The 144,179-nt window shown below is 38.8% G+C and overlaps 2 protein-coding genes and 2 long non-coding RNA genes across 5 annotated transcripts; 2 read left to right on the top strand and 2 right to left on the bottom strand.

The window, feature by feature from the left end:
* Window positions 1-38,774: 38,774 nt before the first annotated feature.
* Window positions 38,775-75,796, bottom strand: LOC105479652 (uncharacterized). Its single transcript, XR_986008.2, has 3 exons — window positions 75,498-75,796; window positions 39,161-39,453; window positions 38,775-39,077 (listed from the first exon to the last, which is right to left on the bottom strand). It is a non-coding gene; the product is annotated as an uncharacterized lncRNA (long non-coding RNA).
* DSPP (dentin sialophosphoprotein) lies at window positions 40,702-46,496 on the top strand. The gene is made up of 5 exons (XM_071092662.1): window positions 40,702-40,783; window positions 41,921-42,004; window positions 42,136-43,131; window positions 43,605-44,667; window positions 44,776-46,496. Exons 1-5 carry the CDS (start codon window positions 40,733-40,735, stop codon window positions 46,494-46,496), a joined length of 3,915 nt encoding a protein of 1,304 aa, XP_070948763.1. The 5' UTR covers window positions 40,702-40,732.
* Window positions 75,797-80,295: 4,499 nt separating the features above from the next.
* Window positions 80,296-93,987, top strand: LOC105479651 (dentin matrix acidic phosphoprotein 1). Of its 2 annotated transcripts, XM_011737742.3 has the most exons (5): window positions 80,296-80,444; window positions 86,694-86,768; window positions 87,254-87,301; window positions 89,448-89,480; window positions 91,904-93,987. In XM_011737742.3, exons 2-5 carry the CDS (start codon window positions 86,715-86,717, stop codon window positions 93,239-93,241), a joined length of 1,473 nt encoding a protein of 490 aa, XP_011736044.2. In that variant the 5' UTR covers window positions 80,296-80,444; window positions 86,694-86,714; the 3' UTR covers window positions 93,242-93,987. The 2 variants fall into 2 exon arrangements, with proteins under 2 accessions (XP_011736044.2, XP_070949421.1); XM_071093320.1 differs by lacking the exon at window positions 80,296-80,444 and having other exon boundaries at window positions 86,524-86,768.
* A 34,822-nt stretch (window positions 93,988-128,809) lies between these two features.
* LOC139362188 (uncharacterized) lies at window positions 128,810-144,066 on the bottom strand. The gene is made up of 3 exons (XR_011620572.1): window positions 143,780-144,066; window positions 141,768-141,862; window positions 128,810-129,114 (listed from the first exon to the last, which is right to left on the bottom strand). It is a non-coding gene; the product is annotated as an uncharacterized lncRNA (long non-coding RNA).
* Between the last annotated feature and the right edge of the window lie 113 nt (window positions 144,067-144,179).

Raw genomic sequence — 144,179 nt, 5'->3', positions numbered from 1 at the left:
TCCCCATGTCACCTTTCACTTTTGCTATTTTCCAAAAGTGCCTGTGGTTACTCCAGCATCAGTGGACATAGGGGAAGTCAGAGTGGAAAGGGACAGAGGACTGAATCAATTGTAGCTAAAATTGCCTACTTTTGAAGATCTCATAAAAACATGACTATCTGAATATATTGCTAGGGCCCTCCCCGAGTTCTGGAAGGGGCCGTACAAGTTGGGGCATGGGGTGCTCTGCATCTTAGTCATTTGTGCCTAGGGTTCCATTTTTAGAACGCTAAGCGTGTGGGAGTTATTTACATCCTACTGCTCAAGATCATTGCCAGGTCTTATTTTTCACACACAAAAAATTGCAATCTTCAGCATAGATGGGTTCATTATCTTTATGAAAATCTGACTCTGGCAAAATGTCAGGGAGCTCTGTTGCCCCCACACCATAAGTGGTTATTTGAGGTTTCTCCCTAGTACAGTGGTTCCGCAAAGTGTGTCTTCAAATTAGTCCACGATGATTTCAATAATGGAACAAAAAACAAAATGAAAAAGATAAGGACAGTGTGATACGTATGTATCACATGGGGTTGTCAACTGTTCTTGAGAGGGACTGTCATTTCTGAAGGAGAGAATACCCTTCCTATTAATTTGGTGTCAACATATCCTTCTTTATTTGAAATAGTGACACCAATGGAGAGTAAAGTGTCAAGCTGGCAACCTTATGCTGGTCTCTCCCCCTTCTGCTTTTACTATCATAGATTCCATTTAGCCTGTTATTCCCTTTGGGCTGCTATAGCAAAGTACCATAGACTAGGTGGCTTCTAAGAACAGACGTTTCTTTCTTTCTTTTTAAATATTTTTAATTTATTTTATTTTTATTTTCTATTTCCATAGGTTTTGGGGGAACAGGTGGTGTTTGGTTACATGAATAAGTTCTTTAGTGGTGGTTTCTGAGATTTTGGTGCACCCATCACCCAAGCAGTGTACCCAGTGTGTAGTCTTGTATCCCTCACCCCCTCCCACCTTTTCCTCAGAGTTCCCGAAGTCCATTGTATCATTCTTATGCCTTTGCATCCTCATAGCTTAGCTCCCGCTTATGAGTGAGGACATACAATGTTTGTTTTTCTATTCCTGAGTTACTTCCCTTAGAATAATGGTCTCCAATTTCATCCAGGTCACTGCGAATGCCATTATTTCAATTACAGACATTTATTTCTCACAGTTCTGGAGGCTAGAAGTCCAAAATCAGGGTGTCAGCACTGTCGGGTTCTGGAGAGGGCCCTTTCCCAGGTTGTGGACTTCTAGTTGAATTCTAACGTAGTGGAAGGAGAGGATAAGAGAGATCTCCAGGGTCCCTTTTGTAAGGACATTAATCCCATTCATGAAGCCTCCATTCTCATGACCTAATCACCTCCCAAAGGTCCCACTTGCAAATACCATCACATTGGTGGTTAGGATTTCAACATAGGGATTTTGGAGCAACAAACATTCAGCCCCTAACAAGGAAGGGAGAGAAAATGGAAGATTGTGTGGGACAATTTCTGGCCAGACCTAGAAGTGTATTCATCTCTCTTTTTTTTTTTTTTTTTTGGAGTCTCGCTCTGTTGCCCAGGCTGGAGTGCAGTGGCATGATCTCCGCTCACTGCAACCTTCACCTCCCAGGTTAAAGCAATTATCTGCCTCAGCCTCCTGAGTAGCTAGGATTACAGGCGATCGCCACCATACCCGGCTAATTTTTTGTATTTTTAGTAGAGACGAGGTTTCACCATGTTGGCTAAGCTGGTCTTGAACTCCTGACCGCATGATCCACCTGCCTCGGCCTCCCAAATTGCTGGGATTACAGGTGTGAGCCACCTTGCCCAGCCTGTGCATTCGTCTCTTTTGCCTACATTTCTTTGACCAGAACTCAGCCCCATTGTTCCACCCTAGTCGTGTGAACAGCTGAGACGCGTGTTCCCAGCAGGAGAATGCATTGGCAAACCACAGCATTACCTCTACCATGTGGACTTTTTCTGGATCCTGATAATGTTTTAAGCAGTAGGAGTAGAATATGATTATTATTTTAGGCCTCTAGTCTATTTCATTACTTTTTACCACATAAAGTGACAACCTCAGTACCGAAATTTAGTATTTGCTTTGTATTGCTGTGTAACAAATTATCGGAGATGTACACCACCACCCAATTATCATCTCATCGTTCTGTATGTCAGAAGACTGGCATGGCATTGCTGTATTCTCTGCTCAGAGTCTTGCAAGAGAGAATCAAGGCATGCTTTTCTGGAGGATCTGGGGAGGAATTCGAATCCAAGCTCATTCAGCTTATTGCAGGATTCTGTTCCTTGCTGTGAACCTGGGACTGAGGTTCTGAATTATTTGGCTGTGGCTCTTTCCATCTTCAAGCCAGCAATGGTGTATTAAACCCTTCTCACTTTTGAATCTCTCTGACTTTGTCTTCTGCTTTTAAGGGCTCAGGTGGTTACCTTGGGCCCACCCAAGTACTCCAGAATAATCTTCCTGTTTTAAGATTTAACTGAGTCATAACCTTAATTACATCTGCAAAGTCCCTTTCACTATGTAAAGTAACATATTCATGGGTTGTAACGCCAGGGGTCAAATGTCACTGGGACCAAAATTCTGCCTCCTACACCAGGAGTATCTCATGGAGACAGCCTTACTTCTCTTTTCACTCCTTTTCCAAATCTGTCAAGGACCCAAGAGAAGTCTAGCCTCTTCCAAATGCAGCCGGAAGAACCAAATGTTACCAGTTTTGCTCCTCTGTCTGATTACAGGTGTGTGTGGAAGAGTGGGCTGCTCTGTCTCACCATCGGCTGGGTGCGTGAAGAGGGGACGGGAACACTGGGGAGGGGTCTGGCACTGTAGGTTGTGGTGGTGAGACACTACTGTGGTTGAATCTTCCTTCCTTTAAAAATCAAATGTATTATACTATGGGGCTGACACATGTTCTTTAATGCCACTCTCGCCCATATTCTAACCCACTGGACCAAGAAATTAAATTAAAAAGATCTAAAAAGAAAAGCACTCTTTTGCTAACTCTAGATAAAAACTGTTACAGGAATTCCCTCTCTTTAAAATTCACTTTCCACATACATTCAGATCCCAAGAAGTGTCTAGTATCTTGCAAACCTCACAGTCCAAAGTATTAGATATCATTGGTTTTTCTCCTCTACCCAAATGCAGATATCTGAGAGGGTTCATTGGGGACAAGTATCTGACATATTTTGAGGAGAGCTGATTAACAAAATTACAGTGCTCACAGGCAAGAGTAATGTGTTATACGCTTCTTTGTAACTCTAAAAAGAAACTATCATCAGAGTGAGCAGACAACCTACAGAATGGGAGAAAATTTTTGCAACCTATCCATCTGACAAAGGGCTAATATTCATAATCTACAAAGAACTTAAACAAATTTACAAGAAAAAACAAACAACCCATCAAAAAGTGGGCAAAGGATATGAACAGACACTTTTCAAAAGAAGACATTTATGCAGCCAACAGACATATGAAAAAATGTTCATCATCACTGGTCATTAGAGAAATGCAAATCAAAACCACAGTGAGATACCATCTCACGCCAGTTATAGTGGTGATCATTAAGAAGTCAGGAAACAACAGATGCTGGAGAGGACGTGGAGAAATAGCCATGCTTTTACACTGCTAGTGGGAGTGTAAATTAGTTCAACCATTGAGGAAGACAGTGTGGTGATTCCTCAAGGATCTAGAACTAGAAATACCATTTGACCCAGCAATCCCATTACTGGGTATATACCCAAAGGATTATAAATCATTCTACTATAAAGACACATGCACATGTATGTTTATTGCAGCACTATTTGCAATAGCAAAGACTTGGAACCAACCCAAATGAGACTGGACAAAGAAAATGTGGCACATATACACCATGGAATACTATGGAGCCATAAAAAAGGATGAGTTCATGTCCCTTGCAAGGACATGGATGAAACTGGAAACCATCATTCTCAGCAAACTATCACAAGAACAGAAAACCAAACACTGTATGCTCTTACTCATAAGTGGGAGTTGAACAAGGAGAACACATGGACACAGGGAGGGGAACATCACATACCGGGGCCTGTCAGGGGATGGAGGGCTCAGGAAGGGATAGCATTAGGAGAAATACCTAATGTAGGTGATGGGTTGATGGGTGCAGCAAATCACCATGGCATGTGTCTAGCTATGTAACAAACCTGCACATTCTGCACATGTACCCCAGAACTTAAAATATAATAATAATAATAATAATAATAAGAGATTTCTAAGTTGCTATAAACTGTAGGGGTGATAGAACTCCACTTCTATTTTCTTAGAGTCTTTACTGGGCTTGAGAATTAAACTGACATAAGAGAGATTAACAGGAGAAAATCATACAAATGTATTTAATACAAACTTTTTGTGGCATTGGAGCCCTCTTAAGTAAATAAAAACTTGAAGAAGCAGATCCAAACATTTACATACTGAATTGGACAAAGAGTAGTAAATTGCAACAATGTGGTAAGGCAAAGGGGCTTGGGCTAGGATAGTCAGTTGGGTAGAGAAGTGGCTGGGAAGATAAGGATTTGTGTAACAGGGTTTGTTTTGTACAGAGTTCTTTGGCTTCAACTTCCCATCCTTGACCATAAGAATGTTGCTTTCTTTTCTAGTATAGGGAGGACTTTTTTACGTGGGAATTTCATCTCCTATTTTTAAGAAATAGCATGAAGGTTAGAGTGATCTTGCATCTGCTTTTTTTTTTTTTTTTTTAAGTGCCTTTAACTTCAGTATGTCAGAGCAGCGTATTTTGGGATGGCATACTTTTAACACCTTCAGAACATATTAGCAATTTGCTAAATTCTTGTTAAATGAAAGGATGAATGAATGAATAAAACCTGAAGTGTAGTTCAACCGTTGCAACATTATAAGCAAATGAAATTGAAAAAGACAGACCATGTAATGAGGTCAACGTGTGTAAGGAAAGCTATTCGTGTCAGAAGAAAGAGCAGTTCCACATCATGTATTGCGACTGTGGTTTCAATTGTTATGTCTAAACTCCAGAATGACTTGTTATAAAACTCTCTTTTTTGTGTTCTATGCCTCTAGTTTATGTTTTAAGATGGCATCACACTAACTGCTTCCCATAAAAATAGTATTCTCATAGAAAAACAGTGTTTTCATAGATAGATAATTATAATTGTTTGCATTGTGTTTCAAAACTAGACACACCATTTGACTCAAAGTTAGAAATTTATGTTAAGAGGTAAATACGGAAAACTAAATCTGACCTCCTGTTACTTCATGTGACAGGGAGTCTGCTTCTATGCACTGTTGCTCAATTCAGTAGAAAAACGTTTACTAACATAGTATTGAGTGGCAATGTAACTAACTATCTGAGTTTTTCATTTTCCACCAAATGGTTTTAAGAGTCTAGCAATACAATGAAGATACTTCTATTTTTAAATTATACACAGGTATTTTGAAACAACTTGAATTTATATAACAGTTGCCAGAACAGGTAAAAGAATGCTATACAAATAAATAATAAAAATAAATGAATATTAAAATAACAAATAAATAATAATAAAAATAAATAAATAGAAAACTGCTATATCTATTTCACCTAGATTCCTCAAATGTTAACATTTTATTACATTTGCTTCATCATCTACACTCCATTGTCATCAGTCTCTTTCTGAACCTTTGCAGAGTAAGTTACAGAAATGACGTTCATGACCCATGACCCCTGTATATTCCAGTGTGTATTTCATAAAGGTAATGACACTGTCACATAAAAGAGCCTACAGCTTGTCAAATAAACACGTCAGCATTGATACAACACAACTGCCTAATCCAAAGATCCTGTTCAAATCTCACTGAATAGCCCTACAATGTCTCTTTTTCCTTTTTGATTCAGGATTCTATTCAGGAAAAACTGTTGCATTTAGTTGTCTTCTCTGTTAAGACACCTCCAGTTTGGAATAGTTCCCACTCTTTATTTGCCTTTCATATGCCTGACAGTTTTAAAAAGTAGAAGCCTTAGATTCTGTAGGATGATCTTCAGCTTTGGTCTATCTGATATGTTCTCACGATCAGCCTCAAGCCATGCATTGTTGGCAGGGATACCATGGAAATGATGCTGAACTGTTCTCAGTGCATCATGTCAGGAGGCAGGCGATGCTAACCTATCCTACTGCTAGTGCTGGTAACTTGGATCACTTGCTCACGTTGCTCTCTGCCAGCATTCTCCATTGTAAAGTCACTATTTTCCTTTTATAATTGGTCAGTATTTGGGAGATGTATGGAGGGAGTTATTCTGATACTGTACCTCATCCAATCGCCACTCACCAGCTATGGCATCCATTAACAGTTTCTGTCTTGATCAGCCTCCTCTCTAGTGGTTGCAAAATGGTTCTTCTCTTTTTTCACATTTAATAGTTGACATTCTGTGAGAAAAAACATTGTCTTCTACTCCATTTATTTACTTATTCCTTTATTTATTTATATCAGTATAGACTCATGGATTTGTTTCATCATGGGTAATACTTAATTAATACCATTATTTATTTTGACTTCTAAATTGTTCTCATCTTGGCCAGTGAGAGCCCTTTCAGATTGGCTTTGTACCTTCTGGGTGTGTGCCCATCATTCTTTTTTTTTTTTTTTTTTTTTTGAGACAGAGTTCTCTCTCGCTCTGTCGCCCAGGCTGGAGTACAGTGGCACGATCTCGGCTCACTGCAAGCTCCGCCTCCCGAGTTCACGCCATTTTCCTGCCTCAGCCTCCCGAGTAGCTGGGACTACAGGCGCCCGCCACCACGCTCAGCTAATTTTTTTGTATTTTTAGTAGAGACGGGGTTTCACCGTGTTAGCCAGGATGGTCTCGATTTCCTGATCTCGTGATCTGCCTGTCTCGGCCTCCCAAAGTGCTGGGATTACAGGCGTGAGCCACCGCACCCGGCTGCCCATCATTCTTTAGTATTTATGTTCTTTCTGATACAAAAAGATATTCTAGACTCAACTTGTGTTTTTTATTTTTGGCTTCAGTCCTAGAATTAGCCAATCAATGCCTTTCCTGAGGAAAGAGGTGTTCTCCAATGATCTCTAATTTCTTTCAGAGGAGAGTGGTATTTAGCAAACAGGATCTGTGTGATTGGTTTACTTGAAGTTTTCATATCCATTTGCCTGAGATCTGGACTTTAGTACCTACCAAATCAGGCCCTAGGCTAGGCATTTAACCTTCCTGTGCCTCAGTTTCCTCATTTGTGAAACAGGGATAAAAATAGTGATCTCCTTATGTTATTGTTGTGAGAACCAAGTAACTTCATCCATGTAAAGTTCTTAGTGCTTAGCACATATTAAATTCTCAGTAAATTCTATTATTTTTGGTTGAGGTAGGGTTACTTTCCTCAGTTTATTCAAGGATAAAACAACCCAGAGTCCTGGAAATGTAACATGCTCCTCGGACTTTCTCAGTCTCATTTCCTCAACCAGACATTTTAGTAGGTTATAGTCATTTCTAAATTGAGGCTTCTGTCCAGGGTTAGAAGTACAGCTATTGTGTGTAATTGATTGATGATATATTGTTTAGTTATTAAATAAAATGGGGCAAAGATTTTTTTTTTTGAGATGGAGCCTCGCTCTGTTGCCCAGGCTGGAGTGCAGTGGCACAATTTCTGCTCACTGCAACCTACACCTCCTGGGTTCAAGTGATTCTCGTGCCTCAGCCTCCTGAGTAGTGGGGATTACAGGCACACGCAACAACCCAGCTAATTTAAAAAATGTTTTTTTAAGTAGAGATGGGGTTTCTACGTTGGCCAGGCTGGTCTCAAACTCCTGACCTCAAGTGATCCGCCCACCTCGGCCTCCCATAGTGCTGGGATGATTACAGGCTTGAGCCACCATGCCTGGCAGGGGGCAAAGATTTTAAAAAATTCTTAAGAAAATTAGAAATCCAGACAGTTTTCTTGTTCATATCGGCAGACATAGCAGAAAGCCTCCATCCTCAGAAGAGAGCCTGTGGATTTGGACGGATGTCTGCGCAGGAACTTGATGGAGACTCCAGAGTTCCATTTAATAATGTGGCAAACCCACAAGAGCGGATCTGAATGATAATGACATCAATAGTGAGCCTCGTGCGTGAAAGAAAGAATGGCTCAAAGGAGAAGAGTGCCTGAATAAAGGCCACCTTGAATTTTTTGTACTATGTATCTCAAGTAGTTGAGTGATCTATTGAGTAGGGTCCCTTAGGGTCATTCACTTTTACACTGATTGATGTCTATCAAAATTCTGTTTGAATCTTTCCTTGACAGTGACTAATCAAGAGACCTGGTCATACCTTAAAACTTCTTTTATTTCATTATAGGAGAGAGAATTTTGTTTCCTTATGTTTCATGAGGTGATTTTTCATTAAAATCTGTAATTCACACTTAAGATTTTTAAGTTATTTAAAAGGATGTTCTTTTCTGCTCTTTTTGTGTGTGCCTGTTTAAAACTCTCCTGCGTAGATTTTATAGTGCAGATCAGAATCATTTCAGACATGCAATTTTATATTGTGCTGACTAAGCCGAAGTTTGCACAGTCATCTGTATCCTTTTACTATTTTTATCCTCTGACATGATTTTAGATAATGACGAAAAAATAGACCTGCCGGAAACAACAGCAACATTTCTGAGGAGTGAATTAATCCCTTCCTGTTTGCAACTTGGGTATCGTTGGTGACATTATCACATATCTTCAAACTTGGAAGATGACTGTGGTATAGCTTCTTGCCTCCTCCAATACAGCAGCCATCAATTTAGACAAAATACAGACATAATTATGTCCCTGAAAAACCAGAAAGGATGGTAAATTTCTCTTACAACTGAGCGAAGACCCGGGCCTCCCAAATTTAGCCAGCTTTCTCTTGCAGGGACTGATTCTTGCCTCATCTGTTTCTCCCACAGAAGACACATCCTTTGACAAAAGTGAGAGAGTGTTTTGTGGAAAAAAAGATCCAAGAGTTAGCTTACTTTGGGCAAAATAATGCCTTTCTCGACTGCATGCATCACTGAGATATTGATTTATGTTTTTTTCTTTGACAGTTTACATTTTAGATAGAAATAATTTACTTTCCAGGGTATCTTTTTTGTTAGAAGACAGTGTCTTTTAAACATTCTCCATGTAAGCATGTCAAGTTGCCCGAAGTTCCCTTGTCCCTGCATCAGGTGCTGGTATGCATCTCCTCTCTCTGCCAGCCTGCTGCTCTCACCTTCCCACCCCATCACCAGATCAGAGGGCTGTGGTCCCAATTGAGGTGCTCAATTCACTGATCCTCTGGAGGTGGTAACAGAAGCAGTAGTGGCAGGAGATGGGGGTTAAAGGAAGGGACATGGAGCCAGCAGACTAAAAAATACTACTGTGGGCTTGCATTCAGCAGTGTCTACCTTGTGAATCATATCAGAGCTGGACTCCAGGACATTGATGTGTAATTATCTAATCTGTAGGGAAAAGGAAAGACTCAGTATCAGTAATAACAAACATGCCTATTGTTCTTTTCTGGTTATGAAATATTATTACACATATAATATTTGATTCTCATAATAACTTTGTAAAGAAGGCATAAAAGGCATTCTTATTAGTCACCCCCCTTTGCAAATGAGACAAATGAGGTTCAGAAAGTTTAAATGGCTTACTAAAATACACAAAGCTAAGAATCATCATCACCATAGCAGCTAACTTTGATCTAATCCTTACTATGTGCCAGGCACTGTATTATGTGCTTTATATGGACAGTTTTTTAAATTTAAGATAGCAAACTGCAAAACCAAAACCCAAAAATAGGTGAAGTTTTGTATCATTTCTACTATACCCACCAGCCTTCTTCAGCAGTAATTCTCAGACATCCAAAAGTAATTATTAGGAAATCCAATATAAAATTTAAATTCCCGGAAAGCAACAGATCCTATAACTACTACCTTATAGTTAGGCCTACTTTAAGAAGGTTTTCAAGAAAATAATTTATTTAAATTGACTATCCTGTCCAAATTTTTTCATTCAGTTTTCTATTAAATTGACACATCTTATGATTTCACAAAGAGTTGGTAGAAAAATATAGCAAACAGCTGCCCTCCTTTAAAGCTGCACCCCATCCTTTAACATAAAACAATAATTCAGTCATTCTACATGAAAAAGTTCAATTACTCGAAGGTGTCTAAAATAATTTTATAGTTGATTATATGAAGGCATATTCTCTCTGCTGAGATTTAGGTTATCTATCTAAATACATATTGGAACTGCTCATGTAGTTTCCTGATAGATAACTTGGTACTTTTTCTTTGGATTTTAGTATGTTCAAATATTTATAACAGATTATAAAAAAACAGAAAAAACTACCCTTCACTAAGCATGAGTTCTAAGTGAGTAATTTAAATGAGAGCATTTTGCTTTCAGAGTAAACACATTTGTAGCAAACAGGCTCCATGATCCCAATCATGAGTCAGTGGCAGACATTGCTAGTTGCTGAAAACATTTGTTCCTTCTAAAGCAGGACTCAAAGCAGCATCAAAGCTTGTACTCTGATTGGTCATTACTGATCAATCACAGTTGGCACCTATGAAGAAACCTAGATCTGAAAAAGGTTGGTGGATTGTAGCAAAGTCAGTATCCCTGTTGAGATATTGTACTGTATTATGGTTTTGTGAGATGTTACCACTGGGGGAAACTGGGTAAAGGGTACACAGAATCTCTTTCTATTATTTCTTACAACTGCATGTGAATCTACAATTATCTGAAAACAAAACGTTTAATTAAAAAAAGAAATCTATTTGTCACTTGAGATTTGCAATACATTTCAATGAAAATCTATTTGATGCATTTATAAAATGACCATTTTAATTAAATGACAGTTTCAGAGCCGGTAAACCACGGGGACATTTGGTTCAACCTTTTTATTTCAAAATGAGGAAACAAGACTGAGGGAAGTTAAAAGGCTTTTGTTGTGATGCCTGAATCTATTTACATGCTTGATACCTTACATGGAACAGAGAAATAAACTGACATTTATTAGGTGACTCTTTTGTGGCAGACGCTGTGCTAAAGGGACTTACATACATGAGCCCGTGTGACTTCCAAAGACTTCTTATAGGTGTTAGTTTCTCTCTCTCTCTCTCTTTTTTTTCTTGTTGAGACAGAGTCTTGCTCTGTCGCCCGGACTGGAGTGCGATGGTGCCATCTCCGCTCACTGTAAGCTCCGCCTCCCGGGTTCACGCCCTTCTCCTGCCTCAGCCTCCCGAGTAGCTGGGACTACAGGTGCCCGCCACCGCGCCCGGCTAGTTTTTTGTATATTTAGTAGAGACGGGGTTTCACCGTGTTAGCCAGGATGGTCTTGATCTCCTGACCTCGTGATCCGCCCGCCTCGGCCTCCCAAAGTGCTGGGATTACAGGCGTGAGCCACTGCGCCCCGCCGGTGTTAGTCTCATTTGTACATTTGAGGAAGTTGAAGCTTGCTGCTCCGTGACATTAACTAGTGATAGAACCTGTATTCAAACTCTCTGTGCTTTCAGAGCAGTTAGCTCTCTCTTACACTGCTTTTCAAACTTTTCCCACTACAATCCACTCTAAAAAATAAATGTTATATTGTGACCCAAATACACATGCAAACTTAAACCCTTAAAAATATCCTTATGATGTGTGATGCTCTAGTCTGTTCTATTCTTTATTCTGTTCTATTTAAAAATAAACCAAAATTGATTTTATAATTCATTAATGGGTTGTGACCTGTATTTTTAAAAGCACAGCATGCTATTTTCTCTTTACTATGCCACTTCCGCTAATATTTTGGAAGAACTCTTCTTTTCATGCCATCCAATAGTCTTTTCTTCAGCTTTGCTCAGATCTTTCATACCAAAAATGAAGGGGATGTTGTCTTGGTCAGCCTTTGGTTATTTAAATTCATAATAGCATATGCAAAACATTGTAGCAGATTCTTTCTGTGGGCTTAAGGCATTTTAGTCCCTTCCCCCCTTTTTTCTCTCTCTGCCTGACCACATCCCTGTGAGGGAGCAGACAGACCCTTTAAAATTGAACACTGTCATTTTCTGAACTGATGGATGGTTTGTTCTTTGAGGAGACTCCAAGGCCGTGTCTATAAGAGGCAAAAGTAGACAAGTTATTCACCGATTTACATTTGTCTCAAAACCTTGTGTGAGTGGGTGTGCTGGGTGGTAGTAGTGGTAGAGTTGGGCTGTGTGTTATTTACCCTGGCAATACTCCATGGGATAGGGTGAGCTTGGGTGGCCTGCAATTCCTAACTCATTTCCTGGTGGATACCATGATATACCCATTTTACATTTGAGGAAGTTGAAGCTTGCTGCACCATAACATTAACTAGTGATAGAGTCTGTATTTAAACCTGTATCATCCATGCACAATTTTCCTTGGGTGAGGGTATATCAGGGCCTTCAATTTCCTAGCTCTCTGTGGGATTATATTGAGAGCCTAGAAATACCAGGGGTCTGTCCGTGGTTATGTTAGCTTTTGACAGTTGTTGGCATTGATTTATCCTTCTGGGTGTTAGGAAAAGGGCTGAACACTTCACGTGCGTTAACTTGTTGAATCCTCACAGCAGCCCTGTGATGAAGATGTTATTATATAATTTTGCATTATCATAAAGACTAGGCTGACTTTTGTTTAGGAGGTGATTTGAAGGGCAGAGGAGGGTTGAATTAGAAAATGTGATGACAAAGGAAGTGGTAGAGGTGAGATTTATACACACACACCCCCACAACACACACACATCAAAAATAAAATATTGAATGGCTTGATGTCCAAGTAAAGCATGTCTTGCTTTTTTCTTTTTCTGTCCTTCATCATCTTGGCTTTGTCATCATCTGTGTCAGCCAACATTATGATAATTTAAATCCTAGAATGTTCTATGCTGGCTTTTCTTATTTAGAAACGATGATTAAAATTGGCTCTGAGATCTGAGCTTATTTTGTAATCACGGGCAAACTCAGCTTTCATGTGGAAGATATTTTAGTCCTTGCTGAGCAGTGTTTCTCGAATATTAGCACACACAAAAGTAATCTAGGAAGCAATTTAAAATAAATATTCCTGGCCACCAAGATATGTTGTGATTTAATAGGTCAGAAGTGAGTCTCTGAAGTCTACCTTTTTAACAAATTTTGACTTGACAGTTGGAACCAAGGTGATTCAGGTATAAATTATCTAGGCGCCACACAAAAATGCTTATTCAACATATTTCCAAAATGTATGGGGGACTAACCCATATTTGGGGCCTGCCTTCTGCCTCCTTCTTTTTTTTTTTTTTTTTTTTTTGAGGCGGAGTCTTCACTGGGTCGCCCAGGCTGGAGTGCAGTGGCGTGATCTCGGCTCACTGCAAGCTCCGCCTCCCGGTTCCGGCCATTCTCCTGCCTCAGCCTCCCGAGTAGCTGGGACTACAGGCGCCCGCCACCGTGCCCGGCTAAGTTTTTTGTATTTTAGTAGAGACGGGGTTTCACCGTGTTAGCCAGGATAGTCTCGATCTCCTGACCTCGTGATCCGCCCGCCTCGGCCTCCCAAAGTGCAGGGATTACAGGCGTGAGTCATCTGCCTCCTTCTTAATGTCCATATTTAAAATGTCTTAGAGGTTAGGCATGGTCACTCACGCCTGTAATCCCAGCACTGTGGGAGGCTGAGGGAGGCAGATCACTTGAGGTCAGCAGTTTGAGACCAGCCTGGCCAACATGGCAAAACCCTATCTCTACTAAAAATACAAAAATTAGCTGGGAGTGGTGGTGCACGTGTGTAATCCCAGCTACTCGGGAGGCTGAGACAAGAGAATCACTTAAGCCCAGGAAGCAGAGGTTGCAGCGAGCCGAGATCGCAAGACTGTACTCCAGCCTGGGTGACAAAGTGAGACTTCGTCTCAAAAAGTAAACAAAATATAATTGTTTTAGAAAGGACTTCGAATATTGGTATTAAAGACAGTAGCAATAATATAATAACTATGGATAAAGAGAGTTCAGCAGTGCTTCAGAACTAAGAGTGTCCTTACAAATACACTCTCCCAAGACTAAACCAGGAAGTTGAATCCCTGAATAGAGCAATAACAAGTTCTAAAATTGAGGCAGTAATTAATAGCCTACCAGCCAAAAAAAGCCTAGGACCAGATGGATTCACAGCAGAATTCTACCAGAGGTACAAAGAGGAGCTGGTATTATTCCTTCTGAAACTATTCCAAACACTAGAAAAACAGGGAATCCTCCCTAACACATTTTATGAGACCAGCATCATCCTGATACCAAAACCTGGCAGAGGCACAACAAAAAAAGAAAATTTCAGGCCAAATCCCTGATGAATATCGATGCAAAAATCCTCAATAAAATACTGGCAAACTGAATCCAGCAGCACATCAAAAAGTTTATCCACCACGATCAAGTTGGCTTCCTCCCTAGGATGCAAGGCTGGTTCAACATACACAAATCAATAAACGTAATCCATCACATAAACAGAACCAATGAAAAATACCACATGATTATCTCCGTAGATGCAGAAAAGGCCTTCAACGAAATTCAACAGCCCTTCATGCTAAAAACTCTCAATAAACTAGGTATTGATGGAACGTATCTCAAAATAATAAGAACTATTTATGACAAACACATAGCCAATATCACACTGAATGGGCAAAAGTTGAAAGCATTCCCTTTGAAAACTGGCACAAGACAAAGATGTCCTCTCTCACCACTCCTAGTCAACATTGTATTGGAAGTTCTGGCCAGGGTAATCAGGCAAGAGAAAGAAATAAAGGGTATTCAAATAGGAAGAGAGAAAGTCAAATTATCTCCGTTTGCAGATGATATGATTGCATATTTAGAAAACCCCATCGTCTCAGCCCCAAAACTCATTAAGCTGATAAGCAACTTCAGCAAAGTCTCAGGATACAAAATCAATGTGCAAAAATAACAAGCATTCCTAAACACCAATAATAGACAAGCAGAGAGTCAAATAGTGAGTGAACTTCCATTCACAATTGCTACAAAGAAAACAAAATACCTAGGAATCCAACTTACAAAGGATGTGAAGGACGTCTTCAAGCAGAACTACAAACCACTGCTCAAGGAAATAAGAGAGGGCACTAACAAATGGAAAAAATTCCATGCTTATGGATAGGAAGAATCAATATTGTGAAAATGGCCATATTGCCCAAAGTAATTTATAGATTCAATGCTATTCCCATCAAGCTACCATTTACTTTATTCACAGAACTAGAGAAAACTACTTTAATTTCCATATGGAACCAAAAAAGTGGCCATAAAGCCATGACAATCCTAAGCAAAAAAACAAAACAAAACAAAAAACAAAGTTGGAGGCATCATGCTATGCTACCTGACTTCAAACTATCCTACAAGGCTGCAAGAACCAAAACAGCATGGTACTGGTACCAAAAGAGATATATAGACCAATGGAGCAGAACAGAGTCCTCAGAAATAACACCACACATCTACAACCATCTGATCTTTGACAAACCTGACAAAAACAAGCAATGGGGAAATGATTCCCTATTTAATAAATTGTGCTGGGAAAACTGGCTAGCCATGTACAGAAAACAGAAACTGGACCCCTTCATTACATCTTATACAAAAGTTAATTCAAGATGGATTAAAGATTTAAATTTTAAACCTAAAACCATAAAAACCCTAGAAGAAAAGCTAGGCAGTATGATTCAGGACATAGGCATGGGCAAAGACTTCATGACTAAAACACCAAAAGTAATGGCAACAAAAGCCAAAATAGAGAAATGGGATCTAATTAAATGAAAGAGGTTCTGCACAGCAAAAGAAACTACCGTCAGAGTGAATATGCAACCTACAGAATGGGAGAAAAATTTTGCAATCTATCCGTCTGACAAAGAGCTAATATCCAGAATCTATAAGGAACTGATACAAGTTTACAAGAAAAAAACAACCCCATCAAAAAGTGGGTGAAGGATATGAACAGACACTACTCAAAAGAAGATATTTATGCGACTAACAAACATATGAGAAAAAGCTCATCATCACTGGTTTTTAGAGAAATGCAAATCAAAACCACAATGAGATACCATCTCATGCCAGTTAGAATGGCAATCATTAAAAAGTCAGGAAACAGCAGATACTGGTGAGGATGTGGGGAAATAGAAACGCTTTTCCACTCTTGGGGGGAGTGTAAATTAGTTCAACCATTGTGGAAGACAGTGTGGCAATTCCTCAAGGATCTAGAACTAGAAATACCACTTAACCCAGCAATCCCATTACCGGGTATATAACCAAAGGATTATAAATCATTCTACTTTAAGGACACATGCCCACATATGTTTATTGCAGCACTATTTGCAATAGCAAAGACTTGGAACCAACCCAAATGTCCATCAATGATAGACTGGATAAAGAAAATGTGGCACATACACACCATGGAATACTATGCAACCATGAAAAAGAATGAGTTAATGTCCTTTGCAGAGGCATGGATGAAGCTGGGAACCATCATTCTCAGCATACTAACATAGGAATAGAAAACCAATCAACACATGTTCTCACTCATAAGTGGGAGTTGAACAGTGAGAACACATGGACACAGGGAGGGGAACATCACACACCAGGGCCTCTTGTTGGGTGAGGGTTAAGGGGAGGGAGAGCATTAGAACAAATACCTAATGCATGTGGGGCCTAAAACCTAGATGACAGGTTGATAGGTGCAGCAAACCACCATGACACATGTATACCTATGTAACAGACCTGCACATTCTGCACATGTATCCCAGAAGTTAAAGTAAAACAAAAAATAAAAATAAAAAAAAATTGCTGAAAAGTGCTAAAAGACAGTCTTGTTTCACATGCAAGGAATAATTACCAACTTTTTCATCTGTGAAAGTTTTCTGGCCTTCTTGTGTCAAACTGGATCCCAAACCAAACTTTTTTCCTTCATCTCCCGAAGTTTATGAACTCCCTCAAATGTCAGAAAGAGAAACAGTGTTCATGAATTAAATGATTCTTACGTTCAACAGCTGGTACATATTCAAAAGGAAAATATAAAGTAACATGGCATCTAAAGGATCAAAAATAACAAAACCCTAAGAGCTTACTGCTCTTGTTCTTAAAATTTCTTAAGAAAGCAATCATAAAACTTGGCTTGTTGTTTTTTCTATAATCTTTCACCACTGATTTTATTTTCTAACCTGAGAAAAACTTTTTCTTTCTCTGTATGTTGGAGTATCTCGGTGTTTTCCCGTTGCACATCATGACCTACTAATGGGTCCTAAAACCAATTTAGGGAGTTGAAACTGCTACAACCAGCATTAAAAAGAAAGACATAATATAAATTATCAAAGTGTGTTACATAGTAATGGTATTACATTTCATGAAAATTGTTGCTGATACACACACACAGACACACACACAGAGTTGATTCTTGTTACTAAGAAATTACAGTCTGTAAAGTTGCCTTGAACACTGAATTAACTAATACCGAGGAAATACAGAGTAAGGGTCTTACAAGCCTCTAGTTATGACATTTGCATTAGTTTGAAACCATCCCTATAAACTTTATAAAATTAATCAGGGAAGAAGGGAGGGGGGAAATGAAAAGAAGCCAAGCTTGCAGCACATTCAGCATGAATCATGAGGTCATCTTGCTCTCTGATCTATTTTTCATTTGAGTTATTCTTCCAGTCCTGCATACCAATGAAACTACTGATGTCAGCTGGTCTGAAGGACCCCACAGAAACTGGCTCACTAAAGAACGTAATTTCCACATAACCTGATGATTTCATCCCCCTTACCCCAACCAGTCAATGACCCCAATTTCCCTTCCTCTTTTCTTCCACAATCTCTTTAAAAATCCTAGCCCAGAACTCCTCAGGGAGATGAATTTCAGCATCTCATTCCATCTCCACACTCAGCACCCTGTAATCATTGAACTCTTTCTCTGCTGCTGATGCTGCTGTCTCAGTGTAACTTGTCTGTTACTCAGTATAATTGGTCTGTTGCTGTCACAGTGGGCATGTGAACCTATTGGTCTTATACTAAATTGGTCAGTATTGTCTGTTCTTTTTAAAGACACCTTATTTAATATATGTGTGTGTGTGTATATATATATAGAGAGAGTTGATTCATTAACATTGAACTCACTCAAATAACACTATAACTCATGCCTGAATGAAGCTCATCTAACATGTCTATTTTTTTCTATAAGGCACATCACAGCCTTCTTGTGCTTTTAAACACTAGACAGTACTTTAGCACTATATTTTTCTTCCTGTGTCCTAAGATTTAAAAAAAGTTGGAAAAACACTGCTCTAATGTTTCAATTTTTATCTTATTTTCCTAAGTCCTTTTCTTTGTCTAAAAATCTTTATGAATTAGGGTATTGTTTTGCATGTAGGGACAATAAACTCTTCCTAGTCTTGGAAAAATTATGAAAAATAATTGTTCTAACTGCTTCAGGAACCTTGATTTTATATTTGTGTTCTGATTGTGTGCCATACTGATGCCAGTTGAAAATCAGTGAGAAAACTTCTCACATTCTTTTCTTTTCTTTTAATGTCTTTCCTCTCAAAACTACTGGATACTGAGAGGTTGACTTATCTAAAAACAGAATGACTGATAAATGAATTCACTAAAGTTTCAGTTTACAAAATCCACGTACAAAAATCAGTAGCATTTCTATACAGCAACAATGAATTAGCTAAAAAAGAAATCAAGATGGCGATCCCATTTACACTAGCTACAAAGAAATAAAATATTGAGGAATAAATTTTACCAAGGAGATGAAAGATCTCTACAAAGAAAACTATAAAACATTGATGAAAGGAATTGCAAAGGACACAAACAGATGGAAAGGCATCCCATATTCATGAATTGGAAGAATTAATATTGTGAAATTACTATGCTACCCAAGACAATCTACAGATCCAATGCAATCCCTATCAAAATACCAATAACATTCTTGATTAAAAAAATTTTTTTCTTTAAATTTTATCTTTACTACACTGAACCAGTAAGATTCTTCACAGAAAAAAAATAGAAAAAAAAAATCCTAAAATTTGTATCGAACCTGAAAAGACCAAAAATAGTCAAAGCAATCTTGAGCAAAACGAACAAAGCTGGAAGCATCACACTACCTGACTTCAAAATATACTACATAGCTATAGTATCCAAAACAACATAGTCTTATTATAAAAAGACACATAGGCCAACGGAACAGAATAGGGAACCTAGAAATAAATCTACATATTTACAGCTAACTGATTTTTGACAAAGGTGCCAAGGACATACATTGGGAAAAGGACACCCTCTTTAATAAATATGCTGGGAAAACTGAATATCTATATGCAGATGAATGAAACTAGACTACTTTCTCTCACTCCATAAAAAAATCAACCCAAAATGAATTAAATACTTAAATGTAAGAACTGAAACTATAAAATTCCTAGAAGAAAACATAGGAGAAATGCTTCAGGACATCATTGGTCTAGGCAAAAACTTTAAGACATCAAAATCACAACCAACAAAAACAGAAATAGACAAGACTGTATTAAACTCAAAAAACTTCTGAACAGCAAAGGAAACAATCAACAGAGTGAAGAGACAACCTGTTGAAAGGGAGAAAATACTTGCAAACTGTTCATTGGACAAGGGACTAATATCTAGAATATACAAAGAACTCAAAAGACTCAACAGCAAAAATCCAAACAATTCCATTAAAATGTGGGCAAAGGATCATCTGAATAGACATTTCTCAGAAGACGAACAGATGGCCAACAGATATATGAAAACATGCTCAACATCACTAATCATCAGAGAAATGCAAATCACAAGCTCAATAAGATATCATCTTATCCCAGTTAGAATTACTATTATTAAAAGGTAAAAAATAAGTAATGCTGGCAAGGATGTGGAGAAAAGAGAACTCTTATATACAGTGGAAATATAAGTTAGTACAGCCATTATAGAAAACAGTACAAAAGTTTCTCAAAACACTAAAAATAGAACTACCATGTGATCCAGAATCTCACTACTGCATATTTATCCAAAGAAAAAAAAATCAGTTTATCAAAGGGATACCTGTACCCTCACATTTAATGCAGCACTATTCACAATAGCCAAGATATGGAATCAACCTAAATACCCATCAATGGATGAATGAATATAAAAAATGTGTTCTATGTATGAAAGGGAATACTACTTAACCATAAAAAAGAATGGATTCCTGTCATTTGCAGCAAAATGGATGAAAGTGGAAGTCATTATGTTAAGTGAAATAAGCCAGACACAGAAAGACAAATGTCATATGTTCTCACTCACATGTGGAAACTGAAAAAGTTGATCACATGGAGATAGAGCAGAGAATGATAGTTACCAGACACTGGGAAGGGTGGGGTGGAGGGGATGAAGAGAGATTAGTTAATGAGTTAACATAAAGCTACATAGAAAGAAAATGTTCTGTGTATCACCCTACTGATAGCACAGTATGGTGACTATAGTTATCAGCAGTATATTACATATTTTGAAATAGCCAGAAGACTTGAAATGTTCCTGACACAAATAAATAACAAATGTTCAAGGCAATGGACATCCTAAATAACCTGATTTGATCATTACACATTGTATGCAAGCAGGCAACTATCACATGTACCCCATAAATGTGTAAAAATATTATGTATCAATAAAAGGGCAGAATAATTGATGGTTTTATATCAAACTCTTCAGGGAATGAAATTATTTCACAAGATAGCCATGAATAGTGCTGTAATAATTATTCATTTCAAGTTGGAATTTCTTTTCCTGCTCGTAAGTAATGTTGTTCCTTTTAGGAACAGTCTTGACACTTAAAGGTCTATTTTTTTCTGCAATTCTGTATTTAATGCATTCAACAATTTTCTTTAAGGATTGAAGTACTTCAATAACACTGTTAGCTCTTTCAATCTGAATAATCATATTGTTAAAGAGATATTGAAAAGTATGATTAAAAAATAAATAGTCCTCATTCAATGGATTAGTTAAGAAGTCAACAAAAATTTGGGGAGTCTTTTCTTTAGAATTAAAATATGATTTAAATGTTTCAAATAACCTGGGGATTCTCTCAAATGCCCTTGTTCAAGAGACCCAGTGGGTTTCTGAATGCAAGAGAATTGAAGACCGCTGCATGCCAACAGAATCACAAAACTTTTTTAATCCCTCTGAACAGTATAAATGCTGAAGTAGGGGAACAATTTTATGACAATGACTTCGATGTCTATAGAAAGAACATTAGGTGCAGTTTCAACAGCATTATTTGGAATATAGCAACACAGTCAACGCCTTCCATTCATGCTTTGCTACGATTTTGAATAAACACTATCTGCCTTTTTTTTTTTTTTTTTCTCACGGAGTCTTTCTCTGTTGCCAGGCTGGAGTGCAGTGGTTCGATCTCAGCTCACTGCAACCTCCGCCTCCCGGGTTCAAGCGATTCTCCTGCCTCAGCTTCCCGAGTGGCTGGGACCACAGGCAGCACCACCACGCCCAGCTAGTTTTTGTATTTTTAATAGAGACGGGGTTTCACCATGTTGGCCAGGATGGTCTCGACCTCTTGACCTCATGATCTGCCCACTTTGGCCTCCAAGAGTGCTGGGATTACAGGCGTGAGCCACCGCATCTGGCCACATTATCTGCACTTTCATGCAAATATCTGTAATATGAATATGAATATGAAAATTTGTGTCAAAATTTGTATTCATATTATCACCACAAAAAGAAGTACAATTTTTCTTATTAATTCTTAACTTAGTAAATAATAGAGGCTTTGCAAAAATTTGCTTTAAATTTTCAAGTCTCATCTGGAAGAGATGTTACAGTAATCTTAAAAGTAACCCTTTTTGTTTCGTGTATACTGCTTGGGAGATTGGTGCACCAAAATCTCACAAATCACCACTAAAGAACTTACTCATGTAACCAAATACCACCTGCTCCTCCAAAACCTATGGAAATAAAAATTAATAAAAAAGTAATCCCTTTTCATATGACAAATATTGCACAAGCAAAGGGAACATGTTTTCCGCTTTATAATTACTTGCATTCTTAGCTATATTGTAAAAATGTAAGGCATTAGGTCTTCAATAAGCTCTGTAACAGAAAATGGAACTATTACATTTTAAAAATTATTGCAGTATATTTCATCCTGGCACTTGATAATTATTTTGGAGATGGAGGAGGGAGGGTTGAGTCAGAAAACTTGACAGAGAATGATACTCCAATACCAGCCATTCTAGGAACTGGTTTTATTTATTTTTTAATTATTAGGGGCACATGATAGTTGAATATATTTATGGGGTACATATGATGTTTTGATACAGGCATATAATGGGTAATAATCAAATCAGAGTAATTGAGGTATCTGTTACCTCATGCATCTATATTTATTTGTATTAAGAACACACCAATTCTACTCTTTTAGCTATTTAAAAATATACAATATGTTTTTCCTACTTATAGTCACCCTATTGTGTTACTAAATACTAAATCTTATTCGTTCTAATTGTATTTGTATGCCCACTAACCAATCTCCCTTTTATTCCTCCTCTTGACTATCCTTCACAGCCTGTGGCAATCATTATTCCACTCTCTACCTCTATGAGTGAAAATATGAAATATTTGTCTCTCTGTACCTGGATTATTTAACTTAACATAATGTCTTCTGGAACTGGTTTTATTTTTGCCTCTACTTTCTTTAAAATTAATTTTTTTTTTTTAGTATTTCAATAATTTTGGGGGAACAGGTGTTTTTTGGTTACATGGATAAGTTCTTTAGTGGTGACTTCTAAGATTTTGGTGCACCCATCCTCCAAGCAATGTGCAATGCACCCAGTGTGGAGACTTTTATCCCTCACCCCCTCTCACTCTTCCCACTGAGTCCCCAAAGTTCATTATAGCATTCTTATGCCTTTGCATCTTCATAGCTTAGCCCCCACTTATAAGTGAGAACATATAATATTTGGTTTTCCATTCCTGAGTTACTTCACTTAGAATAATGGTCTCCAATTTCATCCACATTGCTGTAAATGCCATTATTTCATTCCTTTTTATGGCTGAGTAGTATTCCATGATGTATGTATACCACATTTTCTTTATCCAGTCTTTGGTTGATGGGCGTTTAGGCTGGTTCCATATTTTTACAACGCTGCTATAAACATGCATGCACAAGTGTCTTTTTCATATAGTGACTTCTTTTCCTCTGGGTAGATACTCAGTAGTGGGATTGCTGGGTCAAATGGTGGGGTTCTACTTTTAGTTCTTTAAAGAATCTCCATATTGGTTTCCATAGTGGTTGTACTAGCTTACATTCCCACCAGCAGTGTAAAAGCATTCCCTTTTGACCACCACACTAACATCTATTGTATTTTGATTTTTTGAATATGGCCATTCTTACAGGAGTAAGGTGGTATTTCATTGTGGTTTTGATTTGCATTTCCCTGATAATTAGTGATGTTGAGCATTTTTTAATGTTTATTGGCCATTTGTATATCTTCTTCTTTTGAGAATTGTCTATTCATGTCCTTTGACCACTTTTTGATGGGGTTTTTTTTTTTTCTTGCTGATTTGTTTGAGTTCCTTGCAGATTCTGGATATTAGTCCTTTGTCAGATGCATAGTTTGTGAAGATTTTATCCCAGTCTGTGGGTTGTCTGTTTGCTGATTATTTCTTTTGCTGTGCAGAGGCTTTTTAGTTTAATTAATCTGCTTATTTGTATTTTGTTGCATTTGTTTTTGAATTCTTGGTCATGAACTCTTTGCCTAAGCCAATGTCTAGAAGAGTTTTTCCGGTGTTATCTTCTAGAGTTTTCATGGTTTCAGGTTTTAGATTAAAGGCTTTGATCCATCTTGAGTTGATTTTTTTTATAAGGTGAGAGATGAGGATACAGTTTCATTCTTCTACATGTGGTTTGCCAATTAATCCCAGCACTATTTGTTGAATAGGGTGTCCTTTCCTCACTTTATGTTTTTGTATGCTTTGTTGGAAATCAGTTGGCTGTATTTGGCTTTATTTCTGGGTTCTCTATTCTGTTCCATTGCTCTATGTGCCCATTCTTATGACAGTATCAAGCTGTTTTGGTGACTATAGCCTTGTAGTGTAGTTTGAAGTCAGGCAATGTGATGCCTCCAAATTTGTTCTTTTTTCTTAGTCTCGCTTTGGCTATGTGGGCTTTTTTTTTTTTTTCTTTCCATATGAATTTTAGGATTTTTTTTCTAGTTCTATGAAGAACAGTGACAGTATTTTGATGGAAATTGCATTGAATCTGTAGATTGTTTTTGGCAGTATGGTCATTTTCACCAAATTCATTCTACTCATCCATGAGCATGGGATGTATTTCCATTTGTTTATGTCATCAATGATTTCTTTCAGCAGTGTTTTGCAATTTTCCTTGTAGAGATCTTTCACCTCCTTGGTTAGGCATATTCCTAAATATTTTAATATTTTTGCAGTTGTCATAAAAGGGATTGAGTACTTGATCTGAGTCTCAGCTTGGTTATTGTTGATGTATGCCAGTGCTACTGATTTGTGTACATTGGTTTTTGTATTCTGAGACTTTACTGAATTCATTTATTAGATCTAGGAGCTTTTTGGATAAGTCTTTAGGGTTTTCTAGATAAATGATTATATCATTGGTGAACAGTGACAGTTTGACTTCCCTCTTTACTGATTTGGATGCTCCTTGTTTCTTTCTCTTGTCTGATTGCTCTGACTTGCACTTTCAGTACTATGTTGAATAGAAGTGGTGAAAATGGGCCTCCTTGTCTTGTTCCAGTTCTCAGGGGGAAGGCTTTCAATTTTTCACAATTCAGTATAATGTTGGCTGTGGGTTTGTCATAGGTCGCTTTTATTACCTTGAAGTATGCTCCTTCTATGGCAATTTTGCTGAGGGTTTTTACCATAAAGCAATGCTGGATTTTGTCAAATCCATTTTCTGTATCTATTGAGATGATCATATGGTTTTTGTTTTTATTCTGTTTATGTTATATATTCCATTTATTGACTTGTGCATGTTAAACCATCCCTGCATCCCTGGTATGAAACTCACTTGATCATGATATGTTATCTTTCTGATATGCTGCTGATTGATTCGATTAGCCAGTGTTTTAAGGATTTTTGCATCTATGTTCATCAGAAATACTTGCCTGTAGTTTTCTCTTTTTTTGTTATGTCCTTTCCTGGTTTAGGTATTAGGGTGATAGTGGCTTCATAGAATGATTTAGGAAGGATTCCTTCTTTCTTCATTTTTTGGAATAGTTTCAGTATTTTTGGTATTAATTCTTCTTTGAATGTCTGACAGAATTCAACTGTGAATTCATCTGGTCATGGACTTTTTTTTCTTGGCATTTTTTATTACTTTTTAAATCTTGCTACTTGTTATTGGTCTGTTCAGAGTTTCTGTTTCTTCCAGATTTAATCTAGGAGGATTGTATATTTCCAGGAATTTATACATCTCTAGATTTTCTAGTTTGTGCACATAAAGGTGTTCATAATAGCCTTAAATGATCTTTTATTTCTGTGGTATCTGTTGTAATATCTCCCATTTCATTTCTAATTCAGTTTGTTTGGATCTTTTCTCTTCTCGGTTAATCTCATTAATGGTTTTCAATTTTGTTTATCTTTTCCAAGAACTAGATTTTTGTTTCATTTATCTTTTAAATATTTTTGTTGTTGTTGTTTAAATTTCATTTAATTCTGTCCTGATCTTTGTTATTTCTTTTATTATGCTTGGTTTGGGTTTGATTTGTTTTCTTTCTCTAGTTCTTTGAAGTGTCACCTTAGATTGTCTATTTGTTCTCTTTCAGACTTTTTGATATAGGCATTTAATGCTATGAACATTCTTCTTAACACCGCTTTAGATATATCCCAAGGTTTTGGTAAGTTGTGTCATTATTATCGTTTAGCTCAAAGATTTTTAAATTTACATCTTGATTTCATTGTTGACCCAAAGATCATTCAAGAGTAGATTATTTAATTTCCATGTATTTGTATATTTTTGAGGATTATTTTTGGAGTTAATTTCTAGTTTTATTCCACTGTGGTCTAAGGATACTTGACATGATTTTTATTTTCTTAAATTTATTGAGACTTGTTTTGTGGCCTGTCATATGGGCTATCTTGGAGAAGGTTCTATGTGCCGATGAAAAAAAAGTGCATTATGCAGTTATTGGGTAGAATGTTCTGTAAATATCTGTTAAGTTCATTTGTTCTAGGGTATTGTTTAAGTCTATTGTTTCTTTGTTGACTTTCTGTCTTGATGACCTGTTAACTACATAGGAGACAGTGAACTCACCCACACACCAAAAATATAACTACTACATACAGCAGCTGGGAAAACCAGTGCACAAAGACTCTCTGTAACTAAGGTTCTCATATAGAGACTTCATCCTTACAAGCACCAGCAGTCATGTTAGGCTAAAATAAACATTAAATCTGATCCTTAAGAGGGGAAAAACAACAATAAAACCCCCCCAAACCGCAGTCCAATTGAAAATAAATTCAAGAACAATTTAAGAACTTATCTACCCAAATGAGAAGAAACCAGAGAAGTAATTATGGCAATATGGCAAAACAGGGTTGTATAACATCCTCAAAGATCACACTAGCGCCTCAAAAACGAATTCAAACCAAGAAGAAATCTCTGGATTGCCAGATAAAGAACTCAGAAGGTTGATTGTTAAGCTACTCAAGGAGATAACAGAGAAAGGTGAAAATCAACTTAAAGAAATAAAAAAAATACAAGATATGCATACAAAATTCTCCAGAGAAATATATATCCTAAAGAAAAAACAATCACAACTTCTGGAAATGAAAGACACACTTAGAGAAATAAAAAATGCAGTAGAAAGTTTCAACAATAGACTAGAACAAGTAGAAAAAAAGAACTTCAGAGCTCAGAGACAAGGCTTTTGAATTAACCTAATCAGACAAAGAAAAAAGAATTTAAAAAATGAACAAAGTCTCCAAAAAATTTGAGATTGTGTTAAATGGTTAAACCTAAGAATAACTGGTGTTCCTGAGGAAGAAGAGAAATCTAAAAGTTTGGAAAACTTATTTGAGAAAATAATTGAAAAAAACGTCCCTGGCCTTGCTAGAGATCTAGACATCCAAATACAAGAAGCTCAAAGAACTCCTGGGAAATTCCATCACCTTGTCATCAGGTTATCTAAAGTCAAGACGAAGGAAAGAATCTAAAGAGCTGTGAGACTAAATCATCAGGTAACCTATAAAGGAAAACTTACCAGATTAACAGTTAATTTCTCAGCAGAAATATTACAAGCCAGAAGGGATTGGGTTCCTATCTTTGGGTTCCTTACCAATAATAATTTTTAGTCAATAATTTTGTATCCAGCAAAACTAAGCTTCATAAATGAAGGAGAGATAAAGTCTTTTTCAGACAAACAAATGCTGAGAGAAATTGCCACCACCAAGCCTGCACTTCAAGAAATGCTATAAGGAGTTCTGAATCTTGAAACAAAACTTCAAAATATACCAAAACAGAACCTCCTTAAATCATAAATCCAACAAGGCCTATAAAACAATAACAAAATGAAAAAAACAATATATTTAGGCAACAACTAGCCTGATGAATAGAAGATGAGTCTCTTGGACTCACCTAACACATAACACAGCACACATAGCATAGCACCATATGCTATGGTCTGAATGTTTGTGTCCCCCTGCAAAATTCATATGTGGAAACCTAATCTCTAATGCAATAGTAATTAAGAGATGGTCTCTTTAGAAGGTTATTAGGTCATGCTTTGCTTTCAGTGGGATTAGTTCCCCTTTAAAAGAGCCCTGAATGAAGGCACTTGATTGCCCCTTCCACCATGTGAAGACTTAGCAAGAAGGGGTCACCTGTGAGAAGGGGGGTTGTCACCAGACACTGAATCTGCCAGTTCCTTGATCTGGAGAGTCCCAGCCCTAGAACTATAAGAAATAAATTTCTGTTGTTCATAAACCACCATGTTTATGGTATTTTGTTATATCAGCCTGAACTAAGAAAAGCCATCAAAACTTCTGTTGTGATTAGTTTATCTTCCTTATCTGAATTTCTCTTAAAAATTTATTATTTTATCACATTTTTGGTAGTAGTTGATGAAATCATGTATCTTTTATGTTTAGTTAGCATCTGTTGGTTTATATCTGACTTTTCATAATTTTTTATACTAAATGAACAATTTGGAAATGCACAAGTGTTTATAGTTTCCAGAGGATTTTTTTCCCTCTTTTAATAAGTATCCACTGTTCAGAAAATTTATTACAAAATTTACACTTACATTTTGGCATTTTCATGTTCAAAGATACATAAATTCAAATAAAGAGCAGCCACCACTAGACTTGAAAGGACTGAATTTGATAACCTAACAGTAACAATAGTATGTCACTCACAAATCAGAACTCGTAGCTAATCATAAACAGGGGCTGAAATGTTGAAAGAGTTGCAAACTTGCAAACTAGCAATAAATTGAACTCAGTGTCTGATGTAAAAAAGGTGAACTTTCCCTTTGCCTACAAGGTAGATCTGTAGCAAGACACAGTGTTTTCAAACTGTTGGTTAGGGAAGCCTGACATTCAGGAATTGGTGGACTTTCAGAAGTGGGAGTGCTCAGGGATGGACTTTCAGATGTTTTAATGTGGTCACTGGAGTAAGGCATTTACCGATTGACTGTTGTCTAAAGGCACGGACTTGTCATGATTAGCTGATTTCCAGAGCTTGGGCCATTGATTTCCTAACTTTTGGAAACAGTTACTGGTGCAAGGAAGTTACCGATTGGCTGATTTTCAGAGCATGTGTACTGATCTGTTACTGCTAATTAATGGTGGTTATCTGTTCATGAGTTGGGTCATTAGCCAAAGGACAGTCTTCCTCTTTTGAATATGAAAAATAAGTATTTTAATTTTCAGTTTCCCCCTTTTGGTCTGTCCTCAGCCAAGCCTGCAAGAGGAATCTTAGAGGATTATCCAGATCTTTATTTGTGGAGGTATGATTTTTTAGCTAGTGTTACCATTTGAGATTCAAGCACCAATAACTGTGGCAGAAAACTAACTGTGAACTTTTTGTAGTTATTGAAAAAAACAGAATACGGGGCATTCATTTAAGGCATCCTGGCAAAGTCCTGGCAAAGGACTCAGGACAAAATCATTTAGTACAGGACACCTCTTGTATATACAGGATGCCTGGCAACCAGATGCTGGCCATATCACAGGCCTGTATCTCTGTGATATTCCCAGAACAGATTGTGCTTCAGGTTCTATGAGTTCTCAAAGGTGAGTGAGTGGCCCAGGCTGAAGCTGGATCATTTGAGAAGTTCAAAGCCAGACTAAACAACTACTGAAAAGTTTGAATTAAAGTAGTGCCATAATTATATTTGATTTTATCAAGTTTTTTTTTTTTTTTGGCATCTTTATGGGGGATTTGGGATTGGCAGAAACAGAGACTGGTGACAAATGCGTTGAGGAGGCTCATCGCCTACAATGAGAGTAAGAATGGGAGCCATTAAACTTCTGTTTTTACCAAAGATTAGTAATTTACTTATAACACTGAATAAAATAACTTATCAAAATTTTGGGGTTTAATTTAAAATATATCACTTTCCAACAATTCTAAGAAAGTTTATGACAAACACAGGACTTGGACTTGGTGAATATATTATTCTAGGTTCTCTTGAGAAACAAAACCAGTTGGATGCGTGTATACACATAGAGAGGACTGTTTAGAGTTCCCACACTTGGTTATTGAGGCTGGTAATTTACCCCTAAAACTTGCAGAATGAGCAGATAGACTGGAGGCCTAGGGAAGAGCTGATGTTGTGGTTTAAGTTCAAAACTGACTGTTGAAGAATTCTTCCTTGCCTGAGGGAGATCAGTCTTTTGTTTTATTCAGACCTTCAGTTGGCTGGATGAGACCCATCCGTATTATGAAGGGAAGTCTGCTTTACTAAAAATCCCCCAATTTAAATGTTACTCTTATTTTCCAAATTAATATTGTATCTGTCTTCTGAATTGCACCAATTAATCCAATATTGATAAATTGAATTGAATATTTTTGCCTTTTAAACTTCCACCAATCAAAGACACCCAGCAGGGATGTTGTAAATCTGCATATGCAGAGAACTCCTACTCAAATGCCTTCTGCTGGTTTTGTGAACAGGTCTTGCACCAATTTAAAGTAATTTGAGTTGGGTGATCCTCTGTGGCCATGTCGCTATTACTATTCTTGCCTTAGTTTTGCCATTTAGCTCAGTGATGTTTATCCAAATTGAAGAAAACAGGAAGGCAAATGGTTCAAAATCATGGTAATAGAATAGCTAACTAGGTGAAGGGTTCAATTTCAAACTCTTTCCTTGGGAACAGAGTAATTGATTCTAATGAAGGGTTTTTAAAGAACTTATTTAGTTACTAAATTGAGGTAGATTTCTGACTTCTGATCTTAAATTTTAGGTAATTGTTCAATTTCCACAACAAATTGGGGTTTGTGTTTCCTTTTGGCAATTCCTTACTATAAAGCCTTAGTTTTAACTTCTCGATTTATAGGATTTGAAATGGGGCTGGCCAAAATGGGTTAATTACTTCTTTTTTTTTTTTTTGTAAACCAGCTTTACTGAGATATAATTGATGCACAACAAACTGTCACCACAATCAAGATAATGAAAAGTATTCGTTCAAGTTTCGTTGTGGTCCTTTATAACTCCTTCCTCCCACTCCTTCTCCCTTGACCTCAGGCACCCACTAATCTATTTTCTGTCACTGTAGATTAAAACGTGTGATGAGTAGAATTTTAAGATAACCGCCAATAACCCTCACCCTTATATAATCCCCTCCCCTTTGAGTGGGAGTGGAACCTATAAATATAATGAAATGTCATTTCCATGGTTATATCTTATTATATGGTGAAAGTGAGTAGGCAGATGTAATTAAGTTTACTAATCAATTGGCCTTAAAATAAAGGAAAACCTGAGTGAGTCTAACCTAACCTAATGAGTCCTCTTTTTCTTTTGAAAAATTACTTTGGCTAATCTAATTCCCTTGCATTTCCATGTGAATTTTGGAATAACTTTCCAATATTGAATCTATAGATACATTTTTGGAGACTTGATATGTTAGTATTGAGTCTTTTGACCCATTATCATGGCATGTATCTTTATTTAAATAGTTTTTAACTTCTCTCAGCAATATTTACAGTCTTTCAGTGTTCAGGTCTTCAGATTTATCACCACATACCGTACTGTTGATGCAATTATGAATTTATTGTTTTTAATTTAAAATTTTTATTGTTAATTGCTAGCAAATAGAAATTTTTTTATTATTGATATCGTATCCTATAACCTTACTTAACTCACTTCTTAGTTCTAGTAACCTTTTTGTATATTCAGTTGGATTTTCTACATAGATGATAATATTGTTTGCAAAATAAAGATTATTTAACTTCTTCTTTTTGATCTGAATGCCTTTTATTTCTTTTCTTTCTTAGAAACTCAAGAACAAACTCAAGAACAATAGAAATGGTGAGAGTAGATATATTTGCCTTGCTTCTGATATTGGGGGAAAGCATTCAGTAGTTAAGTATTAAGTGTAATGTTATTAGGTTGGTGCAAAAGCAAGTGTGGTTTTGCCATTAAAAGTAATTGCAAAAAACACAATCACTTTTGCACCAAAAGATGCCTTTTATCAGGTTGAGGAAGTTCCCTTCTATTCTTAGATAGCTGAGAGCTTTTGTTTATTTTTAGAATCAGAAATGAATGTTGGGTGTTTGAAATGTTTCTTCTTTGCTTAATGAGAGTTTAAAAATCAGAAGTGAATGTTGGAATTTTTAAATGTATTTTATTTGCCTAATGAGTTTTTTGTTTGTTTGTTTTTGAGGCAGAGTCTCGCTCTGTCATCCAAGATGGAGTGCAATGGTGTGATCTCGGCTCACTGCAATCACCGCCTCCTGGGTTCAAGCAATTCTCATGCCTCAGCCTCCTGAGTAGCTGGGATTACAGGCACCTGCCACCGCGACCAGCTAATTTTTTTTGTATTTTTAGTAGAGACGGAGTTTCACCATGTTGGCCAGGCTGGTCTCGAACTCTTGATCTCAAGTGATTCACCCACCTTGGCCTCCCAAAGTGCTAGGATTACAGGCATGAGCCACTGCGCCCAGCTGCCTAATGAGGTGTTTAAAATCAGAAGTGAATGTTGTATTTTTGGTGTGTTTCTTCTTTGCCTAATGAGATTTTTAAAATCAGAAATGGATGGTGGATTTTTTTATTATACTTTAAGTTCTAGGGTACATGTGCACAACGTGCAAGTTTGTTACATATGTATACATGTACCATGTTGGTGTGCTGCTCCCATTAACTTGTCATTTACATTAGGTATATCTCCTAATGCTATCCCTCCCCCGTCCCCCCACCCCACGACAGGCCCCAGTGTGTGATGTTCCCCTTCCTGCATCCAAGTGTTCTCATTGTTCAATTCCCACCTATGAGTGAGAACATGTGATGTTTGGTTTTCTGTCCTTGCCATAGTTTGCTGAGAATTATGGTTTCCTGCTTCATCCATGTCCCTACAAAGGACATGAACTCATCCTTTTTTATGGCTGCATTGTATTCCATGGTATATATGTGCCACATTTCCTTAATTCAGTCTATCACTGATGGATATTTGGGTTGGTTCCAAGTCTTTGCCATTGTGAATAGTGCCACAATAAACATACATGTGCATGTGTCTTTATAGCAGCATAATTTATAATCCTTAGGGTATATACCCAGTAATGGGATGGCTGGGTCAAATGGTATTTCTAGTTCTAGATCCTTGAGGAATCGCCACATTGTCTTCCACAATGGTTGAACTAGTTTACACTCCCACCAACAGTGTAAAAGTGTTCCTGTTTCTCCACATCCTCTCCAGTACCTGTTGCACCATTCTAACTGGTGTGAGATGGTATCTCATTGTGGTTTTGATTTGCATTTCTCTGATGGCCAGTGATGATGAGCATTTTTTCATGTGTCTGTAGGCTGCATAAATGTCTTCTTCTGAGAAGTGTCTGTTCATATCCTTTGCCCACTTTTTGATGGAGCTGTTTTTTTCTTGTAAATTTGTTTGAGTTATTTGTAGATTTTGGATATTAGTCCTTTGTCAGATGAGCAGATTGCAAAAATTTTCTCCCATTCTGTAGGTTGCCTGTTCATTCTGATGGTAGTTTCTTTTGTTGTGCAGAAGCTCTTTAGTTTAATTAGTTCCCATTTGTCAATTTTGGCTTTTGTTGCCATTCCTTTTGGTGTTTTAGACATGAAGTCCTTGCCCATGCCTATGTCCTGAAAAAAACAGAGTAGAAAAGCTGAAAATTCTAAAAATCAGAGCTCCTCTCCCCCTCCAAAGGAATGCAGCTCCTCGCCAGCAGCAGAACAAAACTGGATGGAGAATGACTTTGACGAGTTGACAGAAGAAGGCCTCAGACGATCAAACTTCTCTGAGCTAAAGGAAGAATTTCGAACCCATCACATAGAAGCTAGAAACCTTGAAAAAAGATTAGATGAATGGCTAACTAAAATAACCAGTGTAGAGAAGTCCTTAAATGACCTGATGGAGCTGAAAACCACGGCATGAGAACTATGTGACGAATGCACAAGCTTCAGTAGCCGATTCGATCAACTGGAAGTAAGGGTATAAGTGATTGAAGATCAAATGAATGAAATGAAGTGAGAAGTTTAGAGAAAGGACAGTAAAAAGAAACGAACAAAGCCTCCAAGAAATATGGCACTATGTGAAAAGACTAAATCTATGTCTAATTGGTGTACCTGAAAGGGACAGGGAGAATGGAACCAATTTGGAAAACACTCTGCAGGATATTATCCAGGAGAACTTCCCCAACCTAGCAAGGCAGGCCAACATTCAAATTCAGGAAATACAGAGAATACCACAAAGATACCTCTCGAGAAGAGCAACTCCAAGACACATAATTGTCAGACTCACCAAAGTTGAAATGACGGAAAAAATGTTAAGGGCAGCCAGACAGAAAGGTCAGGTGGCCCACAAAAGGAAGGTCATCAAACTAACAGAGGATCTCTCGGCAGAAACTCCACAAGCCAGAAGAGAGTGGGGGCCACTATTCAACAGTCTTAAATAAAAGAATTTTCAACCCAGAATTTCATATCCAGCCAAACTAAGCTTCATAAGTGAAGGAGAAGTAAAATCCTTTACAGACAAGCACATGCTGAGAGATTTTGTCACCACCAGGCCTGCCCTACAAGAACTCCTGAAGGAAGCACTAAACATGGAAAGGAACAATCGGTACCAGCCACTGCAAAAACATGTCAAATTGTAAACACCATTGATGCTAGGAAGAAACTGCATCAACTAATGAGCAAAATAACCAGCTAACATCATAATGACAGGATCAAATTCACACATAACAAAATTAACCTTAAATGTAAATGGGCTAAATGCTCCAATTAAAAGACACAGACTGGCAAATTGGATAGAGTCAAGACCCATCAGTCTGCTGTATTCAGGAGACCCATCTCACATGCAGAGACACACATAGGCTCAAAATAAAGGGATAGAGGAAGATCTACCAAGCAAATGGAAAACAAAAAAGGCAGGGGTTGAAATCCTAGTCTCTGATAAAACAGACTTTAAACCAACAAAGATCAAAAGAGACAAAGAAGGCCATTACATAATGGTAAAGGGATCAATTCAACAAGAAGAGCTATCCTATATATATATGCACCCAATACAGGAGCACCCAGATTCATAAAGCAAGTCCTTAGAGACCTACAAAGAGACTTAGACTCCCACACAATAATAATGGGAGACTTTCACACCCCACTGTCAACATTAGACAGATCAACAAGGCAGAAAGTTAACAAGGATATCCAGGAATTGAACTCAGCTCTGCCCCAAGTGGACCTAATAGACATCTACAGAACTCTCCATCCCAAATCAACAGAATATACATTCTTCTCAGCACCACATTGCACTTATTCCAAAATGGACCACATAGTTGGAAGTAAAGCACTCCTCAGCAAATGTACAAGAACAGAAATTATAACAAACTGTCTCTCAGACCACAGTGCAATCAAACTAGAACTCAGGATTAAGAAACTCACTCAAAACCGCTCAACTTCATGGAAACTGAACAACCTGTTCCTGAATGACTACTGGGTACATAACGAAATGAAGGCAGAAATAAAGATGTTCTTTGAAACCAATGAGAACAAGACACAACATACCAGAATCTCTGGGACACATTTAAAGCAGTGTGTAGAGGGAAATTTATAGTACTAAATGCCCACAAGAGAAAGCAGGAAAAATCTAAAATTGATACCCTAACATCACAATGAATGGTGGATTTTTGAAATGTGTTTTATTTGTCTAGTGAGATTTTAAAAATCAGAAGTGAATGTTGGATTTTTGAAATGTTTTTCTCTGCCAATAAGATTATGTGGTTTTCTGTCTTTGTTAATATGGTGAATTAAATTGATTAATTTTTTTTTTTTTTTTTTTTTTTGATAGAGTCTCACTCTGTCACCCAGGCTGGAGCGCAGTGGCGTGATCTCGGCTCACTGCAAGCTCCATCTCCTGGGTTCACACCATTCTCCTGCCTCAGCCACTAGCGTAGCTGGGACTACAGGTGCCTGTCACCATGCCTGGCTAATTTTTTGTGTTTTTAGTAGAGACAGGGTTTCACCATGTTAGCCTGGATGGTCTCGATCTCCTGACCTCATTATCTGCCTGCTTCAGCCTCCCAAAGTGCTGGGATTATAGGCATGAGCCACCACGCCCAGCCACATTGATTAACATTTAAATATTAAGCCAGCCTTGCACACCTGGAATAAATTTTACTTGCTCATTATGTATTATCTTTTAAAAACATATTATTGGGTTTGATTCACTAACATTATATTTAAAATGTTTGTATTAACACATATGATGGATATAGGTCAGTAGTATTATATGCTTATAACATTTTTGGTTTTGATATTGGGGTAATGTTGGCATCATAGAATGAGCTGTGAAGTATTTTTTTCTTCTCAATTTTCTAGAAGACTTTGTGTAGGATTGGAATGATATCTTCCTTAAGTATGTCATAGAATTTGTCAGTGAAACCACTTGAGCAGCAAGAATTCTACCGCTGAACCACCAATGCCTCTAAAGTGAAACCAGTTGGGCCCAAAGTTTTCTCTCTGGGAAAGTTTTAAACTGAATTTAATTTCTTTAATAGTTATGAGGCAATTCAAGTTACCTATTTTTTCTTGAGTGAGCTTTGTTGGTTTTAAGGAATCTATCCACTTTGTCTAAGTTGTTAATTTATTAACATAAAGATGTTCCTGGTATTTCCTTATTATCCCTTATAGAATATTTATAGAATGTCTATAAAATCTGTAGAGTTGTCATTTCTCTCATTCCTGATATTGTTAATTTGTGTCTTCTCCTTTATTTCCCTCATTAGTCTGGAAAGAATCTTCTAAATTTTATTGAACTTCTCATAGAATCAGCTTTTGGTTTCACTGACCTTCTTTATTGTTTTTCTGTTTTCTATTTAATTAATTTCAGTTCTGATCTTTATTATTTCCTTTTCTCTATAAACTTTGAACTTAAGTTTTCCTTCTTTGGTGGAAAATGAGGTCATTGTTTTGAAACTTCTTCTCTTCATATATGGTTATTTAGTGCTATAATTTCATCCTAAATAACTCCTTTAGTGACATCCCACAGATTTTGATATGCTATGCTTTCATTTTCAGTCATCCCATATATTCTGAATTTCCCTTTTGGTTTCTTCTTTCACCCATTGACTATTTTTGAGTGTTCCACTTAGCCTTAAAATACTTGTGGTTTTCCAGAATTCTTTCGTTATTGATTTCTAATTGCCTTCCACTGTGGTCAGTAAACATACTTTGTATGACTTGAATTCTTTTAAATTTACTGAGGTTCATTTTGAGGCTCAGGCTACGTTCTATCTTGGTAAGTAGTCCAGGTACACTTGAAAAGAATGTTTATTCTTCTGTTGTTGGATGAAGTCATCTGTAAATGTCAATTAGATCAAGTTGGATGAAACTTCTGTTTAAAGCTTATACATCCATTATGTTTTTCTTTCAATTATTAATAGAGGGCTATTGAAATCTCTGATTATAACTCATGTTAATTCAAATTAAGGAAAAGAAAGGCAGGTTTAGCTCACCAACCTCCACTGATGAATGTGTGTGTGGGTAAGGGTGTCACTCCCAGAAGTTACTTGAGTCTTGTCAAAAGTTGTTAGGCCCTTTAATCTGCCCAAGTAAATATGCTATATGAATAAAAAAGTATTTGCTATGCAAACAGCTTCAAGGCAAATTTCCTTTCCATTCCATTCACTTCCTTTCAACCTTACTTTTTCCCTTCATATAAAGCTTTATGCTGTATATAAATACCATATATTTTTGTATATATATTCTGGAGATATCACTGTTGCATAGTGATATAGCATTAGTGGTCTTATGTGTTTCACATTCTTTAATATTGTAACACCAAAATTGGCATATTCCTGAAAATGCTAAACAAGTATATAGAGAAAGACTGTCAAGTTTTTGAATGCATGAATTAAATAAATGTTTTAGGGATTACCTTCATTATAGTACATCTAGGGTTCAAGAGAATGGTGCATGCATGTCGCAAAACTTGTTAGATGTAAAGTCTAATTTTCTATTTTGCATTCTGCGGCTAACACAGATAATTGAGACATAATGGACAGCTAAATCTTTTGTCTTTATGCACTTTTAAACATCATATTTTGAATATCTGTTTTTAAAAATGTAGTTTGAATACTCAATTGATAGATTTTTAAGCTTTTATGTCATTGCTTATTTCAGTTAAATCAGAGAGATTTCAGGGGAGTTACTGTTTATAGATTGTTAAAGATCCCTCAGGCAACGTCAAGGCTGTTGCATGTGGACAGTTTCTTGAATTATAGCACAGAAACTTTAATACCTACCTCAAGAATGATAGGGGTCTTAAATAGGCAGTCATATTTACTAAAGAAACCTAGAGTTTTCTTAGATTGCCAACCTTGGCAAGACAAGAAATGTCAGGGTGACAGGGTTTAAGTGGCTCTTTTCAGATATGTTACACTGATTCTCTATATTTAAGATGTGAAACAGCCTTACAGGAGCTGTTTAATTAAGTGAAAGTAAGTCTAGTCCTTTTGGAACCGAATAGTTCAGTGAGCAAATATATATCAGCAAGTGAAGGAAGTGGGGAAGTTATTATGTGCTTCATAGACACGATGACACTTTATAACCCCATATCAGGGATCCTAAACAGTGATTGGTTGAGAAAATTATCAAACTGAGTTTAAATTTCGGCAAGTACAAAATTGTCATGCAAAAATCCAGGACAGTGGGCCACTTTCAGTCTTCAAAGAGAAAGATAAGAAATTCTGGATTTTCAAAGTCCTTTTGAAGCCTTTTAAGGTAAGATGAAATATTCTTTTTACTCAGAACCAACTGATTCATTCAGAAAGAACTTTGAATTTCAAAGACAAAGCCAGTTTGATTTTAGGAACCAAATACCCCTTAATGATTAGATTGTTTGCTTCCTTTTTGGCTTGTCATATTGATAGTATGTATAAAAGATAATGGATAATTATGAGTTAAGGAAGAGATAGACTGGGAAAAAGAAAGACCTCATACTGAAAAATTGGCCAACTGAGGTGGAAATTTGATAATTAATTATCTGGGCACTTTGATTAGTTTTGATAAAAATGAGATAACTGAGATATCAAAAAATCCACCTTGGGCTTTCAAACAAGGCTTTAATTAGGCTTTGCTTTTCAGTGTTTTATTACTTACTATTACTTATTATTGTCCCACATGAAATGAAATTTAGCAATCACTAGTGATGCCAAATCTAATTGCTAAATGAAATGAAGCTAAATCTCATTTTGCAAGTAACAATAAATGAAATAATCTGAAGGAGGTTTGTAAAATTCTGAAGTCTCTGTTTCATGCTGAGAACACCTGGGCCATTTTTATAGTAGTCTTCGAAGTCATTCACCTGCCTTGGAAACGGTGATGAGCATCATGGAATTGTTCCGGAGTGGAGCTGAAAGAGAGATGTAGTGGTCAGATTTCTGGACTGTAGCTCAGAAATGGGACACACATCCCTCTGGCCTTGGCTGCAGGTACCTTTCCAGGATGCTGTGGCTCTTCCAAATCACAGTGCAGATGGGCCTTCTGCAGAGCTATATAATGGTTAGGCTTGGGACTGCAAAGTACAGGATGACTGTGGCTTAGTAAACAGCTGGCCTTCAACCTCTGTGCCCAGAGCTCTGCATGATACTTGTCCTGGTGTCACCTCAGCCTCACTTGAATCTATGGCATTTCAGAAGGAGCTCTAGCTGTTCTTGGCTTTCTGTTGAACAGCTGTAAGAGTGAGCACTTTTTTCCCCCTCAGTAGCTCTGGAACTGTGTCATCTCTCCTGTGAGAAAACACCAATAATTCTCATGACAGTTGATATTCAGTGAAGTTTTATTGTATTTTCACTATCACCATTAAATTCAATCAAAGCCATTTTATGACATGCAGCATTATAATCTATACATGCAGTGGGAGTTCATGAAATAGGAGTAAAACTCTCCTTTCTATAGTAATGGCATCATTACATCAACTTGCAATATAAATTGATTTTTTTACTCACACAGATTATAAATTGTCTATTCCAATTTATTAGAAACATATTCTTAGACCATTTCTGAATTTGAATTCTAACAGGGATGAAGAATCATGATTTTAGAAGTCCCATATAATAATTGCTATCATTTGTTAGAAAATTGCAAAGTGCCTGAAGCAATGCTAAATATTGCTTAGAGTCATAAATATTTATCAACAACATTCAGAAAATGTCTTTTTCTGTGCTTTGCATTGGAATACAATAATCACCAAGACACTCTCCTGGGTCTCAGGAGTTTACAGTAAATCAGGGCAACACATAAGTAACTAGACAATTTTAAACTGTGCAATGTGTTACCAGTGAGATGTGCAAAACGACTTGGTATAAAAAGGAACGAGATACTAAATACCGTTTGAAGTGGAGTTAGAGAGGGCTTCTCAGAGATAATTCTACCAAACTTCAGGATAGTCCTGAGGTGCAGGTTTTGTTATTATTCCAGTAGAGGGATAATAAACCTACTTAAATTTCTCAAGCTTACACAGCAAGTAGCAGGGGTAACATTTGAACTGAATACAAACTGAATACAAACCCCAAATTCTTTCCGCTAGCGTAGGCTCCCTCATGTTAGTAATTTCTGCTCTTAAAGTCTAGTAGAGCTCAATTCTATAGATTTGGAGTAAGGATGACACATGTTTTATCTTTTAAGCACAATTTCAGCAGAATTACTTAATACTTGATTAAAGCTATTCAGAAGAGAAAAAGATGTTTTTACATCCAAGAATTGCGGAAGAACAAAGTTACAGCTATGCCCTTTGCACCTGTATGGCTATTTTCCTTCATTGGCACAGGCAGAAAAAATCTAGGAAGCTACATTAGTGCTAAGCCTGGTGATGTCCCCATAACCACACCAGGTATGTTCTTGAACATCATATGTCTTCTCATGTTAGATACATGCTTCTTGCCCAGGAAAGGGCAAATGCTTACACATCAAAATAATATAGGATTATGATGATCACTTTTACTTTATAAGTAACTTTGTGCTGTTGCTTTTTTATACAGCCATTGATTATTATTATTCCTAAAGAAAATGAAGATAATTGCATATTTTTGCATTTGGGCAGTAGCATGGGCCATTCCAGTAAGTATGCCTTTCTCAGAAAACCTCTACACTATGTTATCTCTTTTAACCTAACATTAATACAAAATGTTGTGTGTATGTGTGTGTGTGTCTGTGCATGCACGTGTGTGTGTATATGTGTGTGTATATATACTTTTCCTTAATTTTTTTTTAACAGACTGAGTCTAAACATTTAGATTTGTACTAAGGGCTTTATGCGATGTCTGTGAGGTTTCAACCAAACCACTCCAGTTCATTGTCTGTTTCCTCTATAGAAATTCACATCTTGCCTGAAGGATTGTTATTATTTAAAACATTCATTCAGATTAATTTACACTTAGTGCCCAGAAGTCATGGAGACTTTGTCCATCTTTGCTTCATACCCTGTGAATTTTATTCTAATATGAACAAAGTCTGTGCTGTTTAGGAAGTTTCCAAGAAAGAATAATAAGAAAAAGTAGATTTTTTTCAACATATAGGAACCTAATGTTTCACTCAGAGTTATTATTTATGTGCTCACTTTGGAAAATTTGGAATAGATGATAAATACCAATAAAAAATTGAGAAAATTCAACCATTTGTAATTTAGTAGCCAGCCATCATGTTTAACATTTTCATATGCTTTCATAATACCAAACATTTGGTATTTATGTAGTTGAAAATGTTCTCAAGTATTTCAAATGTGCTGTTGCAGAGCACAGAAGTATAACAGCATAATACTTGATTTTGCTTCTGTGCAGGCTCTGGTCATGCCTCCTGCTCTCTTAAGAGTTTTGGTCAGGATTACACTTAGAGCGGGTCTTGTGCTAGTGCAAGAGACTTGTTGTGCAAAAACACCAGAGGTCTATCCCCTTGTCTTTCTACAAGACTCTTTCCTTCTACAGTTGAGATAAGTGGGCTCATCTAACATATCCATAAAATTGATAATACCGCAGTGAAAAATATCCATGTGCCCAGTTTAAATTCTACACAAGCCCTGTAAGAAGCCACTTCTCTTTTCTATCTGATTAGATCATACTTTGGCCTTTGTGTTAAACCTTTCTTCTTCATTGAGGAAAGAATGTGTGTGTGTGTGTTTGTGTGTGTGTGTGTGTGCATGCTCATGCACATATTCCCAAAAAAGAACCTTTTCAATAGCCAGTATTTTCTACTTGGCAGGTTCCTCAAAGCAAACCACTGGAGAGGCATGTCCAAAAGTCCATGAATTTGCATCTCTTAGCAAGATCAAACGTGTCAGAACAGGTATAGGATGTAATATATTTCTTTTCTTTCCTATTTCTGAGTTGCTACATTCCATTAATTTCCCCAACATTGCAATTTGCTTTCCTTCAAGATCATTGATACTTGTAATTGATTGAATGTTTCTTTTTCAGGATAAGTTAAATGCCAGTGGAACCATCAAAGAAAGTGGTGTCCCCGTGCATGAAGGTGATAAAGGAAGGCAAGAGAATACCCGAGATGGTCACAAGAGAGAAGGGAATGGCTCTGAGTGGGCAGAGATAGGAGGGAAGAGTTTTTCTACATATTCCACATTAGCATACGAAGAGGGGAATATTGAGGGCTGGAATGGGGACACAGGAAAAGCAGAAACGTATGATCATGATGGAATACACGGGAAAGAAGAAAACACCACAGCAAATGGCATCCAGGGACAAGTAAGCATCATTGACAATGCCGGAACCACAAACAGAAGCAACACTGATGGAAATACTGATAAGAATACCCCAAATGGGGATGTTGGAGATGCAGGTCACAATGAAGATGCCACTGTTGTCCAAGAAGATGGACCCCAAGTAGCTGGAAGCAATAACAGTACAGACAATGAGGATGAAATAATTGAGAATTCCTGTGGAAATGAGGGTAATACAAGTGAAATAACACCTCAGATCAACAGCAACAGAAATGGGACTAAGGAGGCTGAGGTAACACCCAGCACCAGAGAAGATGCAGGCCTGGATAATTCCGACGGGAGTCCTAGTGGGAATGGAGCAGATGAGGATGAAGACAAGGGTTCTGGTGATGATGAAGATGAAGAAACAGGTAATGGAAAAGACAGTAATGATAACAGCAAGGGACAGGAGGGCCAGGACAGCCAGGACCACGGGAAAGAAGATGATCATGATAGTAGCACAGGTCAAAATTCGCAGAGTAATGAAGATTATGACCCTGAAGGCAAAGAAGATCCCCATAATAACGCTGACGGAGACAACACCTCCAAGAGTGAGGAGAATTCTGCTGGTATTCTGGAAGACAATGGCAGCCAAAGAATGGAGGACACCCAGAAGCTCAACCACAGAGAAAGCAAAGGTGTAGAAAACGGAATCACCAAAGAATCAGAGCCACACGCTGTTGGGAAGAGCCAAGATAAGGTTAGTTTGTAAAGCTGATTTATTTCAATGGCAATTTAAATTCTTCCCTCCAACTATTGATGCTAGCACAAAAATAAACCATGACAAGCATCTATATATTTTTGCATCCATTTACTTGACTATTTAAGGAAAAGCTAGAGTCCTTACTAGACTTCCATATAGAACAACTTTAAAAATCATACATTTCTGAGAACGTAGTTACAATTCTAGAAAAGTCTTATGTGAAATCATGGATCCCCCATGTAATTGTTTACAAAAGTTCCTGGGTAGGAATGTGGATGAATTTTTAAGGAATCTAAACACCAGGGTGCTTTCAATTACAGAATAAAGCACATTGTCACAAATAACTGTGAAGTACTAGAAGTGGAACTCCTATCCCTGTGGCAACTTTTCCCAGTTATTCTTCCTCAGATCAATGCAATTTTGCAGCAAGTATTCACTAGTTAATCATTCTTTCCTCCGTCCTTCCATAGGGAATAGAAATCAAAGGTCCTAGCAGTGGCAACAGAAATATTACCAAAGAAGTTGGGAAAGTCAATGAAGATAAAGAGGATAAAGGACAACATGGAATGATCTTGGGCAAAGGAAATGTCAAGACACAAGGAGAGGTTGACAACATAGAAGGACCTGGCCAAAAACCAGAACCAGGAAATAAAGTTGGACACAGCCACACAGGTAGTGACAGCAATAGTGATGGATATGACAGTTATGATTTTGATGATAAGTCCATGCAAGGAGATGATCCCAATAGCAGTGACGAATCTAATGGCAATGATGATGCTAATTCAGAAAGTGACAATGACAGCAGTAGTCGAGGAGACGCTTCTTATAACTCTGATGAATCAAAAGATAATGGCAATGGCAGTCACTCAAAAGGAGAAGAAGATGATGACAGTGATAGCACATCAGACACTAACAATAGTGACAGTAATGGCAATGGTAACAATGGCAATGATGACAATGACAAATCTGATGGTGGCAAAGGTAAATCAGATAGCAGTGACAGCAGTGATAGTAGTGACAGTGACAGCAGTGATAGCAGCAATAGCAGTGATAGTAGTGACAGCAGTGACAGTGACAGCAGTGATAGTGACAGCAGTGATAGCAACAGTAGCAGTGATAGTAGTGACAGCAGTGACAGTGACAGCAGTGATAGCAACAGTAGCAGTGATAGTGACAGCAGTGACAGTGACAGCAGTGATAGCAACAGTAGCAGTGATAGTAGTGACAGCAGTGACAGTGACAGCAGTGATAGCAACAGTAGCAGTGATAGTAGTGACAGCAGTGACAGTGACAGCAGTGATAGCAACAGTAGCAGTGATAGTAGTGACAGCAGTGACAGTGACAGCAGTGATAGCAACAGTAGCAGTGATAGTAGTGACAGCAGTGATAGCAGTGACAGTGACAGCAGTGATAGCAGTGACAGTGACAGCAGTGATAGCAGTGACAGTGATAGTAGTGATAGCAGCAATAGCAGTGACAGTAGTGATAGCAATAGCAGTGACAGTAGTGACAGCAGTGATAGCAGCAACAGTAGTGATAGTAGTGACAGCAGCAACAGTGACAGTAGTGATAGTAGTGACAACAGTGACAGCAAGTCAGACAGCAACAAATCAGACAGCAGTGATAGTGACAGTAAGTCAGACAGCAGTGACAGCAACAGCAGTGACAGTAGTGACAACAGTGATAGCAGTGACAGCAGCAATAGCAGTGACAGCAGTGATAGTAGTGACAGCAGTGATAGTGAGAGCAGCAGTAGCAGTGACAGCAGCAACAGCAGTGATAGTAGTGACAGTAGTGACAGCAGCAATAGTAGTGACAGCAGCAACAGCAGTGACCATAGTGATAGTAGTGACAGCAGTGATAGTAGTGACAACAGCAATAGCAGTGACAGCAGTGATAGCAGTGACAGCAGCAATAGCAGTGACAGCAGTGATAGCAGTGACAGTAGGGACAGTAGCAATAGTAGTGACAGCAGCAATAGCAGTGACAGCAGTGATAGTAGTGACAGCAGTGATAGTAGTGACAGCAGCGATAGCAGTGACAGCAGTGATAGTAGTGATAGCAGCGATAGTAGCGACAGCAGCGATAGCAGTGACAGCAGCGATAGTAGTGACAGCAGCAATAGCAGTGACAGCAGTAATAGTAGTGACAGCAGCAATAGCAGTGACAGCAGCAACAGCAGTGATAGTGGTGACAGCAGCGACAGCAGTAACAGCAGTGATAGTAGTGACAGCAGCAACAGCAGTGACAGCAGTGATAGCAGCAATAGCAGTGACAGCAGTGACAGCAGCGATAGTAGTGACAGCAGCGACAGCAGCAATAGCAGTGACAGCAGCGATAGCAGTGACAGCAGTGATAGCAGTGACAGCAGTGACAGCAGTGATAATAGTGACAGCAGTGACAGCAGTGATAGTAGCGACAGCAGTGATAGCGATAGCAGTGATAGTGACAGCAGCGACAGCAGTGATAGCAGTGACAGCAGCAACAGCGACAGCAGTAATAGCAGTGACAGCAGCGAAAGCAGTGACAGCAGTGATAGCAGTGACAGCAGTGAAAGCAGTGACAGCAGTGATAGTGACAGCAGCGACAGCAGTGATAGCAGTGACAGCAGTGATAGCAGTGACAGCAGCAATAGCAGTGACAGCAGTGATAGTGACAGCAGCGACAGCAGTGATAGCAGTGACAGCAGCAATAGCAGTGACAGCAGTGACAGCAGCGACAGCAGTGATAGCAGTGACAGCAGCAATAGCAGTGACAGCAGTGACAGCAGTGACAGCAGTAACAGCAGTGATAGTAGTGACAGCAGCAACAGCAGTGACAGCAGTAATAGCAGTGACAGCAGCGAAAGCAGTGACAGCAGTGATAGCAGTGACAGCAGTGAAAGCAGTGACAGCAGTGATAGTGACAGCAGCGACAGCAGTGATAGCAGTGACAGCAGTGATAGCAGTGACAGCAGCAATAGCAGTGACAGCAGTGATAGTGACAGCAGCGACAGCAGTGATAGCAGTGACAGCAGCAATAGCAGTGACAGCAGTGACAGCAGCGACAGCAGTGATAGCAGTGACAGCAGCAATAGCAGTGACAGCAGTGACAGCAGTGACAGCAGTAACAGCAGTGATAGTAGTGACAGCAGCAACAGCAGTGACAGCAGTGACAGCAGCGATAGTAGTGACAGCAGCGACAGCAGCGATAGCAGTGACAGCAGCAACAGCAGCAACAGCAGTGATAGCAGTGACAGCACATCTGACAGCAGTGATGAGAGTGACAACCAGAGCAAGTCTGGTAATGGTAACAACAATGGAAGTGACAGTGACAGTGACAGTGAAGGCAGTGACAGTAACCACTCAACCAGTGATGATTAGAACAAAAGAAAACCCATAAGATTCCCTTTGTGAAAAGTTTGGTGATGGGATAGGAAAAAAAGATTTCCAAGAAAGTAAAGAAAGGGGAGAAATAAACAGAAGACACATGTAAACATCCACAAAAACAACTAGGGGAATCAAATCGAACAGTTGGATTCAGAACCAAGGCCTAACTCCTGCAGAGAGAGACTCTGAATGCATGACCTTTGGTACATGCCTGTTAATATTCATGTTCTGAAAATATTTTGTTAAAAGTGTAAGTCTAAACATAAAAGAACAATTAAAATATTCTTTAATACTTCACGCAGAAACCTCAAGTAATCACTACATGATAACTTTAATTTAAGTGCCATGTGCTGCAGAGAATGTAGCAGGCAGACACATCTTAAAAGCAACCTGTGGCATTGCCTTAAGTCTCCATAGTTATGTATTCTGGAGAGGCGGTCTGCTTACCGCTGAGTAGAAGATGCTGTACTGTGATAGCCAGCTTGGCTTTGGAATCAGTTGCTTGTTCTATGGAAGAAATACATGTATTTCTTACATGGAAAAAAAAATTGCAGCTACTATTCAACCTACCTGGGCTATGGGAATAATCTTTCTAATGATCAAATAGAGTAGTTATAAATCACAGAAATTCTAAAGAGTGCTAGTCAGAAAGAGCTCAGAGACGGGTTGATGTATAAAATCTGATCTGCAATCGGATGTATAGCATCTGATGTTAAAATCTGATGAAAAAAATACATCTCAACAAACCACTGGAAATTGAGTACAAAGTCCCTAAAACTATTGACAAAGCTGATGCAGTGCTTAGAACAGTGTCTTACTCCCAGGAGCCACTCTCCAAATGTTAACCAGTAAATGACACATGAATGACTCTGGAGGAGCGTCACTTAGAAGCATGGTGGCTCACACCTGTAATCCCAGCACTTTGGGAGGCCGAAGTGGGTGGATCACAAGGTCAAGAGATCGAGACCATCTTGGCTAACATGGTGAAACCCTGTCTCTACTAAAAATACAAATATTAGCTGGGAGTGGTGGCACGTGTCTCTAGTCCCAGCTACTTGGGAGACTGAGGCAGGAGAATCGCTTGAACCCGGGAGGCGGAGGTTGCAGTAAGCCAAGATTGTGCCACTGCACTCTAGCCTAGCAACAGAATAAGAGTCCGTCTCAAAAAAAAAAAAAAAAAAAAAAAGAACTGTGTTATGTGGTATCAATTATTTATCTTTAGATCAGTCTCACCAAGTCATTCTTAGTTCACACCTTGAAAACCTCAACACGCCAAAACTTCTGAACCAGACCCTGAGTCTGAGTCTCCCTTCCCACTATTAATCTCTTTAATAAAGCGAAAGCTGGTGGGTAATGGTTTGGAAAACTTCTCTTTCTTATTTGAGAGTCATAAATGCAGTTACGATCTGAGTATGCCTCACTCAGCTTTGGCATGAATGAAGGTAATTCTTAGGCCCAAGATGAAGCCCAATTTCTAGAAAATGACAAACTTAAAGGTGTATGGAGAATAGAGATTTATATTTAATAGGATGGAGATATAGTTTATCATCTAAACTAGGGCACTTTGGAGAATGAAAGGGGTGCTATGAATAATTATACGGAGACAGGAGATATAAATTGGGATTGTCCCAGGGAAACTGGGAGATACTATAACGTTAACCCACAAACCTTAAAGGTATTTTTCAAGATTCCGTAGTGACGCTTTGAAATCTCCATCTTTTTCCACTGAGGTAATTATTTTAGCTTTGCTCTAATGCAAAGCTGAAAATCTATAGAGTGAGAATATGAATGCAACTTCTTTAATGTTAATTTTCAACCAGTTGTTAGTTGACAATTTACTTTCTAATAGTAGGCATATTTTATGAAAAGAGTTTCAGGAGATTTATTTTTCTGCCTTCTTCCTCCTCTATGCAAGTGTCCTTTAGTTAAGAGATCAACATTGTGAGGAGTATTGTTGAAGACTTTAAAAATACTATTCATAAACTTCTCGGTAACTCTTAAGAGTGTAAAATGTCCAGGTTTGTACTACATCACAGTCATGTCATGACTCTAAACTTCTTTCCTTAGAATATGTTCTAGGTTTTTAATTTCTTTAGATTTTAGGGTTTTTTGTATTGCTTTGTTTTGCTTTAATTTGTAAAGCATTGCTTCTAGTACGTGTCACAACTATTTCAAAAGGTTGCTATGAACACTAAGTCAGGCAATGGACATGCAACTCTATAAACTATACAAGATACGTAAATGAAGGAGATAAATCTCGGTGTTATCATAAATATCCATTTATTAAAGTAAATATCCATTTATTAAAATCAATATCCTTTTACACAATTGCTCACAAGGAAAATTCCCTTCATCTTAAAGAGTTTGCAAATACCCCCTCTATCACAAAATCTGATATATAATATTTCTTTTAAAAATTAACTCTTTTTAATTGAAAAAGTAATATATGTATATGCACAAAATAAAAAAAAATCAAACACCATAAAGAGGTATACAGAAGTATTATCTTAAATACTTCTACACTCCCAAGCCCTCTATATCTCTTTCCTATTGCCTATAAGCAATTCCCATTATTAATATCTTGTGGACCCTTTCAGAAATATTCTATGCACGTACATTCCCCTTTTAAAAAACCTGTGGAAGTCTACTATACACAATGCGTTCATCTTATTTTTTTCAATTTAACAAATACCTTAAATATTGGTTCACAGCACACAGATCAACTTCATTTTTCTTCACGTGTGTGCTTTATTTTATTTTATGAAGTGCCATAAGGTATTTGATCTGCCTTTATTGTTCCATCACTTTCTAAGTCATTTCCAGCCCAATAAAAGTCTCTGCAGACATTGCCTGCAGTAATAGCCTAAGCTGAATCCATTTCTAGCCAGTTCTTATAAAGACTTTGTCTTAAGAAATATTCAGGGGCAGGGGATGTTCAGAATCTAGGGTTGATATCAGAAATAACAAAGATATGATCTTGATTTTCTTATGTAATCACATCTGCATTGACTTCTGGACTTTCAGGGCAAGAATGGAGCAGACACACTACAAAAGAACATCGCAAAAGTAGATCCTTTGGACACAAGAAGTCTGGTGTTAGGAAACAAAGCTTATTTTGAGTTATTTTCTGGAATAAAGATGAATAGGTTGTCTGCTAATATTGCCCACAAGAAGAGTATTTGTTAAACTACAGGTTGCCACTCATTTAGCAGATCAGATCAATTTATTGACTAATGATAAATATTTTATAAAACAAAAGAATAAAAAAGAAAAATCATAGTGTACCATTTGTACTGCTTTGTGAACCAGGATCATATCTATCTATAGATGTACACACACAAATATGTCTAAGTGTACGTGTAGTAGGACCTGACGGAAAATGCCTTTCTTACTGTTGGTGGTAGTTTTAAAAAGTTTGAAAGCCACTGGTTTAGAAAATAATTACTGCTAGTAATCATTTTATATTTACTTTTTCACATTCACTTTTTCCCTTAGAAACCTCTAAGTTTCTTTCCCACTTTGAAGCAGAGATTTTAAAGAAAGAAAGAAAGAAGGATGTATGTGTAGGGGGACAGGGAAGAGTGGCAGTGGAATGCGTTTCTAGATTTATCTGTACCTCAGTAAAAGAGCCAAGGAAACATTGTCACTCTTGAACAAGAGGCTATCAGGGTGGTGCTGGTGGATTTGTTAGAAATTCAAGATTTCTTTCTGGCTGCATGGATTACTCCACAGATGACTGAAGACAAGATCTGAAAACTTAGTCTCAGAGGTGGTCTTGTCCTCCCCATCTGACAGGAGAATTCTTTCTGCATCGGCTCATACCACAAAACAGCAAATGTGGTGGCAGGTTTTGTTGTTGTTTAAAAAATACATTGTTTACATAAAGAGATAACCTTTATAAAGTTATACTTCACCATAGAAATACATTTAAAATTATTAACTGAAGTGTAAATTCCCAGAAGTCAAACTTGCTTTATGATTTGTAATGGAAGTTTTGAAAAATTTTAGACCAAAATAACCAGGAACAATTTTCCTCTCCCTAAAAGGAGCAGGAATAGAATAGAATAGTTTAGTCATAGATGAAAATATCGTTGTGTTCTCACAGTGATCCATTCACTGCTGCTTGGAAGCAAATCCTCTAGAGAATGAAACAAACCAACAACACAGTGTTCCCATCCTCTACCCTCTGAACAGGGATCTGGGGTTCAGATGCTAAAAAAAAAGAAAGAAAGTAAGAAAGAAAAAAGTCAATTCCTATGGGGCAGTCTTGCAGCTCAGAAAAATAGTGCAAAGTCTAAAGATCACCAGTACATGAGACTCAATCTGTTTTCCATGAGTTTGCCCAGTTGCCACTCTAGCATGAAGCACTGACTTTATAGAGCTTGATCGTAAGGTACTTCCCTTATTCCCAAACTCATTATTTTGGGCTTTGCCACCTGCTCCACCCATCTCTCCTTTACTCTGTTTCCTTATTTTCCTACCTAGTCTTTTTCTCTTCAAAGAGGTTAAGAAAGCTCTGTGGGGAGGAAACTCTTCGCCCTTTGCAGATTTTAATTCCCAGGCATTTCCTTTTGTGAGAACCCAGACAAACCCCCTGGCCAGGGACTGCTGTGCCTGGGCTTATATCACTGGGCTTTTTGTATACTCCTGGATTTCAGTCTCAACCAGCTGGTTCCTACCTTCCTGGCACTTTCCTCAGTTGAAACCACTGAATCTTTCTTTGCTATTCTAACTCCATCTTCTTATTCTGAGACCAATCAGAACTGAAGGCAAGAGATACTCAGACTGCAACAGACCAACATGTAGGTACGGCATAATGGAACACTTACTTCTTGTCTTATCCTAACATCTTGATTCCAACAAGTAGACTTGGACCTTGTCCCAAAGCAACAATTCCCTTTGAGTGACCTGATCTTCTAACTTGGCTTCTGTCTAGCTTCGTCATACTATTCTAGTAAACAGATGAGAATTTCCTCAGCCCAATCAGCGCACCAGGAGCAAAACTGTTATCTGATACAGTTGACTTTATGGATGCAATGCAATGAAGGTGACTGTGGACCACAGCAGAGATGGCTCAGCAAAGGAAAAGATAGAATTATTATAGGATTGCAGGAAAGAGTGGAATGTAGATGGTATTTAAATGAAGCAGTGTTTGAAAGGTTCAAAACAAAACAGGGATAGGGATTTGGACTATGAAATAGATCCAGGCTCCTGTTTCTTTGCAATGTACAAAGTTAAGATGAAGATGGACTGTTGTATCCAGAAACCCCTTATCTGAATCTCTCTGCACCTGGGTTGTAAATTGAGGCAGGAGTCATTCAACAAAGAGAGTTGTTATGACGTTTTATAGCTTCAACACCCTTAAGAGAAAGATTTCCTGTTCAGTTTGCAGCTGTCTTTATATATGTACATTAATGTAGTCTGATAAACGGTGGGCAGATTTTTTACTCTCTCACTCTGAGCTAATTTTTGTTTTTTGAGGACGTATGTTTCTGTTTAAACAAAGACTCTGCCTATCCCACTAGTCCGGTGGTCCCCAACCTTTTTGGCACCAGGGACCAGTTTCTTGGAAGACAATTTTTCCACAGACAGGCTTGAGGAAGGGAGGGGATGGTTTCAGGATGATTCAAGCCCATTACATTTATCATTAGATTCTCATAAGGAGAGTGCACCCTAGATCCCTTGAACGCATAGTCCATAATGGGGTTTGCGCTCTCTGAGAATCTAATGCTGTGGCTGATCTGACAGGAGCCAGTATTGGTCTGTGGCCCGGTGGGTTGGGATGCCCTCTGCTAGTTCTTCAGAATCAGGCAGGATTCCCACATGCTTGTCTGTTCTTTAAGTATCACCCAGTATCACCTGTCAGACTTTGCATCACTCCCATCGTCTCTGTGTCTCTTTTGCTAATTACTACCTGTACCCTGAAAACACATTGCCACCTTGTGAATTCTTGTGTTTTGCATACAGCTTTCTGTGTTTAAACCCTGCAGCATGGCACAACTTCTTCACTCTCATTTCTCACCTGCTCCATGTAAATGGAGGTTCATGTTCTGTCTCTTTTCTGCCTATCCTATTCTGTTACTAGAAGCCCACCATAAGTTGTCAAGCTCTGGGAGTTAGCAGTTCTCATCTCTAAACTGAACTCAGCCGTCCTCTCTGGAATCCAGGTCACTGTGCATTAACTTTGGAGATGTCTTCTTTCCCAGGGGTTGCCTTGGTTCGGGGTTTCTGAAGTTCAATTTCTAATTTTGACATTCTCTCCTCACCCTTTTCGGCTTGTCTGAAGGACAGTTAAAAAGAACACTTTTTTTTTTTTTTTTAAGATTTCCAAGAGAGTTTATTTTGGTTTTTATTTTTTATAATTTCACCTTTTATTTTTGATTCAGGGGTACACGTACAGATTTGTTACCTGGGTATACTGTGTGACGCTGAGGTTTGGGGTACAATCGATCCCATCACCCAGGTACTGATCATTGTACCCAATAGTTAGTTTTGCAACCCCTCCCCACTCCTCCCTCTAGTACCCTCCAGTTTCTGTTGTTGCCATCTTTATGTCCATGAGTACCCAATGTTCAGTTCCCACTTGCCAGTGAGAACATGTGGTATTTGGTTTCCTGTTTCGGAGTTAGTTCACTTAGGATAATAGCCTCCAGATGCATCCGTGTTGCTGCAAAAGACATGATTTCATTCTTTTATGGCTGCATAGTATTCCATGGTGTATATGTACCACATTTTCTTCATCCAATCCGCCATGTATGGGCATGTAGGTTGACTCCATGTCTTTGCTATTTTGAATAGTGAGAAGAGTCTAATCTTCAAAACCTGTTCTGAGTTTTTTCTTTCAGTAAAGCTCAAATCTTCACCTGTCATTATCTGCTAGCTGATGATACTGAATTTCATTTCAGGATTGTGAAAGAAGAGTGTAGCCATTTTGTCCAACCCAGAGTTCTCACCACAGTCCTCTTTTCCACTCTGACAAGATCCAAGACAAACAAAATAAGCAAAAAATCCACAAAAATAATCAGAAAGCACATCCACAGTATTATTCAGGGTTCTCCACTTTAGAAAGAGAAAGGCTTGAAACAAAATGGCAGTTGATAGGTAAGTAAACTTATCTGGACTTATCAGAGAGGCAAACTCCAGCTCAGTAATGCTAGCATTTGTGTATAGATAAGTTTGTCACCTATTGTCTTCCTGGCTTCATTTAACTATCTTCAGAGGAATGTTTGATGGAGAAATGTCCAAATCTAGATGTCTATTGGGTGGAGCTTTGGCAACACCATTGCCAGTTCTAGCTTTTTAGAGCTCTTGAAATGATATTATAAACCTGCAGACGTTTACAGTATCTACATCACTGCCAATCACAGTGTGACAAGTGAAGTAGTGTTGGCCTGTAATCTGATAGAGTTCAAAAGCACAGAAATGGAGAGTAAGTATTTCTATCTTTTTTTTTTTTTTTTTTTTCTGGAGACAGAGTCTCGCTCTGTCACCCAGGCTGGAGTGCAGTGGTGCGATCTTGGCTCGCTGTAACCTCTGCCTCCTGGGTTCAATCAATTCTCCTGCCTCAGCCTCCTGAGTAGCTGGGACTACAGGCACATGCCACCATGCCCAGCTAATTTTTTGTATTTTAGTAGAGACGGGGTTTCATGTGTTGCCCAGGCTGGTCTTGAACTCCTGAGCTCAGGCAATCCACTGGCATCAGCCTCCCAAAGTGCTAGGATTACAGGCGTGAGCCACTGCGCCCGGCCTGCATTTCTATCTTTTATAGCAACTTGACACTGTCATGAAATCCAATGTGATCATTTTTCTAGTAATTCATTTTCATTGAATTTTATGAAAGTATTGATCCATGGCGGATTTGAAATTTAAAAAATATAGCTGGTTTTTAACCATAGGTAGTTTGAGAAACATCTAGCTATCAGATGACTGTTGTTGAATTAAATTTAGCCTAAAGCTGCCTCCTTGCATATTTTGAGTTTGGCCTAAAGGTTTATCCATACATAGTGAACTGTAAACTAACTGGATGTGTAAACAGACTATAGCCTGCCCTCGTAACAAGCAGCTGAGTCTCAGCCAATCACAGCAGGTATACTTCAACCACTCACAGCCAAATGTTCAAACCGTGTTCAAACAAGGAAAACACTGAGCTGTAACCAAGCTGGCTGTTTCTGTGCCTCTCTTCTGCTTTCTGTACAGTGCCTTCCTATTTCTGTCCATAAATCCTTCTGACCATGCAGCAGTGCTGGAATCTCTTTGTATGTATTCTGGTTTGGAGGACTACCTGATTCATGAATCCTTCTTTGTCCCATTAAACTCTGTTAAACTTAATTGGTCTAAGGGCTTTGTTTTTTTTTTTTCACTGACAACTGAAAATTAAGTATCTAAATTATCTTGAAATACATCAGTGGAAAGAATACAAACCCTACTACATAAAAGGGCTACCTAAATGAGGAGCCGAAGCATTTATCAGAGAAACTCATGTTTCATGTGCCAGAAATCTCAGAGATGTTCCCCTTTGAAACTAACATGACTGTCTGACATCTGGTAAAATGAGATTATTGGGCTATGGGTGGAAGGCAAGAGGAATAAAAAGCTTAAAAATTAGGGGATTATTTTTCTGAAATCCAAATCTCCTAATATTTCTGGTCTTTCAAGAAAGGATAACTAGCAGAATGTCTTTCTATCACATGAGGCTGATTCTTAGGCAGGATTAGAGGTACCTCTGAGAAGATGCAGGCATCTGCCTTTTTTGATTTATTGTAATATTAACCTAAAGCTACTACTTTTTTTTCTATTCACTAGATGTGAATGGACTGACTTCCACCACTGAAAATATAGGAAATCCAAAAAATACCTTGTGTATTCTTAGACCTACCAACTCTGTGGAAGGAAAAGCTTCCATGGGGAGTTACCCACCAAGGGTACTTGCTAAATTCTACTGATAATCCTGTAGATTTTCAGTAGGGCTTTAAAAAAAATGCCCCTCAAATGCCAAAGCAATTCAGCATGATAATTTAAAAAGCTAACATGGGTATTTGTACTCATCTCAGGAATTCCGTTAGATACGTTTATGTTGTGCTCTTAAATGCCTCTCCTTCATCAACTCCTGTAGTTTCTCCTCTTTTTAACTCCCATATTCTCCTATCTCTTGTATTAGGTAATCCTGTTTTGGACTATCAACCCCGGTCTTTATCTTGGCCAATTTTTGGGACAACTACTAGCATTGGATTGGCTCTGTCAGCTGCCATCTCAGGTAAGAGGTTCCTCGTTGCTACTTTCTACTCCTTACCATCCTCTCACTGCTTCTCATCATCCTCAGTTATGTTACATGACCCTTCTTACCGGTTCCCAGTAAGAAGGGACTAGTAATCTTGTTGATTACTAGTGCCTTCAACAAGAAGGGACTTGTTGAACTAGTAATCACCTGTTTTGTTCTCTGAAACTCAGTAGAGTGATTGAGAGAAGTGCCACCCGTGGAAAAGATGGAAAGAGTTGTGACACAGTCCAGTGGTTCTCAAACTTGAGTATGTATCAGAAACCCACGAAGGCCTTGTTTTAAACAAAGATCCATCCCCTGTCTTTCGCTGCTGAGTTTCTGATTCGGTAAGGGTAAAGGCCAAGATTTGCATCTCTAACAAATTCCCAGGTGATGCTGATACTATTGCCTGGAAAGTCACACTTTGAGAATCCCTGAGTTAAACAATGTCAACCAGGCGAAGTGTGTGTATTAGCATCTGCAGTGAAGTGGGTTTTTTTTGGAAGGGAGGCTAGGTTTAATCACCTTGAATTAAATCAGGAAAGCCAATGTTAAGATCTAAATGCTGCATATTGATTAATATGCTTACCTAGGATACAAACTCATCCATAACAACATCTTCTTTTCCCTTCTGGAGTGTATGGTCAATAGACAATCTAGACTGAGAGCATTCCTTCGTTGCAAGCTAAGTTAGCTTCTGCTGAGTAAATGAAATAGGTGTTTTCTATATTTTATAGGCATTGAAGATTTAAGGCAAATCTTTATGACCAATGAAATTCTCTTTTTCGTATGTAGAAGTAGCAACCCCTGACCTAAAAATTATATTATAAGTTGTGATGGTTAATTTCACGTGTCAACTTAGCTAGGCCATGATACCCAGATATTTGGTCAAACATTATTCTGCATGTTTCTTCAAAGGTATTTTTAAGGTATTTTAAGTTAAAGTTAACATTTAAATCAGTAGACTTTGAGTAAATCAGAATACCCTCTATATTAGTCTGTTTTCATGCTGCTGATAAAGACACATCCAAGACTGGGCAATTTGTAAAAGAAAAAGGTTTAATTGGACTCACAGTTCCACATGGTTGGGGAGGCCTCATGATCATGACGGAAGGCAAGGAGGAGTGAGTCACATCTTATGTGGATGGCACCAGGCAAAAAGAGAAGGCTTGTGCAGAGAAATTCCTGTTTTTTATTTTTTATTTATTTTTTTGACAGAGTCTCGCTCTGTTTCTGGGCTGGAGTGCAGTGGCATGATCTGGGCTCACTGCAACCTCCGCTGCCTGGGCTCAATCGGCTCTCTTGCCTCAGCCTCCTGAGTAGCTGGGACTACAGGCGTGTGCCACCACGCCCAGTTAATTTTTGTATTTTTAGTAGAGACATGGTTTCACTATGTTGGCCAGGATGGTCTCGATTTCTTGACCTCGTGATCCACATGCCTCAGCCTCCCAAAGTGCTGGGATTACAGGCATGAGCCACCCTGCCCAGCCGAAATTCCCGTTTTTAAAACCATCAGATCTTGTGAGACCCATTCACTATCACAAGAACAGCACAGGAAAGACCCACCCCTAAGACTTGATCATCTCCCTGCCACAACACGTGGGAATTATGGGATCTACTAATGAGATTTGGGTAGGGACACAGAGCCAAACCGTAACACTTTCCATAATGTGGATGGGCCTCATCCAATCAGTTAAAGGCCTTAATAGAGAAAAAACTGACATCCTGGGAAAATGAGGGAATTCAGAGCAGATCCCCTGCAGACTCTTTAGAACTACAACTCTTCCCTAGTTTTCCAGCCTGCCAGTCCACCCTGCAGATTTTGGACTTGCCAGTCTGTGCAATTGAGTGGGCTGATTCCTGAAAATAAATCTTTTTCTCTCTCCCTCTTTCTCTACATATGCATCTTACTGGGTCTGTTTTTCTGGAAAAACCTGACTCATAAGGAAGTAATGACAACTCTAGAAAACTTCTTGCTACTTGATGGGAGAAACATTTGTATAGCATTTCCTAGGATGTGATCCATAAAACCCTGTTCTGAAGAATGTTCAATAAAAAGGGGGGCTCTGGAGATTGCCAGTAAGTATTAGCTCGTAACAGACTCTGAAAATCCCTATAGTTAAGAAGCTCATTGACTTTTTTGAACAGAGAAGTTCCCAAATAAATCTGATCAAGGAATCTTTTTTGCCCTGCATTAGTTACTGGCCGCCGAGGGAATCTATATTACAGAACAATTTGGGGATTGATATTTTAGTAATTTCATTCTCTCTTACCCTAAAAGTTACATTCATCTATACCCATTCTTTCCTCTTTCTGAGGTGCAGATGGTTTCTGCATCTGTCCAAGGCTGATCCATCTGTGTCTTAGGCCTCTGTATTTGTCTCTTAGAGTTCTTATATGTCAAGTAAGAAATCCTGCTAACTTTCTGCTGCCATCCTGTTAGGGAGATACCTTGCATGTCCAGCCCTCAGCTATTCTTGCTATCTCTGTAGTCACCAGAAATGTGACTGAAGAAGGTTTCAGATGATTCCTGTCCTAGCCAACATCTGAGAGCAAACGCAGGAGAGACCTCAGTTGGGAACCACCCAGTTGAATCTGTAGTTGACCTATAGAAGTTCAAAAGATAATAGCAATAATAATAAATTGAGGTTTCAAGTCACTAGGCTTTGGGATAGTGTCATGTGCTGAATATTTGTCCCACTCCTCCCCATTCATTTGTTGAAATTCGAACCCCTAATGTGATGGTGTTAGGAGGTGGAGCCTGTGGAATGTAAGTAGGTCATGAGAGTGGAGCCCTCATGAATGGGATTAGTGCCCTTATAAGAAGATGCCAGAGAGCTAATCTGCTGTCTTTCAGACATGTAAGAGACATCTATGTGCCTGTGTCTCTCATCAGATTTTACATTCCTGAAGAGCAGACAATATGTCTTATCCTTCCTTGGATCCCCAGTTCAGTGCCTGGAAACTAACTTGATCAATAAATTCATGTTAAATACTGAATAGCATGAAGAGTGCGGAAAGAAGTGCTTGTGAGTTGTCAGGAAGAAGACTATCTTGACTGTTGTATTTGAAGAGGGGCTTTAAAAGATGTGTAGGTTATGGCCAGGCACAGTGGCTCACGCCTGTAATCCCAGCACTTTGGAAGGCTGAGGCAGATGGATCACCTGAGGTCAGGAGTTCGAGACCAGCCTGGCCAACATGGTGAAACCCCATCTCTACTAAAAATACAGAAAGTAGCCGAGCGTAGTGGCAGGTGCCTGTAATCCCAGCTACTTGGGAGGCTGAGGCAGGAGAATCGCTTGAACCCAGGAGGCAGAGGTTGCAGTGAGCCGAGATTGCGCCATTGCAGTCCAACCTGGGCAATAAGAGCAAAACTTCTCTCTCTCTCTCTCTCTCTCTCTCTCTCTATATATATATATATATATATATATATATATATGTGTGTGTGTGTGTGTGTGCGTGCGTGCGTGTGTGTGTGTGTGTATAAAATAAAAATAAATAAATAAAAGATGTGTAGGTTATTGGTAGGTGGCAAAGAGGGCATTCTGAGTGAGGTGAACCATTGATTAGAAGCAGAATGTATTGGGGGTACAATGACTAGACCAGTATGCCTGGACCATAAGATTCATAGAAATATTATGAAAAAGAAGATGAGATAGGGAGCTAAGAAAAAAATAATGTAGGGCAATGCTTGTTGCTACATTTCAATGGGTTTTGTTTTTATAAAATTAAATTTTAAAAAACAGCAATTTCAAATAGTTTGACCTAAAGTAATAATAAATATGATCTTGGACAAAACTATTCATTCCTTTAAATTATTCAAGGAAGGGAATGTTATCTTTTTTCAAAGTGCCTACAAGGATTCTTTCTGACCCTGGTGATAATTAACAAGCACCTAGAGAAAGAAGAGAAAAAGAGGTTAAGGAGTGGAAGAAGAAATTGCAAAATTTTAAAAAGTTAAAAGAGATCGAGACCATCATGGCCATCATGGTGAAACCATTTCTACTAAAAATACAAAAATTAGCCGGGTGTGGTGGTGTGTGCCTGTAGTCCCAGCTACCTGGGAGGCTGAGGCAGGAGAATCACTTGAATCTGGGAGGCAGAGGTTCAGTGAGCCAAGATTGTGCCACTGCACTCCAGCCTGGCAACAGAGCGAGACCCTGCCTCAAAAATAAACAAACAAACAAACAAACAACAACACAAAAAGTTAAAAGCATTAGCAGACCAGGCGCGGTGGTTCATGCCTGTAATTGCAGCAGTTTGGGAGGCTGAGGCAGGCAGATCACTTAGTCCAGGAGTTCAAGACCAGTATGGTCAACATGGTGAAACCTCATTTCAACAAAAAAATACAAAAATTAGCCAGGCATTGGTGGCGTGCACCTGTAGTCCCAGCTACTCGGCAGGCTGAGGTGGGAGGATTGCTTGAACCCAGGAGGTGAAGTTGCAGTGAGCTGAGATCACGCCACTGCACTCCAGCCTGGGTGACAGAGTGAGACCCTGTCTCAGACAAACAAACAAACAAACAAAAAAAGCATTAGTGAAGAAATAGCAATAGATTAGATTGTTGAAAATAAAATTAGAAAATATATTAAAATGAGCACATAGATTTCAATTGATATTTATGTATGTAATTTTACATACTCAGAAATGTAACCTAGTAGATATGTAGATATTCTATTACTAAGAAAGGAGAAACTATTTTTGGTCTTACAATTAACGGGAATGTAAGAAAGCTTTGAGAAGGTCAGCAATTTTCACACCTGTGTTTAAAGAGGACACCTCTAACTTGGTTCATGTGGATTCTTAAACATACCAATCAAACCAAGGACTGCAAACGTCATAATACGATATGAAGCTTAATGCATGCCTAAGTGAAATGTTTACCTGTCTTTGTAATAATTACTGTTGTTGGGCTGGGCATGCTGGCTCACACCTGCAATTCCAGGACTTTGGGAGGCCAAGGCAGGTGGATCACCTGAGGTCAGGAGTTCGAGACCAGCCTGACCACTATGGTGAAACCCCCCTCTACTAAAAATGCAAAAATAATAATAATAATTACCATTGTCAAAGGTATCAGTGATTATTATGGTTCTGCTCATCAAATTCAGATAACCTAGAGTGGCAAAACACCATTGATGTAATTAACTACTGGAGAAGTCAGAAATCTACTTCAGCATCGCCTTTCTTATTATCTTTTGACATGATGGTACATTTGATGAATATTTTTATACATATATAAATTTATAGAAATGTATGTATAATCTGGTTTGCCAAAATTACATACTTTATCAGCAAAGTGAAAAATCCTAATTGGTTTAAAAAAAAAAGGTCATGAATAAGGACTAGGTGCAGTGACTCATGCCTGTAATTCCAGCACTTTGGGAGGCCAAGCGGGGAGGAGTGCTTGAGGGCAGGAGTTCGAGGGCAGGAGTTCGAGACCAGCCTGGGCAACATGTTGAGTCCCCAGCTACTCAAGAGGCTGAGCTTGGAGGATTGCTTGAGCCCAGGAGTTGGAGGCTGCAGTGAGCTATAATCATGCCGCTGCATTCCAGCCTGGGTAACAGAGTGAGGCTCCGTCTCTTAAAAAAAAAATGCCATGAGTAAAAAGTAAGGAAGCATTTGGAAGAAAATATGCCCTACCAAGTTTGTCTATATCCAGAACCAATGACTATTTCGTTGATGCTTCATGTTGAGATGCTTTGATGGTGTTGCTTTACTGTCTTATTAAATGATGTCAATGGAAGGTTTTCACACATCTTTATCGAGATTGGACTGATCTGTCACTGACAGAAGACTTACCTTCAGATTAAGCTACTCTTTTCCAGGCCAATCTTTTTCCTTTTGCTAATTAAGAACTGACTCTTCTGGAATCCTTTTATTGACCATGAAGGGTGGTAGGAAGGAAGTTTCAAGGAGAAAATGTTGGAGAACTGATGCTGTAATCTATTCTAAGCATTATTTAAAGTTGGCAAAGAAAAATGTGGGACATAGTGTTCTCAGTGTTAGCCATTTTTATTCTACTAGCAATTTTCTCCAAGATCAGAACATCTTGAGGTCTCCAGATTGGAAAAGAATCAATTTTTGTGGCAGAGTGAAATCAACCTTTTTCAAATAACCAAGCTGTGGTGTTGTAAATTCAAAAATAATCTCCAAATAGCTGCAGCTTTCAACCGTTCTTACAAATAAAACATTTTTTAAAAACCAGTTTTATCCACTTCTGAATCCTAAGACAAAGAATTAATTAAACTACCTTCATGGAGAAGAGAAACATTTTAAAAAATCAAATGCATTCTGATATAAAAAGTTACAAACACTTGCTTACTTAAGATTAGAAAAACCAACCAAAGTGATGCCCATAAAAATGGTGAAATTACATTATGAGCTTATAGAAGAACTGATCTTAACTATCATATCCAGTATTAACTTTTTGAAAACAGAATAGTCATCTTAAAGACTTTTTACTATTAAATATAATCCAACTTTAACAAACATTTAAAACAAATGCTTGTGTAACCACCATGCACGTTATGACAAATAATACTGCTGCCTCTCCAAAGCAACTCCATAACCCTCCCCCAGAGACAACTCTCAGCCTGACTGTGGCAATCACTTCCTTGCATATCTTTTACTTAATATATAAATATGCACCTAAATATGCATTCTGAAATACCATTGTGTGAATTTTGCCAATGGCTACTGGCTACTACATTGAAACACGCAGATGTAGAACAACTCGTCATCTCAGAAAGCTCTTCTGGACATGCTGCTCTAGAATGCCAACAACTTCAGAGCCCAGGCTATGACGCCTTCTTCTTATATCTCCATGCCCTGCCCCGAACCACAATGCCTGATACAGTATTCTTCTGACAATTTCCTGTTGGACTAGACTGCCTCCAAGGAGGCTTAGAGTCCAGTGGTGAAAATAGAAAATAAGCAAAATGTTAAATGAGGTTCGAAAGGCTGAGAACATGACAAAAGTGGCCAATACAATTGTTTTCCAATATCCTAAATATGTGAGAAGGAGACCATGAAACAAGTATTAGTGATCATTCACCTTCACCTTATGAATGGGGGCAGGTGGTGTGGGCCGGGCTGGGGGAGGTGGCAGAGAGAGAAAAGAGGAGAGAAAAAGAGATTCCTTTAGATACATTTGGAATGTTCTTGTATCACTCCCAGTCTCCATTCATAATGTAATGTGGGATAAGGAGAGGATTGCTTTCTCTTCATCATAAACCAAGTAAGAAAGGTATTAAGGAGACCACTTAAAGAGCTTGCATGTGTCTCCTGGAGCCTGGAGAACATAGAGACGTCGAAAGTATAATATTTGGAATCCCTGGCTCTTTGACTTGCTGACTATGGGACATTGGGCAAGCTGGATAACCTCTTGGCATTTCAGTTTCCTCGTTTTAAGGTTTGGATATGGCAATACCTATTTCACAGGGTTAACATAGGCATTAAATGAGAAAATCCATGCAAGGTACCAATAATAGCAAATTACTTCACTTCATTTGAACTGGGTCTGCTGGTTGGCAAATTCCTTTTACTATAAATCTTTGAACATGGTTTTAAGCTCAGCAGCTTTTGGCAGCTAAGCAGAAAATCTGGCTTTCTGCCAAACATGTGCTCTGTATTGTAAAATATGGAGTGTTGTCTCTGGGAGACACGTTGCTGGGCTCAGGACTCCTTCCCCTCCTCCTTGCACTCAGATATGCCCACGTCACAATGATGATCAATGGAGTGTGAGTAGAAATGATCTGTAATACTTCTAGACAGGCTTTCCCTTTTTCCCCCCTTCACACTTTCCACCTTATCCACCACCATTTTGCCTCCGGTAGCAGGTAATTGAGTTATTAATTATCTTTAGTTTTTGACATGCTACTATTTCATTTTTTTTCCTTTTAGCTTCCATCCCCACACCCTTGCTGTTTTTCCCCATATCCCACAGACAGCTGAACTCTGATATTTTGGTATATCTTTCGATACATGTGTATCATAGGAAACTCTATTGTGCCGTGTGTTTTAAATTAATACAAGTATTATGGTGTCATAGGTCTTATAAAACATATATGCATGGATTAAGGAATTGCATTATCTCTCATATCCTATTAATTTTTGTAAGATATGAGGTTATATTGTACTAATATTTTGCATATGTTTTTCTATTCATAGAATGTGAATCTAAAGTAGAGAGGCTGTGTCTATCACTGGTGCCTGGAACAGTTCCTAACCCGAGGAAAGCACAGAATTCAACTGTGGAGTAGACATTTGAAAGAATACAGAAGTATAAAATTTGAAAAAGTTAATTGTTTTAGTTTTTTCCCTCTAGAAAAATCCTTGATTTATCTAAGTTCCATGTGTTTTCAAATAAAACTGAGACACTGATTTGCAAGAGGATTGCCTACTGAAGGATACTGCGTGGTTCGATGAGTCCTATTTGACCCATTTAAATTCAAAGCTATAATCTCGCATGAATAAGGAATAAATTATAGTTATAATTAACTCAATTATATTCATGTATATTTGTATTGAATGCATCTTATGTAGTGCTCGTTATTGTGCACTGAATTTGCATTTTAATGAATATAATTTATATACAATTAAAATAAATTAATCCATCTGAATTTTATATACTTAAGTTGTATAGACTTACAATTTTATAGTTATATAAAATTACCTTTTATTTATAGGAAATACATCCAGGTTTCATATTGATATTATGAAATACACAAATTGATTCTCCAGATTGTGTATTTAAAATTTAAAAAAATTCGTTGAGACACAGTCTTGCTCTGTCACCCAGGTTGGAGTGCAATAGCAAGATCACAGTTCATGGCAGCTGTGACCTGATGGGCATGTGCATTCTTCCTGCCTCAGCCTCCCAAGCAGCTGGGACTACAGATGCACACCACCATACCTGGCTAATTTTTTGAATTTTTAGTAGAGACAAGATCTTGCTATGTTGCCAAGGCTGGTCTCAAACTCCTAGGCTCAGATGATCCTCCTGCTTCATTACCTGAAAGTGCTGGGATTACAGGTGTGAGCCAGGCCTTTTTATAGTTTTTAATTTTAATTTTGGGGGGTGCATAGTAGGTATATATATTTATGATGTATAAAGGATATTTTTGACATAGGCATACAATGTGTAATAGTTACATTAGGGTAAATTGGGTATCCATCCCTTCAAAATTTATCCTTTGTATTACAAACAATCCAATTATACTCTTTTAGTTATCTTAAAATGTACAATTAAATTATTATTGACTATAGTCACCCTACTGTGCTATCAAATACTAGGTTTTATTCATTCTTTCTAACTATTTTTTTGTACCCACTAACAATCCCCACTTCCCCCTGTGCCCACCTCCTCACTACGCCTTCCAGCCTCTGGTAACTGTCTTTCTACTGTCTATCTCTGTGAGTTCAATTGTTTTAACTTTAGGCTCCCACAAATAAGTGAGAACATGTGAAGTTTGTCTTTCTGTGACTGGCTTATTTCACTTAACATGACATTCTCCAGTTCCATCCACGTTGTTGCTAATGACAGGATCTCATTCTTTTTTATGGCTGAATAGTACTTCATTGTGTATATGTACCACATTTTCTTTATTCATCCTTCTGTTGATGGACACTTAAGTTGCTTCTAAATCTTGGCTATTGTGAAGAGGGTTGCAATAAACATGACAGTGCAGATATCTCTTCGATAACCTGATTTCCTTTCTTTTCAGTATATAGTTAGCAGTGGAATTGCTGGATCATATATTAGTGCTGTCAGACTCTATAACATTTGATAATCTATTGATACTGAAGACCTGGTTAAGTATCTGACATAATATTTTATCCTTAACTTCTTTTTATGGAAAAGTTTAAAAATATACAAAATTAGAGAAAATGGCATAATAAACTATTATTATTCATACTCAGTGTCAGTAGTGATCAATCCATAACCAAATCAGTTTTATCTATTTCCCTACCCAATTATACACTCCCATTTATTTTGAAGCAAATTCCAGATAGCATAACATATAAGTCTCTTAAAGTACAGATTCTCCAGTTGGAAACACAGAAATCACCTGCCTTCTGCATTGGTCTTGCTGGGAGCTGCAGACCAGAGCAGTTGCTATGCCATCTTGCCAGATTCCCTGGTTCATCTCATTGGGACTGCTTAGACAGTGGGTGCAGCCCATGGAAGGCGAGCCGAGCAGAGGGTGGTGTCACCTCACCCAAGAAGTGTAAGGGGCCTGGGAATTCTCTCCGTTAGCAAAGGGAAGCCATGAGAGATTGTGCTGTGAGGGAAGATGCTGTCCAGCTCAGATACTATGCTTTTCCCATGGTTTTTGCAACCCGTAGACCAAGAGATTCCCTCAAGTGCCTAGGCCACCAGGGCCATGGGTTTCAAGCACAAACTGGGTGGCCATTTGGACAGACACTGAGCTAGCTGCAGCAGTTTTTTTTTTTTTTTTTTTTTTGCACCCCAGTGACACCTGGAACCCCAGCGAGAAGGAACCATTCACTCCCTTGGAAAGGGGGCTGAAGCCAGGGAGCCAAGCGGTCTTGTTCAGTGGGTCTCACTCCCACAGAGTCCAGCAAGCTCAGGTCAACCTGGGACCCTGTAGCTTGATTGGGGGAGGGGCACCCACCATTACTGAGGCTTGAGTAGGTGGTTTTCCCCTCACAGTGTAAACAAAGCTGCTAGGAACTTCATACTGGGCAGAACCCACCACATTACAGCAAAGCCACTGTAGCCAGACTGCCTCTCCAGATTCCACCTCTCTGGGCATCTCTGAAAGAAAGGCAGCAGACTGAAACTCCCATCTCCCTGGGACAGAGCACCTGGGGAAAGGGGCGGCTCTGGGTGCAGCTTCAGCAGACTTAAATGTTCCTGCTTGCTGACTCTTAAGAAAGCAGCAGATCTCACAGCACAGCACTTGAGCTCTGCTAAGGGACAGACTGCTTCCTCAAGTGGGTCCCTGACCCCCCTGCCTCCTGACTGGGAGACACTTCCCAGCAGGGGTCAACAGGCACATCATTGAGGAGAGCTCCAGCTGGCATCTAGTGGGTGCCCCTCTGGGACGAAACTTCCAGAGGAAGAAGCAGGCAGCAATCTTTGCTGTTCTGCAGCCTCCACTGGTGACACCCAGGCAAATAGGGCCTGGAGTGGACCTCTAGCAAATTCCAGAAGACCTGCAGAAGAGAGACCTGTTAGAAGCAAAACTAACAAACAGAAAGCAATAACATCAACATCAATGAAAAGGATGCCCATGCAAAAACGCCATCCAATCAACAGCATCAAAGATTTAAGATAGATAAATCCACGAAGATGAGGAAAAAACAGTGCAAAAAGGCTGAAAATTCCAAAAACCAGAATGCCCCTTCTCCTCCAAAGGATCACAACTCCTCACCAACAAGGGAACAAAACTAGATGGAGAATGAGTTTGATGAATTGACAGAAGTAGACTTCAGAAGGTGGGTAATAACAAAGTCCTCTAAGCTAAAGGAGCATGTTCTAACCCAATGCAAGGAAGCTAAGAACCTTAAAAAAAGGTTAGAGGAATTTCTAACTAGAATAACCAGTTTAGAGAAGACATAAATGACCTGATGGAGCTGAAAAACACAGCACAAGAACTTTATGAAGCATACACAAATATCAATAGCCAAATCGATCAAGTGGAGGAAAGGATATCAGAGACTGAAGATCAACTTAATGAAATAAAGCGTGAAGACAAGATCAGAGAAAAAAGAAAGAAAAGGAATGAATAAAGACTCCAAGAAATACAGGGACTATGTGAAAAGACTAAACCTATGGTTGATTGGTATACCTGACAGTGACAGGGAGAATGGGACCAAGTTGGAAGCCACACTTCAGGATATTATCCAGGAGAACTTCCCCAACCCAGCAAGACAGAACAACATTCAAATTCAGGAAATACAGAGAACACCACAAACATACTCCTCGAGAAGAGCAACCCCAAGCACATAATTGTCAGGTTCACCATGGTTGAAATGAAGGAAAAAATGTTAAGGGAAGTCAGAGAGAAAGGTCAGGTTACCTACAAAGGGAAGCCCTTCAGACTAACAGCAAATCTCTCTGCAGAAACCCTACAAGCCAGAATAAAGTGGGAGCAATATTCAACATTCTTAAAGAAAAGAATTTTCAATCCAGAATTTCATATCCAGCCAGACAAAGTTTCATAAGTGAAGGAGAAATAAAGTCCTTTACAGACAAGCAAATGCTGAGAGATTTTGTCACCACCAGGCCTGCTTAACAAGAGCTCCTGAAGGAAGCACTAAACATGGAAAGGAAAAACCGGTACCAGCCACTCCAAAAACATACCAAAATATAAAGACCAATGACATTATGAAGAAACTGCATTAACAAATGTGCAAAATGAACAGCTGGAATCATAATGACAAGATCAAATTCACACATAACAATATTAACCTTAAAGGTAAATGGGCTAAATGTCCCAGTTAAAAGACACAGCCTGGCAAATTGGATAAAGATTCAAGACCCATCGGGGTACTGTATTCAGGAGACCCATCTCATGTGCAAAGACACACATAGGCTCAAAATAGAGGAATGGAGGAATATTTACCAAGAAAATGGACAGAAAAAAAAAGCAGGGGTTTCAATCCTAGTCCTGATAAAACTGACTTTAAACCAACAAAGATAAAAAAAAGACAAAGAAGGGCATAACATAATGGTAAAGGGATCAATGCAACAAGAAGAGCTAACTATCCTAAATATATATGCACCCAACACAGGAGCACCCAGATTCATAAAGCAAGTTCTTGAGACCTACACAGAGACTTAGACTCCCACACAATAATAGTGGGAGACTTTAACACCCAACTGTCAATATTAGAAAGATCAACGAGAGAGAAAATTAACAAGGATATTCAGGACTTGAACTCAGCTCTGGACCAATAGGACTTAATAGACATCTACAGTACTCTCCACCCAAATCAACAGAATATACATTCTTCTCAGCACCACATAGCACTTATTCTAAAATTAGCCACATAATTGGAAGTAAAACATTCCTCAGCAAATGCAAAAGAACAGAAATCATGACAAACAGTCTCTCAGAACACAGTGCAATCAAATTATAACTCAGGATTAGAAGAAACTCACTGAAAACTGCTCAACTACATCGAAACTGAGCAACCTGCTCCTGAATGACTACTGGGTAAATAACGAAATTAAGGCAAAAATAAAGAAGTTATTTGAAACCAATGAGAATGAAGACACAACAGGCCAGATTCTCTGGGACACAGCTAAAGCAGTAGTTACAGGAAAATTTATAGCACTAAATGCCCATAGGAGAAAGCAGGAAAGATCTAAAATGAACACCCTAACATCACAATTAAAAGAACTAGAGAAACAAGAGCAAACGAATTCAAAAGCTAGTAGAAGACAAGAAATAACTCAGATCAGAGCAGAACTGAAGGAGATAGAGACATTAAAAAAAACCCTTCAAAAAATCAGTGAACCCAGAAGCTGTTTTTTTGAAAAGATTAACAAACTAGATAGACTGCTAGCCAGATTAATAAAAAAAAGAGAGAGAAGAGTCAAATAGACACAATAAAAAATGATAAAGGGGATATCACCACTGATCCCACAGAAATACAAACTATCATCAGAGAATACTATAAACACTTCTATGAAAATAAACTAGAAGATCTAGAAGAAATGGACAAATTCCTGGAAACATACACCCTCCCAAGACTAAACCAGGAAGAAGTCAAATCCCTGAATAGACCAATAACAAGTTCTGAAATTGAGGCAGTAATTAATAGCCTACCAATCAAAAATCCCCAGGACCAGATGGATTCACAACTGAATTCTACCAGAGATACAAAGAGGAGCTGGTACCATTCCTTCTGAAACTATTTCAAATAACAGAGAAAGAGGGACTCCTCCCTAATTTTGTGGCCAGCATCATCCTGATTCCAAAACCTGGTGGGGACACAATAAAAAAAGAAAATTTCAGGCTAATGTGCCTGATGAACATCAATGTGAAATTCCTCAATAAAATAGTGGCAAACTGAATCCAGCAGCACATCAAAAAGCTTATCCACCTTGATCAAGTCAGCTTCATCCCTGGGATGCAAGGCTGGTTCAACATACAGAAATCAGTAAACGTAATCTATCACATAAACCAATCCAATTACAAAGAACACATGATTATATCACTAGATGCAGAAAAGGCCTTGACAAAATTCAATACCCCTTCATGCTAAAAACACTCAATAAACTAGGTATTGATGGAACATATCTCAAACTAATAAGAGCTACTTATGACAAACCCGTAGCCGATATCATGCTGAATGGGCAAAAGATGGAAGCATTCCTTTTGAAAACTGGCACAAGACAAGTATGATCTCTCTCACCACTCCTATTCAACATAGTATTGGAAATTCTGGCCAGGGCAATCAGGCAAGAGAAAGAATTAAAGGGCATTCAAATAGGAATAGAGGAAGTGAATTTGTCTTATATTTAGAAAAACCCATTGTCTAGCCTCAAAACCCCCGAAGCTGATAAGCAACTTCAGTGAAGTCTCAGGATACAAAATCAATGTGCAAAAATCACAAGCATTCCTATACACCAATAATAGACAAACAGAGAGTCAAATCATAAGTGAATTCCCATTCACAATGGCTATAAAGAGAATGAAATACCTAGGAATACAACTTACAAGGGATGTGAAGGACCTCTTTAAGGAGAACTACAAACCACTGCTCAAGGAAATAAGAGAGGGCACTAACAAATGGAAAACATTCCATGCTTATGGATAGGAAGAATCAATATCATGAAAATGGCCATACTGTCCAAAGTAATTTATAGATTCATTGCTATTGCCATCAAGCTACTATTGACTTTCTTCACAGAATTAGAAAAAAGCTACTTTAAATTTCATATGGAACCCCAAAAGAGCATACGTAGCCAAGACAATCCTAGGCAAACAGAACAAAGCTGGAGGCGTCACACTACCTGACTTCAAACTATACTACAAGGCTACAGTAACCAAAACATATATATAGACCAATGGAATAGAACAGAGGCCTCAGAAATAACACCACACATCTGCAACCATCTGCTCTTTGACAAAGCTGATAAAAACAAGCAATGGGGAAAGGATTCACTATTAAATAAATGGTGTTGGGAAAACTGGCTAGCCAGTTTTATACAGAAAACAGAAACTGGACCCCTTCCTTACACCTTATACAAAAATTAACTCAAGATGAATTAAAGACTTAAATGTAAGACCTAAAACCATAAAAACCCTAGAAGAAAACCTAGGTAATACCATTCAGGACATAGGCATGGGTAAAGACTTCGTGACTAAAACACCAAAAGCAATGGCAACAAAAGCCACAATTGACTAATGGGATCTAATTAAACTAAAGCGCTTTTGAACAGCAAAAGAAACTATCATCAGAGTGAACATGCAACTTACAGAAAGGGAGAAAATTTTTGCAATCTGTCTGTCTGACAAAAGGCTAATATCCAGAATCTACAAGGAACTTAAACAAATTTACATGAAAAAAAAAACACATCAAAAGTAGGCAAAGGATATGAACAGACACTTCTCAAAAGAAGACATTTATGTGGCCAGTAAACATATGAAATAAAGCTCCTCATCACTGGTCATTAGAGAAATGCAACACAAAACCAAAATGAGATACCATTTCATGCCAGTTAGAATGGCAATCATTAAAAAGTCAGAAAACAACAGATGCTGGAGAGGATGTGGAGAAATAGGAATGCTTTTCCACTGTTAGCGGGAGTGTAAATTAGTTCAAGCATTGTGGAATACAGTGTGGCGATTCCTCGAGGATCTAGAATCAGAAATACCATTTGATCCAGCAATCCCATTACTGGGTATATACCCAAAGGAGTATAAACCAATCTACTATAAAGACACATGCATGCGTATGTTTATTGCAGCACTATTTACAATAGTAAAGACTTGGAACCAACCCGAATGCTCATCAATGATAGACTGGATAAACAAAATGTGGCACATATACATCATGGAATACTATCCAGCCATAAAAAAGAATGAGTTCATGTCCTTCGCAGGGACATGGATGAAGCTGGAAACCATTATTCTCAGCAAAGTAACACAGGAAGAGAAAACCAAACACCGCATGTTCTCAGCCATAAGTGGGAGTTGAACACATGGACACAGGGAGGGGAACATCACACACTGGGGCCTGTTGGGGGGTAGGGGCCAAGGGGAGGGAGAGCATTAGGACAAATACCTAATACATGTCCGTCTTAAAATACAGATGACGGGTTGATGGGTGCAGCAAACCACCATGGCGCATGTATACCTATGTAACAAACCTGCACGTTCTGCACATGTATCCCAGAACTTAAACTATAATAATAAAAAAGAAAAAAATAGAAAAACTAACTATTGGGAACTATGGTCAGTACCCGGGTGACAGAATCATTTGTCCCCGAAACCTCAGCATTATGCAATGTACCCATGTAACAAACTTGCATATATATCCCTGAATTGAAAATAAAAGTAGGAAAAAAAAGCTAAGTAATCTTTAATAAATGTAACAATACCGTTATCATGCTAAAAACAAAAAGAATTCTCTAAAATCTTCAGATTTCAAGTCAGGGTTTACATTTCCAATTGTTTTGTAACCGTCATCTCTTTCAGCTTTTTTTTGGAATTAGGACACAAATAAAATCCACATATTATAAGTGATTGCTTTGTCTCTCAGTTCTATTTTAATCTGTAGGTTCTACTTTCTTTCTTGCTCTCTTACTTGCAACTTATTTGTTGAAGAAACAACGTTGTTTATCCTATAGATTTTCTCAGTCTGGATTTTACTGAGTTTGCAGTTCGGTTTGGGTTTGCAAAATTATGATATTCTAATTTTATCGTTCCTTCTTCATTTATGTCTGTAAAGAAAAACTTCTCATTTGTTACCCAGTGGTATAGTTTATAAAGGAAAGAGAGGATAAATGCTTGATTATTTTTATTTAGGTAAAGTTCAAAAATAATGAATAGGTTCTTTAATATTCTCATTGTTGGGAAATTTGTGTGTGTGTGTGTGTGTGTGTGCGCGCGCGCGTGTGCATTGTTTTGTTTTTGGTATCATTAAGAATGAAAAAACTGGCCAGGTGTGGAGGTTCACACTTTTAATCTCAACACTTCAGGAGGCTGAGGAAGGAGGACCACTTGAGCCCAGGAGTTCAAGACCAACCCCCATCTCTACAAAAAATAAAAAAATTAGCCGGGTGTGGTGGAGCACACCTGTAGCCCCAGGTACTGAGGAAGCTGAGGTGGGAGAATCACCTGAGCCCAGGAGGTCGAGGCTGCAGTGAGCTGCGATTGTACCACTGCACTCCAGCCTAGGCAACAGAGTGAGATCCTGCCTCTAAAAAAGGCACACACACATTGATTTAAATATATTTTAAAATTTTTATTGTAAAATAACTTCAGTTACAGAAAGTTCCACAAGATGAATCTGTAGCTCAGTGAGTTATTATATGAAAGATATGCTTGAAATCACCACCCAGGTTGAGAGATAGAGGTCGAGAACTCATGCTAGAGTTCCTCTCTTGCTCTATCGCAATGAAACACCTTCTAAGAAGTAACAACCATCCTGAATTTTATAGAAATCATTTCCTGGACTTTGTTTTTTTTACAGTGTTATTACCCAAGTGTGTGATCTTGACACTATAATTTAGTCTTGCCCATTGAAAAAAGACTGCTGCGTATTTTAAGTCTCAAAATCTTTTAAACTGTACTTCAATTTTTAATTTTTTTTTCGTAATAATTTATCTGTTGAAGAACCTGGAGTATTTGAATTGTAGAGTTTCCCACAGTCTAAATGTTACTGATTACATATGTAATGCAACTCAAAATAGTCCTGCTATTTGTATTTCCTGAAACTTGATGACTGGATCCAGAAGTTTGATCACAACGAATTTGATCCCTTTAACAGACTGTAGGTGATATTGTGTTCTTTCACCAGGAACCACATAGTCTGGTTGTCTTTCTTTTCATGAGTGAAGTAGACATTGATTTGCAATGCCTGGATAAATTCATTGCGACTTGTAAAATGGTGACTTATTTCATTTTCTATTTATTTATTTATTTATTGAGATGGAGTCTCGCACTGTCACCGGGGCTGGAGTGCAATGGTGTGTTCTCAGCTCACTGCAACCTCCGTCTCCCAGGATCAAGTGATTCTCTTGCCTCAGCATCCCGAGTAGCTGGGATTACAGGTGCCTGCTGCCACACCTGGCCACTTATTTGAATTTTCAGTAGAGATGGGGTTTCACTATATTGGCCAGGCTGATCTCAAACTCCTGACATCGTGACATCGTGATCTACCCGCCTTGGCCTCCCAAAGTGTTGGGATTATAGGCGTGAGCCATCATGCCTGGCTCTTTTAATTCATTAATTGGAATATGTATTAGGATTCTCCAGAGAGACATATACAGAGATATATATCAGGAGCCAGCTCCAATAGGGCTCTACTGGCCAAAGATGGAGCTATGTAATCTTTAAGATAGATAGTAATTGCAACAGACTGAGACCTATCAAATAATTTTAAATCTGTGAGTTCATAATAATATTACATAACCAACACCGAAACATATTCTAGTAAGATAGACATATACAGATATACCCCTGTATATGTCTCTCTGGAGAACCCCGACTCCATATATATATCTGTATCTATATAGGATATGTATACACAGCTATATATATAGAGTTGGAGTTCTCCAGAGAGACATATACATAGGATATATATACACACACATAGGATATGTATACACATATACATATATATATCTGTATATATCCATGTATATCCCATATATATAATAGGATATCTGTGTGTGTGTGTATATACACAAACAGATATATCCTATATATAGCATATATTTATATATATACATATATACAGATATCCTAGTTATATGTATTTATATATCCTATCATATGTATATTTATATGTTCTATTTATATAGGATATATGTGCATGTATATACATCTGTGTATATATCCTATATGAATAGGATATATAAATATATATAATAGGATATGTACGTATATGTGTATAAATAGGATATATATATATCATATTAATTGATAAGGGACTTATTAGAGAAATTGGCTCATGTGATTATGGAGGTTGAGAAGTCCCACAACATGCAGCCTGCAAGCTGGAGACCCTGTGGTGAGGATAGTGTGGCTCAGTCCAAGTTTGAAAGCCTCAGAACATGGGAAGCTGATGGTGTAACTCTCAGTCTGAGGCCCAAGGTGTGAGAACCTGGGTGTCGGGAGGGGTAGGCTGGTATAAATCCTGGAGCCTAAAGGCCACAGAAGCTGGAGCTGTCATGTCCAGGGGCAGGAGAAGAAGAGTGTCTCAGCTCCAGGAGAGAGAGAGGAAATCATTTTCCATTTCCTTTTTTGTTCTATCTGGGTCTCCAGCAGACTGGATATTGCCTGTCCATACTGGGGGCAGATCCTTCTCACCAAGTCCACAGACTCACATGCCAAGCTCCTCTAGAAACACCCTCACAGACAGGCCCAGAAACAATGCTTTACTAGTTCTCTAGGTATTCTTTAATCCAGTCAAGTTGACACCTAAAATTAATCATCACACAATTCTTTTACAAAGATAAGCTTCCCCTCACGTCTAATTTGGTTTAATTCATAAAGGTCTACACAAATGCCTCATTCTTTCCACTTACTTACAAGTTTTCAAGGTCATGAAGTGGCTTCCTATTATCATCCCAAGGTGATCAATTAGTATTCTATTTCATTTTTGTAACATCATTATGAACTCAGAGATCTAAAATTATCTATTTTAAAGTCTACATTGCTCTATCTTTGGCCAGTAGAGGCCTATTCGAGTTGGCTCCTGAGTCCTTTGACAGAATATTGGTAATCTTTGATAGCTGTCCTGGAATCTGGGACGACAAGATGTTCCAAACTCATCTTGCATATTTTGGGTCATAGACCTGGGATCAACCAATTTCCCAACGGGCCCCAGATGCTAGATCACACTCCGGGTTCTAGGGGTCCTAGCTACGACTGTGTTTTTAGTCTCTATGGCGACAGAGCTAAGATACACATGTGGGATGTGTGTTTGTGTGCATGTGTCTTTATAATAATTCCTGAGTAAATTCTAATCTTTTCCATTTAAATTCAGGATTACTGGATTAAGGACATTACTCTTTTTTTTTAATTTTTATTTTTTATTTTTTATTTTATGAGACAGGGTTTCACTCTGTCACCCAGGCTGGAGTGCAGTGGCATGATCATGGCTCACTGCAGCCTCGACTTCCTGGGCTCAAGCGATCCTCCTGTCTCAGCCTCCTGAGTAGCTGGGACTACAGGTGAGAGCCACCACGCCCTGCTAATTTTTTGTACTATTTGTAGAGACGAGGTTTCACCATGTTGCCCAAGCTGGTCTGGAACTCCTGGCTCAAGGTATCTGCTGGCCTCGGCCTCCCAAAGGGCACTTACACTTCTGTATCAAATTTGTATCTCCTTTCTTTCACACTGAGAATCCTGATTCTCATGGATGCATTGATTAAAGAAAGAGAATAATTCAAAATTGCTAATATGCTTTATTCCACATTACACATACAACATTCTCAGAATAACAATAATACTGCCATCACTAGTATAATTATTGAGAACAGTTGAAATTATTTTTGCATATATGCTCTCCATTTGCCCCACCTTTGTAAAAGCTGCACTATATCAATACTAAGTATTTAATCATTATATACTGTGCTGTCTCCCATTTAGCCTCACTTAATTACATTTCTGCAAGTAACTATATGTTTTATGCTTATCACCTGTTCTTGTGACAATGCCTCTCTAGTTATTTTGGCTGTCTGAAGCTCTTTATCTAGTAGATTCCCCAGCAATGGTTTGAGGAAATAATATTCCTTGAATTCTTGCCTGTTGATAACAGTTTGCTTTAGTCTTTCATACCTAAAAGTCAGTTTTGCTGACTTACAAAATCGTTGCTTCACATTTTCTTATTTTGAATGCCTTAAATATATTACCTTATTTTTCCTGGCATGAAGCATTACTGTCAAAGTCTTAATGATAATCTAACATTCCTTCCCTTACGAATCACTTGTTGCTTTTGCCTAGAAGCCCAAAGGACTTTTTCTTTATCTTCAAAGTTCAGTAATTTTATTAGAATGCGTTTTGATGTTGGTCATTTTGGGCCCATATTCTCAGGTACCTGATATGCTCTTGAAATAAGAGTTTTTTGTTTTTTTTTTTTTTTGGAGACGGAGTCTCTCTCTGTCGCCCAGGCTGGAATGCAGTGGTCGGATCTCAGCTCACTGCAAGCTCCGCCTCCCGGGTTTACGCCATTCTCCTGCCTCAGCCTCCCGAGTAGCTGGGACTACAGGCGCCCGCCACCTCGCCCGGCTAGTTTTTTTTTGTATTTTTTAGTAGAGACGGGGTTTCACCGTGTTAGCCAGGATGGTCTCGATCTCCTGACCTCGTGATCCGCCCGTCTCGGCCTCCCAAAGTGCTGGGATTACAGGCTTGAGCCACCGCACCCGGCCGAAATAAGAGTTTTTAATCTTCTTTTTTTAAATTCAGGGAAACTTCCTTGGATGATGTGTTTGTTATTCATTTGTTTTTTAGTACTTCTGCTGTTCTCTTATTTTTGTTATCTTCTTTAGGACTCCTATAATCTGTAATTTGGATGTTCTTTGCCAGTCTTTAATATATGTGACTTTCTCCCAAATACTTTTTCTTTATTTTCTTAAATTTAAAATACTTTCCTCTTTTTTGCCTTCTAATTCCATTGAATAATTACCTATTATATTTATTCTCTTTTGTGGTCCTTCTAGACTAGTCTTCATTTCTAAAATAATTTTTTAATTTTATTCCAACATTTTCCTGAGTCCTGATATTTATTTTCTGAGTTATTATAGTTTCCATGTTTTTTTTTCACCTATTGTGTCATTTTCTTGATACTTCTTTGCTATTTTAAAAATAGAAACTTATGGTTTTAGTTTATTATTTAATTATGTCTTCTAAGCAAACTTTCATTGTCTAGCAGGTTGCTATTCTGCTCCTATGGGATTTAACCTTCATAGATTTTTTGCTGTTTGTTTTATATGAAATTGGGTTTCCTGTACTTTTAGAAAGTTCAGGGTAACTTTCAAACTTCACACGGCTCCCTCTTCTGTTGCTTTCATGTTATGTTAAAAAAAAATAGCAGTTTTCTAAGATTTCTTGCATTCCCCTCTCCCATACTTATCTATGTTTTCTCTGTTGTCTATATCCTGTGCAATTTTTATTCCACTCCCAGAAGTTTCTCCTCTATGTGAGTCTGTCTTAGAAAGCAGCTGTAGTGGCTCAGAATCCTTAGGGGCTAGACTGCTGTAGATCCTTCAGCTGTGTTATGAACCATTGGCACCCATCAGCAATAATTCTTGATGGCTTTGGGTTCTGCTGTTCTTATGTTCATCAGATTTCCTGTTGCTTCGCTCTGCTCACTCCTGCATAGACTCTCTAGGTCTTGTGGCACTTGGTCGTTTGTCCTTAGTCACCTTGGAGATAGTGGATATAACTTGTCACACAGGGTGTTAACTAATCAAAAATGGCCCCAACATTTCCTCTGCTCCCTATACATACGCATCCTGATCTGACACCAAAAGGTACAGAGTATTTCTTCTTATGAATCTGAGATCTTCATGTGACTGACTGACCAACAGAATATGGAAAATTGATATTCTAGGAACTCTTGGCCCCCAGCCTTCAGGTTGGGAGAAGGCCAAGCCAAGGAGAGGCCATGTGAAGAACTGAAGTGCTCAGAATTACAGCTCCAACTGAGCTCTCAGGCAACAACTATGAAAGTGGCATCTGAAATGTTCTGCCCCAACTGAGTCTTCAGATGACTACCGCCCTAGCTGTGAGAGATAACAAAATGGTAGTTGTTTTAAAATGCAAAATATTGAAGTGGTTTTTAATATAGCAATAGATAACGAAAATGCCTGGTTTTATTGTAAATGTTATCCACAGTTTTTAATGTTGTTATTTAATTGCTCCTCTGTTTTTATGCAGGGATTTGAAGAGAGTCTAAAATAATGTCTTGTAATGCGATCTGCCCAAATCTGCCCAGAATCCAATTCTGTCATAAGATTATAAGGTTCTTCTAGCATAGATCTCAGTCAAGACCCATGAAACCATCAGAGAGTATAATTCAGAACCAGAGCAAAACACAGGGAATTTATAGCTTCCCCATATGGACTTTGGCTTTCTAATCAACCCTAAATGAAAATAGACATCTCTTTCCTCGTTGTGCACACCACCCCCTCACCATGTTATAGTTCATACTAAATATGTTGACAATCCATATATCTGACATTAGTTGCCTGAATAAATTGGGCACTCTAATTTTCTAGATCCATGTTAGGAGCATCAGCTAAACTTTTTTTTTTTTTTTTTTTAACAATTAAAGCATTTTTTAAAAAGTCACAGTGAGTTATGCAGATACTGTAATCAAGTAATAGTTTGGCTAATTTTCCAGCCAATCCATTCAGTCATTCAAAGAGTACTGAGTGCTTAAGAACTGTTCTAGGTATCCAGGCACTGATGTGATTATAGACCAGTAAACAAGTAAACATCCCTACTCTTGGGGAAATTAAGGTCTAGCAGCTCATATTCTCTAAATACCTGTTCAGTGGTCATCCTACTGTCACTTAAACACACGCCTTGGAAATTGCCAAACCCATTTCCAGCTCCCTACAACTTTTAGTACACTTCCTCGAAAATGTTTTGGTAAATATCATTTTATCCATTTCATGACATTTTCAGTGGTGGCATAGAATTCCTTCAAGATTAATTTCCTTGGATGCTACCCAACTACAATTCCTCTTAATCCAATTCTGATTTCAAAGAGTCATTAAAATGTGGCAAACAGGGGAAATGATTAAGTGTTAGATTTAAATTTTTTAAATAACACTATAGTTACTAAGGGGGGTACTTTAGTGGATGCTTTATTAGATGAGTAGGAGTTTGGGATCTTTGTGTGTATATGGGAGTGGGGAGATGGGAGGAAAAGGAGGTGAGTAGTAGAGGTTGTTAAAAGAGGAAAAAGGAAGAAATAAAAGCCCATATTCTCAAAACCAACAATTTAAGAAACTAGTATTTTAGTAGCTTTCTCCATGTACAACCTGGAAATGTACATTAACAGGAAACTTTCTACCCACCCCTGCCTCCGCCTTTCCCATCCTTGGGTCTGCTGGGATCTGTCGGTGGGTAGAAGACATTGTCATTGTTTATAATGTTCATAAGCCTGCCTGAATGTGAATGACATATATTTAGAAATCAAAATAAAGCTTTGGGAAGATCTTCAATTTAATGGAAACTAGTCTAGTCATTTGGGAACCACAAGAGCTTTTTAGGGAAAATCTGCCTCTGCCAGCTGGAGGAAGTGTGGGTGTACCGGGGTCCCGGTGATACCTTGTGATGTCAGTCACCCCCAGGCTGAGGTTGATTGGCTATGAAGAGCTGCAGCAGAGTTTAAATTCCTGCACCATCAGAGAAGTGTCCAGAATATCAACACAAGAGTGGCTTCATTGGGCATAGATTTCCTCCGTGAGAACGTCAACCTGATTTCTGAGACTTTTTGAAAAAAGTCTTTGTGAACTAAGGAGGGTAAGCCATTTATATCATTTAATTTTTTAAAATGACTTTTGCTGATTGTTTGGAAAATATTAAATATGTATACATGTTTGAGGCATTATATCATGTAGAGAGAGATGGGAGAGCTGCGCTTTGGGTAAAAACAGTTCATATTTTTGTGCCTGTTGTTTATGCCACAGTAAATAATGATATTAAAATGACATGTTAGGTCAACAGAGCCAGGTGTTTTTCTTGGTAATGCTTTAATTAGATCTCCGCATGATGCTTCTAAAAGGGAAAGTTTATAGAACAGGAGGCAGATGGAAAGTCATTTTGAAATTTAGTTTTAATTAGCAAAACATAACAAAACTTTTACATTTAGGTTTCATGAATATGGGAATGTTTATGGCCTACAAGATTGTGAAGAAAAATCTAAACTGGATGGAAGGACTTTCAAAATAATTTTTTTAAATTAAAAAATGTAATGTTATCATCTAGAGAGCATCTAGTAATATTTTTTATGAACTGCATAAGTAACTAAAAGATGATTAAACTACTGAAATAACTGAGGGTGTGATCATTACATTTTTTGTATTGTTTAACTGGGTATTCACGTTAGCATGATGCCTTGGATACAGTCAGAATTCAATAAATGTTAGTTATAATTGCATTTAAAAATATTTTTTAGTGTAGAGAACTTGTGTATATGTTCCTGTCCATATGTGTTTTTATGTACTGTATTTACTGTACTTCATCTGTATGACATTTAGAAGAGTCCATGTGTTTCAGCAACTTATCTTCCTTAAGAGCAGTAACTTGTGCTTAACCATACTTTCCGTTTAACTGAGGCTTGACTAACCTATTTTAACCTTGTTTAAAAATGTGAACAAACTGTTTTCTAAAGGGTATTAGTCCACTTATCTACCTGAAAATGGTGATGTAAAACAACGTGCCTCAGATGCTTAGAGGCCTTCCAAATCTATATTTAATTTTGGGGGCACCTCAAAGTTATTTTCCTGTGGTTAAAAGCATATAATATTGGATTCATTGTAATTGACCTTAAGACACTTACAATAGGAAGAATTGGAAATTTTTTTTGGTTTGTTTGTTTCTCTGGATTCCTGGTAGAGTTCATATCCTGGCCAAGTTTGACTCTATTTTCAAAGAGTAATAAGAAAACAAATTCTAGCAGGTTCTAGTTAGTTGGATTCAGGGTAATTTTACTTTTGTAAAACCAGCTTATTTTATTATTGTTACAAATTGCTGTATACTCAGCACCTAGAAAAGTGTCTAGCACATTGGATGTTCATAAATATTTATTGACTGCTAATGAATGAATGTATCATTCAGTTGTGTTCTTGAAGATAACAAACAAAGCAAATTAATATGATGAATTGTTTTCCAAAAGAAAAAAGAGCCTATGACTTTTCAAACCTTTATTTTCTTCCTTTGGCCTATTTCCTTCATTTTGGTTTACATAAAAGAAGACATATATTTTACAAATGTATCTTAACCTTGAGAAAATTCTAGAACAAATTTCCTTACTTAAGAGCCCAAAGAAGTTTTGGCTACATCTGAAGTCTTGACTTTAGTTTCCCTCTCCACATTCTAAACATTTGGCTCTTTTCAACTCTATGAAAACAATTCAAAAAGTCAGAAATTCTCTAATACACTGCCTTCCAAAGGGATGGAACTCAGGTTGTTGATTTCCTTTTGTTACGTCATCTCACTGTAGAATGACAGCCGGTGGGACGTAGAAATAACATTAGCCAATCCTTGAAGAAGAACTCAAAGTTCTGGACTTTTAATTGCAGACTTGTAGTTGTGGTTCACAGTTACTGTTCAGAATAGGGCTACTGCCTATCTCCTTCTACTCTTTTTTGAATAGTAGCCAAAATGTTTATAAAAAGTTTGGAGCTCTTGTTTGGAAAGCACTTCACAAAATTACAATTATTTTTATCAAAAATACCAAATGCAAACCTAATATGGGGTTTAAGATCTGACTTTCTTTAATGCTTAAGGTTGGACTATATTCTTTGGGTGGCAACATCAGCTCTTTCAGAACTCTAGGGTGTCTTTTATTTTAGTTTACTAGACTTGCATCTGGGAAATTACTGCTTTAGGTCAGGGTGCTAAATAGTATTTCTGGAATCCTGAGCAAGTTAGGGCATCTTTCTTATGCTTTAGAATCTTCCATCCCTAAGAAACTTGAGCACTAGGGGCATGCACTTCTTTGGGAAAAAACACAACATTCATTGGTTTAGAATAAATGCACAATGGCATCCCCAATTTTCTAATTATTTAGATGAGAGAAACTAAAGAAAATACAAGAGAATTCAACAGTCATTGACCTTCTGTCAAGGCTCTAACATTTGCTAGTTTTCAGAGAATCATGAAATTATAACCCTATTCAAATTTCACTTTGAAAATTAAAATGGTGAGCTATCTAATTTTCATTTGATCTGTGAAGCTAAAACCATTGACAGGATTATTTTGAGAATATCATATTTGAGAAAATTTTGCTTTCCTGAAGAAATAAACCTAACAAATTTAAAAAACAGTTTTGATTGTGGGATCTAAAGAGAAGTAACATCTATTAAATTAAGCTTGATTTTGGTATAGTTAAGTATTTTCATATGTTTTTCTTTGTTGATACTAATTGAAGGATTTTTAAAAGAAATTAAGATAGTATCAAACATAAGGACAGATATACACTATGCTGAATTAGAATAAAGAAAGTAGCACAAATTAAGAATAACTATGCTGAGGAGAGAAAATGCCTATAATATACATGAGAGGTTGTTTGAGTTGTGTGAAGGTAGAAATGAGAAGCCTGTTCAGGCTCCTTATCTTAGGATTTCTATTATTTTCTTGAATACATTAAAAATAAGATTAAATGACTTCTTGAACCCAATGTTTCAGATAATATTCAGCATATTCAGGCATTATTGAGTGCTATACATATATACACACATATATACACATATATATGTATTGCATATATATACCTGTGTATGTATATGTGTATATATACATATGTATATGTACATATGTATATATGTATATGTGTATACATACATATATGTGTATACACACATATATACATATACAGGTATACATACATATATGTATATGTGTGTATATACAGAGGTACATATGTATATGCACATCTATACATATATACATATACATACGTATATGTGTATACACATATACATACACACATGTATATATATGCAATACATATATATGTGTGTGTATATGTGTATATATACATATACATATAATTTTTTTTTGAGACAGGGTCTTCCTCTGTCACCCAAACTGGAGTGGAGTGGCAGGATCATGGCTCAGTGCAGCTTCAACCTCCCTGGCTGAAAGAATTCTCCCCACTCAGCCTCCTGAGTAGCTGGAACTACAGGCACGTGCCACCATGCCTGGCTAATTTTTATTTCTTAGATCAAGTGTTAAAATCTCTTGTGGAACTTTAAAAACAAACCTATTCCTGTGCCCACCCAAGTGAATGGATATATTGCCCTGGGATGGGATTTGTGCATTGGCATTTTAAAAACCCTTCCCAGGTGAGAGTAATATACATTTAGGGTTGAGAATCTTTGGCTTTTAACTCCTATCATTAGTTTAGGGGCCAAGGGAAAACTTACCCCTCACCCTCTGAATGTTCGCTGAAAATCAACTGACAAAAGATAGATTAATAGGAGAAAAGGAACACAAATTTATTTTTATGTGACACAGGAGCCTTCAGAACGAAGACCTGAAGATACAGGAGAAACTGTCCATCTTTATGCTTACGTCCAACAAAACGTGGGCAGCCATGTAGAAATACGATTGGACAAAAAGGTTTTAACCTTATACTAGTAGACCAAGTCGGGTGGCCCAGCCAGGCCTGTCCAGATTCTTCTTGGCGTCTCTGTGCAGCATTTCTTCCTTCTTGATATGGGACAGTACCTTCTCTGGAATGGGGGTCTTATGACCTACAATTAAACTAGGTGGGTCAGAGAATTTCTTTATGGCCAGTTGTTACACAGAAAGACAGGGGGACTTAGGGGAATATTTTTAGGTTTTATTGCTGGCCTTGGGGAAAAGAGGTTCTGGTTTCTATAACCCGCCTTTGGGAAGAGGGATTCTAGTTTCTATGGTTAGTCTCAGGGGAGAATGAGGGACCAGAGATAGGAGGGCAGGGGAAGGTCAGAGAGAAGTTTTTGCTTCTGAGGCCTTCACTGTGGAGTATTGTTTTCTGAGTTGCTACACTAGTAAACTATTGCAAATCAAAGAAAATGACTGAGTTGAGTCTCAATTATTTTTTGGAGACTTATCTTGTCAAAATTGAGGATACATTTGGGAAAAAGGAACACAAAACCACCAGAAACATCTATGGTCAATGTTTCTTTACAAAGAGAGTCTGAGGACTTCAGTATTTAAAGGGGAAAGAGCAGACAATAGGAGAAAGAGGAAGGGGATAAAAAGAATGGGTAGATAAAGAGGCAAGTGGTTGCATTCCTTTGGGTCTTTGTTTAGTGTTCACTGAACCTAGATTTTATATGTGAAAGGGTAGAGGAATAGTTAATTATGCATTTGTCTCATGCTCAGTGAATCTGCATTTTTACATAAGATAAAGTAAACATAGACTAGAGGAAGCTGTCAGACATGCATCTGTCTCAGGTAAGAAGAGGAATGACTTTTAGTTCTGTCCTTTGTCCTGAACTTGTGAAGGTAAGCTGTTAATTTACATGGTGACGGTGAAATTCAGCCAGACTGTTTTAGGGTAGAGATCTCAGGGCCCACAGGAATTTCCCTGTGAGAAAACTGTGAGGGAGGTATGTAGCTTTTTATCCCTGTAGCTATCTTTTTAAGAACAAAATGGGAAGCAGATCTGAGTGACCCAGTTCCTAGGTTGACTTTTCCCTTTGGCTTAGTGAGTTTGGGGTCCCAAGATTTTATTTTCCTTTCATGGTATACATTTAACATTTAAAGAAATGAAACAAATCAACAAAAGTGAAATAAACTTGCAGGATTATTTGTGGAATATATGGAAGTTCATCGGACAAGTACGCTAAGGCAGCTACCAGGGCTTACTAGTGCAGGGTAAATTGCGTTCCTTAAACCATTTCAATAAATTTTTACTTTAGCATCTAGTACATCTATTTTTAAATACAGAACAAAGTGTTTTCCAAAGCAACAGTTCTTGAAGTGTGAAATGAAGTTACCCTTCAGAAAAGCAGTTTGATTTGGCATGTTTCTCTCTGCATGATTTACAAGTGTATCCCAAACCTCTAATCTTCCCCAAATCCTTCAGTACTGTGAACGCCAGCAAAAATAATTTAGCATAATCATGTATAATGTATGATTAAATGTGTCACAGTAGATATTAAGAACTTTCTGAAGTTGTAATATGCAGCCTACTCTAGCACATCTCTTGTAGATTAAAAAAAAAGCGAAAACAATCTATGTTGTGTAGACATTGTTATGCAGTCATAAACGTGACTTAGAAGCCAGTGTGTGTGTGTGAAAACAAATGCCCACCACCTATCACTGGTGTCAATAAGTGTAGTTTTTAGGGAGAATACATTTGCTAGGGTGCTCTGCCATACCAAGCTGCGTAATTATTGTAAAAGTGAATGGATAGAAATTTCTGTATTCCTCTTTCTTTACTTTTTCGTCAATTTATCATACTTTATGTGTTAGTGTTTGTAGATCTCCTCATTGGAACATTTTCAATTTATTTCTTAGGAGTGAGGTTTTTAAAAACCAGTTTGTTGAGTTATAATCTATACACCACATACTTCACTAATTTGAAGTGTATAGCTCAGTGGTTTTCCGTATATTCACAGAGTTGTGCAACCTTCACTATGATACATGGAACAGTTTCATCACCTCCAAAAGAAATCCTGTACCCATTAGCTGTCACCCCTCAACCTCCCATCTGCACAAGCTCTGGGCAACCACTAATCTGCTTTTTGTCTCTGTAGCTTTGCCTGTTCTGGACATTTCATGTAAATAGAAGCATTCCAATGCGGCCTTTTTATCTGGCTTCTTTCACTTAGCATAGTGTTCTCAAGGTTCCCCTATTCTGTAGCACGTGTCAGTACTTCATTCCTCTTTATGGTTGAATAATATTCTGTTTTATAGATACAGTAAATTTTATTTATCCATTCATCAGTTCACGGACATTTGGATGAATTGTTAATAAGAAGAAACTGTTAAAAAGTTGAAGCTACTTTATTTCTTTAACATGGAGAGAAACATCTATGTCCTTCGTTCCAGGTAGACGTATCACACCCAACTATGAAGATCAGCATCCTGCTCACGTTCCTTTGGGGATTATCCTGCGCTCTCCCAGTAAGTATTAGGGTAGGGATATGTGAAAAAACCCTTTCATACTTAAAACTCCGTGATTTTCATTGGCTATGAACCAAGATGGCTGTATATGTTCCAGTCCAGTAAAAATAGTAGTTTCTTAGAATGCTGTTTTCTTAAGAAATTTCATTTAAGTTGTTTTTTATTCTGTTCAGTTGCCATTCATATAGATATCATTCACATTTTTCTTCCCTATAAGCAGTGGTTCTTAAAGTGTCATCCCGGAACCAGCAGCATCAGCATCAACTAGGACCTTGTTAGAAATCCAAGTTCATGGACCCTACCTCAGAGCTGCTAAACCAGACTCTTTAGGGATAGGAAACAGAAATCAGTGTTTTATCAAGGCCTCCAGGTGATTCTGATGCAGCCTAAAATTTGACTATCCCTACTCCTATGTATGAAAAGTGTTAATAACTGTTGCTTCAGAAATTTCTCTTTGGATTTACCATGTGTACTAAATTTTCTAGGTAGCCAGGTATCAAAATAATGAATCTGAGAGTTCTGAAGAATGGAAGGTGAGTAGAAATATGACTTTTTGAAATATTTTAATTTTAATTTATTATGAGTATAACCAAATTGACTTATTGCAAATGTTGAAACTGCTAATGACTTCATGAGCATATTAATAAGCTAAACTATAGAGTTCATAGATGAAAATAATGCTGCAATTCCAAGTTAGTAGTATATACTCTGGCAAGGAAGCATATTTTCTGTTAGCTTTCTTCTTGTAATGGATGTGCATAATAGTACCAGGGGATGCATGACAATGAACCAAGAGTTTTCAGGAGATATTATGACTTGAAATCTGTTTTAACAAGAGTTATCTGGTGGGCAAGAGGTCAAGTCCTGGGAGGTGAGAAAAGCAAGAAGAATGAGAGGACACTACGGTCTCTGGCATGAGACCTAATGTTGCTGGCATGTTATTGTATTGAGAATTATTAACTCTCAATAACTCAAGAATCATTGCCAGGCACAGTTCTGAGTGTTTTACGTATATTAACTTTCTTAATTTTCACACCTCTGTGAATTAGGCATTATGTTTTATTCTCACTTTACAGATGAGAAAACTGACCACAGAGAGTAACTCAATCTGTCTAGGTTACGTGGTTAATTAGTGTTAGAGCCAGACTTTGAGATTAGGTCACTCACTCTAGCTCCAGAATCCACATTCTTAACCAGTGTGTTACTCCCTCTCAGGAGGGAGCCTGATCTAAGAGGTCAGAAAATTCTCAAGATTGGCACTAACGGTTAAAATCTTATGTGAAATCAGAGCATTTTGTTCACTACCTTGCTTCCTACTGGCTTTTACATATGATAAAGCTTGGGCCCAGTGCTTTTGGTGGTGGCCAGATAATGTCAGTGACCTGAGGTGGGGTCTTGTCCATGCCTGAGTCTGGAATAGAATTCACAGTATTTGTTATGAACTTTCTTCAGAGATATCCATAGGCTGGTTAATTTAAAAGCAGACACTGTAGATCCTCTCTCTCATTTAACCAGAGACACACAAACATGCCCTGTTCTCAAGTCTAGCCTTGGCATGAGAAAAATAACAATGTCTTGCTCCCTTCCACCCATTAATTCCAAATGATAATTGACTGGAGCACAGCCTGCCATTGTGCCTGCCTGCAGTGTCGCAGGCCAAAGACAGAGTGATTATAGCTCCTTTCTCTAAGGAGATATCCCCAGTCCAGCACCGCTGAGACGCACGTTGAAGACATATCAATAGCAGCTCCTCCCTGCTCTACTTCGCGCCTTGGGTGTTCCACACAGGACTTTGCCCTCCTCAAAGGGCAGGGGGGAGAAGTGGTGGGGAGGGGTACCAGAAGTTGCTAAGGCATTCTTATAGTGCTTATGAGACTAAAGATAGTGAAATAAATCAGGAGTATGACTAGTTAAATTTCTGACTTAGCATTTGTTTTTAAAACCAGGGCTGTTACATGACTTGAGAAAGGTTTAATGGCTTTCTCAATTCAGTTTTTCTTACTATTAAATTTTATATGATGGATGTTCTCAAATGGATTTTTTCTTTAGTTTATATCATGTTGAATAAATAGTTTTCGAGATACTTCCATAGGCATTAGCTGGTTTCGCCCTCATAACTACCTTGTGGGGTAAGCACAGTGGGTGTTAATTTCCTTAATTTATGAACAAGAAACTGGGGGTCAGACACATGAAGTGAATTGCCTACCTTCACCTAGAGTAACCAACCATCTCGGTTTACCTGGAACTTAGGGGTTTCCTGCAACACATGACTTTCCGTGCTAACACCAAGATGATTGGTTCTCAGGGCTAAAACCAAGACCAGTGAGTTAATTGAGACTTAAATCTGGATTCTGAGTTTCAATGCTGCTTTTCATGTGTTACGTTTCCTCTAGGTTGTATGAACGGCCAGGTTCAAAGACAGCATATTTATTTGTGTAAATGAAATATCAGAAATAGAAACATCGTCTAGGTCTCTTATATCCCAAGATCTTTTCAAGCCATTAGTCATTTTACCTTCCTTTTTGAACTATTTCATCATAAAATTTCACTAATTACTCATGTAAATGTAAGATCTCTACCAAGAAACTAAAAATAATCCTAAAATTATTGTAAATAATTACAATAATGAAATCCATCTGTGAGGGGGTAATCTGTTTTCCTTCCTTTCCTTTTTTGCAGGGTCATTTGACTCAGGCACCAACACCTCCCTTGGTAACTATCTCATTTACTTTTGTCATAAACATCTCATGAAGCAACTTTAACACTCTTTCCATTGCCTTTTACAATTTTGAAAGTAGGAAATCCAGACTGGAAGCAATTGATGTGTATCATGTTTTTTTATTTCCTAAGGAATTACTAAAAAGAAAAATAAACATTTTTCCCCTTTCAGGAGAGTAGTGAGTCATCGAAAGGAAGTAAAGTTAACCCAGAGGAACACGTAATTAAACAGACCTTTCTTAACTTTTCAGGCTACTTAGGAATGGAAGGAAATGATGTTAGATTAAATTACCTGGCAACAGTTCTAAATATAATATTTTCTAACTATGAGTTATGCTGGCTAAAGAGTCCCATAAAATAAGAAGAGAAAAATGAGTAAGGAGAATTCACATGCAGACATGCTATTCATCTTATTTTCATCACTGAGGCTAGATTGCTGGCATTGTAGCCCCAAATGTCTCTCCTAGTTAAAAAATACACACACCCAGACTCACACGCACTCACAAATGGTCATTGACCATTTCAAACTTACTCATCAACTTAAACTGTTGCTTTTACAACTGGAGCAGTTCAGATCAGGTGAAGAAGTGCCTGGGAACTTCTCTGTGTCAAGGGTCCTGCTTGAAGACAGAACAGGAGAGCCCTGAGGAAACTTTAAGTAAAACAATTACTTCATTAATGACTTTCTCTTTAAAAATAGTCCCAACTGTGGGACCGGGCTCTGGGAGTGAGAAAGGCAGACTCAGTTTATATCCCTTAAAGCTGGCATTCTTTTTCATTTTTCTAAGACTAAGTGTTGTTACTTTCTTAGCTATGCTATTGTTTTAACCAAATTCAATCCTGTGGGACTCCAGAGAGTCCAGGAGCCAGGTTTCTCCCCAAAACTTTGTTCCATGTTGCATTCTACACTTAGCCAGAGTTGGAAGATGAATTATTAGCCTGTTTATCCCTATTTACTTGAGGTTATCAAAGGAACATTCTAGAAATTTAAAAGCATAGAACTGGGGAAATGCTGTTTGCTGGGGACTTTGTGATTTGTTGCCTCAAGGGTCTCTAAGCTCTCAAGTTACGGTAGCAATCCCTGCTTGAGAAAGGGTTAATGAAGTATGGTGATTCCTGCAATTCCTTCTTGTGAGTTGGGTTAACGAGGTATAGCAGGTTAAACCCATGCTCAGTTCCACCATACCAGCATCAAACTCCAGTGCTAGGAATAGAAGTCAACAGCATATACACAACTACTCCCAATTACAGACTCAGACATTGATCAGTCGGGACGTGTTAAACAAACAAACAAACAAACAAAAAACTAGCAGGTATGCTCTGTTGTAGGGTATGGTAAAGAGAGCAGATATTTTAGGAGCATAATGTGTGAAGACTCACTGTCCTTCCTTACTGGTACAGTGCATCCAATTGTTTTGCTTACAGGGCTCACCTCTCTGACTTCCCACTCAGCACTAAGCTGCCTTGGTGGTCATACTAGTTGGTGTCTTCTAGCTGAATCATCTATAGGCAACTTTCTGGTTGTACCAATGAGGTAGAAACATGGTTTGGGTGAGGTATATACCTTACTATAATATTTTATTTTCATTTTAGCTAAATATTTTATCCTCCTGTCCTAGTACATTTTTCCCTCCAGATGAAAAAAAATTGGGGTCATTTTAAGATCACTCACTATTTCTGAAAACTCTGTTTTACACCAAACACTTTCATGCATGAGCATTATAAACCAACTCTTTAATTCACAAACAATTACCTAAGAGGTTTTGTTGTTGTTGTTGTGTTTGTTTGTTTGTTTGTTTGAGACAGAGTCTAGCTCTGCCACCAGGCTGGAGTGCAGTGGTTCGATCTCAGCTCACTGTAACCTCTGCCTCCCGGGTTCAGGTGATTCTCCTGCCTCAGCCTCCTGAGTAGCTGGGACTACAGGTGCGTGGCACCATGGCCAGCTAATTTTTGTATTTTTCATAGAGATGGGGTTTCACCATGTTGGCCAGGATGGTCTTGACCTCTTGACCTCGTGATCCACCCACCTCGGCCTCCTGTTGCTGGGATTACGGGTGTGAGCCACAGTGCCCGGTCCAAGAGTTTTTGTTTTTGTTTTTTAAAGGAATTATATATACAGTATGATTTGAATTTCATAAATGTGATTTCCAGAAAGCTTTTTGAGAAAATGTTAGCAGCATTGAGTGAAGTGTGCCTATATAAAATGGAACCACTTGAGTTTCAACTTCTCTTCCTTCCTGTTTAAGCTCTGGTGGAGACGTTATTGAGTAGTAAAACTGACCATAGAGGTCAGTAAAACTGACCATTAGAGGAGGGGACGTAGGACGAAGGAAGCAGAAAGACTAGACAGGCTCTAGATAACTCCTTCTCTATCAGTTCCTGGAATAATGACCGTATCTGTTAACCCCAAATTCTAGGCAAATGAAGACCCCAGTGACAGCACTGAGTCAGAGGAGGGCCTGGGATCTGATGATGATCAATACATTTATAGGCCAGCTGGTGGCTTCTCCAGGAGCACAGGAAAAGAAGGAGATGATAAAGATGACGATGAAGATGACAGTGGAGATGATACCTTTGGCGATGATGACAGTGGTCCAGGGCCCAAAGACAGACAAGAAGGAGGAAACTTCAGACTGGGAAGTGATGAGGACTCTGATGACACCATACAATCCAGTGAAGAGGGTGCCCCACAAGGGCAAGACAGTGCCCAGGATATCACCAGTGAGAGCAGGGAACTTGACAATGAGGACCAGGTGGACAGCAGGCCTGAGAGTGACAGTGAAGAGCACTGGGTGGGAGGTGTCAGCGATGGGGAGAGCAGCCATGGAGACGGCTCTGAGTTTGACGATGAGGGAATGCAGAGTGATGACCCAGACAGCATCAGAAGTGAAAGGGGAAACTCCAGGATGAACAGTGCAGGCATGAAATCAAAAGAATCTGGAGAAAACAGTGAGCAAGCAAACACTCAAGATTCAGGTGACAGCCAATTGCTGGAGCATCCCAGTAGGAAAATTTTTAGGAAGTCTCGCATCTCAGAGGAAGATGATAGAGGTGAATTTGATGACAACACCACAATGGAAGAAGTCAAGAGTGACTCTACAGAAAACAGTAACTCCAGAGATGCTGGCCTCGGCCAACCCAGGAGAGACAGTAAGGGTGACTCTCAAGAAGACAGCAAGGAGAATATGTCCCAGGAAGACAGCCAAAAGGTAGATAGCCCCAGCAGTGAGTCCAGCCAAGAAGGCAACCTGCCATCTCAAGAGAACAGCAGTGAGTCTCAGGAAGAGGTGGTGAGTGAGTCCAGAGGAGACAACCCGGACCCCACAACTAGTCATGTAGAAGACCAGGAAGACAGTGACTCCAGCGAGGAGGACAGCTCGCACACACTCTCCCACTCAAAAAGTGAATCCAGAGAGGAGCAAGCAGACAGCGAATCCAGTGAGAGCCTCAGCTTCTCAGAGGAAAGCCCGGAGTCCCCCGAGGATGAGAACAGCTCCAGCCAAGAGGGCCTGCAGTCTCATAGCACCTCAACAGAGAGTCAGAGCGAGGAAAGCCAGTCTGAGGAAGACGACAGTGACTCTCAAGACAGCAGCAGATCCAAAGAAGATAGCAACTCCACGGAGAGCGAATCAAGCAGTGAGGAAGATGGCCAGTTGAAAAACATTGAGATAGAGAGCCGGAAATTAACAGTTGATGCCTATCACAACAAACCCATTGGGGACCAAGATGATAATGACTGCCAAGATGGCTATTAGCATCAGCTGTCCTAAGAAGCAGTTGTCACATAAAGGAGTCTTAGGGACTTGAAGGTGTATCATGATAACTATAATTTATTGATGTGTTGATCAAAAGAATAACCAGATGCCATTTTTTTCCTGAAAGGAATTGCTGGACATTACACTTGTTTCTAGGGTGTCATCATTTCATAGAGGTTTAAATACTGTGGAGTAACACCAGAACACATCCAAAGAGGCTAGAAGCAAGAAAGGATCTGCATGATAACTTTGCAGCTGAGATAGTTCCTAACTCATCAACCTAACAAATAAAGCAACTGGGGGTCCATGATGTACCAGGCACTGTGCTAGGTGTTGAAAATGTAAAGCAGGTTAAGACTTGCTTCTTGCTCCTAGGAACTTATAGAAGGATCCACAAAGCTACAGAGTTAAAGAGGGATATGTATAAGAGAAACAAGAATTGTTACAACCCAGTATGGTGAGTGCCAAAACAGAGTTATGAACATGATATCTATCTGGAAGCACTGAGAAGGGTGACCAATGTGTTGGAGAACGAGGGAGGGCTTCACAGCAGAAGACATTGGAGTTGGAAGGTTGCACAGGGTTTCCTCGTTGGAGACTGGGGAATTCTATTCTTGGGATAAATAATAGTAAATTCTATAGGATTAAATACTTAGTTTGCAAAAGCACTTTGAAATTATGGCACAGTGAGTTGTTTTGGATAAGAAAGTATTTTTCTCCCAATTAATTTACCAATTCATCATTTTTTTTTTGTAGAACTCCCATAAACATCACCTTACTGATCACTGGTGATGATAAGAAGGATTGGGTCGGGAAGAGTGGGAGAAAGAAATTCCTCTTTACATAGATACTTTTTAGCTTTATTTTTCTAAAATCAGTTTGTGTGCAATGCTAGAAAAAAACTGTTCTCTGAGTCCTTTACAGAGAAAACTTCTGTATATAAGATTCTATTGATTTTTTGCTAAATACCATTTGAAATATTACCTCAACATAAAATACTTGTTTTGTAATAAAGATTACAATACCCAAAAAAAATGTGCTTATTTGTAATCGTGGTGTTGATTATTAGGATTTATTTATGTTAAGCAACTCTTTCTTTAAAGCATTCCCAAATTGTTCATTACCTTCCTCCTATTAAAATGCAAGATTTTCTTAAATTATTTGCTGAAAAATTTTTATTTGTAAGTCAGGTAGCATTTGATAAAAGTACTATGTGTTGCTTATGATATTTCACTAATTATACCTGTTACAGAACAGGGAGAAAAATGAAGCAAACTCTCAATTTTTGTTTGAGGCCACACTAAAAGTTTATGATGTTCAGGCTTAACATTAGTTCCTGCTGGTCTCTCAGACTCATTTGTGTAAGCTCTGGAAGCTACAGAGAACCGTATTCCTTATATTTTTATTTCTTTGAAAGAAATGACTTCATCTCAGCACTTCTACTTTACACATGTGTTTTTACCCACACTTCCACTAGAGTACCTCAGAATTCCCCACAAAATTATTAAAGGAATCAAGAAGACTTCCTGGCCAGGCGCAGTGGCTCACGCCCGTCATCCCAGCACTTTGGGAGGCCGAAGTGAGCAGATCACTTGAGGTCAGGAGTTTGAGACCAGCCTGGCCAACATGGTCTCTACTAAAAATACCAAATGAGCCAGGTGTGGTGGCACGCCTCTGTAGTCTCAGCTACTCAGGAGGCTGAGGCACAAGAATCGCTTGAACCCGGGAGGTGGAGGTTGCAGTGAGCCGAGATCGTGCCATTGCACCCTAGCCTGGTAAAGAAGAGCAAGACCCTGTCTAAAAGAAAAAAAAAAAAAAAAGAATCAAGAAGATTTTCTAACTTTCAGTCTCACCCTTCCCATCCTTCAATTTCTCCGTTCCCTCACAAGGTCAAAGGTGTGTTTACTTGGGGAGATTTAAAAATCGTGTGTGTGTGTGTGTGTGTGTGCTATTCTCTAATACTTCCCCTTGAAATTTTAGAGTTTTTAATTTGGTAGGTCTGGAGTGAGACTCAGAGTTCCACATCTCTAAAAGGATTCCAGGAAATTCTGATGGAGCCCATCCAATATCGCTATTTGGGGTCTCCACTTGGATTCATTATCTGACTCCATTAACCTACAGGTTCCTGCCAACCCATTGCTCCTCCTAAGAAGAACTGCCCCATGCTCAGACCTCCTGGTTGCCTGAGGCACAGGTGGCCAGGTTCTAACCACTCACATGCCCCACCTCACCATAGGGGACTGGAAAGAATGAGCACCTGATATGAGGCGAGCCTGGCTGGCAGCCTCCAAGGAGGCATGTTGCAAAGGCTCTGCCTGAACGCGGATGATGGGGGCTTGAAGTCTAATCTTATTTTCCTTCTCTGCAAATTTGAATATTTAGGGAAAGAGATGTCAGAAAGCGGTTAGAACAAAAACAGAAGGAAATACACAGAGAGGCAGAAATGGAGAGTGGGCTAAGCCCCATTAATGTGGCACACAAAATGGAAAATTATGGAGCTCCTGGTGCTGAGGGGCAAAATAATCAACTTCCAGCCTGTAAGTTGGACTTGACTCTCCTGTTGCCCCCAGGCCCTTCCTGGATCCTGGGATGTTTTGTCTTCTCGAATGCCCCCTGCATGAGAGCACCCACCTTTCTTGAGGCAACTTGAGTGAGTCTTTGTTCCCGGCAACCAAAGTGCCTAATGAACAGAGACTTAGAAACTTATGTTAGCTAGTGTTCCTAGGTTCTGTAACCCAGTGGTCCCCAAACTTTTTGCTGTCAGGGACCAGTTTCGTGGAAGACAATTTTTCCAGGGATGGGGGGTGAGGAGGATGGTTTCAGGGTTATTCAAGTGCATTACATTTATTGTGCACTTATTTTCTATTATTATTACATTGGAATATAAAATGAAATAATTATATGACTCACCATAGTGTAGAATCAGCCCTGAGCTTGTTGTCCTATAACTAGATGGTTCCATCTGGGGTTGATGGGAGAGAGTGACAGATCATCAGGCATATACAGAATTCACAATAGGGTTCCCACTCCTATGAGAATCTAATGCCACTGCTGATCTGACAGGAGGTAGAAATCAGGCAGTAATATGAATAATGGGGAGCAGCTGTAAATACAGATGAAGCTTCACTTGCTCGCCTGCCTCTCACCTTTTGTTGTTGTGGCTTAGTTCCTAATCAGGGTATGAGGAACCCTGTTATAACCCCTTTATCTGGATAATTCACAGGACTTTTAGAAGAAAGAACAGTGATAAGTACTTCAGCTATGTTCATGATAGAATGCCCCTCTGGGGCAGATGTAGGAGGGTTTTCCTTTAAGTTCCCATCGACTCATTTGATGTGCTTGCTATAGGCATCGGTGCATCTTGCAGTTGGAAGTGGTAGAGACACATTACTCAAAGGAAAGGTGGCTGGACTTGATCTTTGGCTTTCAAGGTGTGCAAGTTTCCTCATGGAGTTCCTCTTGAAGTCTGTAGTAGGTGAGTCCACTTGGGAATCCAAATTATAATTAGCAAATAATTTTAAATTTATAATGGGAAAGAATAAGAATGAAAAGCCTGCATGGTGAGCATAAACGGGAACAGAGGGAGCTATGCAGTGTGAATGCTTAACAGCATTGGGCTAAAATAAGACGGCGCATCTACGATGCTCCCTGGAAACCTCACAGTAGGAACTGAAACATTCTCTCTCCCTGAAAAGTGCTCTAAAGTGCCATGATTAACTTTTGCCTCAGTGGTTATTTTCCTAAACTTGTGAGGGCTGATCCACTCTTCATTAAATTGCCCATTCTTTATTTAAAAAACATTTTAAACTGAAAAGTAATAACTGCACATATTTGTGGGGTACATAGTGACATTTTGATACATACAATGTATAGTGATCAGATCAGGGTAAATAGGATATCCATCACCTCAAGCATTTATTATGTTTTTGTGTTGGGAACGTTCAATATCCCCCTTCCAGCTATTCGAAACCATATACACATATATACACACACACACACACACACACACACACACACATATACACACACACACTCTCACTTTTTAAATATATTATGTATATATTTTGTATAATATGTATATATATACACACATTCTTTTTCGTCAGACAACCAATTTCTTTTTTTAAAGGTAACTTTTATTTTAAGTTCAGGGGTACATGTGCTGGTTTGTTACATAGGTAAACTTGTGTAATGGGGGTTTGTTGAACAGATTATTTCACTACTCAGGTATTAAGCCTAGTACCCATTAGTTATTTTTCCTGATCCTCTCCCTCCTCCCACCCTCTACCCTCTGATAGGCCCCAATGTCTGTTGTTCCCCTCTATGTGTACATGTGTTCTCATCCTTTAGCTCCCACTTATAAGTGAGAACATGCAGTATTTGTTTTTCTGTTCCTGCGTTTTAATGAAACTGTATATTATTGTTAAATATAGTCATCCTGCAGTGCTATGGAACACTAGAATTTACTCCTTCTATCCAGCTGTAATTTTGCACCCCTTAACAACTCTCTACTTTCCTCCTACCCTTCCCCACAGCTAGTATCCTCTGTCCTACTTTTTACTTCTATGAGATCAACTATTTTTAGCTTCCACATGTTAGTGAGAACATGTGGTGCTTAGCTTTCTGTTCCTGGCTTATTTCACTTAACATAATGTCCTCTAGTCCCATTCCTGTTGCTGTTAATGACAGGATTCCATTCTTTTTATGGCTGAATAGTATTCCATTGTATATGTATACCACATTTGTTTTATCCATTCATCTGTTGTTGGACACCTAGGTTGATGCCATATCTTGGCTATTGTGAATAGTTCTACAATAAACATGGGGATACAGATGTCTCTTCAATATAATGATTTCCATTCCTTTGGATGAATTTCCAGTAGTGAGATTGGTGGATCACATGTTGGTTCTATTTGTAGGTTGTTGAGGAACCTCCATATTGTTCTCTATAGTGACTGTACCAGCTTACATGCCCACCAATATTGCCATTCTTTCTTAAAGTAGTACAGTCAAGTTGCTTTCTATGGAGTCTGGCTGGCCTGGGAGCCATTCTGTCTTGTTTACATGATTTCACATATCTATATAGCTCTTAAAATTTAGTTTCTACATGGCAGTCTTATTTTACTCATCCTAAATCTCTGGTGAGGTGGGCACCTCCTTGTGGCTCCCAGATAAATACAAACTGATGGTTTCTAACTCAGACCATTTGCTCATTAACATTCATTATTTCAATGAAGCGCACATGCTATGATCCAGGCATTAGGCATAAACAAGGTTGATCTAAGGAAGTGAATGAGAAAACAGGAGAGAAGCACATTCCTAGTGGAGGGAACGCCAAAGTAAATGTACAGAATTGTTTATGGCAAGTTAAGATGTGATTTTAAAAAATCTGGAGTCACTGATGCTTGGGGAAAAAAGAAAGAGGGAAAATGGTAAGAGAAGAGGTTGGAAAGGTGAGCTGGGATCCAATGGGAAGATCTCTGAGTAACAGACTAAGGAGAGTAGTCTTCATTTTTCTTGAGAGCTTTCCCAGCACTAATTTTTCATACATGATATATTACACATAGCACAAATGTTTTTGAGATGGATATTATAAACTCTCTCCCCCTTAAAAATAGATGTATAAAATAAAGGAGAGCAAATGGAGCATAGGGAATCTAAGTTAATTACTCTAGTTCAAAATCCAAGAAATGGCAGGGCCTAGATTTCATTTCAGTTCAATGATAAGGCACTGAAAGTTTTAAGCAGTGGAATAACATTCATGAATATTACCTTATCTGCTCAAAATAAAATAGGCAAGGGAAATGCTATATTCTCTGCTTGATCTCAACACTTAAAGAACCCAAGAGCCTCTCAGTCACTTCCTAATGGCTTGTTTTCCTAGTTCTGTTATTTTGAGAGAGCCACGTTGAGTAGAGTTCATTCTTATTCTCCCAAAGTTTCCTCATGAAGATATAGATCAGAGTGATAAGAATTACTATTTAAGCTTTTGCAAAACAAAACAAAAAACTGCAGTGGTGATTTTGGAGAAATTCTAGAAATATTGATTTCCAAAAATGGAAGGTTATACTGGAGTCTTTAACAAACATGATTTAGTGCACAGCAGAACTCAGTCAGCCTGGAAGCTGCAGATATTGCCACAAAGCACTAGACGCTGTGGCTTGTACTGCTGATCCCACTGGCAATAACTCTAGATGCTGCCAATAACACTGGAACTACTGATACCCCTAATCTCCAGCTGTCATTGCTGCCAGAGACCTTTCTCCATAGGCCCTGGTTTGTTGTATCACAAGTTCTTAATTCTCCATTTGAAGAAGAGCCTATACCAAGTGCCCATGTGCTAGTTACAAGTTAATTTAGAAAGATAGCATCTTGCATTTTTAGCATCTATATCACAAGGTATATTTTGTCTCACGTGCAAACATATAAAGGGATGATGTATGCATCATATGTAAAAAAAGAAGGTTCAGGTGCTGAGTGAGCAAAAAGATTAAAAAATGTTTCATTGATGAAGTGAAGAACCATGCCCATGCCAGAAGGAGGAGCAGCATTTAATGATGTGGGAATAGCCAAGTCAACTTCCGTGGTGGGGAGGTATGATCTGTGTTGAGGAAGATGGGAGGCATAACACTTATCCCAAGGGGAGTGTGTAAAACACCAAGGGATTCTCACGGAAAATAGAGGAGCCTTGAAATGCAAGGCAACTGACATTTATTGCATAGGCACTATGCCTCAGGTCCTGTGCTAGATATCTCACCTTAGGCCAGTGCTCCAGGAATTTCACTGATGGGTCCCAGAGACACAGATTCATGATTTTTATGTGTACTTTGCCAGGTTGCTGTGAAAAATGGGAGGATATCCCTGTATATATAGTTAAGGCATTCTAAAATTGAGCTTCATAGGGAGAGGTTTTCCTAAAACCCCTAAAATTATTGATCTATGTAAATAGAGAATCCATGATTTTCATGAGATTTTCAAAGGAGTCCATGAGTATGCTGCTGGAATCCATTCAACTGAATAAAGCAATGACATTTACAATCATAAGATCTGTCTAGACCTTGTTCTGTTAAACTCTTATGTTTTTGAAAAACCCAAGTCAATGCCGATCTTAGAGAGTTAGAAGTATACTGTGATCCATATTTCATGTGTCACTTACTAGGGTTAATAGATAAAACTATGTATAAAGGAAAATAGTGTATCATAAAATATCTTTCTGATCAAATAAACACAAAATGTAAGCTTTTGAAGAGTTAAAAGGCATAATGAAAATACCCTCAAAATAAAATTATAAATAATATCATTTATTTATATTCCAAGTATATTTAGATTGAGTTTTATGAAGATGTTGTTGAGACTGACAATTTCCACAGTGTCTATTCTCTTCTTCTTTGTATTAGAAATAGAAATCTTCGGTTTTCAGTTAGGTATACAATTGCCTGGATGGAAATTCCAATTTCCTAGCCTTCCTTGCATCAAGGAATACAAATGTGGCTAAGTCCTGGCCAGTGAAATGTGAGCAGAAGTGATGTGTTATGCCTTCTTCCTTTTCTGTCTTCCCATTGACTGGAAATTGGCAACTATTGGAATACCCTTTTTGTACCAGAAGATATTTTCTTCTTGGTTGTTTTATGAGGGAGAAACAAACTTCAACATTTTTTGATGCACTGTATTTTAGGATCTCCTTATTACAGAAGCTTAATCTCTATCCTTACTAAAATCTATGTGGTATACAAAAAATGCACTAAAGAATCAGTTAAAATGAATAAAATATTTAGTCTTTGCAAATTTGGGTACTGATTGCCCTAGCATATACACTGTTCCATGGGAATAAATTGAAGTTACACCATTTTAAGAACCTGCTAGATTACATTTAAAAGGTATAAAGATCTCAAATTAACAACCTAACATTGCACCTCAAGAAACTAGAAAAACAAGAGCAATCCAAACCTCAAGCTAGCAGAACAAAATAAATAACAAAAATCAGAGCATAACAAAATGAAATTGAGACAAAAAAAGTTATATAAAGGATCAACAAAACAAAAAGTTGGTTCTTTGAAAGGATAAAAAAATTGACAGACCACTAGCTAGATTTACCAAGAAAAGATAAAGAGATTCAAATGAGCACAATCAGAAATGAGAAATGTGACATTACAACTAATAAAATGGAAATACAAATAATCATCAGAGACTACTGTGACATACACATCTATGTGCACAAACTGGAAAACCTAGAGGAAATGGTTAAATTTCTGAAAACATACAACACCCCAAGATTGAATAAGTAAGAATTAGAAGTCCTGAATAAACCAATAATGAGTAATGAAATTGAACCAGTAATAAAAAATCTTTCAACAAGCCTAGGACCAGATGGACTCACCACCAAATTTTACCAGATGTATAAAAAAGACCTGGTATGAGTCTTACTGAAATTGTTCCAAAAAGTCAAGGAGGAGGAATTTCTCCCTCATTCTATGAAACCAGCATCACCCTGATACCAAATCAGACAAGGACACAACAGAAAAGGAAAACTACAGGCCAATATCCCTGATGAATGTAGATGCAAAGATCTTCAACAAAATACTAGCAAACCAAATTCAACACCACATCAAAAAAATAATTCATCACAATTGAGTGGGTTTTATTCCAGGAATGTAAGGATAGTTCAACTTTGGCAAATCAATAAACGTGATTTACCACATAAAAGTAAGTAAAAACAAAAACCATATGATCAAATCAATAGCTGCTGAAAAAAAGACATTTGATAAAATCCAACATCCTTTTATGATAAAAACCCTCAACAAACTAGCATCAAAAAAACATACCTCAAAAGAATAGGAGCCATAGAGCCATATATGACAAAAATCACATCCAACATCACACTGAATGGGAAAAAGTTGAAAACATTCCCTCTAAGAACTGGAATAAGACAAAGATGTTCACTCTCACAACTCCTTTTCAACACAGTACTAGAAGTACTAGCCAGAGCATCAAATCAAGTAAGAGAAAGAGATGAAAAATATGCATATTGGAAAAGAGGTAGTAAAATTATCTCTGTTTACTGATGATATATCATATGCCTAGAAAACCCTAAAAACTCCTTCAAAAGACTCTGAGACTTAAGCGACTTCACTAAAGTTTCAGGATACAAAATCAACATTAAAAAAAACTAGTAACATTTTTTATACCAATAATATTTAAGCTGAGAATCAAAAACCCAATCCCATTTACAATAGCTACAAAAAATTAAAATACCTAGGAATACATTTAACCAAGGCAGTGAAAGAGCTCTATAAACAGAATTACAAAACACTAATAAAAGAAATCACAAATGACACAAACAAATGGAAAAATAGCCCATGCTTATGGACAAGAAAAATCAATATTGTTAAAATCGCCATACTAATCAAAGCAATCTATAGATTCAACACAATCCTTATCAAATTACTAAAGTCATTTTGTTACACAGAATTAGAAAAACAATCCTAAAGTTCATATGGAATCAAAAAAGGCTGACTAGCCAAAACAATCCTAAGCAAAAAGAACATAGCTGGAGGTGTCACTGTATTAGTCCATTTTCATGCTGCTGATAAAGACATACCCAAGACTGGGCAATTTATAAAAGAAAGAGGTTTAACAGACTTACATTTCCACATGGCTGGGAGGCATCACAATCATGATGGAAGGCAAGGAGGAGCAAGTAACATTTTACATGGATGGCAGCAGGCAAAGAGAAAGAGCCTGTGCAGGGAAACTCCCCCTAATAAAACCATCAGATTTTATGAGACTTATTCACTATCATGAAAACAGCATGGGAAAGAACTACCCCCATGATTCAATTACCTACCATTGGGTCCCTCCCACAACATGTAGGAATTCAAGATAAGATTTGGGTGGGGACACAGCCAAACCATACCATTTTAACCCTGGCCCCTCTCAAATCTCATGTTTTCACATTTCAAAACCAATCATGCCTTCCCAACAGTCTTCCAAAGCCTTAACTCATTTCAGCATTAACTCAATAGTCTACAGTACAAAGTGTCATCCAAGATAAGGCAATTCCCTTCTGCCTATGAGCCTATAAAATCAAAAGCAAATTAGTTACCTCCTTGATACAACTGGGGATACAGGCATTGGGTAAATACAGCCATTCCAAATGGGTGAATTTGGCTAAAACAAAGAAGCTACAGGCCTCATGCAAATCTGAAATCCAGTGGGGCAGTTAAATCTTAGAGCTCCAAAATTATCTCCTTTCACTCCATGTCTCACATCCTGGTCACGCTGATGCAGGAGGTGGGCTCCCATAGCCTTGGACAGCTCTACCCTGTGGCTTTGCAGGGTACAGTCTTCCTCCCAGCTGCTTTCATGGGCTGGCATTGTGTCTGCAGCTTCTCCAGGCATATGGTGTAAGCTGTCAGTGGATCTACCATTCTGGGATCTGAAGGACAGTGGCCCCCTTCTCACAGTTCCAGTAAACTGTGCCCCAGTAGGGACTCTGTGGGGGGGCTCCAAACCCACATTTTCCTTCCACACTACCTTAGCAGAGGTTCTCCATGGGGGACCCACTCCTGCAGCAAACTTCTGCCTGGGCATCCAGGAATTTATGTATATCCTTTAAAATCTACACAGAGGTTCCCAAATCTCAATTCTTGACTTTCATGAAGTAACAACCCAAGCTGTACCTTGGCCCCTGTAGTCATGCTGGAGCAGCTGGGATGCAGGGCACCAAGTCTCTACATTGTACACAGCAGAGGGACCCTGGGCCTGGCCCACAAAACCATTTTTTCTTGCTAAACCTCTGGGCCAGTGATGGGAGGGGCTGCCATGAAGAACTCTGAAATGCCCTAGACACATTTTCCCCTTTGCCCTGGTGATTAACACTGGGCTCCTTGGTACTTACGTAATTTTCTGCAGCTGGCTTAAATTTCTCCTCAGAAAATGGGATTTTCTTTTCTATCACATTGTCAGGCTGCAAATTTTCTGAACATCTATGCTCTGTTTCCCTTTTAAAACTGAATGCCTTTGGCACCCAAGTCACCTCTTGAATGCTTTGCTGCTTAGAAATTTATTCCATCAGATACCCTAAATCATCTCTCTCAAGTTCAAGGTTCCACAAATCTCTAGGGCAGGGGCAAAATGCAACCCGTCTCCATGTTAATACATAACAAGAGTCACCTTTGCTCCAGATCCCAACAAGTTTCTCATTTTTATCTGAGATCACCTCAGCCTGGATTTTGTTATCCATATCATTATCAACATTTTGGTCAAAGCCATTCAACAAGTCTCTAGGGAGTCCCAAACTTTCTCACGTTTTTCTATCTTCTTCTAAGCCCTCCAAATTATTCCAACCTCTGCCTGTTACCCAGTTCCCAAGTTGCTTCCACATTTTCAGGTATCTTTTCAGCAGTGCCCCATTCCACTGGTACCAGTTTACTATACCATTTTCATGGGACTGACAAAGACATACTCAAGACTGGGCAATTTATAAAAGGAAGAGGTTTAATGTACTTACAGGTCCATATGGCTGGGGAGGCCTCACGAACGTGGTGGAAGTCAAGGAGGAGCAACTCATGTCTTACATGGAGGGTGGATGGCAAAGAGGGAGAGCTTGCACAGGGAACCTCCCCCTTATAAAACCATCGGATCTCATGAGACTTCTTCACTATCATGAGAACAGCATGGGAAAGACCTGCCCCCATGATTTAATTACCTCCCCACTGGGTCCCTCCCACAACATGTAGGAATTCTAGATGAGATTTGGGTGAGTACACAGCCAAAGCACATCAATCACATTGCCTGACATCAAATTATACTACGAGACTATAGTAACTAAAACAGCATGGTATTGGTTAAAAAAAAAAATAGACACATAGATCAGTGGAACAGAGTAGAGAATCTGGAAATAGAGCCACATACCTACAACCAACTGATATTTGACAAAGTTGACCAAAATAAACAATAGGGAAAGGACACTCTATTCAATAAATAATACCAGGGAAATTGGCTAGCTATATGCAGAAGAATGAAACTGGACCCCTATCTCTCATCATATATAAAAATCAACTCAAGATATATTAACAACTTAAAAGTAAGGTCTGGGCAAGGCACGGTGGCTCATGTCTGCAATCCCAGCACTTTAGGAGGCCGAGGCAGGCGGATCACAAGGTCAGGAGATCGAGACCATCCTGGCCAATATGGTGAAACTCTGTCTCTACCAAAGATACAAAAATTAGCTAGGTGTGGTGGCACATGCATTTAATCCCAGCTACTTGGTAGGGTGAGGCAGGAGAATCACTTGAACCAGGGAGTTGGAGGTTGCAGTGAGCTGAGATGGCTCTACTGCACTCCAGCCTGGCGACAGAGCAAGACTCTGTCTCCAGGAAAAAAAAAAAAGGAAGTAAGTTTTGGGAAACTGTAAACGTCCTAGAAGAAAATCTAGAAAAAATTCTTCCAGACATTGACCTAGGCAAAGAATTTATGATGAAGAACCCAAAAGCAAATATAACAAAACCAAAAACATACAAACAGTACTTAAATCAACTAAAAAGCTTCTCCACAGCAAAAGAAATAAACAATAAACAGACAACTTACATCATGGGACAGAATATTTGCCGCTGACAAAAAATTAATATTTAAACTCTATAAGGAACTTAAACAACTCAACAAGAACAAAGCAAACAACTCAAAAACTGAGCAAAGGACATGAATATTCTTATCAGTAGAATTGATAATAAGATAATGGGTAGGGTGACTTCATATGAAATTGTCTGGGCTACAGCTTGCAATGGGCTGATTAATCCATAATTTGAAATAGATGCTCATCCTGATCGTAGAATAGAGTGGTCAAAAAACACATGAAAAAATGCTCAACATCACTAATTATCAAATGCAAATTAAAACTACAGTGAGTTATCTTACGTCAGTCAGAATGGTTTATCAAAACAATTTTTAAAACCACAAATGTTGGCATGATGCAGAGAAAAGGAAATGCTTATACACTGTAGGTGGGAATATAAATTAGTTCAATCTCTATGGAAAACAGTAAAAGTATGTCCCAAGGAATTAAAAAGAAAACTACAATTTGATCTAGTAAGCCCATTACTGGGTATCTACCCAAAGGAAAATAAATCATTATACAAAAAAGACGCCTGTACTTCTGTTCACCACGGTGCTATTCACAATAGCAAAGTCATGGAACCGACCTAAGTTTCCATCAATTGACTGGATAAAGAAAATGTGGTATCTATACACCACAGAATATTATGCAGCCATAAAAAAAATAAAATTATGTCCTTTACAGCAACATGGATGGAGCTGGAAGCCATTATCTTAAGAAAACTAACTAGAAAATGGAAACACAAGTACCCCATGTTCTCAATTATAAGTGGAAGCTAAGCAATTGGTACATATGGACACAAAGACGGAAGTAATAGACACCGAGGACATCAAAAGTGGGGTGAGTGGGAGAGAGTGAGGTTGAAAAGTTAACTATTTGGTACAGTGTTTACCCTTTGGATAATGAGTACACTAGAAGCCTAGATCCCCACCAGTGTACAATCTACCCGTGTAACAAACATGCACATGCCCCCCTCAGAATCTAAAATAAAATTTAAATTAAAAAAACAATCTGCTAGATGCCGTTTGGTAAACTGCTACATCAGAAACTATAATTATTGGTCAGAATTTTAAATTGAGACATTAATTATGCAATTACAGTTTGCAAATCTGTCCATTATAAATGAATGTCATGAAAATGAGATCAGAATGTAAGCTTGCTCCTATTCCATTGTAGTCTGCCTACTAGTACTAGTTCTCAGCCCTGGATGCACATCACCTGAGGAGCTTTTAAAGACTGTTATTGCCTGGGCTCCATCCTAGAGATTCTCATTTAACTGCTCTGAGGTTAGGCCTCCGTAGTGGTACTTTTAAATTCTAAAGTGCAGTCAGCATTGACAACACCTGCTATCATATAATAGTTACTTCTGGAAACTTTTGGCCATTCTTGGGTCCCAAGCATAGATCAAATATTGGAGATAGAATGTTAAACAAACTCTGATCCGTTTCTTAAGATGGGTTAAATTTTTAGCTCAGTCACGTAGGCTCTCCTGCTTCTTCTTCCAACACATTAATAGGCCCAGCATTTCAGTAAACTGGCACTTGTAGCTTTGATCAGCTCACATATGGTGACTAGTGAAGGCATAACCAGTCATCTGAAAAAATGTAAGAATAGTTTAATTTTTGGTAAACTGCACAACCCAAAGTCAATCATAATGTAATGTCTCTGAGTTTCACTCTCATTGGCTTTCCATTAGCATCTACCTTGTCATCAAAAGAAATCTCACCTAAGCTTGTGAATGGTTTCCCTCTGTCCTTGTACCACAATACAACAGATGGAAGAAATTACAGCAGGAAAAATAGCTACAGACCGGAGGTCTCATGGTCAGACACATGAAACAGAAAGTCTGGCCTTCCCTTTTCCGCACAGATCATAACTATTATTTTAAGCAACTGAATGCAAATGTAGAGTTTGCTCAGAGGCTTCATTGTGTAACTGATATGAAAGAGACCGCTACCATCCTTTTATGCAACACAAGCTATCCTTTATAAATTGTAGGTCTAGCAGATTGGCTGGAAATCCCCCATGGGGAGGAAGGAAGCACGCTAAGCTGGCCTGACTAGCGGAGGGAGAGTGGGGAGTCTGACTGGGTCATGCAGTGGGCTCACATCCACCCCCACCCCAAGTAGAACTTCAACCCTTCCTCATCTCCTTCCGGGGTTCGGTGTTTCCCCACTTAAATCATGCTTCCACTCCAATCCCAGGCAATATCAAAAGAGAGTAATAAATAGGGAATTTACATAGATGCAGAAAGGACAAGCTTTGTTATGTTTTAAAATGAAGATAATATCAGTAAGAGAAAGTTTTTGTCTGTCTTTTAGATATTTCACTCTGAGGATGGACCTCAAAGGACCACTGTCCTTTATCCTTTCCTATGTGAGACTTAAGGGATGTGAATTACTCTCCCCACTTTTCTCTGCTCTAGCTTCACCAAGGGGTAAATTTGATGGAACCAGATGACCCTGAGGGATGAGAAAGGAGTAAAATGAGAGGGCATGAAAGGAGAGAAGAAAAAGGAAGACAGAGAAGGGAGACCAGAGATATCCTTATGTCCATGGGAACTGGATTCCGCATGGATTAATAATTGTCTGAGGACCAAAGTAAATAACTGTTTTCACTGTCCTCTGGAGATTGTGTATGTGCTTGATGCTGCAATGTTACGATTTTCTAATTGGGAGTGGACTGTGCCTTCCTGACTTTTCAAATGCAGTATTAAGGAGAGTATTGAAGACAGGGAGAGGTTCAACAGCAAGCCTGAAGGTTTATGGCAAATTGAAATCTAATCCATATGAAGTCAGTGGATTAGAGAGCCCAGAGAAGGTTCTATAGAAGGAAGTGGGACAGGTGCTTCAGACCTTGGCCAAAACTAGATTAATATGGTTAGGATTATGATACATGGCAAAGATACCATAGCGAACATGCAAATGCTTTAACATGAAGAGTTCCATAAGGAGAAACACAGCTTGACTTCCTGGGATCCCATTCCATAAGCATGCATATTTTTCCACAGTTGCAATTACAGCAATTTTATTTTCCTCATTTAATTTACATGTTCTTAGATTTTTACAGTTTTCAAGGTGTCATACATTACTTAATTACTTGTCCGTCTTTCTTCTCTTTTTCTTTTGCTATTCATGGTGAAGCAAGGAACAACTTTAGGCAAATATCATTTTGCTACTTAAAACACTAGATTACCTCTTGTAAATTAACTAAAGAAAAGAGCATCCATTACCAAGAGTAACACTGAACAACTTTTCCCTCTAGCAAGATGCCTTTTAATTTAATTACATTTATTCTTCCACCCAGTTTGAATGGAGAATCACAGAGTCATATGTGCCCTAACCCCCATCTATTGCTAAACACATAGGCTATAGTTTCTTGATTTAATGCTGGTGATTTAATGACACCAATTGAGAGTTAAAATGTGAATTACTCAAAGACAGCATCAATTCCTAAATTGCAGCCTTCCCAGAGTTCAAGTGTAAGAGTTATAATTTAACAATACCTTTATGACACAAACTATAAAAATTATCATTAAACACAACTGGAACTTGTTTATGTTTCTTATTTAAAAAACAGGATTTTTAAATATACCTTTAAACCCTGAAATCCAAGAATATTTGAATAGGTAATCCAATTCTGTAATTTCTCTAACTCCCAGTAGGTGGCGATGTTGCTCGCTGGTGTGGTCCCTGAGGGCCAGGAAGAGTCACATTCAGAGCACAGGGGGATGGTCAACCTCGGACAAGATGAAACATGGGCAGTTCTTGCATCAGAGGGATGCCGTCTTTTGTTAACCACTAAAAATTTCTAAAACTATTTATTAAACTGAGTTAGCTTCACTTAGTAAAATTAGCTTTTCCCCCACGTGGCCCCCTCCCTACAACTGCACATAGTTCCATTTGATTATACAAAAAGTCTTAATTCCTTAATCTGAAAATTAAGAGCTTTCACACACTGATTCCAATTTATCTGTCTGTCAGTGGTGAAGGAGTTAAGAACATGGCGTCACAATATGCTGCTCTGGAATACTGATTATTTGGAGTTGAAGGTACTTGGAAAACAGCAGGTGCAAGAAGGTCACTCTGACTTTCCTTCTGTTTCTTAACAGCAGGCGACGAAAGTCCCATGTGAAAGATGTCCTTCCTATTCCAGAGGGAAAGTTCCATTCTTATCAGCAGGGGAAAGGTGAAGCTGAGGGGAATCTGTACAAACAAACCTTATTTAATTAACCCTTATCTTCCTAATCACATCTCCGCTTAGTTAACTCCCCTAGCCTAAACCCCTTGGCCTTGTCACATTTTCACAATTTGCTGCTCTTTGTCCAATTCAGTATCGAAATCTTCAACTGTAACTGCATCTTGGGGTCTTCATTTTTTATGAGGGCTCTTGTGCCATGCAAAACTTGTATTAAATAAATGTGTATGCTTTTCTCCAAGTAGTCTGTCTTACGCCAATTTCAGTCTCAGGCCCAGCCAAAAACCTCTAAGTGAGTAGGGGTAAATTTGGCCTCTCCTACAGTGGTATACAGGATGGATACAAATAGGGAAAGACAGGAAGCAGGGGGAAAAATTAGGAGATTCCCACAGTGTTTTCGTTAGAGCTATTTAAATTACTGAAATTTAAAAAGGAGTTCATTATAAAGGATTGGAATGCAGCAGCAGGCCTGAGGAGTAATAGCAACAGGGAAAGTGACCACTATCAGACCTCTGCCTCTAATTTCTGTCTTTGCTCTTATCTATATATTTGTTTCCTTCTCTCTCTTGAAGATGGGCACTCTCTCTCTCTCTCTCTTTTTTTGTTTTAGATGGAGTTTCGCTCTTGTTGCCCAAGCAGAGTGAGTGGCACAATCTCGGCTCACTGCCACCTCCACCTCCCGGGTTCAAACGATTCTCCTGCCTCAGCCTCCTGAGTAGCTGGAATTACAGGCATGTGCCACCACACCCGACTAATTTTTTGTATTTTTAGTAGAGTCGTGGTTTCTCCATGTTGATTAGGCTGGTCTCAAACTCCCAACCTCAGGTGATCCTCCTGCCTCGGCCTCCCAAAGTGCTGGGATTATAGGTGTGAACCACCGTGTCCGGCCTCTTTTTTGGTACACACAGGAAGAAGATGATGACCAGCAATCCGGATCCTACATTTTCCATCATCACAGAAACCGATTCTTTTGTTAATCTTAGGGAAAGATTTTGATTAGCCTAATTCAGACTGATCATCTGTGACCAGTGGAATACGATCAAGTTGTTCAAAATGGTTGTGTCCTAACCATGCAGATGGGAGAAGCAGGTCGGTTCCTGGAAGATGAGGCTGGGCTGCAAAGACCTGACAATGTGCCCTGTACATATTGAGGCCTACATGTAAGGTAATGCTGTTCTGTGCCACAGTGATGTTGAAGGAATAATAAAAAGAGGACATACATAGGAGACATTTGGGGGAAATAACCTGGAGAATGATTAGATAAAAGGTGAGAGAAAGCATCAAAGAACTCCAAGTACTATAAATCAAAACAAGAAAAGGGAAAAGGTGGAACTGTGGGGGATGGCGTGAATGCAATAGAATGATTTGAAGATGCAGAGCGTTTTGAACTGGCTTGGAACGTCCACCAGGATTTTTGTGGCAGATCGTAATATAGGTCAAGAAGGATTTAAATTTAGTTCTTATATTCTCAAATTGATAACTCAATGAATTGCTTTAAGTTTTGAAAATTTACTTTCGTGAGAGTCAGATCTGAACTGGCTTCTCTATTTTGGCAGAAGCACCATCATGAATCTCAGAACCTTTAAAAAGACGCCCAAGAGTAGCAATTTTCTTTCTGGGAGTACAGATTCTATTTCTGACATGTAATTTTCCTTATACCGAACACCAGAACTGGGGACTTGAATCATAAACATATTTAACACTCAGAGGAGACATTAGTAGGATCCTTTTAAATATTGAAAACATAATGAAATCAGGATCCCAGTCCAAATAATCTGCCTTTTTCTTAAAAGACAAAAACAGATAGTGTGGGAGACTAAATCCAGGAGTTCTTGATTCAAATCTAATTTGGGCTCCATTTAACTAGGACCTCTGTATTATTTTTATTTTATTAAAGAAATGTTATCCATATTACTCAGACTAGACAACCAATAAGAAATAGAAAAGGATTGTAACTAGACAGAATGTATAGATATACTACATGCTCTTTTTACACTTAGAGGATTGATGATATTGTCACTGTTGCATTAAGAGGTCTGTGATTTGGGAGAACAAAGGCGAAGTTTGACTAGCTTAACTTGGACTGATCATCTGTGACCAGTGGAATACGATCAAGTTGTTCAAAATGGATGTGTCCTAACCATGCAGATGGGAGCAGCAGATTGGTTTCTGGGGGATGAGGCTGGGGCTGCACAGACCTGACAATGTGCCTCATAATTATTGAGGCCTAGACGTGAGGTAATGCTGTACTGTGCCACCGAACCTAAAGAACTTAATCCAATGCCCTATCCCACTAGATAGGCACTGAGCTATCTTGGGCAACTGACTTGCTTCTGTATCACAATTTGCTATTTCACTGTCTAAAATCAGTGTCTACACTGAGGAATCTTGGCTGAACTGTGGCAAGGGCTACTCATTTATCCATTCCTTAAACACTGGGTTTATTTAGTGCTTATTTAAAGCAAGTTTGGGGAGGGTTTGTCTCCTTCATGCCTCCACTCTCTTTGTTCAAAATCCTTTTCTTTTTCTCCTTCACTTTTTCATTCCTCTGGGTTGTCTTGTATCCTATGTCTGCTCCCATACAGGTGAAATTACTGATTTATATCCTAATCAATTTCCCCACTTTTCCTTTAAACTTCTCTTCCACTTCCTACCCAATTCTTGCCCATTCTATACAATATATTTATTTTGTTATTGTCATGGTAAATACTCAGGGACAGGGAAAGTTTTAGTTATTTAAAGTGGCCTGTGTACTTTAGAAACAGAAGTGTAAAATCTGTGAGTGTATTAGTCATCTGTTGCTGTGTAACAAGTTATCCCACAACTTAGTGGTTTACAAAAAAAAAATGTTTATTATCTCACAGTTCCTATGGGTCAGGAACCTGGCCGTGGCTTAGCTGGGTCGCCTGCTTTAGGGTCTTTCATAGGCTGCAGTCAAGATGTCAACTGGGTCTATAGTCATCTCAAGTCTCAACGGGGGAAGGATCTGCTTCCAGGCTCACTCATAAGGTTGTTAGTTAGATTCCGCTCTTCCCGCTGAAGGCCACAGTTCCTTGCTGGCTGTTGGCTGGAGGCCACCCTCAATTCTTTGCCACGTGGCCTCTCCATGGGGCAGCTTAGAACAAGAAAGTCAATTTCCACTGGTAGGAAGCAAGCAAGAGGGTGAGCAAGACAAGTCATAGTCTTCCATAATCTAATCTCAGAAGTGACATCTCATCCCTTTGCTGTGTTCTGTTCGTTGACAGCAAGTTTTTAGATCCAGCTCACACTTAAGAGGAGGGGATTACACAAAGCCATGACTATCAGGAAGTGAGGATCACGGGAGGCTGTCTTTGAATTCTGCCCCACACCTAGCATATGCTATATAGTAAATAAAAGAAAGAATGTTACAATCCTAGTGAGGTATTTGAGAGATGATGCTCAGCTGCATTTTTTCCTATTTGCATACCTATGTTTGTGTGTGGCTGTGTGTCTATGTTTGGGTGCTTAGAGAAGAGTAGTTTGTGTTCAGCCAGCAGGAGAGAGCAAATAACAAGCATTCCAAATCATATGCCCTCTCATGAGTTTCCCTCATCACCTGAGCCCAGGATCTCTGCACTTCTTCCTACATCTCCGCTGTTCTCCCAACTCTCAGGAAATGGCTGTTTCTTCTACTTTGCAAAGAAAATAGAAACCAGCGAGTACAATCCCCCTGATCACTCAATGCTCACATCTACAAACATCTCCAACTCCCTCCGTCTTTATCCTTACTGCACGCTGAATTAAGGACTGCCTGCATTCTGTTCAGGCAGCACCATCTACCTGTGCCCTGGGGCCCAAATTCTTCTACCTTCTCAGGGCCACAATTCATCAGTATTTTTCTTTAAAAAGATAGGAAGCAAACGTTTCTTCTGCCCTGAATAATCCTTTGGTTAGTACCTTCTCTTACTCCATCACTTTACAACCAAGCTTTCTGAAAGAATCATTTGTTTTTTCTTTTTCTTTCTTCTTTTCTTTCTTTTTTTTTTTTTTCCGAGACAAGGTCTCACTCTGTTGCCCAGGCTGAAGTGCAGTAGTGTGATCATAGCTCACTGTAACCTCGATATCCTGGGCTCAGTTGATCCTCCCACCTCAGTTTCCCAAATAGCTGGGTCTACGGGCATGCGTCACTATGCCAGGGTAACTTTTTGGGTTTGTTTTTTTTTTTTTTTCCCTGTTGAGATGGGGTTTGGCTATATGGCCCAGGTTGGTCTCGAACTACTGGGTTCAAGTGATCTGCCCGCTTTGGCCTCTCCAAGTGCTGGAATGACTGGCATGAGCCACTGTGCCTAGCCTTTTTTTCAACTTCCATTCACTCTTCAACCCACTGTAATATGGTTTGTAGCCATCTCTCATCTGTGACAATAACAACAACACAACTCCTTCTGCTGCCCCCACTCCTCCACCGACTGATCTTCATTTATTTGCTCCTCTTTGCAACAAAACTCCTCAGTATTTCAAATGTCTCTTTTAAACTCATCTTACTCAGTGGGTTGCCTCTACTGTTACAGTGAAATGCTGTTTCAAAGTCCTCAATGACATTGTTAAATTCAATGATCAATTCTCATTCCACAGCCTACTCGATTTAATGGCAGGATTTGGTGTGGTTGATCGGTAGACTCCTCTTGCTGCATTTTCTTCACTTGATTTTGAGGATAACACATGCACTCGATTTTTCCTCTACCTCATTGGCCACTCTTTCAGTGACTTGTCTTCTCCATCTCTTAATATTAGAGGGCTCCAGGGTTCCGTCTTTAGTCCTCTTCTCTTCCATTTGATGAACTCAACCTGTCTTATGGCTTTAAACACCATGAACTGAGCACAGACTCTATATTTGCGTACTAACTACCTATTCCAACAGAATATTTAACAGAATGTCAAACTTCCTATGTCCTAAACTGAACTGCTGATTTCTCCCTTACCCAAACTTGTTCTATCCATTATTTCCCCACCTCAGCCAATAACATTTCCATTGTTCCAAGTTCTCAGGCCAAAAACAGTGGCTCCTCTCTTCATCTCATACCCTGTTCTCATGTGAGTTACTTGTTCTTTATGGACTTGCTTATGCATGGTTTCATACATCATCTCCATCAGAAAACTCTGCGGGCACTATCTTGAGAAAATATCTAGAAGCTGCTCTGTTCTCACCACCTTGGCTACCTGGTCTGACCAGCGCCTCTTGCCTAGAGGGTTGTACGAGCATTTTATTTAGCACCCTCTTTTCACCCCCACCCTAATATGTCCTCTCCCGCACCCAACAGTCTATTCTCCTTCCTGTAGACAGAGTGAGTCTTTAAAACAGGAGGAGTCAGGTCATGTCAGTCTTCTTGTCAAAATCCTCCAGAGGACTCACCATTTCACAATAAGTGAAAATCAAAGTTCCTACAACAGCTCACAAGGTCTTAGATGAGCAGAACTCTCTGACCCCAACTCCATTGCTTTTTCCTTGCTCACCCTCCTCCAACCTCACTGGCCTCCTCCATATTTTTCAAACATGCAGGGATGTCTGTAGCCTTTCCAGGAGCCACTTCTTCCACCTGAAATCTCTTCCCCAGATATCCTCATGGCTTACTCTTTCGTGTCTTTCATGTGTTTGCCTGAAGGTCACCTAGCCAACAATGTTGACTCAAGTCATCCTCCTCCATGCCCTCCTTTCACCACCCCTTCCTTTTTACCCCATTTTATTTTTTCCCATAACACTTTTATCTTCAAAGTTAAATCAAATTTACTTTTTACTTATGGAATATGTTTATTTGTTATTGTCTAGAGTGTAAGCTTCATGATGAAAGGGATTTCTGTGTTTTCTTCATTGCTATATCCCTAGCTCCTGTAAGAGTACCTCGGAGTAGGTAGGTATGCTTTATTATTATTATTATTATTATTATTATTATATTTAATGTTCTAGGGTACACATGCACAATGTGCAGGTTTGTTACATATGTAGTGCCATGTTGGTGTGCTGCACCCATTAACTCGTCATTTACATTATGTATATCTCCTAATGCTATCCCTCCCTACAACAGGCCCTGGTGTGTGATGTTCCCCTTCCTGTGTCCAAGTGTTCTCATTGTTCAATTCCCACCTATGAGTGAGAACATGCGGTGTTTGGTTTTCGGTTCTTGTGATAGTTTGCTGAGAATGATGGTTTCCAGATGCATCTTTGTCCCTACAAAGGACATGAACTCATCCCTTTTTATGGCTGCATAGTATTTCATGGTGTATATGTGCCACATTTTCTTAATCCAGTCTATCACTGATGGACATTTGGGTTGGTTCCAAGTCTTTGCTATTGTGAATAGTATCACAATAAACATACATGTGCATGTGTCTTTATAGCCCCATGATTTATAATCCTTTGAGTATATACCCAGTAATGGGATGGCTGGGTCAAATGGTATTTCTAGTTCTAGATCCTTGAGGAATGGCCACACTGTCTTCCACAATGGTTGAACTAGTTTACTGTCCCACCAACAGTGTAGAAGTGTTCCTATTTCTCCACATCCTCTCCAGCACCTGTTGTTTCCTCACTTTTTAATGATTGCCATTCTAACTGGTGTGAGATGTTACCTCATTGTGGTTTTGATTTGCATTTCTCTGATGGCTAGTGATGATGAGCATTTTTTTCACGTGTCTGTTGGCTGCATAAATGTCTTCTTTTGAGAAGTGTCTGTTCATATCCTTTGCCCACTTTTTGATGGGGTTGTTTGTTTTTTCTTGTAAATTTGTTTGAGTTCTTTGTAGGTTCTGGATATTAGTCCTTTGTCAGATGAGTAGATTGCAAAAATTTTCTCCCATTCTGTAGGTTGCCTGTTCACTATGATGGTAGTTTCTTCTGCTGTGCAGAAGCTCTCCAGTTTAATTAGATCCCATTTGTCAATTTTGGCTTTTGTTGCCATTGCTTTTGGTGTTTTAGACATGAAGTACTTGCCCATGCCTGTGTCCTGAATGGTATTGCCTAGGTTTTCTTCTAGGGTTTTTATGGCTTTAGGTCTAACACTTAAGTCTCTAATCCATCTTGAATTAATTTTTGTATAAGGTGTAAGGAAGGGATCCAGTTTCAGCTTTCTACTTATGGTTAGCCAGTTTTCCCAGCACAATTTATTAAATAGGGAATCCTTTCCCCATTTCTTGTTTTTGTCAGGTTTGTCAAATATCAGATGGTTGTAGATGTGGTATTATTTCTGAGGGCTCTGTTCTGTTCCATTGGTCTATATTTCTGTTTTGGTACCTGTACCATGCTGTTTTGGTTACTGTAGCCTTGTAGTATAGTTTGAAGTCAGGTACCATGATGCCTCCAGCTTTGGCTTAGGATTGTCTTGGAAATGCAGGCTCTTTTTTGGTTCCATATGAACTTTAAAGTAGTTTTTGCCAATTCTGTGAAGGAAGTGATTGGTAGCTTAATGGGGATGGCATTGAATCTATAAATTACCTTGGGCAGTATGGCCATTTTCACAATATTGATTCTTCCTATCCATGAGCATGCAATGTTCTTCCATTTTTTTGTGTCCTCTTTTATTTCATTGAGCAGTGGTTTGTAGTTCTCCTTGAAGAGGTCCTTCACATCCCTTGTAAATTGTAGTCCTAGGTATTTTATTCTCTTTGAAGCAATTGTGAATGGGAGTTCACTCATGATTTGGCTCTCTGTTTGTCTGTTATTGGTGTATAAGAATGCTTGTGATTTTTGCACATTGATTTTGTATCCTGAGGCTTTGCTGAAGTTGCTTATCAGCTTAAGGAGATTTTGGGCTGAGATGATGGGGTTTTCTAAATACACAATCATGTCATCTGCCAACAGGGACAATTTGAATTCCTCTTTTCCTAATTAAATACCCTTTATTTCTTTCTTTTGCCTGATTTCCCCGGCCAGAACTTCCAACACTATGTTGAATAGGAGTGGTGAGAGAGGGCATCCCTGTCTTGTGCCAGTTTTCTATGGAATGCTGCCAGTTTTTGCCCATTCAGTATGATATTGGCTGTGGGTTTGTCATAAATAGCTCTTATTATTTTGAGTTATGTTCCATCAATGCCACATTTATTGAGAGTTTTTAGCATGAAGGGCTGTTGAATTTTGTCAAAGGCCTTTTCTGCATCTATTGAGATAATCATGTGGTTTTTGTCTTTGGTTCTGTTTATATGCTGGATTACGTTTATTGATTTGAGTATATTGAACCAGCCTCACATCCCAGGGATGAAACCCACTTGATCATGGCGGATAAGCTTTTTGATGTGTTGCTAGATTCAGTTTGCCAGTATTTTATTGAGGATTTTTGCATCGATGTTCATCAGGGATATTGGTCTAAAATTCTCTTTTTTTTGTTGTTGTGTCTCTGCCAGACGTTGGTATCAGGATGATGTTGGCCTCATAAAATGAGTTAGGGAGAATTCCCTCTTTTTCTATTGATTGGAATAGTTTCAGAAGGAATGGCACCAGCTCCTCCTTGTACCTCTGGTAGAATTTAACTGTGAATCCGTCTGGTCCTGGACTTTTTTTTGGTTGGTAGGCTATTAATTATTGCCTCAATTTCAGAGCCTGCTATTGGTCTATTCAGGGATTCAACTTCTTCCTGGCTTAGTCTTGGGAGAGTGTGTGTGTCCAGGAATTTATCCATTTCTTCTAGGTTTTCTAGTTTATTCGCATAGAGGTGTTTATAGTATTCTCTGATGGTAGTTTGTATTTCTGTGGGGTCGGTGGTAATAGCCCCTTTATCATTTTTTATTGCGTTTATTTGATTATTCTCTCTTTTCTTCTTTATTAGTCTTGCTAGCAGTCTATCAATTTTGTTGATCTTTTCAAAAAATCAGCTGCTGGATTCATTGATTTTTTTGAAGGCTTTTTTGTGTCTCTATCTCCTTCAGTTCTGCTCTGATCTTAGTTATTTCTTGCCTTCTGCTAGCTTTTGAATGTGTTTCCTCTTGCTTCTCTAGTTCTTTTAATTGTGATGTTAGGGTGTCAATTTTTTGTCTTTCTTGCTTTCTCTTGTGGGCATTCAGTGCTATAAATTTCCCTCTACACACTGCTTTAAATATATCCCAGAGATTCCGGTATGTTGTATCTTTGTTATCATTGGTTTCAAAGAATATCCTTATTTCTGCCTTCATTTCGTTACGTACCCAGTAGTCATTCAGGAACAGATTGTTCTGTTTCCATGCAGTTGAGCGGTTTTGAGTGAGTTTCTTAATCCTGAGTTCTAGTTTGATTGTACTGTGGTCTGAGAGACAGTTTGTTATAATTTCTGTTCTTTTACATTTGCTGAGGAGTGCTTTACTACCAACTATGTGGTCAATTTGGGAATAAGTGCGATGTGCTGAGAAGAATGTATAATCTGTTGATTTGGGGTGCAGAGTTCTATAGATGTCTATTAGGTCTGCTTGGTGCAGAGTTGAATTCAATTCCTGGATATCCTTGTTAACGTTCTGTCTCGTCGATCTGTCTAATGTTGACAGTGGGGTGTTAAAGTCTCCCATTATTATTGTGTGGGAGTCTAAGTCTCTTTGTAAGTCTCTAAGGACTTGCTTTATGAATCTGGGTACTCCTGTATTGGGCGCATTTAGGATAGTTAGCTCTTCATGTTGAATTGATTCCTTTACCATTATGTAATGGCCTTTTTTGTCTCTTTTGATCTTTGTTGGTTTAAAATCTGTTTGATCAGAGACTAGGATTGCAATCCCTGCCTTTTTTTGTTTTCCATTTGCTTGGTAGATCTTCCTCCATCCCTTTATTTTGAGCCTATGTGTGTCTCTGCATGTGAGATGGGTCTCCTGAATACAGCACACTGATGGGTCTTGACTCTTTATCCAATTTGCCAGTCTGTGTCTTTTAATTGGAGCATTTAGCCCATTTACATTTAAGGTTAATATTGTTATGTGTGAATTTGATCCTGTCATTATGATGTTAGCTGGTTATTTTGCTCATTAGTTGATGCAGTTTCTTCCTAGCATCAATGGTCTTTACATTTTGGCATGTTTTTGCTGTGGCTGGTATCAGTTGTTCCTTTCCATATTCAGTGCTTCCTTCAGGAGCTCTTGTAGGGTAGGCCTGATGGTGACAAAATCTCTCAGCATTTGCTTGTCTGTAAAGGATTTTATTTCTCTTTCACTTACGAAGCTTAGTTTGGCTGGATATAAAATTCTGGGTTGAAGATTCTTTTCTTTGAGAATGTTGAATATTGGCCCCCACTCTCTTCTGGCTTGTAGAGTTTCTGCCGAGAGATCCACTGTTAGTCTGATGGGTTTCCCTTTGTGGGTCACCCGACCTTTCTGTCTGGCTGCCCTTAACATTTTTTTCCCTCATTTCAACTTTGGTGTATCTGACGATTATGTGTCTTAGAGTTGCTCTTCTCAAAGAGTATCTTTGTTGCGTTCTCTGTATTTCCTGAATTTGAATGATAGCCTGCCTTGCTAGATTGGGGAAGTTCTCCTTGATAATATCCTGCAGAGTGTTTTCCAACTTGGTTCCATTCTCCCCGTCACTTTCAGGCACACCAATGAGATGTAGATTTTGTCTTTTCACATAGTCCCATATTTCTTGGAGGCTTTGTTCATTTCTTTTTACTCTTTTTCTGTAAACTTCTCACTTCATTTCATTCATTTGATCTTCAATCCCTGATACCCTTTCTTCCAGTTGATCGAGCCTGTACATTTGTCACATAGTTCTCATGTCATGGTTTTCGGCTTGATCAGGTCATTCTCTACTTTGGTTATTCTAGTTAGCCATTCGTCAAATCTTTTCTCAAGGTTTTTAGCTTCTTTGCGATGGGTTCGAGCTTCCTCCTTTAACTCGGAGAAGTCTGATCATCTGAAGCCTTCTTCTCTCAACTCATCAAAGTCATTTTCCATCCAGCTTTGTTCTGTTGCTGGTGAGGAGCTGCGTTCCTTTGGAGGGAGAGTGGCGCTCTGATTTTTAGAAATTTCAGCTTTTCTGCAGTGCTTTTTCCCATCTTTGTGGTCTTATCTACCTTTGGTCTTTGATGGTGGTGATGTACAGATGGGGTTTTTGTGTGGATGTCCTGTTTGTTAGTTTTCCTTCTAACAGTCAGGACCCTCAGCTGCAGGTCTGTTGGAGTTTGCTCAAGGTCCACTCCAGTCCCTGTTTGCCTGGGTACCACCAGCGGAGGCTGCAGAAGAGTGAATATTGCTGAACAGCAATTGTTGCTGCCTGATTGTTCCTCTGGAAGGTTTGTCTCAGAGAGGTGTGATGTGTGGTGTCAGTCTGCCCCTAGTTGGGGGTGTCTCCCAGTTAGGCTACTCGGGGGTGAGGGACCCAAGTGAGCAGGCAGTCTGTCCGTTCTCAGATCTCAAACTCCATGCTAGGAGAACAACTACTCTCTTCAAAGCTGTTGGACAGGGACATTTAAATCTGCAGAGGTTTCTGCTGCCTTTTGTTTGGCTATGCCCTGTCCGCAGAGGTGGAGTCTACAGAGGCAGGCAGGCCTCCTTGAGCTGTGGTGGATTCCACCCAGTTTGAGCTTCCCGGTGGCTTTGTTTACCTACTCAAGCCTCAGCCATGGTGGGCGCCCCTCCCCCAGCCTGGATGCCACCTTGTAGTTAGATTTCAGACTGCTGTACTAGCAATGAGGGAGGCTCCGTGGGTGTGGGACCCTCCAAGCCAGGCGCAGGATATAATCTCCTGGTGTGCCGTTTGCTAAGCCCCTTGTAAAGTGCAGTATTAGGGTGGGAGTGACCCAATTTTCCAGGTATTGTGTGTCACGGTTTCCCTTGGCTACGAAAGGGAATTCCCTTCCCCCTTGCACTTCCTGGTTGAGGTGATGCCTTGCCCTGCTTCGGCTCTCACTTGGTGGGCTACAGCCACTGTCCTGCACCCACTGTCTGACACACCCCAGTGAGATGAACCCGGTACCTCAGTTGGAAATGCAGAAATCACCCATCTTCTGTGTTGCTCACGCTGGGAGCTGGAGGCTGGAGCTGTTCCTATTTGTCTGTCTTGGAACCACCCCCAGGTATGCTTTATTAAAAATGGTTAACAAAAGTTGAATTTCCAAAGCCCATTGGCTCATTTCATTTTCAATTTTACTACTTAGCATTTAATGATACAGAACTCTTCTTCTTTTATAATATTTTTCTCTCTCCTGCTTCCCTGGTAACTTGTTCTCTTCCTGCCTGACCAGTTCTGACCGGTTTCTTTTTGTTTTTTTATTTTGAAATGGAGTCTCACTCTGTTGCCCAGGCTGGAGTGCAGTGGCATGATGTCAGCTCACTGCAACCTCTGCCTCTGGGGTTCAAGCAATTCTCGTGCCTCAGCTTCCCTGAATAGTTAGGATTACAGGTGCCCACCGCCACACCTGGCTAATTTTTGTATTTTTAGTAGAGGTGGGGTTTCCATGTTAGCCAGGCTGGTTTCAAACTCCTGACCTCAGGTGATCTGCCTGCCTCAGCCTCCCAATGTTCTGGAATTACAGGACTGGTTTCTTTTATAAGTTCTGATTTTCTTATCTATGAGTTTGTCATGATTCTGTCTGGAATTTTATACATTCCCCCTTCACAATCTTATCCACACACCTATGTTTCAATTACCATTTTTTCTTCAGCCTTTCTATATCTCCAGTGTCCCATAAGACACCATCGGATCTCCCACAGATGTTTCATCATCAGTAAGGCCAATCTGAACTCATTAATTCAGATTTATTCTTTCTCATTTTCTTTTATTTTTATCTTTATGAATAGTATCATTATCCACACAGTTGCCCAAGAAGGAAATCTGGAGGTTATTCTCAATTACACTTTTTCTTTATCACTCACTATTGAATCTAATTGACCACACGGTCACGTCAGTTTTACATTCTATATATTTCATTCTAAATATTACATTCTAAATACATCAGACCATCATTATCAGCAATCTCAAACCATACAGGGGTGAAACTTACTTACGTGCAGTCCTCCAATCTATTACCAGAGAGATCTTTCTAAAAGCCAAGTCTGATGGTGTTGTTTCCTTACTTAACATCTTTGGATGTCTCAGTTAGCCTAAAAGCCCCTGACTTCCAGTCCCTCCTTCCCTTACTTCTCCATGTACATCTTCGTTTCTAAATTACCTGCTGTTACCCATATTTGTCATACATTTCTCTACTCTGTGTCTCTCTACAGGCTGTGCTTGAAGCACTGTTTCTGACTTTCTGCTTTTCCTTGGGCTATCTTCTCTATTTAAAGCACATTCCCTCCCCTTTTCCACTCAGCAACTCCCATCCATCTTTATTTATTTATTTATTTATTTTTGAGACAGAGTCTAGCTCTGTTGCCCAGGCTGGAGTGCAGTGGCACCATCTTGGCTCACTACAACTTCCACTCCCTGGGCTCAAGCGATTCTCCTGCATTAACCTCCTCCACCATTTAATTCTCCTGCCTCAGCCTCCTGAGTAGCCAGAATTACAGGTGCATGCCACCACGCCCAGCTAACTTTTGTATTTTTAAGAGATGGGGTTTCACCATGTTAGTCAGGCTGGTCTTGAACTTTCATGCTGCTGATAAAGACATACTCAAGACTGGAAAGAAAACGTGGTTTAATGGACTTATAGTTCCAGATGGCTGGGAAGGCCTCACAATCATGGCAAAAGAAAAGAAGGAACAATTCACATCTTATATGAATAGCAGCAGGCAAAGAGAGAGCTTGTGCAGGGAAACTCCCATTTTTAAAACCATCAGATCTCATGAGACTCATTAACTATCATGAAAGTAGCCCAGGAAAGACCTGCCCCCATAATTCAATCATCTCCCACCAGATTCCTTTCACAAGATGTAGGAATTGTGGCAGTTTACAATTTAAGATGAGATTTGTGTGGGGACACAGCCAAACCATATCAGGTGAGTAGAGACTAAATGCCTAAGCCTGGCACACCAAGCAACTGTATAACCTGATCTTCATGTCAAAAACTGGATGTTAGGTTTTACAAATCATAAGTTGGACTTGTATAGGATTATTTTATTATTACATGGAGATGGTGTATGACAGTGGTCCCCAACCTTTTTGGCAGCAGGGACCAGTTTTATGAAAGAAAATTTTTCAATGGATGGGGTGAGGGGGTGGATGTTGCTGATGATTTAGGATGGAACTTTTCCACCTCAGGTCATCAGGCATTAGGTTCTCATAAGGAGTACACAACCTAGATCCCTTGTATGTGCAGTTCACGATAGGGCTCACCTTCCTATGAGAGTCTAATGCTGTGACTTATCTGACAGGAGGCAGAGTTCAAGTGTTAACGCTTACTTGCCTGTGTTCACCTCCTGCTGTGTGTCCCAGTTTCTAATAGACCACAGACTGGTATGAGACCATGCGTAAGCAAGATAATAAAGAACAGGTAACTTACCTAAGTAGGTGGCTAGCATCTCACCAGGCTCTTGTAACGAAATTCCCTCCCTTGGCACCTTCAGACCTAAGAGTGGCAATGGTGTCCCACTATGGCTAGTCTCTAGGTGCCTCACCATTCTGCTGGGATCCTTAGGCCTGCCCATACATCTGTAGGTAATCTCTTCACTACATTCTTAAGTTAAACCCTTTTGAGTGAATGAATTATCTACTACCTACTATGACCCTGACCCTGATTTACTACACAAAATACATACCCACATGTACATACACACACACACACACACACACACACACACATGCAATATTACACACAATATTCCCATTATCCAGGATTATGCCAAAAAAAAAAAAAAAGTGGGGGAAGGAACCTGAATGAGTCAAGAGAAATAGCATGCTGTTTTAGAAAACAGATAATTTCTGGAGTTACATGCTCTGAGATTTAATACCCAAAGTCATTATCTGACTTTGGATAAATTAATTTTCCCCTTTGAACCTCAATTTCTTAATCTGTAATGAAGAAAATAAGATTATCTAATAAGTCATTGTGATGATTAAATGAAACAATGTGTAATAATACATAAAGCACCTAAGATACTATATGTATAATGTGTCATCTAACTAGTTGTACGAGTACAGTAGAGGATCATTTATCAAGGAATATAAACACTAGAAGTAGCCAAATGAACTTTTCAAAGCGTTTGCTTTATGATTATGTATTCTGAAAAAAATCAGAGCAGTTTGAATAACTGAAGAACAAGTCAGGCTGGGCATGGTGGCTCACGCCTGTAATCCCAGCACTTTGGGAGGCCGAGGCAGGTGAATCATGAGGTCAGGAGTTTGAGACCAGCCTGGCCAATATGGTGAAACCCAGTCTCTACTAAAAATACAAAAAATTTGCTGGGTGCAGTGGCAGGCACCTGTAATCCCAGCTACTCAGGAGGCTGAGGCAGGAGAATCGCTTGAACTCAGGAGGTGGAGGTTGCAGTGAGCCAACATTGTGCCACTGTATTCCATCCCGGGCAACAAAGTGAGACTCTGTCTCAAAAAAAACAAAACCAAAAAACAAAACAAAAAAAACAAGTCGCTATGGTGCGTCTTGCTGGGTAACGGTGAATTTCCACCAGACGGCAAAAGGCTGTCCAGTGTTAGAATCCACACTGCCCTTACAGAGTGTTGGGGATCCCAGTGGATGAGTTCAGTGACATCTTGGTAATCTGGCTGGGACAGCATGACTTGTGAGACAGGCTGTTAAGAATGTGAGTATTCTTTACGTGTTTTATCAGATCGTCATTCTTCTGGGAGGTAAAATATCAAAACTGTGGAAATAACCATTAACTGAGAAGAGTCTGAGTCCTTGGCTTTCAAAATTAACAATTTTCTACCTCATACACTTTGCAATTGCTGGCTACTGATAAAACCTGTACTCACCTTGAAGTGCATAGTGGATTATTTTTCCCCTAATAGAATCATGGACACTTAATGGGATAATTGTATTTTCATTTAATTTAGTTTAGCTCTGTGTTGTTACTATAAAAGGATTCGAGGCAGCTTACAAAAATACACAAATGGGAAGAAAGTAAATAGATGAGCAAACCTGGGTGAAGGGAAATGAGGGTAGGAAAATAAAATAAAATCCAAGGGAACTGTTAGTATGTAAAAAATCTAAGTCATAAATTACTATGCACTTATTAAAGCAGGGCCACAAGCAGAAGAATTGCTTGAACCTTGGAGGCAAAGGTTGCAGTGAGTTAAGATCGCACCACTGCACTCCAGCCTGGGCAACAAGAGTGAAACTCTGTCTCAAAAAAAAAAAAAAAAAAAAAGAAAAAGAAATTTCTAAGCAATAAAGCACTCAAGAGGTGGCTTGGGTGCTGTTGAAGGCATTCAGTTTTATAAGGGAAGCAGAGCATAAAAGTTCATAAAATTTGCAACCTGACAATGCAATAGAGAAGAAAATCCCGTTTTCTGAGGAGAAAGTCAAGCTGGCTACAGAAATTTGCATAAGTAACGAGGAGCTGAATTTTCATCACCAAGACAATGGGGTAAATGTCTAAAGGGCATGTCAGAGGTCTTCAGAGCAGTCCATCCCATCACAGGACCAGAGGCCTAGGAAGATAAAGTGGTTTCATGGACTGGGCCCAGGGTCCCCATGCTGGGTACAGGCTAGGGACTCAGTACCCTGCATCCCAGCTGCTCCAGCCATGGCTGACAGGGACTAACATAGAACTAGGACCGTGGCTTCAGAGGGTGCAAGCCACAAGACTTGGCAGCTTCCATGTGGTGTTGAGCCCGCAGGTATACAGAAGTCAATAACTGAGGTTCGGGAATCTCAGACTAGATTTCAGAGGATATATGGAAATGCCTGGATATCCAGGCAGAAGTTTGCTGCAGGGGCAGGAATCTCATGGAGAACCTCGCTAGGGCAGTGTAGAAGGGAAATGTGGGGTCAGAGCCCCCACACAGAGTCCCTACTGGGGCACAGTTTAGTGGAACTGTGAGAAGAGGGTCACCATTTTTCAGGCTCCAGAATGGTAGATCCACTGACAGCTTGCCCTCTGCATCTGGAAAAGCCACAGACAATACCAGCCCATGAAAGCAGCTGGGAGGGAGGCTGTACTCTGCAGAGCCATAGGGGCAGAGCTGCCCAAGGCCATGGGAACCCACCTCTTGCATCATTGAGGCCTGAATGTGAAACATGGAGTCAAAGGAGATCCTTTTGGAGCTCTAAGATTTGACTGCCCCACTGGATTTTAGACTTACATGGGGCCTGTAGCTCCTTTGTTTTGGCCAATTTCTCCCATTTGGAATGGCTACATTTACCCAATGCCTATACCCCCATTGTATCAAGGAGGTAACTAACTTGCTTTTGATTTTACAGGCTTATAGGTGGAACGACTTGCCTTGTCTCGGATGAGAGGTTGGACTGTGGGCTTTTGAGTCAATGCCGAAAATAGTTGAGACTGGGGGCCTGCTGGGAAGGCATGACTGGTTTTGACATGTGAGGACATGAGAGTTGGGAGGGGCCAGGGGCAGAATGATACGGTTTGGTTGTATTGCCACCCAAATCTCACCTTAAATTGTAACTCCCAGAATTCCCATGATCATGGGAGGAACCCGGTGGGAGGTGATTGAATTATGGGGTCAGGTCTTTGCTGGGCTGTTCTCATGATGCTGAATGAGTCTCATGAGATCTGGTGGTTTTAAAAATGGGCGTTTCCCTGCACAAGCTCTCTCTTTGCCTGCTGCCATCCATGTAAGATGTGACTTGCTCTTCCTTGCTTTCACCATGTTTGTGAGGCCTCCCCAGCTATGTGGAACTCTAAGTCCATTAAACCTATTTTTCTTCCCAGTCTCCAATATGTCTTTATCAGCAGCATGAAAACAGACTAATACATTGCCCTAGTGGCAAACCGGAACCTTCTTTTTAGGGATGCTAATGCTGTCTTCACCAATGAATGTCTTGAAGAAGAAAGGTCCACCAGTCCCTCTGCAGGTTAGCATTAGAGAGTGGCTAAGCATATTCAACGTAATATATTCACTCCAATATTTTCACATTTTTAAGACTTACACTTCTTTCTCAACACTATGCCAGAGAAGTTCTAGCATCTCAGCCATATTGGATATAGGCTACCACTGAGTCAAGGCTTTATTTAAAAACACAGGAAATTGTTGGCACCATTGCCAAGAGCTGGAGGCAACACATTAAATCCAAAATCTCAGGAATGTGCACCTATATTGATGAATCTGGTCCAATCCAACAGTGTATTTCACTCTCCTTGCTCTAAAACCCTTGGAATCCACTTCCATGCAAGGTCCCCAGAATTGTCATTATAAATTAGCAAGACCCTACAATTTCCTCAGACCCTACCATCTCCTCTTAGAGCAGACCTTCCCTATCTAGACTGTGCTGGGATCTACTATACATCTGGAAGCAAGGGGGAGTGGTAGGGTGAATCCCTTCAAAATTTGGTACCCCCTCTTGAAGGAAAATGCTAAATGTGAAAGCTTTGAAATTATTTTATGCAGAGGAATTCTGTTCCCCTAGAGAAGGCGAATGATTGCTTCAATTGGCAAAAATGATCCAGAGAGGTCTGCAAGGCTTTACTGTTCTCAGCATGGGCTATTTCTGCCCAAATTTCCCTATACTAAGTTTGAGAGTCCCAGTGCTTCCTAAATGAGGCCCTTACCTTAGCTTAACTTGACCAGATTGCCTATTTAACTGGTTTTGTAACTCTGTAACCTATACAATCATGCCTTGGACATGAACCTTAACCATATCTTCCTTACAGCTACATGAGACGAGGATTTTCTTTAGGTACATCAAAAGGGCATTCTGATTCTCCCCCTCAACCTTGATTTGGGAGGGTAAGGCTTTATGTTTTTCTTTTTTAAAAAAAAGTTCTCCAAGGCAGTCAGAAGTAGCTATATAACCCCCTATAGCTATGTTATTACTGTCAAAGCAATAGCAACAAATGTCCAGCTACTTCATCTCCCAAATCCTGTTCTCCACTTGGACCCTGTCTCATGCTATTACTACTGAGAATTTGAGTTAACATAACGCCTTTTCATGCCAAACTTACCAATGGCATATTTTCTCTTGTTAAGAAGATTATCTAGGACTCATGACAATCAGTCCAGAATCTACTTTGACAATCTGTTTCCTGGGGTCATGTCTAACCAATCGCTGTGTCAGTCAGGGTCCAAAGAGAAAACATGGCATTCCTAAAAAGACATAATGGAAGAGAATTTAATGAAAGGACTTTTTACAGAGGTATGGGAACAGTTAAGAAAACAAATTGGCCAGGTGCGGTGGCTCATGCCTGTAATCCCAGCACTTTGGGAGGCCAAGGCGGGCAGATCACCTGAGGTCAGTAGTTTGAGACCAGCCTGGCCAACATGGTGAAGTCCCGTCTGTACTACAAATACAAAAATTACCAGACATGGTAACAGGTGCCTGTAATCCCAACTACTCAGGAGGCTGAAGCAGGGAGAATTGTAGGAGGTAGAGGTTGCAGTGAGCTGAGATTGTGCCATAGCACTCCAGCCTGGGCAACAGAGCAAGACTCGGGAAGAAAGAAAGAAAGAAGAAAGAAAGAAAGAAAGAAAGAAAGAAAGAAAGAAAGAAAGAAAGAAAGAAAGAAAGAAAGAAAGAAAGAAAGAAAGAAAGAAAGAAAGAAAGAAAGAAAGAAAGAAGGAAGGAAGGAAGGAAGGAAGGAAGGAAGGAAGGAAGGAAGGAAGGAAGGAAGGAAGGAAGGAAGAAAAGAAAGAGGGAGGGAGGTAAGGAAAGAAGGAAGGAAGGAAGGGAAAGAAGGGAGGGAAGGAAGGAAGAAGGAAGGAAGGAAGGAGAGGAGGGGTACGGAAGGGAGGGAGGGAGGAAAAGAGGAAGGAAGTGTGGGGAAGGAAGGAAAAACAACGGAAGGTGAGGCAATCAGCTTTCTGCAACAATAAGAAGTTGTTACCACTCATAGACCTGAAGGATCAAAAGGAGGGAACCATGTAACTAAGCCTGGGAAGAAGTTGAGCTCTGAAAGAGCTCTGAAAGAAGCACTGCCTGACAGGGACTGTCAAAATCATAGCAACATAGGGAGGGAGTGGGAGTATTAATACCTGATCCCCATCTTCTTCTAAACCTCTGATCTCCTGATATTGCTATTTCCCATAGGTCAAAATCAAATGCTAAGGGAGCAAGGATGATGTGGAGACTATCAATTAAGACAGCTCATCTGTTTTCCATTTCCAGGTGAAAGGAAAAGAAGAATATGGATACCTGAAATATTTTGCCAAGGCAAAACTTCCCATTATAAATGCTATCTACTTTTTATATATTAAAATAGTGTGGATTATCTTTTAAGCACGTTCTCAAATTAATAAACCTGTTTTTTTAATCAAAGGCTATTAACTTTTTTTGGTTAAAATTCTGCAATGTTGATAGATTAATACAATTTAAATGATGATACAGGATAGGGAGGTGGGAGAAAGTAAATGTATTCTGAAGCTTCCGGAAAAATATATTTTAAGATGAGATTTGATCAAGATAAAGCCCTAAATTAAATGTTCTGACTACAATTTGACCTTTTTACTTTAACTTCCTTTAAGGGGAAATGCGCAGGAGAACATTTGCATATAAATAGTTACTTGAAAATAATGTTTTGATAAGCATAAATGAATATAAAACAACTTGAAAGGTTTCACATCACACTTAAAATGCTCATGTGTTTAAGGGAGTTAAGAGATACTAGTTGGAAAAAAATAACGTGCTTTGAATTTGATTCATATTTAGAGAGCAGTTTAAGAACGTCTCCCTCTGTAATTCCACAAAGCCACTTGTAACAATAGTAATTGTAACATTTTATTGGAAGTACCTCTTAAAGTATCATCTAAATATAAACCCATGATGTTTTCTTTTAGCCTTGACAGATATACTTCTTTGATGAGATGGAGAGAAAGAATAATTTGGAAAAGGTTAAAGAGAAAATGTGTATATGAAGTAGCCAAGGTGGCAGCTGAGGAGAACATAAAATTTTCTTTCATATTTCCACTTTATACTTCCACTTTGCAAATATAAAGATTACATTACCCCTGTAAACAAATAATATCTATAAAAAGATAGGTCAATTGGGAAACTCATGACTTGCATTTTGTTTTATCCTCCAATACTTCAATATTTGTGGCATTACTTCTGCACTTGTGGAGCTCTGCCCCACCAACTCAGAAGGGGCAGGGCTCCCACTTGTCCCCATCTCCTGCCTGCTCCATGGAGCAGGAGGCCTGGATCTACAGTTGGATTTGAGCGGCTGTAGTGGCACCAGGATAGCTCCTGCCCCAACTCAGAAGGAGCAGGGCTCCCACTGGCTCCTTGGAGTGTGCGGTCCCAGCTGTGCCTCCCTGCTGCAGCCAGCATTATGGTGACTGAGTTTTGCCTACTTTAGAACTTCATATTAGTAGAATCATACTGTATACTCCTTTGTGTCTGTGCTGTTTTTCATTCATAATGTTTCATGTGTCAGTAGCTCATCCCTTTTCATTGTCAATTGGTTATATGACTTCCATTATGTATTTGTCCACTTTGCTGTTGCAGAATATTTCAGTTGCTTCCAGTCTTTTGTTATTATGATGAAACTATGACTACAAATATCTTTTGGCCCTATACATGGGTATGGTGGAGCTAACTCTCACTGGCTCAGTAGAGCTGATAATGGATATCTCTTCCCAACTCTGTGTTTAGTGACGTTATGTTGGTAGCTTAACATTGGCCACAGTGCGAGTATTCATGACACAAAAATTGGCAATACTGCAAATCAGGCTTTCAATTTTTTTCACTTTTATTAATTAATTTTAATGTGGTGGTTAAATATTTATCAGCATACCACTGGGTATATGTTTTCTTTCTTTTGAGTAGACACCTAGGAGTGGAATTGCTAAGTCCTATGTTCAACTTTATAAAGTTGATAGTTTTTCAAACTAGTATCATTTTACATTCTATCCAACAATGTGTGAGAGTTATAATCATTCTACATTGTCGCCAACACTTGATGTTGTTATTCAGTGAAAGATATCTGAAAATATCTTTATTTGCCTTTATTTTTGAAGAAAACTTTTGCTGGATTTAGACTTCTAATTTAATAGTTTTTTTTTTAGCGTTTTAAAACTGCCATTCCAACCGTAGTGGTATCTCATTGTGGTTTTAATTTGAATTTATCAATAACTTTTGTGCTAAACACTTTTTCTGTGGATATTGACCAGTGTATATCTTCTTTTGTCAACTTTCCGTTAAAGTTCTTTGCCCATTAATTTTATTGTGCTATTTGTATTAGTGAGTTGTAGAACTTATATATATATATTCTGGATAAAAGTCTTTATCAGATATGTCTTGTGAATATTTTCTCATCTTTTCACATATTGACAGTATCTTTTGATGATAGTAAGTCTTGAAATAAGTAGTATGATCAATTTTGTTCTATTACAAGTTTGTTCAAACTATTCTAGATTATTCATATTTCCATATATAATTTAGAATCAACTAGAAGTTGACTGGGATTGCATTGGGCCTATAGATTAATTTGAGATTTGACACCAGCATCGTGCATCTGCTTGACATCTGTATCTTTCAGTCTATGCACATGGGATTCATAGATTGAATCTGTTTTATAAAATCTCTTTTTTTAAAGACCTTCTTTCATTTCTCTCAGAAGTGTTTCATAGTTTTTAGCCAAGAAGTTATCATATCTTTTGTTAAATGTATCCCTAAACATTTATGTGCCTTAATGGCAATCATTCCAGAGATGTTCATTCTTTGAGTCCTAATATTTGTTATTTGTATTATTTTCTCTCTTTTTTCTTCGGTCTGCTTTAAGGCTTATCAAATTCATTAATGTTTCCAAAAAGCCAACTTTTGTTTTCATTGATTTTCTGTTCTGTGTGTCCCTTTTCTTTTTTTTATTAAAAAAATTGATTGCTGCTCATAAACGAACAAATATTTTATTCTTTCAACTTAATTTCAGTTTAGTTTACACCTGGTTTTTATCTTCTCTAAATGAAAACGTAAAACATGTATTTTAAATCTTTTCTTATGTTCTAACATAAGCATTTAAAGCTGTATGTTTTAAGTTAAGCACTGTTTTTAGCTATCTCTCAAATTATTTTCTAATCTTTTCTGAATTCTCTTACTTAAAATTATAGTATTTAGAAGTGGTTGCTTAAGTCCTAAACATGTAATAACTTCTTTCTGATACGCTTTTCATTTACTTTTAATTTTATTCCATGTTAGTCAGATAACATGTTTTTTAATATCTCTGTTTTAAAAGATCTTTCGTGTCTCTCAGTAATGTTTCATAGTTTTTAGCCAAGAAGTTATCATATCTTTTGTTAAATTTATCCCTAAACATTTATGGGAAATACTATATCAGACACAGTATCCCACTTCAGAGCCAAGTGCGGTGGCTCACACCTGTAATCTCAGCACTTTGGGAGGCTGAGGCGGGTGGATCACCTGAGGTCAGGAGTTCAGGACCAGCCTGGCCAATATGGTAAAACCCCATCTCTATTGAAAATACAAAAATTAGCCAGACATGGTGGTGGGCACCTGTAATCACAGCTACTCAGGAGGCTGAGGCCTGAGACTCGCTTGAACCTGGGAGGTGGAGGTTGCAGTGAGCCAAGATCATACCACTGCACTCCAGCTAGGGCAACAGAGCGAGACTCCATTTAAAATAAAAAAAAAAAAAAGATAACATACTCTGTAATACTCCAATTCTTTAAAATTTATTAAACCTTGTTTTATGACCCAGTGTATGGCTCAGGTGTTGGATGTAGTGCTCTGTTAATGTCAGTTAGACTAAGTTGGTCGATAGTGTGGTCCAAATCAACATGCTTACTATTGTTTGTCTTTTATACTTCAAACAATTACTGCGCGAGGAGTGCTACACTATCCAACTGCAATTATAGGCCTATTTTTCTATTACTTTTGCCAGTTGTTGCTTCATTTATTTTAAAGTTCTATCATGAAGTGCATACACTTTTAGCATAGTTATATCTTCTTAATGTATTTCTGCTTTATCAAAATAAAATGTCTCTTTAGTGCTGGTAATATGCCTTGTTCTCAAGTGGGACACTATGTCTGATATTAATATAGCCTTTTCCAGCTTTTTATAATTAATGTTTACATGGTACATTTTTTTCCCATTCTTTTGCTTTTAACTTACGTATGTCTTTATGTTTGAGGAGAATCCCTTGAAAACAGCATCTAATTGGGTCTTGCCTCTTTGTCTTTTGATTGATTGTTTAGTACCTGTACACTTAACATAATCCCTGGTATGGTTGGGTTTAAATCTACCATTTTACTATTTGTTTTCTAATTGGCTCATTTATCCCTTTTCTTTTTCCATCTTTTCCTTCCTTCATTTTAATTAAGCACTTCTTAGTATTATACTTCATCTCCTTTTTTGGCTTATTATTTCATTGTTTCATTTATTCAGTTGTTTCTATAGGGCATACAGTATACATTATTAGCCTATCATAGTATAACTTAAATTGATAGTATACCACTTTATATATAATGTAAAAACCATACATAAATATACTTCCATTTACCCTCCCCTATGCTTTGTCTATTTGTCATATATTTTACTCCTATACATTATGAATCCCACAACACATTGTTATTACTTATGCTTCAAGCAGTCAATTTCTTTTTAGAGAAATGAAGGAAAGAGAAAATTGTGTAGTGTTCTTTCATTCATTCATGTAGATTTGAGTTTCTGCCAGGTACAATTTCCCCTTAACTGGAATAAGCTTATTTAACATTTCTTCTAGTGCAGGTCGTCACTTTTGTTATCTGAAAATATCTAGATTTGCTTTACTTTTGAAGGAAACTTTTGCTGGATTTAGACTCCTAATTTAATAGTTTACTTTTTAGCATTTTAAAACTGTCATTCCATTGTTTTCTGGGTTGTACTGTTTCTGATGAGAAATTAATGATTATTCTATTGTTACTTTCTTATATGTAATATGTTTTTTCTTCTAGATGTTTTGGAATTTTTATTTTTAATTTAATTTAAAGCAATTATACTATGGTATGTCTAGATGTGGTTTTCTTTGTGTTTATGCAGTTTTGTGGTTCATTCCTCAATTATGGCTAGATTCAGAAGTTGGAATTTTCAAAACCAAGTTTTTAAATGTTCACATCTTGCAGAGAAAATAAATTAATGTCTTCAGAGGCATTACTTATTTGGTGCTGAACAATATTCTCTGTGGGTTTTTATTTTTCAGTCAGTTTGGGGCTTTTTTGAACTGTTATTTCTTTTAACATTTTTTTTTTCTTGTCAAAATCTCTCTTCTCTTTCTAGGACTTCTATTCCACATGTTAGAGGACTTTATAACAATCCATAGGTCACTGAAGCTCTGTATATATATATTTAGCAGCCTTTTTTCTTTTTTCATTCTGTTCTTTAATTTGGATATTTTCTATTTACCTGTCTTCAAGATCTTTTCTTTTACAGTATTCAAACTGCTGTTAAAGTTAGCAACTTTTTAACTTTCAGAAATTATATATTTTTAATTCTATAATTTTCATTTGTTTCCATTTCTTTGTTTTCTATTTATTTGCTGAGATTCCACATCCGTTCATCTGAAGTCTTTTTTTATACTAATTCCACCATGAATGTCATCTCTAGGTTTGTTTCTGTTGCCATTTCTTTGTCATAGTTTGGTCACATTTTTAAAAAATTCTCCATATGGCTAGTAATTTTTAATTTTTATGCCTGACATGGGATGCTATATTGTTGAGATTCTGAATTTATTTGTCTTCTATGAAGAATGTTGGCTCTTATTCTGGCAGAGGATTAAGTTACTGGCAGCTCAGCTTGATTCTGCTGAGAGGTTTGGTTTTCAGCTTTGTTAGAGTAGGTCTAGAGTACACTTATGCTAGGGCTAGAGCAGTCCCTACTCCTAAATCATGACCTTTCTGGGGCCTCAGTTTTGGGTTGTTGGCATTACCCTGTCTGTCAGCACTATGTATTCTCTGGTATTTCCATTTAAGCCACAGAAAGCAGCCCAAAGTAGCTGCTTTTACTTAGGCCTTTTTGAATTGTACCATATGCATGCATAGGCATTCAGTCAAAGACTTAACAGAGGATATCGATGCAGATTCCCGGGGATTCTTCTCTGCTAAGCTCTTTTATTTCTGGTAACCTGAGATGCAAATTTCAGCTCCTTCAGTAGACCTAAACTTCAATCTCCCTTTTATGTGGCCAGCAAGACTGTTGCTGTCTGCTTAAGCTCCACTTTTTGGGGTCACAGTTTGGAAATTGCTCTCAGATAGTAAACTATAGTCAATAATGCATCCCCCTATGCTTCATGTGTCTCTCAAGGATCATAGTCCTCAGTTTTCTGCTGACCAAGGCTTGAAAAAACTTGATTAACATATTTTATACAGTCTCACATCTGTTAATAGTGGGATAATAGTCTAGTATCTATTCCTTCCATCATGTCCAGGGCCAGAAGTCGGATGTTCAAAAATGTTCCCCACCAGCAATCTCTTCCCATTCCAGTTCCTTTCATAGACTGGTGTTAGTGGAATGTTGGTTCAGCTTATTTGACAAGGACATGAAAAATGTTGGTCCACAAGACAGAAGCTTATTTCTGTTTCACGTAAATTTCCTACTTGAATGGGAAGTTCCTTCTGTAAAGTTGCCAGGGGTATGAAGTCCTTCTCTCTTGTGGATCTGCCACTCCTCGAATCATGCTCATCTGAGAAGGCTCAGTGCCTTGCTCTTACTCTAATTTGTTGGAAGGGAGAAAAGCAGAAGGAAAGAGTACACCCTCTTCCTTGAAAAACACGAGCCATAAGCAGCACATTACTCAAACCCCAGAGCTTAGTCTACAATGCGGGCTGGGAAATGGACTTTTCATTTTGCACAACCGTCGTCCCAACTAACACTCAGGAGTTCTCTTATTAAAAAAGAAAGAAGAGATATTAAATACAATTAGTATCTCTGCCATGACACTACTTTCATAGGTGGATATGTATCTTAAAGACTCAGTAAAATACCATATTCTATTGCGTTATTTAAATTAGATGTCAAGTTTCTATCTAGCTGAACTGGTGGAGAGTTCAACTTCACTCATTCTTAGCAGCCTCTTCCCCGACTGTGATTGTGCTGAGTGTCTAGGGGAGTATCAAGTTTTGGGGAAGTCCCTCAAGTCATCGGTCATGAGGCTACACTGATTTCTGCTAAGATCATAGCCCTGGCCTGTAAAGCTGCAGAGATCCTTCAATTTGATGCTCTGCTGCTCCTCACCTCTCTTGGCATACAATATCTTCAATGAGCTACAGCCCCAAGCCTAGGATCCTGCATGTCACATGCAGCATATGTCCACTTATCTGTACTGCTCTCAAACCATCAGCCTCAATCTAGTTGTCAATCCAGAAGAAAAATTTCTTTTTAGCCTGGGAAATCTCTCTCTCCTTCTTCTCTCTCTATTTTTTTCTTTGTTTGTCTTGTTTTCTAAGAGCCACCTCCTCTTTCAGTGAATTTAGGATTTTAAAAACAAAAGCCAGGAAGCCATATCTCAAACCCTCCTCAAGGCAAGGAACATGTGAACCTCTTACCTACATGAATAGGGGAAGGGAAGAGGGAAAATAGTGGGTACAAACATACATTATTAACTAAAAGAAAACCACACGTTCTCACTCATAGGTGGGAATTGAACAATGAGATCACTTGGACACAGAGTGGGGAACATCACACACCACGGCCTTTTGTGGGGTTGGGGCAGGGGGAAGGGATAGCATTAGGAGATGTACCTAATATAAATGACGAGTTAATGGGTGCAGCACACCAACATGGCACATGTATACATATGTAACAAACCTGCACGTTGTGCACATGTACCCTAGAACATAGAGTATAATTAAAAAAAAAAAAGAATTAAAAAAAAGAAAGAAAAATAGCATCAGAGCAGAGTGATTTCCTAAAATCAACTCAGATGATGTTCTTTCTTTTTTTTTTCTTTTTTTTCTCCTTCTTCTTCTTTTTTATTTGAAATGTAGTCTCGCTCTGTCACCCAGGCTGTGGTGCAGTTGCACGATCTTGTCTCACTGCAACCTCCACCTCCTGGATTCAAGAGATTCTCCCACTTCAGCCTCCCAAGTAGCTGGGACTACAGGCACATACCACCACAACCTGCTAATTTTTGTACTTTTAGTAGAGATGGGGTTTCACCATGTTGGCCAGGCTGGTCTTGAACTCCTGACCTCAGGTGATCCACCCACCTCATCCTCCCAAAGTGTTGGGATTACAGGCATGACCCACTGCACCTGGCCTCAAATTGTACCCTTTCATAGATTATAGCTCTCCATTGTCTCCCCACCCCATCTCTCCATCACCTTGATATCCTATTGAACAACCAGATCCACCTTCACTTAACAGCATAACTTGTCAGCAGGGAAAGTATGCCTTTTGCAATTTGGATTCAATGAATGCATTTGTAGCTTCGTCTTGTGCCAAATTGAAACTTTTCTATTTTGCTTTGTTACATTTTTGTGCCTTTTATACTTCCAGTTTCTTCTGCTTGATAGCTCCCACATGGCCTGCTTTCCAATATTTCATTATGAAAATTTCCGTTCATACTTACTGTTTCTGCTGGGAAGTTGCCCCTAGTACCTCCAGGCACCTTGGAGTGTTTATGTACCTGAGCCCTTTACAGTGCGCTCATGCACACATGAAAGCTCCCAGTAAATGAGACTCCTGTTCCAGACCCCCACTGACTCTTGGTCTAAACGACACCTAGAATACACATTGTGAAATGCCTGTTTCCTGCACTGGATTGTGATCCTTTCAAGGGCAACATGATATCTTATTCACAGATGTGTTCTTGCCTGACCATATACTTGGCACATGAAGGTGCTGAAAGACGCTGCATTAGTTTCCTAGGGCTGCTGTAACAAATTACCACAAACTGGTAACAATAGAAATTGATTCTCTAGTAATTCAGGAGGCTAGAAGTAGGAAATCAAGGCTCTCAAGGGTCTCCCACTCTGTCTAGGGGAGGATACTTGCTTGCCTCTTCCAGCTTTTCATGGCGCCTGCTGTTCCTTGGTTTGTGACCGCACACCTCAAATCACTGCCTGGATCTTCACACAGACTTCTCTTCTCTCTCTCTCTGTCTTCTCTTCTGCCTTTTATAAGGACGCTTGTTGTTGGATTTAGGGCCCACATGTAATCCAGGATGATGTTATCTCAAGACCCTTAACTATGTCTGCCGCAAAGACCCTTTCTCCAAAGAAGGCCACATTCACAGGTTCCAGTACACATATCTTTAGGCAGCCCACTAAAAATGCTTTTTAAATGAATGAGTAAATTAAAAAGTGAACTGTATATATACATGTATTTACATGCACAAAGGATGAAGACAAGAGATATTACTTTTTTTACATCTTTGTTACCTTCTATTTGTAAATTCACTTTGTAGATAATATATCATGCTTGTCGCTCTATGCATGATGAGAGTTCTGTTATGTTAAGTAATCCCACAGTTCAAAATGAGTTGTTAAAACAAAAGACACAATTTGGAAATCCATACAATCATTCTAACGATATTTTCTGACACAACTTTGTTTTTTTCAAAAAAGCATGTGAGACATAAATTGAGAGGTTACTATGTGACTAGAAGAAGGGTTTTCAAATAGGCATTTCTACATATAGTCACCTTACTCTTGGTCCCTCAAAACAAAGTCTACTTTTAAAAACAGGACTGGTAAGACTGACCAGTGTTTCTTCTTGTGGAGAGTTATATTTGTATATTTTCACAAACAGGACAGGTTGGGAGGTTACAGACATAGAAAAATATAATGAAAAGATCCAGATTCATTTTGTTTGGTTTTAATATAGTCTTTTTCTCTTCCCACTTTCAATATGACTGAAAGATTTAATTTGAGTAATACCACAGGAATGTAGTTTCAACAAGAAAAAATGTTCAAATATCCATCTCCCTCTTCCTCACTTAAAAAAAGAATAATTTGCTATAATATATGTTGAAAGGTTTTTGAGACATTTCCTCCTCTTTGCTGGCATTTGTGGCGTTTCTTATGTAAGCAAATAAATATAAAACATATTGAAACATAAATATATTTCTCAAAAGAGGGTTCCATGCAAAGTACTATTGTTCTTTATTGCAAAACAATAGCACCACTTAATATTATTATAAAAATAATAAATTTAATATGCGTATATCTTTTTTGCCCACTTCTATATTTTGTTTCTCTATGTGATTTCTTCTGAGACACATCTTGAATTTTTCTGAGAAACTCATGAGTCTTTAAAAAGAGCAAATTGGAAACATGGGGCATTGGATCCCAAGCCTTTACTTTGGGAGCACATGGGCAGCTGGGACACCAGGACACTATAGTCAGTACTTAAGAAGGCCACAGCTTGGGGAAAGGCGGTATACAGAATTGTCACAGGAATTGCTCCTTCTGTTCAGTTTTCAGCAGAACTGACAGACTGAAAATTACCTTTTCTCCTTCTCTGCATCCCCTAAAAGCTTTGCATAGTCCCTTTACAATAATCCCCTTTTATATCAATCTCTCTCCCTTTTTCTTCAAGTCTTCCAGGTTGTTCTAGGACACCCCAGATTCACAAGTAGTATATTGTCGCTTCTTTCCCTAGCGCTAGAGGCAGACTTCACCAATCAATCACAAGATTCTTCCGTGTTAGGCCTAGATTGGGTCTCAAACACAGGCTTCCAGGGGCCATTTGCTTGCTCAAATTGTACAAGAGACACAGATTTTTGCCGTTCTTGCCCTAGTTCATGAGATGGTGTCGTTATCATGCCTAGCTCTTGCTAAACTCTTTCCCCAGGGAGGCTGTATCTTGCTGCCTGTAATCTCCTGTTGCTGAGAAGGCTCCTGCTTAGAATTGCAGTACCACCACCTGCCTAAAGCAGTGCCTGCTGCCTGGGATCCCCTGTACCCTGGCCTGCTTCCTGGATCAGAGTCCCTGGTAGAGAGCCCCTCCTTGGTCAGATCTGAGATTCCTACCTCTTGACTACTCTGTTGGATTCCATGGTGGGGTAAGCCTCTTCATCTAGGGGCCTTTTCCCTGTGCCTGGGCTCCCTGTACTGGCTTCCACTGTATTTCCAGTGACTGGGATTCCTGGGATCTAGACACATATTGTTCCAAAGGATCCCTGCTACAACACTAAAAAATCAGTCCCAGTTGTTTCATTTACAATATACATTTTTGTTAGGATTAAATGGTGTAATTCTTTTGAGACAATTAACATGGTTCCTATCACATAATAAGCACTCAATAAATATCAGCTACTCTAAGTTCTGTTACAATTGTCATTGTCATCATCATCATCATGATCATTTCTATTAGGATCTCCATCTTAATTTGAGAAAGGCTTTTTCTGCAATAATCAGGAATAGAACAAGTCCCAGAGACCATCTGACTGCTAATGAACTGGAGACAACATACCTAACTAGTGTTCAAATTGGAGCCCATAGCAAACATTAACGATGGTCGTCATTTACTGAGGTCTATGTGTCAAGAACTTCCCACATAGTATCTTACTTAAACCCCATAACAAGCCAATTGGGTGGGAGTTATAACTCCCATTTTATTGATGAGAAAATGTAGGATTAGTGAATCCCATGCTTAACAAAAATGATAGTGAAACTGATATCAGATCCAGCCCTTTTTAAATGCAAAACCATTCTTTTGCTCTTGAACATGTTACTTCTCTACAAACAGCCTGGAAACAGAGCTTACTTTCTGGGATTCCAGCTAATCAAGTCTGATCTTATGGACTGTTTGTTGCCTGCCTAGCCATATTGTTAGGAAATTCCCGAAACTTTTCTCTTGTGTCCTTACCTTTTGTTTTCTTTCTTCTCCTCTGCTAATCTGGCAGCCACACGCCTGCTTCTATTTGTTCTTAGCCACTCTGGCTCCAATTTGCATCATCAGCCCTAAAGATCCAAACCAAGTTTAAATCCTCCATTTAGCTTGCTTAGACTATTATAGCCCACTTTCAAGTGATTTTACCCTCTCCTTCAAATTCTTTTTACTCTCTTATTATCTGCAATTAGTGTCACACAATTATTATTCTTTTTTTTTTTTTTTTTTTTTTTTTTGAGACAGAGTCTCGCTCTGTCTCCCAGGCTGGAGTGCAGTGGCCGGATCTCAGCTCACTGCAAGCTCCGCCTCCTGGGTTTACGCCATTCTCCTGCCTCAGCCTCCCGAGTAGCTGGGACTACAGGTGCCCGCCACCTCGCCCGGCTAGTTTTTTGTATTTTTTAGTGGAGACGGGGTTTCACCATGTTAGCCAGGATGGTCTCGATCTCCTGACCTCGTGATCCGCTCGTCTCGGCCTCCCAAAGTGCTGGGATTACAGGCTTGAGCCACCGCGCCCGGCCCTACACAATTATTATTCTTAATTATTCCCTAATTATTTCAAATGCACATTCATTCAAGTAGTACATGTTTGAGTACATATTATAAATCAGACACTGAATTAAGCAACATGTACGGAGATATATAGACAAGTATGCTATTACAAAAGCCTTAAGGTAATTTCAGTTGGACAAATAAGAAATATACACAAATATTTATAGTAGTGTTTTGACTTTAAAAAGTACCATGAGAAGTAAAGACAGCTAAAATAATTCAGACAAGGGGAGACTTACTTCTACCAAGAAGGGAATGAGGAAGAAATAAGGATTCATTTAACTGAGGTAGAAGATTCTGACACTGAGAGAGACAGTACTCTGGCAGGCACTGCCTGACACAGGCGTGGAGTTTGGTGAGGGCACTAATCAAGGAATGATGAGCCACTGCCGTCTAACTGTGCTTTAGAGTGTATGGAGGAGAACTGTGGGAGAGTGTACATGGAGGAAGTCCTTAAATACCATGTAATGATATCATTGGGTAGAAGAGGGGGCCACTGGACATTTTTGAAATGATATAATCAGAACTGTTGTTTTTGCCAGGCGCAGTGGCTCATGCCTGTAATCTCAACGCTTTGTGAGGCTGAAGTAGGTGGTTTGTTTGAGCTGAGTAGTTCAAGACCAGCCTAGGCAACACAGGAAAACCCTGTCTCTATAAAAGATACAAAAATGAGCTGAGTGTGGTGTGCATGCCTGTGGTCCCAGCTACTCCAGAGGCTGAGGTGGGAGGATCACCTGACCAGGCGTCGGTGAGCCATCATGGCGCTGCTGCACTCCAGCCTGAGCAACAGAGTGAGACTTTGCCTCAAAACAGAACAAAACAAAACAGTTGTTTTGCATCCCCTCCTCTAATTAACAGAAAGTCTACTAAAGTTTAAGATCATGTTTTCATATTTCATTCACATTTCCTTAGAACTTGGCACAACTATGGACACAAGTAAATATTTAATAAATAACCAATGACTGACAAGAAGCAGTTACATATGATAGCTTTTTTATATATTTTGCTTATCAATTTTCATGTTCACTGGAACATGAACACGAATTTTTTTATTCTAATTTAAAAAATTTTTAATTCTAACTTAAAAAGAAACTAGAATTTTTTAAATTAAAAAGTGTAGAGTCTAATTAGATGGCATGATATTTTAGCAAAACAGCCCTTTGTGTGTGAATCAGTCTACTGACCTAAAGATACCATTACAGGTGTTAACTTCAGCTTCAAAAATATTTGTTATAAGATGGTAAACTCTAGATAAAACGTTCCTTAAAATATGACTTTAGTATTCATTATATTACCTCATCTTTTCTCCAGTATGGATTTTTAAAATTTGTTTGCAGAAATTTTTTTCCTCAAATCTTATCAAGTACTTGGAAAATCGTGTCTTAAAAAGCCTTTTTCTTTGGTTTTAAAAGTGTGATTCAATCATTTTACATACTCACTTTTAATGTTACGAAAAGCTATCGGTTGGAGAGGATGTTTTCACCAAGGCAAATCAACAGAACTGGCGGTTTGGACAGGACCAGAAAGTCCGGGGAAACCAATGACGCACACTCTACTCCTGGCACACATGACTGTAGAGGCATCCAGGCTATTCAAAGGCCGTGAAAACAAACAAGTAAAACAGGCTTCCATTTCCTCTGAGGATTCCCCCATTGTAACCAAACACATCTTCCCAAGGCCAGCAATGAGGAGCTGAAAGACAGAAAGGATTTGGTTATTAGTTCGTACAAACCAGTTTCTTTGTAGAAGCCACTTTTGTTTGAGTGGGAAAGATTTTTTTCTTGCAGATATTGCTGAGAAGTCATTGATTTGATCTGTGATCCTGTGTGTACTTAGTCC

This window comes from Macaca nemestrina, chromosome 3, assembly GCF_043159975.1.
Source record: "Macaca nemestrina isolate mMacNem1 chromosome 3, mMacNem.hap1, whole genome shotgun sequence".
In the NCBI taxonomy this organism is placed as follows: Eukaryota; Metazoa; Chordata; class Mammalia; order Primates; family Cercopithecidae; genus Macaca; species Macaca nemestrina.
Note: the sequence above shows the minus strand (reverse complement) of the source record. Positions and strands in the feature narration are given on the sequence as shown.

Coding starts and splice junctions, on each gene's coding strand:
- DSPP (XM_071092662.1), top strand. CDS start 40,733: ATGAAGATAATTGCATATTTTTGCATTTGGGCAGTAGCATGGGCCATT. Junction 40,784..41,920: donor CAGTAGCATGGGCCATTCCA/GTAAGTATGCCT, acceptor TCTACTTGGCAG/GTTCCTCAAAGCAAACCACT. Junction 43,132..43,604: donor TTGGGAAGAGCCAAGATAAG/GTTAGTTTGTAA, acceptor GTCCTTCCATAG/GGAATAGAAATCAAAGGTCC.
- LOC105479651 (XM_011737742.3), top strand. CDS start 86,715: ATGAAGATCAGCATCCTGCTCACGTTCCTTTGGGGATTATCCTGCGCT. Junction 86,769..87,253: donor GATTATCCTGCGCTCTCCCA/GTAAGTATTAGG, acceptor TAAATTTTCTAG/GTAGCCAGGTATCAAAATAA. Junction 89,481..91,903: donor AGGCACCAACACCTCCCTTG/GTAACTATCTCA, acceptor CCCAAATTCTAG/GCAAATGAAGACCCCAGTGA.